Genomic DNA, 144,179 nt, shown 5'->3' with positions numbered 1-144,179 from the left:
AATTTCAGAAAGCATGTGATTTGCTGGAACAACTCTTTGCACTCCACATGGGAGCCAAGTACAAAGGAACTACAAAGCAGTGGCAAGGTACATTATGGCAAAATACATTATGGCAAAATACACGCTGATTTGAGCCAGTTTTTAACAATGTGCCAATTTGTGATTCAATTTTTTTTTCCAGATTTTTCTTCTCATAACTGTGTATTTTGTCTTGGAATAAAACATGCCACATTTTCAGACTAGGTACGTTAATTTTCAAAAAAAAGAAGCAAATGTAATCTATTCACTTTGGAAAATATAACGCCCTATAGTTACACAACCCTATGAATTGTAGGTTATGTAAACCATTTTGGTTCATTAAGAGATTGCAAGTGGGTTGTCTTAACAAGGTCACAGTCAAGTGCAAATAAAGGTGATGCATACAAAAAAAATAAAACATTTTTAATTGTTCTATAGTTAAAGGATATATGGTTACCACCATGCCTCCATCAACGTGCCCCTCATTAATACAATGCTAACAGTCAGAGAAAGAACCTGCAGATCTCTGTGCTGTGAAATACTCCGTTTCACAGGACAGAGTGTGGTTATTTGCACAATGCCCCACTTAGCGTGCAAATTCCAAAAAAAGGGCTGACTGTGGCCATTTTTGCACTATGCACACTGCGTGGGGCATTGTATGAGGCCTCTAATTTGGTTCCCCTAATCAAAAGGGTATGATTATGTTCTGGAGCATAATGTGATTACTTTTTTTGTTTCCTTGTACCTCCATTCTTGGCTAGTGGCTTTTTTGTGGGATTTAAATAAAGGTACGGGTTTCCCTTTCTGAAAAAAACAACACAAAAGAAAATAAATGTCCCATCTCCAGAATGGACACATTCAGCCTCCTCTCTAGCTCACAGGTTGATCCACTGTGTGGTTGATCATGTTTCACTCTGTGTGTGGCCAAAGCTTGAGGTTTTTTCAATACCTCCTCTCATATCTCACCCACAAGATGACTCCAAACCTCAAACCTCTCTTAGCAAATCAGGCTTTAGACCTTGATTTAGCTAAAAGCAGGAATTTTAAATGGGGAATGCTATCATTTTAGTATCTTAATTTTACAACTCTACAACATGAGATTTGCATACCATAGCTTGCCCCGTATGTAGCAACTTAATAAGCCAGTGCATGGTTACTAAGCTATTAGTAAGGTGGATTTAACTGATAATGGCTACCTTTATGAATTATTACAATGCCCCAGTTATCTGCCCCAACAGTGTAAATGCTCTTTTTTTTAATAAGAAACTGCATTCTAGTAACAAGCTGCAAGTCTATGGAAGATATTATTTTTAATAAAATATTCCTAGGCAATCAGCCTTCATGCAAGCTAACCTGGGCACCAGCCTTGGTAAACAGGACAAACCTCAGGTGTCAAGCTGAAAACTTAAATTGGTTAAAGCAAAGATAATGTAGCCCCACTATTTCCTAAATGTATGATTGATGCACTGAAAAAAATAGAAGTGACCACTCTTCATGTTAAATGTTCAAAGTGTCACAAGTTTTCAGGGTCAAAAATAGCATTATATAATAAAATGCCATGTTGTACACCCCGCCTTATAAGGAGAACATGCTTTTGTCTAATCATGAGATTTGCTATCAGATTCCATCTGGGAGCTATTAAATCACCAGATTCCTATGTTTTGCTGAGTTGGGTGTGTGGGAAGATTGATACAGACACACATTTCAGTAGCTTGGCACAGGCCTTGGATCTCCACCTTGCTGAGCCAAGGTCTCTGTTTTCATAGCTGACATGCACATCCTCTTAGCATCAAACTACCAGTCCTATCCATGTTTGGGCAAAGAATGTGCTTCTGAATAATGTCTGTCTGTCTTCATAGTTCTGAACCCCAAAGACATTTCCTGGGGTCATGGAGAAATGTAATGTTATGTGTGAAGTCAAAGTTTGTGTAGTAGGAATGGAATTTTACCATTCATAGCCCAACCATAAGAGGGCCAAAAGGCAAAGTTATGTCGAGCAGCTGGGCTATAGGGAGTAGACAAAGCATGAGCATGACTTATATACAGCAATTATATGTAAAGGAATTCTAGTGGAGGTTCCTGTTCCAATTAGGGAAAATATGTATAATAAGTCTCACATAGTGAAGTGGAACAAAAATTGAAAAATAACTAAAGTAGCAATATCAATATATCAATTTCTAAAGTGAAGCAGAGTGTAAAGAAAAAGGCACAAGGACTTTCACCACAATGCACCCCGTGCCCACTGTTACTGGCAGGTACAAATTGTGGTGCCTCCAATATAGAGCAGAAATATTTTCCCCTGGCTGTGAATGGCAATGCTGGGGGATGCAAGTTTGACATGCAATGTATGTGATGATATATGTGTAGGGACCCATAGGGTTTAACACTCCTATGGCTTTAATCCCCTACTAGTTCTTCCTATTACTGTTACTGGGCAGAGTCCCATGTATCTAGGTTGCACTATGCATTATACCTTTTTGGTTATTATGGTTGTACACGCCCCCTGCAGACTTCACTCTTTGGCTTCCAGTCTGCTACCTGATGCACCACTCCATTGAGCCTGGGTGCAGCAACAGGCCCCAGTAAAGCCATACTATTCCAGAGACCACCATACCATCTAGAGAAGTTGGGGACAGGGCCCCGTGAATGAGGTTTAAGTAAGCATAGCAGTTTGGTAATAGCACTCTCTAGGAGAAGTGAGATAGTTAGTGTTTAGCAAGCAAGGGCAGCCTAATCAAGGAGAATTAGTGTTCTGGAAGTAGCTTTCGATCCGGCAATGTTGCCTCAGCAATAGGGCCACGGAGTAGAGATAGGAGATAGGCTAGAATAAACCCTGATCCCTACTCACGCGGAGGACTCTCAACCTGAGGAATAAGGTATTTATCCAGACCTACCTCCAAAGGGGTATTATGTTGACAGGTGCATTTAACCTGCCTAGACTCTACCAAGAGGAGGTATAAACCGGTGTGTACCCTCCTTTGTCTTGTCCTAAAGGGATATTGTCATCTACCCTCTACTACTCATCTGCATGCATTGTGAGTATCTGATAACCCTGCTTACCATCTTTGTCTCTGACAATAAACTTGCTACTAGTTCATCAGCAAGAACCTTTCTGGCGTCCATTCTTAACAACTGCACTACACAGCTACAGTGAGTTGTAGTACAACTACACCCTCAGCTCCGTTAAGGTCTCTTCCACCTAAGCGAAGGCCCATCCTAAGAAAGAGAGTCGCATGTAACACAACCTCTCCATATAACTATTAGCCTGGTTTAACCATAACATATCCAAAATAGTGTTATAGTATTATGAATGGGATGTTTTGCTTTCTTTACCTGCATATTATTCATCAGGATCTCACAGATGGGCCCATGATTGCAAGAAGCATTAGGAGTACTGTATTTAACATCTGCCACGGAGTGTGCTATCAAATGCAGCAGGAGTTAAATACAGGGTTCCCTTGTAGAGATGTAGCGAACTGTTCGCCGGCGAACTAATTCGCGCGAACATCGGGTGTTCTTTTCTCGGCCTAAAAATGCCGCACAAGCCACACATGGCGTTTTTCACAAAGTATTTTTCAGAGTAATTTTTGCCCTTGATCCCCCTCCTGCATGCCAGTGTCCAGGTCGTGGCACCCTTTAAACAACTTTAAAATCAGTTTTCTGGCCAGAAATGGCTTTTCTAGGTTTTAAAGTTCGCCTTCCCATTGAAGTCTATGCAGTTCGCAAAGTTCACGAATTTTCGCACTTTTTGGGGTAAGTTCGCGAACGGGTTCGCGAACTTTATTTCTGAGGTTCGCTACATCCCTATTCCCTTGCTCACAGGCAACCAGGGCGCTGCTGAACCATCTACAAGCTCTTTGTGCATTGTGCAATGAAGGGTGCAGACTTACATCATTAGTGTGCATGGTACATGTGTCTATTAATAGCAAATTAATTGTTAAAAGCGAATTAATTATATACAGAGGTGCATTGCTGCTGTCAAAAGGGCCCTATTCCTTTATGCCTTCCAGTGCTGGGCCAACTAGGAGGGGTGATCGTCAGGAGTGAGACTCGTCTCTAGTCTCTATGCATCTTGTATTCAACAATCCTCCAGGACCCTGATCTAGGGGTAGACAGACCCCAGAACATGTACATGCCTAGTGCCCCCCATGCACTCCTTCTGTCTCTAGTTTGGACCCTGATGGTTTCTCTTACTGGTAAACAGCTAGATATTCATTTATTTGTACTTATTTCTTTGCTTGCACACTTGTCCTTATAAAAAGGTGCACAGGAGCATGCCATTAAACAGGTAACCAATAAATGCTAACTGCTGATTGATAGCTAGAGATGAATGAATTTCTAGTAAAGTCTGTGTTTTATTGATAATGTTTGCTGGACATGACATAAAAAATGGCATAAATACATAGTGGTGCAGCTCATTACAGGGAGCTTACCAGCATGCCTCTCTGTATTGTGATTTCTTGCTCTGCAGAAAGTAACTAGTTCATTGACACAGACACGGCACTGTATCATAAAATGTTCACAAGAAAATCCAGACATCTTACAAACTGGCAAATCATAAGGATTTATTTCATACAAGCAATTTTCATTTAAGTGTAACCCCTTCTTGGCACGGCTATTGTAGGTTTAGAGCATGGGGTACACGTGACCCACTGTAACTGTGTGCAGTGCAGTGTAACAAATGGGCCCCAGATGGTTCTTGCAGTTGAACAATAGAATTGGTTTATTGTCAGAGACAATCAATATGCAGGGTTATTGCAATATACTCACACAGAGGAGATATCAGGTAATTGCACAGAAGGTAGAAAAATATGGTGTCCACCGTATAGCCCACCTCAGCCGAGGGGGGGAAGGTAAGGACCACCAACCAGCACGGCCTCCCTGTGGAGAGTAGCCTGGACCAGTATCTCTATCCTCAGGGTGTCCCTTAGCAGCCAAGGATCCCTCACAGCTGACTAGATCAGGGATAGGAACTGACCTGATACCTACTTCTTAACCATGTCCTGCTCTAAGGCAACAGACCTGTAGGGAAGGATACTTACTCTCCTGGTTGGAGCCAAAACTGCTCTTTCTAACTAATCTCACTATCTCACTTTCCTAGAAAGTGCTCTTATAAATTATCCTGATACTCACTACTCCTCATGCACGGGGGCCCTGTTCCCCAACTTCACTAGAGCTAAATGCAGACTCTAGGGTGAAAGGCTTTACTGGGGCCCTGTTGATCCCAGGTTCAGTGGAACTTCCACCTGTGTCAGCAGATGCAGCCAAAGAGAAAGACCCACCCCCCTGCTAAGAACTATATCAGAGTGCCAAGGGATTGGTCTCCCTGTTAACCAATAAGACACATATGCAAAACTATAAACTGAGACATGGGTCTTTGCCCAGTAACAGCACAGACTAAGGAAGTTGTAGGGTTTAAAAATATAGGGACATGTTAACCCTATGGGTCCCTACATAAGTTTAAAAGGGGACCTGTCACATAGATGTAAAAATCTGTATAATTCAGATTAAAGATGAAACAATTGTTTTATTGAAATAATTGAAATGCATTTAAAAATTTGAGCTGTCAATCATATATTGTCTGCACCTTGTCTATGCCTTACGAATAGGAACAGAGTTGGAGCTGCAGTTCTTTCAACTTTCCATTCTTTAATTCCTAGATGTCACTGAACTCCTCCCAGTCCCCCTCCCTCCTCATGCTCCATAATTGTGTAGCCTGTACATCGGCATCAGGTCCCTCATTCTGGATAATAAAAAAGATTTGGGGTTGCTATAAACTTGACTTAATAACAGTGCCCACTGCCCACCAAATTATGCTTGCAGCTCCCCTTTAACAATGTTATTATGATATTATTCCTGGCCTTTAATTTGACTCTCTTTCAGAAACACAGTAAGCTGTTCCTTGAAAAAGTTATTTATGTCCATTCATGTATAGTGCCGTGTCAAGGAGCTAGTTACTTTCTCTGAACTTGGATGTTCCCCTTAGCACAGGATGTATAGATATGTGATATATGTAGGTGTAAGTGCTCTGTGGGTTTCATGGCATTTCCCTTTCTATTCCCACAACCTGTAACTTTTAAAAGTGTTGGCATGGGCTCATTGAGAGCTAGCAATCTTTAATATCCACAAATAAAGTTACAGTAGTTATAGTCAGGTAAAAATGTAACATGGACATGTGCTAAAATTATGTTGTTTATATCTCTACGAGAGGTTATGAAGTAAGAAGGAGAAACATTTATTTCCAGTCCAGCAACCCACAGCTATTTTGGGACAGTGAAGTATTTTTAGTTGAAGCTAGTCCTCTTCTGGCAATAAATTGCATCAACACTTGGGTTTTGTGCCCCGTACCTACCCACCAAACCATAGTCTGTACCATTTCAATAATCTATTTGGTAACACTACAAAGACCTTAATACTGTCATAAGATAAATGGCAAGAAAGACTGCTGGGTAGCTGCTATTCCTCCTGTATAAATTATGCTGATCCAGCAACTATGATCGTTTCTTATTGCTGTCGCCTTCATTTTTGCCTCAATGTGAAACCACTTGTCGAAAATGTAGAAACGTGCCATCTTGTGATATTTCATCCTCCCATTGGCAGTGGCATATTTACAAATGTAAGCTATTTATTAAAATGCATACCCAGATTTATTCTGGAATGTACACCACAATTTTACACTTTCATGGACTTGGCAAATGTAATTAAAGTTCACAAAAAACAAAGCAGCATAAAATGCAGTAAATTTGCACAGAAACTGGCTTAGTAAAATTGCTATATAAATATGCTAAGTTTTCATGCTGATCAAAAGTGTAAACACCAGTGGAAATTGTGTTTCTATGCCTCTTTTTACTTGCTTTTATCAGTATAGGCCTAGGAGATACATGCTAGTAGTTCCCCCTTGTGGAATATTCACTGGTCAAAGGGATGCATTCAAATGTATCCAAGATGTGCAATTCATGATATGCTAGTATTAAAAGAGGAAACATTCACAAATTGCCTAGGACTTTGCCCTCTGTCTGTTCTTCTGCTACATTTATATAAACACCTATTCTCAAAACAGCTGTTTTTTATTACTCCCATTTCCCGCTACAAAACATAACAGGCCTCTTTTCCTATTTCCCTTATTCATGCCCGCAAACCAGTCTAATATGCTTTAGAATAGAAGACTTTGTTCCCTTACAAACTTGAAAATTTGTGAACTTACCCACAATTTTAGATTGTAAACTTTTTTTGGGCGAGACGCTCTTCGCCTTTTGTACTGGTTATTGGCTGCTCTGTAATTCTGTATGTTCAGTGTATATGTTTGAATATATTACGGATGCACCGAATCCACTATTTTATGATCTGGCCGAACCCCAAATCCTATAAAAGATTCAGGCAAATACTGAACCGAATCCGGACCCTAATTTGCAATTGTAAATTATGATACGGAATGGTGCGGTAAAAAAATTTCAACTTCTGTGTTTGTGTAACAAAAGTCTAGAGGCATGAATTCAACCGAATCTTGACTGAATAATGAACCGAATCCTGAATTTGGTGCATCGGTCCAATATATAAGCTCATTTATTGTACAGTGCCGCAGAATATGTTGGTGCTTTATAGATACATGTTATTAATAAATAATGTTTAATAATGAACACATCTTAATTGTTTTTCTCTCTTACACTTTGATTATATCAAGAAAAACAGAACCATTGTTTCACTATAGCCCTCCAACAACCCCAGCCTAAGTTGGGTGTCTCATTTCAACAAGAATCTCAGAACCAATAATTGTCCTTCCGTCACTGAATCTGTCTCTGAAGTTATGGCTTCTGGGCTCCAAAGTAATTACCACCTGACAACATAGTTAGAATCCAAAGTTAGAATTCCAAATCAATGGATTGGAAAGTGGCAAGAAATACCATGACTGTTGCTGTTCCCTTGAGAGGACCATGTTGGTCAAAACATGCTGTGTTTACAGTTTCACTATTTCTGTTGGATCTGGACAGTGCTTTGAAGCTAAAGATAATTTTGCTATGGTATTTATTTTATGATTGGAAAGGGAACACTGCCAGAAAAGAAGCATATATCTTAGAAATGTAAAAATTTTATTTGTTGAGACTGCAGATGTCTGGCACATCTGTAAAATTCCTTCTGAACATCTTCTGAAAAAGCTGAAAGATACAAAAAGCCACAATTTATGAATTGATAAAAAAAGTACATTCTTTCTATAGTCTGTTTAGATCCCTTTCATACAAACATATAAAAATGCCAGTGTACGTTTATTTATATAAATCCAAATTGTTCACATTACTTTATAAAATGTACAGATGTGTGTATCTGTGTGGACAAAGGAAGCACAGATGCGTTGGTGGAAACAGCCCAAGAACCACTAGAGATCACCTACATGCAGAAGTACATACCACCTGCAGTATCAGTGGGACAACAATAACATTAACCAGTGACATCCTCTTTCCAACAAGGAAGAGAAGCCATTTTTTACTACAATAAAGGGAAATAATAGGCTGTAACACAAGGTTAAAACAGAAAATGAAAAAAAAAAAAACCCAGAATCTCACTGCTGCCGAAAACACAGGCTTTCTAAGAAAAACTAAGTCAGCATAGCCTCTCCTTATCAATTCATGAATACATGATGTTTTGAAAACATGCTGCATTGATTATCTTATAGTCTGCAGTGCTAGATGACTGGGAGGAAGTTAGAAAGCAGTCATACCTGACTAATACATTACAAATGCACATTGTAGTTCAGCTCATACAATGTGGCAATAACACAAACCAATAATGAATATATAATAAGTAGAATACATATAAAATGATGACTTGCATGTTATTCTGTTACATATTTTTGACCCATAGATGTTGATTAGTTGTTAGTCATTGATAGTCATGTCCCATGAAGGTCTTCCAATTATATAAAATTAAAAATGAATGTGGTACATTTCACTGCCCTTGATTCCCAGAAGAAGCTTGGTCCCAGAAGAAAACTGGTCACTGATTTATAAACTGTTCGAATTTGGTTGTTCGAACTAGTTGATACATAGCTCAGAAGCAGCAGCAGCTTCAGTATTATCATCTGATGCTGCAAAAACTGTATCAACTAACGTGTGAAATAAGGCATGTCAAACTCATATATACTTAAAAACTGAGCATATTTTTTTAATATCAGCCGCCAAACAATACAGAATTCGAAACTGTGTGTATCATAGAAGTTCACGTAAGGGCAATGGCATACAAGGACATTTAGGGAATATGTGCCTGCTGTGTTTTTTTATTTTTTTTTATTTTAAATGACCAAACTGGGCCACATGCACTACATCTTCTATAATAAAAAAAATCCCATGAAGGATCAATTATATTTATATGTGTGTGGTGTATTTGTGTGTTTGTGGTGGGGTTGGTAGACAGGATTAGGACCACAGTGCAGGACCTACTGCAGTGTGACATTTGGATGAAGCTGTTTTAAGGGGCACCTGTGGGACAATGATGGATTAATATTGCAACTTGGAATCAAGAGGAGCAGCTCGTGGTTGGATTTACATTGTGGTACAGAAGAACAGGAACAGCACCTCTTGTCTTTGTAGATTAAAATGCCTTTTTTGCAACATTTTTTGGGGGCAAACAACAATAGCAGCAGCAACGTTTCAGGTCACAAGACCTTTTATCAAGCTTATCAAGCTGGATTTACATTGTGGCACAAGGATGTTAGAGGAGACAAAAAGGGTGTTGACCCCATGTTACAGTGATTAAAGTATACTGATATAAGAGTAGATGGGCAGTAGATTCTGTAGCAGCAGATTTGTGGCCATCTGTGGTAAATTATGGGTTTATTTCTCCTGTCAGGAGTAGATCAGGACAATGGCAGCTGCGGCATGTTAAAGGAGACATATTGGATAAATGGGAAAAACCCTAATTTTGTAGGCAATTATGAATAATATACGGTGCTGGTTTCCCTTTGGGCTAAAAATTAATCCTCTCTGTCAAAATGGCCCCTTTATTGGAGGTCCCTATAGATCCTATCACTTCTCTGTCAGAGTTTGAAAGTTCTAATGGTCCCTGCCAGAAGCACAGTAGGAGGGGGAGAGCCAATCACAGCCCTGCACTCACACAAGCAAAGACAGGCTTTAGTTCCCTATTAGGTCAGCCTAGCTGCTGATTGGTTCCTATAGTGCAGGATATGTCTCCTTTAAACCCTAAACACCTTTTATGTTCAAACAACATATACTTTTAATGTTACAGGATCCCAGGACAACTCTGCAACCTGTCAACAGGATTGGTAAAGGAACTGGAGGGATATAAATGGAAATGTTTAGTTGTTGAGGCAGTTAATTCAGTGGCATATGCCTTCCTTATGCAGAAGCAACAGCAGCATCACTATCCAGTAAACCTGCTCCAAGCAATGTATCCATACTTATATCTGTTTATTCAGGGCCTCCTGATGACCCTCTGCCTCTGTTGCATTTGGCCAGAGGAGCAGGAAGAATGGGAATGGCTGTGGAAGGTAATGAAGAAGAAAGGGGCCCAGTTTATCTGAAAAACAATTAAGAAGAGGAAAATGCTAATTAGTTACTCCATAGTTACTCTATCTACAGGCAAATAATATGCTGCACTGCCAACTGTGTGTCTGTAAAACTGTGAATATATGTCCTTCCAGGGAATGACCTCTGCTGATTTACTCCAGTTAACTAGTGAGGGAAATGCTGTATGTGCTGACCAAGTACAATATATCAGGCTACAATATACCTGTCAGCTGATTTGTACAGGATCCCTCAACCTCTGTTTTGCTAATGAAAACTCCCTTGTAGTATATGACCTGCCAGCTGCTTTTCCCAAACACACACAGCTCATAGCTCCACTGCTGCATTGTCTCCTCTTTCTGTTCCACAATAAAGAAATGACAAACTGTATCCTCGCGCCTCACTTTCTTTGGCTTGAATTACACGCATCGGGGAAGAAAAATCTTCCAGATTTTTAAGTCGGAATCTCAGACAGTTTTAAAAGTACTAGCCAAGAATATAATTCTTCTTGTCAGGATGTTTGTCTTTAAAATGCCTAAAAGTGATACACATTATTAGGGGAGATTAGAAGGGAACGCTAAGGGGGGTCAAAAAATCTGGAGTATGAACTGCTGTCTCAGACATGTTATCTTTAGATTAACCCCAAATAATATTTGTGTGAATGTGTATTGTAGCGCCTGCTAAGGGCACGTGTAAGTTCAAAATTGTAATTTGGGAGGAAAGTCACTTTTTTATACCCACAATGCAGCATGTGGGAACCCTGGCGCTACCACTACCTTCATAATGGTGGTAGCTCCAGGCTTTCCCTGTGTCAAAAAAATGTACTGAGCGTGATTAGCAAGAGGGTGGGACAGACCCAGCAGCATCAAGTGCAACTATGTGTTCAAGGAATGTCTTTAGACGCACCTATAAATAAATGGTGTATAAGTACAATGGCTGCAGCAAACTTTGAGTGACTGCAGTTGTGCCAAATGCTTGTGAATAAGCCATTATGGCTTACAAAACAGGATTGGACTGGGCCCCTTGGACCCAAACCTAATCCCCTGATCAGTAAAATATATGTGTGCTTGGGGGAGGTAGTGGGTTGATGGGGGTCCCTGAGGTGGGGGTCCCTGAGGTGGGCCCTGCACACCCCAGTCTGACCTTGTTACAAAATATATATCACAATATTTATGTAACAACCTACAATAGTAAATAAATCTACCCATATAAAATCTGTACTTAGCTTCAGTTTGGTGGTAAAGGATAAAAGTCTAAAGCTGGCCATACACGTTAAGATTTGTATAAGATCTTTTAGTAATCGTAGGACCAAGCTTATCCTGAAACCCTTGTTTAAAAGTACAATTTGCCCTTTAACGAAGACAACCACTTCAAGCGATATCGTCTAGTTGAAGCTAGAAAAACTACCGCCCGACTGATTTTTCTGATGAAAGATCACTAAATGTGCGATTCTTCAGTGCCTGCTAACCTTACAATAATTTGACAGATTTGTCATCTATGGGGCCTATTTACTAAACAATTTTGAGATAATTTCATATTTTTTCTAACTTAAAGAACATTTCGGAATGTATGCAAAAAGTTCATTAAAATTCCACAAGTTTTTCACGGTTTTTGGTAAATTTCCATGAACATTTCAGAATTTGTTAACACTTTGGTTACACTTTCCTTGGGATTATCTTTTCGCCAGGTTTGATCTGTTGAGTGCCATTGAGTCCTATGGAAGGCTTTCAAAGCCAGGCATGGAAGGCATCAAAGCAAGAAAGGTTTTTGTGGCATAACAAACTTTTCGGCACAAAAGTATCATGACTTTCGGAACGCAATTGCGATATTTTCGTACTAACGATAAAAACATTTTTCGAGACAGGGCTTGAACAAGAAGGTAAGTAATAACAATAAAACCGGTAATTATTTTTTTTTGGCTACTGGGGTCAGTCAGCCCATTTAAAACTGGGTAAAGGCAGGAGAAGAAGACAAATAATTATAAAAACTATAATAAATGAAGACCAACTGAAAGGGTTTTAAGAATAGGACATTCTATAACGTATTGCAAAGTCAGTTGGAAATAAATAGATATCAACATGAATACATGCTAACACAGTGCCTCACTGTATAGCAGCAAATTATATAGCTTGAAATTGATACCCTATTAAACACATTGAGTTTGCCTTCAATTTTTATTGGATGCTGTCCAATTGTGCACTCAGACTGCCTGACAACAAAAGACCAGAAAACAACTAAATAATACCAACCAGATGTATAGCCTATTTTTACTAAAAAATAATAAGGAGGGTAATACCATAAAGATAGATGACAGCAGGGAAGCTGCTATCGATATGAGATTTGGTGTAGGCAAAACAGATTGCAACCAGATCCCACACTTCCTTCAGACATTAAAACTTGTTCTCAAAACAAAATCCCAAAATGTTTATCTGCCTCTAAAGGAACAGCACAGTTCTAACCATCAATCCTCTATATTCCGACTGTTTATAAATATGTAGGTCGTAATCTATAAACTGCACAACTGGCTATATATATATTGGTGCAGGTCCAAGTGAAGAATTAGATACAGCAGTGAAGAGATCCGCACTCACAGGACTTATAGAATTAATAATTAATTCTATAAGTCCTGTGAGTGCGGATCTCTTCACTGCTGTATATATATATATATATATATATATATATATATATATATATATATACACAAAGGATGGCACACCGCTACATAACATACCTTGGGTGCTCAGTAAAAGGTTCCAATAGTATAAAAAAGATCAGCAACTCCGGGATTTCTTGTGAAAAAATCAAAACATATATTTAAAGTAGCATAAACTGCCAGTACATATATATATGTACTGACACACGCTTAATTATTGAGGTTGTCAGAAGAGGGGATTTTTGCCTATTTGGTCACAGATTAGATAATATGGGGCCATACATACATGCTGGGAGAAAAACACATCAGAGGATCAATGTAGTGCTTTGTTTAATGGGGGTTTTCCTAACTTATATATGAATGAGTTCCAATCATATATTGATATATACTGCTAATTTGGTTAAGAGCCATGTATGACCAGCTTTAGTTTACCTTCCTGATTCAGAAAGGGAAATTATATATTCCAAAAATGACAAGCACCAAGTAGAGGTAGGCCATCAGGCAAACACAACATTAACACATGGCCATTTCTTTGCATACATGACATCTACAGCACACCTAATAGTGGTTTACACCTACATTCAAGTAGTGGTGCTCAAAATACCAAATGTTCCATAGGTGTAACTACTCCATGCAGTAGATAAGAGAAGATATATATCTTCCTTCCTCAATGACAATCTCTAAATACAAGCTAGATGGGTGTTCATACACCAAAAATTTGGGGGAAGGGGTAAACCTATCATGTTAACATGGGCCAAATATTACATGTATTCTTGATTGCCAACATTAGGGTTAAAGGAAAACAATTTTATTAGGCAGTATTTACACTATTTATTACTAAAAATATAATGTTTCATCTATTGGCATAAGCTATATCAAAACAAAATCATTTAACCAAGTGGGTGCTCCCTTGCTGTTCTTAGTAATTATGTAAATCTCATCCGCAGTCTCCAATGAAACAACATCCTGCAATTGTAAAGAGAATACTTGATTAGTCTTACCAAAAAGCATTACTCTAATCTAGTATCCCTTAGGCATGGGAGTACCCATGTTCCAAGAAAAAAGTTATTAAGTAGGCAAGAATGTCTTTTGTTGTTCTTGCTGTTTACATTCTTTCTAACCCTTACCATGCAGAATTATATATAAATCATGACATACATGGGGTTGATTTATCAACGTTCAAGTTAGATTTTTACATGAATCGAGTTTTTTCACACTAGAGTTATAGTTCCAAAAATCAAATGTCTGGTATTGTCTGCAAAAAATGTAAAACTTCGCCATCTAAAAGCTTGCGAGTTTCTATAGACGTCAATGGTTGTTGTCCTAGGCAAAGTCAAGCTATATTTTTAAAATTGAATGTCTTGAGTTTTTTGAATTTGTAAAACTTGACAATTGATAAATAAGCCCAATGGTGTTTGAGCTAATGTGCACTATGTGCTAAAACTATACTAATTGTTATCATGCAGTAAATCAAACAGTATCAGAATACATGTTCAATCTCCTTATTTTCTTACCAATTGGATAGTACACAGCTAGGCCATACAAATAAACACCTTTTTTGTAGTGATGAGCGAATCCGTCCTGTTTCGTGAAACCTGTTTGTCGCGTAACTTTTTTGTAACCTGCATCTTTTTTTGTCGCCTGCGTCTTTTTTTGTCTCCCCCTGTTTTTTTGTGGTCTGCCCCTAATTTGCTGCGACCACTCCCTATTTTTCTGCGACTGCGTCTATTTTGCTGCGACCACAAGCGCAACTTTTTTTGATGCACGCCAATGGCAAAATGCGGAAATTCATTGTGAATCCATGCCTGGCGAAAAAAATTGCTCATCACTTCTTTTTGATGCTACCAATCAGCATGCAAAAATCAGCCCCATCATATTGTTGGTTGTCTAGTTTTAGGTTTTGGGCAACTGACTGTGATGTAATTCAGTAACCCAAAATAACTGGCTGGGAACCAAGACATGGCCTAGGAAACAGGGTCTCATTTACTCTTAGCTTTGCATCCCCTTACTCTTCCCACTCTGACACTAAGGGGCACATTTACTAAGACACGAATCTGAACCGAATTGGAAAAATTCCGATTTGAAAACGAACATTTTGCGACTTTTTCGTATTTTTTGTGAATTTTTTCGGCGTCTTTACGACTTTTCGGAAATTGTCGAGACTTTTTCATTACCAATACGATTTGCGCAAAAAAACACGAGTTTTTCGTAGCCATTCCGAAAGTTTGCGCAAAATCTGGCGATTTTTTCGTAGCGTTTAAACTTGTGCGAAAAGTTGCGCCTTTTTCGTAGCGTTAAAACTTAAAAGGTGCAACGTTTCGTGCAAGTTTTAACACTACAAAAAAATAGCAACTTTTTGCGCAAGTTTTAACGCTACGAAAAATCGCCAGATTTTGCGCAACTTTCGGAATGGCTACGAAAAACTCGCGTTTTTTCGCACAAATCGTATTAGTAACAAAAAAGTTGCAACAATTTTCCGAAAAAATCGCAAAATACCGATCATTACGAAAAAAACGCAATCGGACGCATTCGGCCCGTTCGTGGGTTAGTAAATGTGCCCCTTATTGTCCGAGTGTGGTGTAGTAAGGGGAGCTCTGCATTGGGATCAATGTTCCCTCTCATTTTTGCTTAGCTGTGTGTGCAAAATAATTCTTTTTCAAAACTGTGTGCGCACTTCACACACAAATCTGGTGTGTGCAGTACAAAATGATGTGTTTTCACATGAAATTCACACCGCAATTTATTTATTTTTATGTGCTTTTCTCAAACTTTGTTTGCACGTGCATGAGTGCACAGCCAAGAGGGAACATTGACTGGGATGGCCTGGGGCCCTGATACACCCCTCATACTGGTTAACCAAGGCTTTTTCACAAATCTGTGACAGTGTGCTCATTGTAGCCCTTACTGTGAATGAGGTGCAAAGTAAAAGGTACAAGGGGACCCCGTGCTGTTCACCTGCTACTAAACTAGAACTTACCAAATAAAAATCATATTTCTTAATTCTTATTTATGTTTTAATATATAGCAGTAACAGATCATGACTTTGCTTTCACACAAAGGGGAAGATTTATTAAAATATGAGATTAGAGCTCCCAACAGAAAAATTCACCCAATTTCTATTCATTTCTTTGGGATTTTTAGAAGAGTATTCATGACTGGGTGAAATTTAAAGTTCACTCTTTGATAAATACACTTCTAAAAATCCCATAAGAATGAATAGAAATTGGGTGAAATTTTTCTGTTGGGAGCTCTAATCTACCTAAATCTGCCCCTTATTGTTTTACCATTAATTGACTATGGGGCAGATTTAGCCACATTTGTATTTTCATGGTTCCAGAGTTTTTCAAAACCATGACTATACTAAGCAACCCCCACCAAAATGTCAGACCCTTTATTTCAAACTGGAAGAACACCATCATTTACCATTTAATTTATATTCTTTATTAGTATAACTATAACCTTCTTTTAGGAAAGGCATTATTCCCCATGAACATGCCTCTGCAGGCCAGTAAGTGTTAATATATTCTTACTGGTAGAAAATGCACTCACAAGGCTCAGAACGTATCCAGTAAAATATGATTTTGATAGTCCTTTCCATTACAAACTTATGCTTGCATGAGGCTTTGGGGGGGGGGCAATTACTCAATGGCAAACAGACTACAAAAAAGGAGCACTGATTCTGATAGGTTAGACAGGGTATGGACAGCGGACTGCTGTGTATTAAGTAGAAAGGTGGCAGTATTATTGCAAATTTGTTGGTGGGCTGTTGGGGTCCACCTATGGGATTTTTTTGCCTGGCACCACCAGTGCCTTAAATCGACCCTGTTGTCATGTATGTAACATGCATGCCATTGCCATTTACTAATCAGAGCAAAATTTTGTGGATGAATCATCACAAAATTTATTGTACCACTTTTCAGAGGGCATAATTACGCTGAAAACAGCTGCATGATGAGAACAACGTTAATTGTGCTATTTTTGTACTTTGCTTACAATAGTAAATTAGGTCCACAGATTACAGACACAACTATTTATGCTTCCCAAGCAAGCAGAACTAGCAAATCAATGCATCAAACTAAATACTCTTCTTAAAGCAGAAAAACAAATCATCCTGATGGGAATACAAAGAATACAGAAACAGAATAAGATCATAGGCTTTGGTTTGTCCTATAATACATTTAGACTTTAAAAAAATATTTTATATTTTTAAAAAATATTTTATACTTTAAGCAGAATGTTTGGGCCACTGTTTCTTTATACCTACTAACTGTATGGGATTGTTATACTCTTCTAATACAGAGAACAAATGAACTGATACACAAGAGGACTCATTCACTTTCCCAGATGCAGTTTAGCAAAGGGCAATTTCATGTTTTATTTTCCAAACTGCAGCTGGTTTTTCCGAAATGCATGTGTCATTTTGGGCATGATCCGGGTGTTGAATGGGATGCAATTTTGCTGCACCTGACGAATTTGCGTTACATCCGATTCACCAAAATGTTCACTACATTGCAAACTGGGCAGAATTGTGCCAAATATGTTTGAAGTCTGTCTGCCATCATTTACAGTCTTCACTTGCGTTAGTTAAGTTGTTTGGAGTGCAAGTGATGTCTATGTCTGATTCTTTAGGTGCAAGGGTAAGCTAAGGTAAAGGGTATATAGATATATACACACAATATGCACATGCTATATTGACTTCTATGAACAAATAACTCTAGATCCTAAATACATTATGCAGCAAAGAGCAGACGTAGTGACACCCAAGATACATTAAATACAATAAGAGACATTGGGCAGTGGCCAATGACCACAAATACATTAAATAAAGTGAGAAGCAGTAAGAAACTTTAGCCCCAAACACATTAAATCCAATGAAAGGCACCCAGACCCCCTTACCATTCCAAAAGGCAGGTTTGCTAATGGCTAGAGAAGATTTCAGCATTGTAGAAATCAAATTAATTCAAATATATTTTGCATTGCTGAACATGCTCACAACAGCTTCCGGATAGAGGCCAGTGCGCTCATGATGGCTGATCAAAGCCCATTCCTATGCCAAGGTTATGCGGCTTTTGAATCTCAGGTACCAAATTGGGACAATACTGGTATTTATTCAGGTTTGTGCCATCACTTCCAGTGTTTTAATCACTTTTTCTTTGTACCTCAGTGGGGGCAGCCTTGAACATCACTTGGATTCATACGGGAGCCTAGAGACAGACAGAGTGCTGTAAGGGATATGGGGGGATTTCAGGAAAAGGCAGTTGGATACAAGAAATTACAATAATGCTCTAAAGCAATTGGCAAAATAAAATAGGAAATATATACAAGATACCATGTTAGGAATTTGTGTTATCCTTTTTTTAACACTTTCTTTTTAACAGTTTGCCTTCAGCAGAGATTGTGTGTGGCCAGGAGTTCCTGCACAACTGCGGCATTGTTCATTGGTCAGTATAGCTCTGCTTACATAGTAACATAGTAACATAGTAAGTTGGGTTGAAAAAAGACATACGTCCATCAAGTTCAACCATAATGCCTATATATAACCTGCCTAACTACTAGTTGATCCAGAGGAAGGCAAAAAACCCCATCTGAAGCCTCTCTAATTTGCCGCAGAGGGGAAAAAATTCCTTCCTGACTCCAAGATGGCAATCAGACCAGTCCCTGGATCAACTAGTACTAAGAGCTATCTCCCATAACCCTGTATTCCCTCACTTGCTAAGAATCCATCCAGCCCCTTCTTAAAGTTATATAATGTATCAGCCAGCACTTCACAGCTCTCACTGTAAAAAATCCTTTCCGAATATTTAAATGGAACCTCCCTTCTTCTAAACGGAGTGGGTGCCCTCGTGTCCATTGGAAGGACCTACTGGTAAATAAAACATTAGAAAGGTTATTATATGATCCCTTTATATATTTATACATAGTTATCATGTCACCTCTTAAGCGCCTCTTCTCCAGTGTAAACAGACCCAACTTGGCCAGTCTTTCTTCATAACTGAGACTTTCCATACCCTTTACCAGCTTAGTTGCCCTTCTCTGGACCCTCTCTAACTCAGTAATGTCCCGTTTGAGCACTGGAGACCAAAACTGGACAGCATATTCTAGATGGGGCCTTACCAGCGCTCTGTAAAGGGGAAGAATAACCCCCTCCTCCCGTGAATCTTATCTCTCTAATGTTTCTGTTGGGGTATCTATATTCTGATTACTTTTACATTGCTCCCAACCTTCAATTTGATTCTGTTAAACTGTTTCTATATCTGTTTGTCTTATCTTATCTACCTCTAGCTAAATGTCTTCCATTACATTACAGAGATCTCAAATCTGACAACATCCTGCTGGACCAGGACGGCCATGTCAAAATATCTGACTTTGGCCTGGCAGTTTCCAACATGTTCAGGGACAGGACCATCACTGGCAGGACAGGGACACTGGGGTACATGGCCCCAGAGGTGAGCAGTGCAATTGCAGTACATTTATACTTTCCTATGGATGAACTAGAAGTTTATTATGAATGATTTGAGCAAAGGGTAAACTTCATAGACATGAGTAAGCCTCACTATTTCCCTATGATGTTATTTATTTACTGTTGCTATATTATTAGGTCCTCTGAGGAATTTTCCACCCGGAGTGAATGGTGTGTGAATGGCCAGTAACAGGGTTGAAGCCTTGATGTGGTGTTACTGCTCACATGTGTAAACATGTGCCAATTCAACCAATTATGAGACAGTGGGTATGGTACTATTGCATTATCAGGACTGTACAAAAAGGGTGTGTTTGGGCATGGAATAAATACATTTTATGGCATGGAAGCTGTTTCAGCCAATCCAGTTTTCTAAGGCCTCAGGGTGCCCGGATAAGAAATCCGGCGCTGGAGGTGCTGGGTAGGAACAGAGAGAAAAGATCAGGATCAGTCCTGTGAGCCTTCTGTCCTGTCCAGCAGTAAGTTATAACAGCACGATCTTTCATGGGTGGATTTTTCAAAAATACAAAAGTATTCAAAAAATCCATTGCCTTAGTGAGTTGGGTCTCTCCTTAGGTTTCCAGCCCCTCCCTTCATATCCAAGTGAGCAGGTATAACAGCGCAATCCCTTCACCCTAGCCCATGCCACTGCTGTGCCATATTTCATTTTTCACATTCTCTGTAACTCCTTCTCTGTCACCCATTACCCTTTTTGTACAATCTTGCTTCCCAGCCCCACATGATCAGTTTGTACCAGGATAGTTTCAATGCTGTCCCGTCTTCTTTGTGCCACCTAGCCACCCACTTATCACAGTACCTGCGGAAATTTGTTTTAAAAAAGTTCAACATCTTACATTTCTTTTTTTCCCTGTTCCTCTGTGCCATTTTCCTGTTCACAATCTCCTCTACATGTTAGCTCCTGCCATTCTCACTCCTCTATATATCCTTGCTGCTTCTCTGCAATACTGCTTCCCATCTGCACCCTCAGAGCTCCAGTGTGCAATTCTGCCTCCCATCTGTACCCTCAGATCTCTTGTGTGCCATTGTTTCCCATCTGTACCCTTAGTGCTCCAGTGTGCCATACTGCTTACAATCTGTACCCTCAGAGCTCCAGTGTGCCATTCTGCCTCCCATCTGTCTCCTCAGAGCTCCAGTGTGCAATTCTGCCTCCCATCTGTACCCTCAGATCTCTTGTGTGCCATTGTTTCCCATCTGTACCCTTAGTGCTCCAGTGTGCCATACTGCTTCCAATCTGTACCCTCAGAGCTCCAGTGTGCCATACTGCTTCCAATCTGTACCCTCAGAGCTCCAGTGTGCCATACTGCTTCCAATCTGTACCCTCAGAGCTCCAGTGTGCCATTCTGCCTCCCATCTGTATCCTCAGAGCTCCAGTGTGCCATTCTGCCTCCTATCTGTACCCTCAGTGCTCTTGTGTGCCATTGTTTCCCATCTGTAACCTTAGTGTTCCAGTATGCCATTCTCTCTCCCCTCCGATCTTCAGTCTGCCACCCTAGATTTTCAAAGACTGCCAGAAAACATGCAGTGCCAGATTTCACAATGATTTTGATATTATATGTCATTTTAGTATAGTGTATATGCTAACTATTATTAAAAATTGTGTTTGCGATACTGTTCATGTATTGTGTTGTGCACAAACAAGTTTTGCAGCTGAATGGCTCACGGGGTAAAAAAGGTTGGGAATCCCTGCTATAGGTGATAACCTATAAGATGTACCTATTATTACATTTCATTCCTCAAGAATAAAAATATTTACAACCATACTAAATACTTATATCGAGATACACCCCAAATGTCCCATTAGACTATAATCCTTTCGGTTACGAATTTTATAAAAAAAAATAAAATTTAATCTATGGGACTCCACTGACTGACAAGGTCGCTTAGAGCTTAATTTAGTAGTGCATGTAGTAAGCCACACATTTGGTACAAAGACTTCCTTTTAGCTGTTTTTTTCCTGGAACACACATTCCAACCTTGAACTGAGTTTTACTGTTGCATAAAAATGGTGTTAGCAGTCTGACAATTGTAATTAGATATTAATTCTATCTGATAAACCTGCTATCCCAGATAGGATACAGTTAAGGTTGACTTCCCACTGTGACTGTTAGTCTCTACTGGTATGCAATAGGGTTAATGATCTATAATCTTGTACACTTTTGCTGCTGGTGAATGTATTATGCCATTGTGTGTGGTCCCACATATGGGCACAGTTACTTAGAGTAACATTTTCAGATAACCCGTATAAGAACAGAACTATTTATGGTATCCTTAAGCCTTTGCTAAGTTTTTGACAAAATAAGCGCATATAAAGTCTTTTTCAGTGGTGATCTGTATTTGGACTTTAAAAATGCAAATTGTGCCAGGTAGGTAAAAAGTAATGTTGTTTCTGCCTTTAAAGTAACAGTTCTCCTTAAATTTCCACAGAGCAGTTAATTATTCTATTGTATACAATTAGTGTGATTGGTATGAAAAGTTTAGTTGTAAAACCACAGGTGTTCAGATGTGTGCAACCTACTGAACTAAATGCTATTGCATTGAATACCTATGTGTATTATATACATACATATATTTGTTCAGGGTGGGCCTTTCAGATGTTGTCAAGTTACAGCTACCAGAATCCCTCTGGTTAGATATACATATCAATCAACATCATTGTGAAAAATGCAAGAATACATGCCCACCCTGACACGTCAGAAGCTGCTGCAGCAGCACAGACATGCAGTTGTCTTATACAGGGTACATTTCAGTCTGATTAAATATATAACTTAACCTGCTTAGTGTCAGACTGAGTTCGTTGGGCCTACTGGAAAGTTAGAGAAAAGGGCCCACACAGATTTTAACTTTGTTTAGAAATCACATCCCTTCTTAATATAGACATGGTTTTCCAATTCTGCATATCTCATTTGAAAGTTCATTGTTTTCCAAGCCACAAAGGTCTCTTAATTACCAATGGAGTTTTCAAAAATCTCACCGGTCTCCTCAGCAATACTCACAGCTTTCCAAACATAATTGGTCTCGTCACCATGTAAACACCTCTTTCCAAAACAAATAAACATGAGACCTGTGAGGTTTGGAAACCCTGTGCACACATTAAGAAGTGCAACTAGAAAAAAGGAAAGAGAATAGATACTCCCATGAGTGATCATATAAATAAAGACAAAATAAAATACTGTATAAATTTTATATTTAAAAACCGGGATTCATAGTGGAGTAGAAAAGGGACAAACCCAAACATCAACAAATACTGAAATGCAAGCTGCCCAAGAGACAGCTCTGCCGTCTACTTCCCAAATAAATATATCACAAGCTCAAACTAGAAATCATAAAAAACATAGCAAATGGAAAAAGAGTGGAAATCAGCACTTTTATAAGACAATATAGATTGATTATACATTGCTCATAAAATGTAGTGCTGAACCTCTATGTAGAGATTTAATGCTGCATACACCACTGGATTATGGGCCTAAAGGGACTGGGACTGAGAGTTCTGATGGACTGTCTCAACTTGTGCAGTAGGATTCAGAATATGGGGCAGCTGGAAGAAATGACTCTGTTGATACTGTTGTGTCCCTTTGCAACCCGGCATCAAATTTCTTAGTGCTCTCTGTTAAGCACAACCTTGGGTGTGATGGGTTCATATCTGCTAATAGCTGGGTCCTGAGCCTTTAGCAATAGGTGCTGGCAGTTGTACTTCAGCTAAATGAAGGGCCACACGCTGATACAAAGCTAATCCTTTCCTGCCTTAATATTGCCATCTTACCATACTGCTTCTACCTTTTTCCAGTACAACTTGTGTCCCCTACTTTTCTTACCTACAAGTACTGCTCTGTCAGGCAATTCTGTGTGAACATGTAGGGCAATTTGGAACAACTCCCATTGTTCAACAGAACAATGGGATCATAGATCACTTTAAAGGAACAGTAACACCAAAAAATGTATATATTTTAAAGAAATTAAACTATAATGTACTGCTGCCCTGCACTGGTAAAAATTGTGTGTTTGCTTGAGAAACATTACTAGAGTTTATATAAACCCTTGTGTGTAGCCATGGGGGCAGCCATTCAAAAGAAGGAAAGGCACAGGTTATATAGCAGCTAACAGATAAACCCTGTAGAATACAATGGTGTCTTATCTGTTATTTGCTATGTAACCTGTGCCTTTTCTCCTTTTTTCCAGCTTGAATGGCTGCCCCCATGGCTACACAGCAGCTTATTTATCTAAACTATAGTAGTGTTCCTGAAGCAAACACCCAAGTTTTACCATTGCAGGGCCACAGTACATTATATTTCAATTACTTTTAAACACTTTCATTTTTTGGTGTTACTGTTCCTTTAATGTAGTGGTTCCAAACTCTCTGGCTGCCCCACTGGTGGTGTTTGGAGAAGTGGCAGGGGGTGCTTAGCCTGATAGTCATCTGAATTGTCATTTTCTCTCCTAGATACACATGAAAGCCCAATTTGAAGTTCAGATAAGATAAAATTATGCCTTAATCCATCTCTGCACACAAAAAAATACTGAACTTACTTTTTGTTACATTTCCATCAGCCATAAAATGTGCGTCTTTAAACTACACCTACCAAATGTGAAGTTAAAAGAAATTTGGAAATAAGTATAGTAGGTACCTTATACAATTGCGTAAATAGATGTGGAATGTGGCTCATTTCTAGACAAGCCCAAGAGAGGGGGCAAAATATTGGAAACACCTACAAAAATGAATTCATGTCCAGAGATACTAAATCACAATTAAGAACCAACATCTGTTTCATATTAATTCCAGTAATAATTACTGATATGTTTCAGCTATAAAAGAAATCTAAAAAATGAACACTTTAATATGGGAATTTCTAATGGTACAGAAGGTCTCTTGTTTCCATGTAACAGAACTATTTCCATGTGTTACCCTTTAGAAACGTACAGGGGTGTAGAGTTAAGAAGAATTTCCATTGTACTTTTTTTTTCTCAACTGTATTTTTATTTTTTTCATATTTAAAACACAAACATAATGCTCACAGAAAGCCGAGCATATATAATCATGTATGGTAAAGGTATGGAATTGTGCCTTTATGCAAGTAAGAAAATACTTATGGTAAATATGCAGTTTAATATTCTTTGTGTTCTTTTTGTACTGGATGCCATAGTAAATGGGTCAGGGGATCATTCTGTAGGTCTAAACATAATATCTTTGCTATCAGTTGTCTTACTGTAGACCACAGAGGAATGATTTTCAGACATGTCCAAAAAATATGTTGCATATCGCCGAAAAAGACTCGCGAATCTTTTTCGCCGATTTCGGGAAATCGCGCCGCCGCGTGTGCCATCCCACCGGCGGCTTACATGTTCGCCGGTGGGATGGCGGGTCATGGCAACTTGGGGAGATTAGTCGCCCGTGACAAGGGAGATTTGTCGCGGGCGACTAATCTCCCCGTGTGCCAGAGCCCTAAGAAGTTTTAAGGCAGTGGGGGTATATTTAAGGGCAACGCTTCTGTGTGCAAAGGAAACCTTTAAAAGATTAGTACAATCATTAAAGCAAAGGTTTTGTGAAAATGCATACAAAAGAGAACTGCTCTGCTGATAAAAATATGAAAAGGGAATCCCTGTTATATAAAGATCAAAAAGAAAGGAAAAATTACCAAGTTCTTTTTATATCTAAATATAAAATAAGAAAAGCAGACGTATAAATAAAATTATACAGAAATACTGGCCTTTGCTCCAAATGGATAAAATCTTTGGTGAGCTATTTAAGTTATCCCCATTATTCCCATGGGAAGAGGAGTTGAGAAACTTACTTAGCCCCAGTGTTATCAAACAATTGAATAAGAGCAGGTTCCTAGGTATTCCAAGACATGGTATGTCCCCTTGCCTGAACTGCAATTGTTGCAATAGTATCATTAAAGGCCCTTTTATTGCTCACTCGAAAGGCTATAATATCCCATTGAAAGTGTACTGTATAAGTGTAACTAAATATGTAGTATACAATTTGAAATGTGGCAAGGGTGCCGTATGAGAAGCAATAGCCCTGGTGTACATGAAATGAATGTGGACTTGTAAGGGATTACAATAACATTGCCATTACATTGGTGTTGCAATAGCTTCACTTTGTAGTCAAACCACCCCTGGAGATGAAAACTTGGATGGACTGTGCCTATTTAACCTCAGGTAGCACTGAGGCAGGTACATATTATAAAAGGGATTCTGGTACTGAAACATTTTGCATGTTTTCCCAATAAAGGGTTGCAGCTAAAAAATGACTGCTATAGGCACTTTTATTGGGTCTTTGACCAGGTGTCCACTTTCAAATTGGGCCACTATTTAGTCTATTTAGCTCAGCCTAGCATTATTAGTTTACACTGCGGGCCATTGCTTTCTGCAGACCGCAGCCCAATGCAATTTCATTTCAGCTCCTTCTAAATGCACCCTTCTGTTTAAATGTCAGCTTCCTTCAGCAAGCAAACCTAGGCCACCGGCGCCCCTGTGCAGCGTCACTGCGTGTGTGCTCTTTCGCACACATGAGGTGATGCTGCAGGTGGGAAGCGTGCACTAGAGTGGTACTGACAAGCAGCAGAGGAGAACCAGGGCCCAGACTAGGGGTAGGCGAAGGAAAAGGTACGTGCCTCTTCTCCCTATCCCTAGATCTGGCCCTGTCTCTCAGTAAGTGTTAACATTTACTTTGTGCAACCAATTTGCTCTACCCTTAGGAAGCATGGTTTGCTCAGTTACACTCTGGGGCTGATTTACTTACTCACGAACGGGTCGAATGGAGTCCGATTGCGTTTTTTTCGTAATGATCGGTATTTTGCGATTTTTTCGTATGTTTTGCGATTTTTTCGGATTCTTTACGAATTTTTCGTTACCAATACGATTTTTGCGTAAAAACGCGAGTTTTCCTATCCATTACGAAAGTTGCGTAAAAAGTTGCGCATTTTGCGTAGCGTTAAAACTTACGCGAAAAGTTGCGCATTTTTCGTAGCGTTAAGTTTTAACGCTACGAAAAATGCGCAACTTTTCGCGTAAGTTTTAACGCTACGAAAAATGCGCAACTTTTTACGCAACTTTCGTAATGGATACGAAAAACTCGCGTTTTTACGCAAAAATCGTATTGGTAACGAAAAATTCGTACAGAATCCGAAAAAATCGCAAAACATACGAAAAATTCGCAAAATGTTCGTTTTCACGTCGGAACTTTTCCAATTCGGGTCGGATTCGTGGGTTAGTAAATCAGCCCCTCTGAGTAACCCTTTCAGTCTAATTTCCCCCAACCTGAATATGCTAACATGACTAGCTGAATCACTCTTTCCCATCTGACAAAGTTTAGTTATGGATCCCCATTGTTACACGTTCATGGTGTTAAATTGTGTCTGTGGGTCATATTTGAGGATGACCTCTATCAGAGTAAGGCAGCTATTTAAACAGGTCTAAATTATTCTGAAACCTGAGTATAAAAGAACATTCTCTACAAAAGAGTCCTAAGAAATTGACAGTTGAAATATAGTCCAAACGTCAGGTACATTAGACCTGTGAGGCTAGGAAAGTTCTGCAAGTAGGAAAAAGGCATGTGTGAGGTTAAGAACCTGTGTGAATGTGAATACGAAATCCAGAGACAGAAAATTTTGTATACATAGACCTGTCAGGTTTTGTGATAGAAATGTGGGAGGTCGAGAAAATGCTGTAAATTTTTTAAACCTAAGCAGGAACATAATAAGGTCTTTAAATCTTTATGCTCCTAAAATGTTAACTGATACTTTGGAAGCAGTCTTGCTGAGTCCTTGAAATTATAACAATAATAATAATAATACAACAATAATAATACAAATTTGACAAATACCTTGAACTCTACGAAGATATTTGGTTATATTCATGACGAGCAGTAAAATCTAGCAAATCTATTCAATATATTCATCCATACTAAACATTTCTCAAGAGATAAAAAATAAAAAAAATATCTTATTGCCTTATGCACTGCTGTGCAGCTAATCAGGGGCTTTTCTGGGCCTCAGGCCTGATGCCACCCCCCCCCCTCACCCCAACGGGCTCAGAAATTCAGCGTGGGTTAAGAGGGGCTGCATTGTTAGTGTTCTCTGCACTAGAAGAGCTGAAATTTCAGTTTAATAACCAAACTGGAATTTTGGCTCTCAAAGTTACTAGGAACAGCTTTTTGCTGCCCCTGGCAACCTTGCCTCATGGTAACAGCACTCCTGCAGCTGGTGGCCTGGAGGCCAATTGTGGTTTTGCAACATATATATATATATATATATATATATATATATTTACAGTATATGATGCCCATAATGCTTAACTTCTGCATATTTGGCTTGGATGACTTTTTGGACAAGTACAATAGCTATATGCTGGGGTTGAACTTTATGGACCATTGCATACCTTCCAATTGTCCCACTTTCTGCGGGAGTGCACATCCCGCTGTCCCAGTATACCATGTATATGAGTCGGGCACATCTTCCCCCTCAAAACCACACAATTTGTATTGCATACTTTATATTACCTCCCTTGGCCAGCACTATCACATTTTCCTATAAAAAATAGCAGCAGTGACATTTACATCTGCAAACAGCACATGCGTGCTGTAAAGTTAATACAATGAAGAAAGCAGGCTTACACAGGCAGAACTTTGAAAAAAGTCCTGCTTGGATTGAGCACTGTAATGGTTCCATTGAGATTAGGAGGGAAGGTTAGGTGAAAAAAACATGTTTCTCCAGCAGAGTGCACAGCTAAAGCAGAGTTTCTATGAAAACCAGCAGTTCATTGGCTGCGAGACTGGAGGGTGTGTTTCTTAAACTGAGTTGAGAAGAACTGAGCATGCTCTGTAGCCAGGAGCCAAAGTAAATTCCTAAAGGGGGATGAGTGGGTTAGAGGAGGAATGACAAGTGCTACAGCCTTACTATTAACCTTTGAACAACAGGAGAGGCAGGGATTTAAAGATTTCAAAGACGCTGTTCACTGGTAATTTTTTTTCATGGGGGGGTTTGCATGTCCTTTAAAGGAGTGCTCATTGGTAATTTCTACAGTGATTATATCGGCACATCTGGGGTTAATATGCTAATTGTATATTTTCTTTACTGATTATACTGGCATATCTGAGGTTAATATCCATTGTATTTAGTGATGATGCCGGAACCTCTGGGGTTAATATGCCCTTTATCAATTTTATTTAGTGATTATACTGGCATGTCTTGTCAGTATGCCCTTAATCCATTTTATTTACTGATCATACTGGGATGTCTTGTCAATATGTCCTTCATCCATTTGATTTAGTGATTATACTGGCATGTCTGGAGTTAATATGTCCTTAATCTATTTTATTTACTGATTATGCTGGCATGCCTGGGTGTATAAATGTGTATGGCATAGATCTTTTTATCCTTCCTTCTGAAATGTTGGGAGGTAAGACATTGTTTTTTTTAAATCTAAATTAAAGGAAATGTAACACTAACATTTTTTAAGTAAAAAATCTGTTCTACCCTGCCCCAATAATTGCCCTATCCTGCAAACCACTTAGTATTTTGATTATTAGAAAATATCTGCTAAAACTTGGCTTCCAGTCAATTGAAACGGCGAAGGAAGGAGCAGCATCCCCTATGCGATGATCGATTGATCGAGCCTAGCCTTCTTTCTGTATAGGAAGGAGTCAGACTAGGCCTGATCAATCAATCGTCGCATTGTGGATGCTGCCTCTGCATCGCCGTATCGCCTTATTTCAATTGACTGGAAGCCAAGTTTTAGCAGGTATTTTCTAATAAAGCATTCAAAATACTACGTGGTTTGTGTTACTTTTCCTTTAACTATATATACTGCTGTATTGCAGAGAAAAGAAGAGAAAGAATGCATAGAATGCTGTACATCCTTATACTATTGGTGCATCCTTCTGGGCTGTTACTACAAAGGGGCTGCAAGGCCTACATACTACTGTATATAGGATCTAATGGGACTACAATAATTGTGTTTTCAGTGTATGACTATAGGAGTGTTTGATTTGTTTTAGAGGACTTGATCTCATTCCTTTGTCCTTATATCATTCAAGGTAACACATTTGGAGGAAGCTGCATCACAGTGCATGAATGATCTGATGTGTATACAAGTATGTTAAAATGGTTTCTAAGATTACCAGCAAAAAGAGCATTTTTCTCACCATGACTAATAGGTTCCAGAACTTGTAAATGTTCGTGTTTATTCCAATGCATCAGTCTTAATATAAAGCTCTCTGTGGGCACTTCCTGCATTACTGTTTCCACCAGCATCTCCCTTAACTTGTAAAGACATACATCACCATGGTGTGGTTTCCAGGAAATGAAATTCCGGCGCATTAAGAGCCTAGAGACAAAGGTGTGTAAATATTGGTGGAGGTTGAGATTCTGGCTCACAGTTTCCAAGGCCGGCTCTGCCCTTGTGGCTTGGGGGGTGGGGGGGAAGGTGCTGGCAAACACTACTCTATTCACCTCTCTGATAACACAGGTGGTTATTAGCAATGAGGTCATCAGACGGGGAGGGGGTGCTGAATTAGCATTGAGGAGGGGGCGATCCATGGAGGCTATGATGTGAGGCTACTTCAGTCTACAGTGCCATCATTTGTTGGTAACTTACCTTCTATGCACAATAAACTCTCTGTGTATATAAACCCATATGTATTTAATAAAAATTAAATTGTTAAAGAAGTATTTGTGTGTAATAATACACATGTATGTTTAACACAGATACCCCATATGTAGAGGTTTTCTGAACCCTACAAACAGTCTTTTGCGCAATATTGACTCTTTATAAATCAAAGACTGTGGTTACATACACACTGTGCCAGACCATTTATTATTTTGCAAACAAGGCTCTGGAAGCAGATGTTTTCCAGAAGTGTCTCCCTATTCAAGCAATCCCGGTGGTGTAGAAAATGTACATCAATACTAGGGAATCCAAAGGTGTTTCATATCACAGAGACAGCAGTTGTGCTAAGTGTGGGAGATGGGAGATGCTGCAATAGTTAAAATGAGCTCAAAACTAAAGAAGAAAGTATATAAAATATCTGTGTAGCAATATAAATATGTGTCTTTCCAAGATACTGGGATGTTAAAGGGGAATATACACAAGCAAATTCTGTCACTTATGCATTTACAGTGGGGCAACTGGGAACTTGTTGTTTGGTGTGTGCTGTTGGTCCTGGGGAGTTGATGCTCAGGGGAGCTAAACGCATCAGCAGCAGCCCATGGGTGGCAAATTATAACTTTACTCCTCTTCAACTTAAACTACTACATTCCCAGTAAACCTGGCCATACACGCACCGATACTATCGTACAAAACCTTGTTTCGTACGATATTCGGTGCGTGTATGGCATGTCGACGAGTCGACCGATATCGCAGGAAGCTGCTGATATCGGACGACTCGCCGATCGGACCGGTTAGAAAATTTTGATCGGGCACCATAGAAGGCGCCTGACCAAAATCTGTCGTCAGGGCTGAATCGGCAGAAGGAGGTAGAAATCCTATTGTTTCTACCTCCTTGTCTGCTGTTTTTTTGCCCTGACTGTGTGTGGCGGATCTGACGATGTTTCATGCGACTGATGGTCGCACGAAACATCGTCAGATCGCCACGTGTATGGCCAGCTTAAGTGCCCTCTTCCTGACCAGTTCTGGCACTGAATCTTTATGAGTCCTCCTTCTTAAGCTGGCCATACACGTGGCGATCCGACGATGTTTCGTGCGACCATCGGTCGCATGAAACATCGTCAGATCCGCCACACACAGTCAGGGCTGAAACAGCAGATAAGGAGGTAGAAACAATAGAATTTCTACCTCCTTCTGGCGATAAAGCCCGGACTGCAGATTTTGGTCAGGCTCCTTCTATGGCGCCCGATCAAAATTTTCTAAGCGGTCCGATCGGCGAGTCGTCCGATATCAGCAGCTTCCTGTGATATCGGTCGACTTGCCGACATGCCATACACACACCGAATATCGTACGAAACGAGGTTTCGTACGATAGTATCGGTGCGTGTATGGCCAGCTTAAATTTGCAATCCTCTGGAGGGGTAGGTGTTATTATATAGTGAGCATGTTATCCAAGACAGGGTTCTGTTCCTGCTCAGTTCCAGTTTCTTTTTGCTTTGCTTGGTATATGTATGGATTCCACATAGGTTCTATGCTGTTTTTGCAGGGCTGGCTCAGCCGCTTCAATTTGAGTCCTTATAAATGTTGTTCTGGGTGCTGCTTTGACAACATCACCTATAGCAGGGGGCTCAAACTCAATTTACCTGGGGGCCGCAGGAGGCAAAGTCAGGATGAGGCTGGGCCGCATAAGGGACCCCTGACCTATAGCAATACTGTAGTATAGTATATTAATACTGCATGTCCCTTCACCTTCTAAATGGCACAGACCGACATCCGAACACACCACTTTTAAGGCTTAAATTTGGTGCATAAAAAATGGGCACGCTGAAGATTTAATCTCTTCAATACACAAAGGACTGCAACATGGTAGGGCTCAATTAAATTCACAGATGCAGTGAGCAATGCAATTTCTAGCACAATTGCCATGTTTTTCCCACAATGCATTTTTTTTTGAGAATGGAAGCATTATTGTGCCCACAAGTGGGCATTACGTCTGCAGTTGTGCCCAGTTCTGCAAAATTAAGGCTACTGCACAAGCATTTTGTTTCCATTGGCTGGAAGACCGTTTGGCATAATTTCTGGTATTCGGCATGTGAGTGATCACTGCCACTGATCCTTTGGGTACAAGTATGCAGTGCCTATTGATGCAGGGTGCTGAGGGAACCCTAAAACTATTGCCTGTTCAGGAGGTGGGGGTAGATCTATGGTTCTCATGCTTTAGTAGGTGCAGCAGTGCCCAATTCACAATGCAGAAGGCATTAAGGACTGCGTGGTGCCAAGCTCAACTAAACAGAAGTGTAAGGAGTGAATTTTGATGCAAGAATCTTTAATGAACGTGGCATTAAGCACAACTAACTGGGGGAAAAGTTTCCCACTGTGCTTGCAGATGTAAATGAGCCAGGGTGTGTAGCAATGTGAGGGTTGACCTACAACCCACAAGACACACTGGTTTACCCTTAGGTCGGGGGGGGGGGGTTTGGGTTACAATTTGGGCACTATTGTGGATTTGGGTTGGTTGCGGGTCAGACTGGGGTAGTAGTTCCTCTGCATTACCTCTACTTCCAGAGTTTCCTTGTCTTGGAACCTAAGCTGTGTGCAGAAGAGCGTACAGAGAGGAAAGACATGGGTACAAGTTGGGTGTGTGTCCTACAATGTCAATATTTTGCAGATTAAAGGGGACCTGTCACCCTAAAAAATAATTCCACATGCTTTTCTTTCATGTTAGTTGAGCAAAATAAACTTTATTTACACTATATAAACTATTTAATTTTTTTTCTCTTTAAGTCCTGGAATTTATAGTCACAACAAGCAGGCAGGTGCCATTTTGTGTTCACTTTTATTAAGGCAAGCTTTGTTTTACCCCCAAATCTTATGCATTTGCCATCTAGATGATATCTAGGAAGTGCTGAATGGAAAGGTAAAGTAATTGTAACTAAAGATGTGAGCTGACAATCATATGTTGCCTGCCCCACCTCTATGCCTGAGGTAGAGAGGAGGGGCAGGCACTATATAATTGACAGCTCAGATTTTTAAATACATCAATAACAGGTATGGATTATTTAATTAATAAAAGAATTTGGGTTTCATGTTTATACAGATTTTTATGTGTGGGTGACAGGTCGCCTTTAAGTTGGTGTGGGTAAAGGTTGAATTTTTCCTAACCTGCACATCACTAATGGTGTGTGCACAAAAGACTTGCCACCAGGCATTTATCTTGCGGAGACTTCTTTAACCCAAAGATTTAAAATCACCATTTGTGTATTTATCAGAAACTATCAATACGTTGTGCATTTTTCATTTAGCTTCCAGTTCTGTGTCTCTACCCAATAGTGTTGTCATTATATCTGCAAATCCATATATTTCAACACATTTTAGTCACAAATTTACAAATCATCATTTTAGCCATGTGTCACAAATATTTAGCTATTGGTATATATTTATAGAATACATCTGCCCATTCCCTAGCAATGTGTTGCTTCTTCAGGCTAATAATACCCCACGTCTTTGTATTAGGAAAAACATCTACAAGGCCTTCCTTTTTTTTAAATACTTACTGTAAGAATGGAGGTTAGGGCCAGGGGTCAAAGAAACTCTCAGGCCCTTGCACAAAACCTTAAAAAAATTACTCAAAAATATTAGAGAAATGTTTTTGCCTAGTAAGGTGACTAGTCTGTGGCAATTGTTTTTCTTCTTAAAATGGACATCTGGTGAAACGGAGGAAATATCATACATTTTCAGAAAAAGCTCTTAGGCTACCTGCCAAATCTAAGTCAAGCAAAACCCACAGGACCCAGAGTATCTCTTGGTTATAAACTTGTCTGACAACTACATAAAAATTCTTATGCCTGGCCTGGCAGTTCCACTTGCTTTACATTACACAATGAGCTCAATATGACATAAACATTCCCTAAGATATCTGCTAAAACAACCAAACCCCCTGAACATGCATTGAGTGGGGAATATTTAAAACAACTCTCCATACGTTACAATCTGTTTCAAGTGAGCAATTATAATATCAAGCTTATTTGACATGGCTGGCATGGTTGACTTGCTAGCAAATAACTCCTTTACATGGGCAGTAGCATGATATCTCCAATTATATAATTCTCTTTAGCTTTACAGTGTAAATCCTTCTTAAAACAGAAGGTATTCACATGCCTTGTGTTATACACATAGCACTGCCTTAAAACCAAAAATGATAGGCTTTAACCGCCACTTCAGCAATTATGGGTAGAGACATGCAAATTACTCCTTAATGTCCCTGTGGCCAACTATACATCCAGAACTGCTGGTTTAATAGCACAGATACAGCCTAGCAATTCAGATCCATACTGTATATCCAAGATTGTTAAAAATCTGTTGTATTTGAAAAATGTTTTATTCAGTCTTAACTTGCATTGAAATATATGTTTATGAAATAAGTCAACTAATCCAAGTATTTGGGCCCCTTTAAGCAATACTGTAATGGAAAAACATGTTTTTTTTCAAAACACATCAGTTAATAGAGCTTCTCCAGCAGAATCCTGCATTGAAATCTGTCTTTTTAAAATACAATCAGATTCTTATATTTAATTTTGAAATTTCACATGGGGCTAGGCATATTCTTCATTTCCCAGGGTACCACAGCCATGTGACCTGTGCTCTGATAAACTTCAGTCACACTTTACTGCTGCACTGCAAGTTGAAGTGATATCACCCCGCTCCCAGCAGCTGATCAGCAGAACAATGGGAAGGTAGCAAGATCCCAGTAGATCAGAATAGCACTCAATGGTAAGAAATCCAAGTCCGGATTTGGACTCCTCCAGTTACATAGGAGTAGGAGAAACAATAGGTAATCTGAAAGCAGTTCTAATGTGTAGCGCTGGCTCTTCCTGAAAGCTCAAACTCAGGAACAATGCACTGAGATGGCTGCCTACACACCAATATTACAACTAAAAAAAAATACATTTGTTGGTTCAAGGATAAAATGTTAATGGTAAAGTGAATTATTTGCTATGTAAACAGTGTAATTTAGAAATAAAACGTACACCATAAAAATCATTACAGAATCCCTTTAAGTAACATTGCTATGGGGCAGTGATAATTTCTAGGTGTGCCTCTGAAAATGGAATAGATTTTACCAAACCTATAAGCTCTTTATTGCCTATTAATTTTTTACACTATTACTATTTCCTTGCATGGGCTTTTTACAGGAGCAGACCTCTTTTAAAGCATTGTAGAAGGCATCTGGCAGAAACATTAGTTTATATGGCATTTGTACATAGTGTTTTGTGTTATGTAAGCACAATCAGGAAACAGGTAGTGTGTGTTTGCATGTACAGGGAATGGGATGAGAAACATGTGCAGTGTAGAGTGTCCATATGGGTTTCTTGGCGCACACAAACTGGCAAATTGCCTGCTATAGTTTGCATATCCTAAACATGCCTTTTAGTGACTATGGATTCATGTATATGTTGTTAATGTATATATTTATTTAGCACATTGCATGCATTTACACAGCGTCTAAACCCAAAGACTTTGCAAGTAACAAGATGAAATAACCAGAAAGGCCTAAAAGCCCTCCCTTGTTACATTAAGTACAGTGATGAGATTCTATATGTTTCAGAGCAGGCTGTCTGCGAGTTTGGATGCATTGCTTTGGGCTCATGGGTGTCTGATATTAACATGATGGTTCTAAGGCATAATAATAATAATAATAATAATAATAATAATAACAACGCAATTTGCAGACCTCCACCCATAAGTTCTCAGTCTCTCACATTCAGCTTTTTAGGAAATGTTGGGGGTACAGATGGAGACATGCGTGTAACTGCTTTAAAAAGGCTTTTACTATATTTAATGCACAGTAGAAGGCTTTTGACTCCTTGAGCCCATTGCAACCTAACCTTTGGAAAAAAGTGTGCGCAACAGAAACAATAGCTTTTTATACTTGTACAAGTGCTGAAGAAAGGCTTTCATGATGTCAAAAATTATAGATTAATGCATCCTTTGACTGTTCCACCCTAGACTGAAATTCTGAGTCACTGGTTTCTATTTTTTGACGTGTGCGAGTGCCAGTACTCATGTTCTAAACACTTGTATCCACTATACTGAGCGTCGAAGTGTGACTAGGTATTGCTGATGCCTAGAATTTTAGCCTCTCTGGATTTTCCAGTATGATAGAAAATGTCAAGTTATATACTTTCTGAGTGACAAAAAAGAGTAAGTATGTAGTAAATGTGGTTCACTGAAGTAATTTGTTGTACTTTTTAAAATGGCATGGTCTTTTTAATTGGTCTTCATTTTTTAAAAATCATTTTTGAATTATTTATTTTCCCTCTTGTTATGTCTCAGTAAAATGTAATATAAGGAAACAAAAATTGCACAGGGACCTCCATATGTAATGCATGTCTTACATGGGCTACTAACCTACTCACTCAGCCCCTCCATATCAAGTTGTCAGCTTATTGGCCTGTTTGTGGTGTCCTCAGGAGGTTCTGATATCTAGCCAAAATCAGCTAATTGGGCAAAATTAAAGGAACAGTTCAATGCAAAAATGAAACTGGGTAAAATGGATACACTGTGCAAAATAAAAAAATATTTGTGATATAGTTAGCTAGGCAAAAATGTAATCTATAAAGGCTGGAGTGGGCAGATGTCTAACATAAAAGCCAGAACTACTTTCTGCTTTCAGCTCTCTAACCTCTCTAAAATCCACCTGTCACCAATGGTGCCAGGGAATTTCCATTCAAGTAAATGATGCACTGCACTTCCATGTACTTAAGCTTCACAGGTGACTGAAAAATTGGTGGGCTGGAAAGGTCAATACCACTCTAAAATTCTCATAGAGGCAGGCCCGGATTTGTGGAGAGGCCACAAAGGCCCGGGCCTAGGGTGGCAGAAGTTTAGGGGCATCATGCTGCCCAGCCATAACAAAAATTTTTAAATTTGGCTCCTATACGGAGCAGTCGGGACCTCTCCCCACTGCTCCGTATGGAAGTTTAAAGTCGCGGCTGGCGCGAGCGGGTCACACGTTCACGCATGCACAATCATGGCTGGCGCGCGGGGGGGGGCATTTGCGCATACGCACGGGTGGGGGGGGGCGACCAACAGGGGCAGCCTCGGGGCGCCCAGAAGACAAATCCGACCCTGCATAGAGGGTGGGAGAAACCAATATAAAAAGCAGTGTCTCACTGGAGACTCATTCTGTGTATTCAGTCAAACATAGTCATGCTAGGAATTTAACTGTAGGTTCCAATTAGCAGTATAAAACGGCTAATATCTTATCTAGCTATTATAGAAAATCAAAATAAATTGTGAAAACTCTGAAATGATTTACTTTCAGTTTCTTTTTGATTTTACATTTCCTTAACATTCTAAATGACTAATTGTCAGATATTCCTGGAAATGTAATTTATTTAAGAGCTTGAAAGGTTAGCATAACTGCCACCTGACATATAACAGATTTCCAGTGAAATAAATGATTTCTGCCCATTATAGTGTGTGCAATTGTTTCTCAGAAATCACAAATGTTCTAATGAGAAAGAGAATAATTTGGCAACCCAATCTCCACTCTGTAGGAAGGATATTAATGAGCTGGAGAGAGTGCAGAGACTGTGCAACTAAACTGGTAAAGGGGATGGAAGATTTAAGCTATGAGGTTAGACTGTCGAGGTTGGGGTTGTTTTCTCTAGAAAAAAGGGGACATGATTACTCTGTACAAGTACATTAGAGGGGATTATAGGCAGTTGGGGGGGTTATTATTTCCCATAAAAGTGATCAACGCACCAGAGGCCACCCTTTTAGATAAGAGGAATGGAGCTTCCATTTGAAGCAGCGTAGGGGGTTTTTCACGGTGAGGGCACTGAGGTTGGGGAATGCCCTTCCTAGTGATGTTGTAATGGCAGATTCCTTATGCCTTAAAGAGGGGCCTGGATGATTTCTTGAACAAGCATAGTATCCAAGGCTATTGTGATACTAATATCTACAGTTAGTATTGATGTTGGTATATATAGTTTATGTATGTGAGTGTATAGATTGGTAAGTATAAGTTGTGTGTGCTGGGTTTACTTAGAAGGGTTGAACTTGATGGAAAAAAGACTTGATGGGGTCTTTTATCAACCCTATGTAACTATGCAATCTGAAAATCTTCATTTATATAATGTATATTTAATAAAAGGAACTTATAATGAACAGTTGTCTATAACAATGCTGAATAACAACCCCTGTACAGCATGGATGCCAGCTTTTAGGCTTTGTTTTTTTTTTATATTTTTGAAAAGTCAACATATAGGCACAGAGACATAGATTTTACAGTGTACAGCACCAATAGCTCTAAATCAGTGGCTCAGGAGCAATATGTTGCTCACCAACCCCTTGGATGTTGCTCCCAGTGGAGGCAGAAAGACCATGTGTACTGCCAAACAGAGCCTCCTGTAGTCTGCCAGTTCACACTGCACTACCAAATAACCAATCACAGGCCTTACAGGGCACTCCCTAAGAAGTTTTTTCATGCTGACTGTGATCCTCGACTTTTTTATATTTTAAAAAAAGGTTGGGGACCCCTGCTCTAAATGGTTTGGGTGTATATACTGCAGATTGTAGATTAATAAACATTTTGGAATGTGAACGGTCCGATAGTAAATAACAGTGAAAAGTGCTAGAGTCTCAGCCTTTCATGCCTGTGACTTGATTAATTCAGATTAAACATATAACAACTGAATATAATTTGCCTCTTCCAGCAATTCTCTGACTCATTCTCTTCCTGTCATTACCAATATATTTGTCTCTTTGTCTCCTATTATTTAGTAGGCAGATTAGATGAATGAGGGCCATTAGTGACAAGTTCCGAATTTGTCTGTTCAGGACATGGAGAGAGAAAGTCTGCCAGTGTGTCTGCACAAAAACACTTGTTCCATCTGTACAAACAAGGCCTCGCTCTACAACTACTTATTTATTTATTTTAACTTCTCTCATGCAAATTGTCATTACAAAGAAATTGTCAGATTATCATTCGCAGGTATGAAAGGTTTGTACTGTTTGTGCCAGTGTAATACCATCACTAACAAGAGACTTTGCCCTGTATTCTGGCTCTTTGCTAGTGTTACACTTACACTGGGTGCTTGTGATTGTCAGGACTTATGGGGCTTCAAACTCTGGACTCTGTACAAACTTACTTAGGCATTTATCTGTTGTGCCACTGGAGGTCCTTAGCGTTACATTGCCTTGAATTCTTGTTGTACCCGTTATTCTCCTCTTATATTTCTCTGTCTGCTCCTTTCCCTCTGCCCACCTCATTATCCTTATGTGTTGTCCATTATCAATTAAGCCCATTTTTAAGTTTGCCCCTGACCACTGCACCTTGCTTGGTCATTAAGCTGTCGCAGTGATCTTGCCTCTGATTCTTGTGTTCCTTCATCCTGTATTCTAGTATCATTGATCTTGTAAACCCCCTTCTGGTTCCAAGCTCCTGATTCCATGTCCTGTTCCAGCTCCCTGCCTTGTTCCAGTTGTCCTGTGCCCTTCCTAGTCCTGTTCTTGGATTCCCCAGTTCTGACCCTTGGCCTGTCCTTGACTCTGTTTGTTTGTCACCAGCCCCAACTTTTAGCCTGATTCTGGATTGTGTCTTTGCCTACCGATTTCAGGTTTTCAAGTCTGTATATCCATAGTGTGCACTGTTACTTTCTTTCATTGTTTATCATGGCCTCTGACCTTTGTTCCGTGGTATATAGTTATACTCCGGGTTACCCAGTCTTTAGGCTCCCAACTTCCTGGTACTCCACAGAGTCTCCTTGGGTAAGACCCGACAGTGGTGGGTGTTCATTTCTGGCACAGGGTAAACTTAAAGGAGAAAGAAAAGTAAAAACTAAGTAAGCTTTATCAGAATGGTCTATGTAAATACAGCCATAAGCACTCACAGAAACGCTGCACTGTCATAAGATTTGTTGTGTTTGTTTTCTTGTGCCAGAGAAACGTAGCTCTCTCCTGCTCCCCCCTCCCTCAAGAATGCTAAGAACTCACTTCCCCCCTTAGGAATGTGGATCTGAGCCAATCAGCAGGAAGCTTCCTCATAGTCTAACTAACTGAGCATGTTCACTTGGTCTGGGTCTCGGTGCAGGAGCGAGGCATTATGGGAACTTTCTTTACACAGCTCAGCGTTTTTTTTTCTTGTTTGGCTTCTGATCATCTGAACAGGTGAAATATGGGGAGACTTAAGGGCACTATTGAGAGAACTGAAGTTATGTCTGCAGCTTGAGATTAACTCTTCATTAGCCTTTCCTTCTCCTTTAAGTTCCTTCAGGGTGCTGTGGGGAGATAGACACAAAGATAATGGTTAAAGGAGAAGAAAAGGCCCTTTGACATTTTATTGCCAAAACATTAGTCACAATAGTGCAAGCCAGAATGCTATATTTATTCTTAAGAATGCTTTACCATACCTGAGCATACAGCTACAGAATCTCCCTCTGTTTGTTTAAGATAGCAGCAGCCATTTTAGCTTGTTCTGACTTCACTTCCCTGCCTATACACAACTCTAAACTTATATTACACAGCAGAGAGGGGAGGGGGATAGAAATGAGATGAGAGGGGGAGCGTCGAGTGATGGGATGGGGAGGAGGAGAAGGGAAAGGGAGAGAGGAACTGAGCAGACTTGTGCCATGCTCTCAAGGATTTTTCTGAGAGCGGGAAGTCTGACACAGAAGATCATGTATACAGAATAAAAGGAAGAAATGTGGTGTTTCTTTTCACTGAGGCCCCAGAGCAGCAGTTTTGTAAATTTTATGGCTTTATTTAAAATTTACTTAGTTTTTACCTTTCCTTCTCCTTTAACAAATTGCATTGCCCAGGACTGTAATGAAACAAATACCCTCAGCTCATTTTATTATTACCTTCTAGTACTATACCTTAGATTTACTAACCCACCAGGCTTAGTTAATCCACTGTCATAGCAGCACCCTACTGGGTGTCCACCTAGGACCAGTTAGTAATGTAGCAGCAACTTCTGTTATGAAAATCATAGACCTAGTGCAATAGTATTTATCTACAACATCACCAATAGTGTATACACAGTGGTAGCACAGCAGCATCATAGTTGGGTTATTGTAGATACATAGTTCAGTAAAACCTTTCCCCAACTCAACTGTCTTACTATAATGTGGATACTGTTGTTAACTGTGTTTTGCAATAACTTGTATCATAAGACAACATTATCTAACTGTCACAAGAAAAAAAAACAGATACAACTGGATTTATGTAATGTGAAACATTTATTTTGTTGTTAAAAACCAATAAAAACTATAGAAAAAAAAAAACCTTTCCCCAACTCTCCAGAGCCAGTGGCCAAGTAAATGCATGAAAATCCCAAACCATGCCTGCTGTGGGTAAATCCAAACCTGTATGCACAGGCCTTCCTACTAGCTGGCAACTGCCTTCCTTCCTGTAAAACTGTATCACTAATATGCTAGTTAAAGTGGGAAATGGCAAAACAAACCTATAAATTAGTTTAAAAAAAAGGATCATTTGTATTTAGCCGGATGCAGTGGGTGAGTTAACTACTGTAATATGTCTTAATGACGAAGTTAAGAACTCATCATCATCTTGTGGTATGATTGCATTATATAACTGAGGCCACTTTGTAAATGAAACCCTAAGAGTTGTATGCAACAAATTATCTTAAAGCTAGGAACCTATTTATCACTAAAATAATTCTGTATACCTTGAAAGTTTTGCCTCCCATTGCTAGTCTACGCTAGCAAAAACATAATGCTGCCCTTTTTTGGTATTAACCCAATACACAAGTCTCTTTAATTTATTGAACCAACCACCCTTATTGTATAACAGCATTACAGGCATATTAAAACCATATAATAGTCATCCTACATCCTAATGGGGTAGCTAGGACAGCAAATAAGAACTCACCTCCAAATCTCAACTTTGGTGGTCAGGTAATATACAGGCACAAATTGTAAGGAAAGAGTGAACAAGGTTTGGGCTTTTTCCCTTAAGCACAGGACTAGACAAAACTATGTTTTTCTTAAAGAGAGTGAGTGTTCGGGGATATAGTTCCAGATGTAAGGTGCGACGAGGTACAAAAAGTTTAAGAAGTTAGAGAGCAGTGGGTGTGGATGGTGTGGAGGAGTGGAGTAGACAACCAGGAACGTGCAGGGAGACCAGTGAAGAAATGTAATGAGGAGCAGAGGAGTGAAGGGCTTTGAACGTTAGCAGAAGGATTTTGTATGCTATCTTTTGCTTAACAGGCAGCCATGCTAGAGAGATTTCTTGGGCCTGAACAGGTTCCCTCTTAAGAGAGAGCAAGAGGATTCTAGCAGTAGAGTTTAAGATTGATTGCAGGAGAGAGAGGTGGGAGTATGAGAGGCCGGTTAGTAGGAAATTTCAGAAAGCTAAGCGGGAAAGGATAAGGGCATGGATTAGTGTTTTAGCAGTACCTAGTGAAAGAAAGGGGCGTTTCTTTGCAATATTGTGGAGGAAAAAGCGGCAGGTTTTGGCATAGTTATTAATATGCTTAGAGAAGGCGAGGGACTCGTTAAATCTAACCCCCAGGCAGCGTGCTAAATTAACAGGGTTAATGGTCATGCCATCAATAGTAATGGTGAAAGGAGGAGAAGGGCTAGGTTTGGGCAGGAAGACAATGAGCTCTGTTTTAGCTTGAGGCGGTGCTGGTTCATTAAGGAGATAGTTAGGAGGTAGTTGGCAATCTGGGTTTGAACATCAGTAGTTACTGAAATGGTGTCTAAATATATCTGGATGTCATCTGCATATAAGTAATATTTAAGACCAAATGAAGAGATAAGGTCTCCTAAAGAGAGAGTGTACAGGGAGAACAACAATAGACCAATTACAGAACACTGAGGCACCCCCACACTAAGCTGGACTGGGGAAGAGGATTTGTTAGCAAAAGCAACAGAGAAGGAGCAGCTAGAAAGATAGGAAGAGAACCAGGATGCAGCTTGATCCTGGAAACCAAGAGAATCGAGAATTTGCATGAGGATAGAATGGTTGACAGTATCAAAAGCAGAGTATAGGTCCAGGAAAAAGAGAACAGAGTAGTGTTGTTTGGCCTTGGCAGTCTGGAGATTGTTTGCAACTCTGCATAAAGCTGCCTCAGTGGAGTGCACATGCTAAAACCCAGACTGCATAGGGACCAGCAAATTATGGATGCAGAGGATGTTAGTGACATGACAAGAGACAAGACGTTTCAGGAGTTTAGAGGCTAGGGGTAAGAGAGAGACTGGACAATAGTTAGACAGACAGGATGGGTCCAGTGTAGTTTTTTGAAGATTGGCTTGTTTGAATAAAGAGTGGAAAGTATAAGAAGTCAGAGAGAAACTAAATATATGAGTAAGAGCTGGAATTAGGGCAGGGGCACACTGTTTTAGTAATGATAAGGGCATAGGATCCAGTGAGCAAGTAGTAGGTGGAGTGGAACGGAGAAGATGTGAATAGAATCGACTTTGCTTTTAAAAAAGAAAAGTCCTGGGGGCTATGTTCAGATGCTAGTGATTCATTAGATCAGGGATCTTCAACCTTTTTTTACCTGTGAGCCACATTCAAATGTAAAAAGAGTTGGGGAGCAACACAAGCATGAAAAATGTTCACGAGGGTGCCAAATAAGGGCTGCAATTGGCTATTTGGTCTATGTTCACTGACAGCCCAAATGAGGCTCTGTTTGTCAGTACAACTGTTTTTTATGCAACCAAAACTTGCCTTCAATGCATAAGTTCAAATATAAGCACCTGTTTGAGGCCACTGGGAGCAACATCCAAGGGGTTGGGGAACAACATGTTGCTCACAAACCATTGGTTGGGGATCACTGCATTAGATGAAGTGAGTTGAATATGGAAAATAAGCATTGTGAGTTTAATTTATTATTATTTACAAGTGTATTATAGTATGCTTGCTTGTCCTGGGATAGGGCAGCATTGAGGCAGGCAATAAGAAATGTATAGTGGTAGTTGTGTTAGTCCACTGCTGAAGATCAAAGGAGAAGGCTAGATGGAGAAATCGAGATGGCCAGGACTGAGAAGGGTCATTTATATGGCAAATTAAATCACCAAAAATAAATGCAGGGGTGCCAGAACATAGGAAAAGAGAGAGCCAGGAATGTAGCCGTGGAGTTTGTAGAATGCTTGTAGTTCAGGGACCTCTAAATTCACATTAAATAGTGAGGAATCAGTCACATGTCTGTGCACTCTGATCTCTTTGTGTCCTTCCTCCTCACTAACCCATGCTATATAGAAGCTGAGACATGTTTTTTCAACGTCCCCATGAAGTTGCTGAGTGAAGTGAGAGTGGAAAATGGAGCTTAAAATCCCATGATTTCTATTAGACTCCCATAAATTCGCATTCTCTTTGTGTTCCCAACCTTACCCCAAGTGTGAGAATGTCCCTGCTCACTTGCTTCCTCTGTGTGGGTGACATGTGTGAGTTATAGCCATGTTATTCAACACTCGGCAGGGAAATAAGAAAAATAGCATATTAATTACATTTGCACTGACATAATATCCTTTGCTGAAAGTTTTGAATGGAGAATTTTAGCTCTCGCCCTTTGGATCATGTTAAAGAGCATGTGTATATGCAGTAATTGGCTTCTTTAAAGAAAACCGGGCTTTCTGTTTGTTTCACAAAACATTCTACCCTATGATTTTGGCTCTCTGTAACCTCCTTGTTACTAAGAAAATGAAGCAACTGTGCAATGGTTATTACAAGATGAAAAACTTCAAGACATCTGGAATTCTGTATTTTCCACAGTTGTAAAAGTGCAGAACACTGTATAGATATAAGCATGTAAAAAAGCATCCATCATGAGACTTGCTTCTGAACTGGCTACATAGATTGGTTGGTCCCAGATTCATACATTTAGGCTACAGGATATCCTATTAAAAAATACTGATGGGTACAACATATCCTTTGTGTCCTAAGTGTGAAGAGCACAACATAAAGATTTTTTTATAACTTATGGTATTGCCCCAAAATAATAGTTATGTGTAAAGAACTGGAACTGTATTTACTGAATATATATAAATAATATATACAATTAATATCAAGGTTTCCGCACAATATACAAAAAAGCGAAAATTAAGCATGACTCCATGAAAACATGTTAGCACAACTGAGAATTTGTATTCTTAGCTATGGCCCCAGCTTGAAAATCCATATTTTTACATTGGATTAAAGAGGAATCTCCTGTTATGAAAGATATTTTATAATATCTAAGATCTCTCAACCTCCAGGAAGCAATCAGAGATATAATATATGTGGGATAATACCCTCAACTATGTTAACTATGATAAGCATGGTGGTGTTATTGTTGCCACAGTAAATGGGCGGTTTTATTAGTCTTAATAAAAGTTATGTTTTAACACAGTTAACACTATACGGACTGGTCCACTATTGATAAGATGGGAGACAGTTACTAAGTCTTCCAGTTAGTACATTTACAGGGGAATGTAACTGAAGTCTTAAATAGAAAAAAAAGATAAGAATAAAAATTTGCATTTCTCAATGTAATATTTTTCATTAGACTGTTATAGCATTGTGAATTTTAATAGCGCATTTTTAATGCATTCTTAAACGTGGTGTAACCAAGTTTTCTAAGTTTCCCTAAACATAGTTTAAACCAAGGTGATTTAAACTAAGGAATTTATCATTTTTGGAATATGTTTTGTTGGAAATAGTTCTTAAGTCACCATGATGGTTTCCTAATTTAACCATAGATCATACAAGTCCACTAGAAAAACAGTGCCATTGCCATAAGCTCTGATTTGGAATAACCTTTAAAAGGATTTGAAAATTGCCAGACTAAAATGTAACTTTTTTAATTGCTTGCCAATCTACACTACACAATAATCCCTAAAATATCTGCAGATGCAGACAAAACAAATACATTAGTGTAGGATGATTCACTAAATATTGTACATCTATGAATATTCTGAATATGTTTTACTCAAATTTCAACTATAGGAGTCCTATAAGTCCTCTTACAATACATTTTACAGTGTTGCTATTGATACTGGAGTTTATTTTCTATATTTTGCACATAGTATTTCATTTTTTACTCTTTATTATATATATCTTCTGCAGGGTAAACTGAAATAACTGAAATAACGTTTTATTTGCCTAGCAAGATAGAGGGGTACGTGTATCCCAGACCATATACACTGTACAAAGTGGGGCTTGTGGTGCAGCTGAAGTCAGAAATGGGCACCAGTAGTTCTTAAAGTAAACAGCAGAAAAAAAGAGCCACAGTTGAATTCTGTATTCCAGTAGCAACAATAGCATTTACCGGGCACTTCCCAATGACCCTTGAATGTGCTATACACTGCATCTAGATCACGTTTACTGAACTGTATGGCCCAAGCACCACTCAATGTAGGCTTTATCCTTGAGGCATTCTCTCTTCTTTCTTTGTTTTTTGTGTACAAAAACTGCATGCACACGGGGCAAATCCTATATATTTATATCATTATAAACAATAACTAAAAGGAAGATTCCATATGCCACACTTTCTATGAGGCACCACTATAGGTGGCATGTATTACACAGAAGTGTTGCTAGGGCTATGAATTTAGAAAACTTTAGAAAAAACATGTTACCTGAAGTAGCTAGGGACAATTGCTAAATGGTCCAGTCTGGCAGTAATGTCAGTGTGAAGGTCACCAGTTTCCAGATTAAATGGATAGAAATTTCACTGAACATAAATTGGGACTATGAGCAAATGAGCTGGGGAAAGTGTCCTGTTTTTTATTTTTTAGGCCTAGTACCCCTGAAGTTTACAATAGCCAACTGATAACATTGTTGAGTCTATGAATGAAAAAGTGGTGCAATATGCTTCAGAAATGGCTGGCAGAATTCTGACGTGGCTGTGGCAGACAAGACCATGATAGTTGACAAAATGGTTTGTAAATACTGCAGTTTGACAGAGTTGCTGGAGAGAAAGCTGCGGAATTAGACCACTGGCACTTCTGAGTGTGACCTTTATTGCTTTCCTATTAACAAAAGGATGCTCCTCTGCTGCAGATCTAGGAATAGGTGATAGAACCGGTGATAATTGCAAGTTCTGTGACACTTCAGTGTTGCATCCGCCTTGAATTTCTGCCAGATAATTTCAGGGTTGTGTTAAATTCATGCATGTAATGCAGCAGAGCAGGCTTAATGGTCACTGTCTTAAGTTGCAAAAAGGCACATATATCGCACCTGGCAGGTAGGTCTCTAGGATTCCCCTTAATACAGTACATATTCCGCCCCCATCCCAGTAGGGTATAACTGATTCAAAACCATTCCTTGGGTGACTTAAAGCTTTTAATCTGGGTCCCCTGAGAAATAGGTTAAAAACCCTGCCTTAAAGAAAAAGGCACATTAATGATCTCAGCTTGCTCATTGCTAAGTGCTCAAGTTTCCATAGAATCATGACAGTGCACCTACTGTACTCTCTAATTTGGGCAGGCTCCGCCATTCAGTGGCCCCCCACCCTTCTAAGAAAACGAGCGCATTCATTTTCCCCCCATCATAATCAAACATGATGTCTACATCATTTTCAAGAACACAAATTACACTGATAAATGGCTCCTCATTATTTTGTGATCTGTGTGAATGAACAGCTCCTTAATAATTCCATAAACAAACTTCATTCTTACACTCTGTAACTTACTGTTTCACTACAGAGGCGGGCCAGCATTCACTGGCTTTCATGGGCAGACCTAATGTTTGTTTGTTTTATTTTTTTTTTAAATCACATTATAGAGGAACAGAAATCCCTTTGCTAACAGACATAGGAAAGAAAATTTGGAGGCACATTTGGGTCTTGTTTCTGCTGTGGTCTGACCTTTCATGCTGGATCCCGCCTGGTTTTATGTTCCATTATGAATCCTGAAAACTATTTTCTTTTAAGAGAAAGTGGATAGACTTTTCCCCAGTTTGCTTGGCAAACAGCGAAACGGGAAGGGGTGGGGGGTACACTCAGAAAAGAAACGGGCCGTGTTTTACTTGTTGTGGTCTCTGATAGAAGTCCTTGTTTTACATGTAGAAAAGGCCTTGTGTTTAGTGTCAGAACGGCAGGACTGTCAAACTTCTGGAAAAGAAACTGGAGGGCTCTGTGTTCTGAACTATGGCTAACAGCAATTTAATGGCCAAAATGCTTTATATAAGTGACAGTCCCCCTGAGATCATAGATTAATAATCTATGCACCCAGTTCACGATCCAACACTTTTTGCCAAATCCTCACTGTTTATCCATACAGTGAACCCTTAAAGTCATATAATGTTAACGCTCTGGAAAACTGAGGATTTGCGTTTTTCATTTTTTGCTAATTCTAGTTTTTTTTATTCAGATTTGGGCTCTGCTCTTGAGAGTTTGATTTCCCATGTCACATGTTATACCTCATTGCTTTTGTAAGGATATCCTCTACTGAGAGCAAATAAAATCAAAAAGTCATCATTAACTCCACAAACGATTAGGTTCTAATGATATACAGTAAATTATGCATAGCACAGCTGTAGAGACCTGCAGGTTCAAGAGATCCATGCCTCATAATCTGTGCATCATTCATCTTTAAATGAACCACTGTCTGCCAAGGAGATATATATATATATATACACACAAATACAGTATGTATATGTAAACTGATCAAGCACCCCTCTAGCAGGTGACCTTCAGTGGCCTTGCCCACCTCAATTAAGGGCATCCATTGGTAAGATCCCCTAGCTAGCCCATGCAGAGTTTGCTTCTGATTAGTCAATTCCATGCAGAGTTTGCTTCTGATTAGTCAATTCCATGCAGAGTTTGCTTCTGATTGGTCAATTCTACTCTCCCTTTTGTACACTGCTGCTGAACAGCTCTTTCCATGTGCTGATGACATCACCAGGCAGGTAAAAGTTAAGTGATTTGCCTTTGACAATGAATTCCAAAACTGACACCCTTGATGAATCACAGTAGCACCTAAATATATCTGTTGAAAGGTCACTTACTCTTCTGGTGTCCCAGCATACTTTGTGTGCCTGTGATGGCCTAGATCAGTGCTGTCCAACTGGCTGTCCGCGGGCCGCGATCCCCCTCTGTGTGGCCCCCCACCTGTCTGGCTGCTTTGATGGCTTACCTTTGTGTAAACTTTAAATGGTATCAGTACTGATCTTAACTGGCCCCCTGCATGGTTCTCACCTCAGATTCAGGCTGTAATCCCTCTGTATTGTTTAAAAATGTAATGCCCTGTGTTGTTCACACTTTTTAATCTCTGCATTGTTCACCCCCTGCAGTGTTCACACCTCAGGCTCAGAATGTAATCACCCACATTGTTCACCTGTTCACACTTCAGACATTGTATGTACTGCCTGGCCTATGCTGCCTGTGTGTAGGCAGCATAAGGTAGGCAGAGTATGGCACATAGGCAGCATAGGGCATGGAGGGTATGGTACAAACAGGCAGGGTAGGGCAGGCAGAGTATGGCACGCAGGCAGCATATGACAGGCAGAGTATGGCACACACAGACAGCATAGGGCAGGCAGAGTATGGTGCACACAGGCAGGGTAGGGCAGAGTATGGCACTCACAGGCAGCATAGGGCAGGCAGAGTATGGCACACACAGACAGCATAGGGCAGGCAGAGTATAGCACACAGGCAGCATAGGGCAGGCAGAGTGCTGCCGGTGTGTGCCATACTCTGCCTACCCTATGCTGCCTGTGGGAGGTGAACCTGGCAGGGGTTTGTTCTGGGAGTTTGTTAGCAGTTGGAAATAGCCATTAAATGGTCCCTAAGGTGTGTAATTATATGCTGGGGGTTGCTGTGCTATCCACAGGGGAGGAAGAGGCATATGGATTTAAGGGTGTGTCTTAATATGACGTAATATAATTCTTTCACATATGAATGATGGTTGATATCCCTGCAGTGAGCACTGGGTGTGGTTTAAAAGGAGGGAGTGGTCAAAACTGGCTTCCATTAGCGGCCCTCCACCATGTATGTGAGAGAAATTCTGGCCCTCGGCACCGCAGAAGTTGGACAGCACTGCCCTAGATCAATGCAAATCATCTAAAGTGTGTTGAGTTTAATGGGATCAAAAGTCTTTTTCTTTTCACCCTTTTCTTACTTCCCAGCAGTCAGTCTATATAAGCCAGGCCTGGGTTTCCTAAGCAATATTCGTGTGACCTATCAAGAAAATAGTAACATGGTAATAGCATATAGGAGCATGTCTCAGCAGACCACGGTGAGGGCTAAGTGGAGTGGGGGTGATGTAATGCCTAAATGTGCAAGGAAGTCTTCTCACATACTGTAATGGCTTAAGCATAGCACATTGGTGTTGTCAGTTGGCTTATACACCAAATGAGTGCTAAGGGGCACTATTCTCTTAAATTTTCATTTTATCGCTGTGGAAAAAAAGCTGTGTGTAATGCATTGCGTATATATTTATACATACTGTAAGCCCAAACTCTTACTGAAGCATGCAGTTTGTGTTCCTATGTATTCCTATGACCATATCAAGAGCAGTCAAGAACAGCAGTAAACCAAAAGCTAACTCCTTAAATAATATTGATGCTCAGCTCCAGTTGACCTGCATGGGTATCCCCCCATAGGGATAATAGGATACAGCTCAGGAATGTGCAGCCAGTGTGAGAGCTCCAGTTTGGCTTTTGTTAAAGGCTGTTCCTGACATATTGTGTCTGGAAATTCTTGGCACGGTGACTCTTAGCAACTAAACATACATCTATGGTGAGTGGCTTCTGTGACCAAACTTAGTCTGCCTGCCATTCTCCTTAACACATTGGAACAGACAGTAAGCCAAAGTAGCAGGCATGTGCTAGAACACAGAACTCTGGTAACTAGCTTCATATATTTAAATGCTTGTTTAACTTAATCTCTCACTAAGATAATAAAGCATGTCCATACTCTGTTTTATTATCATTTCTCTGAAAAGTGTCTATTTTCTTTATGTCTTTCAGTAAATAGTGCAATATAGGCATAGTGCTTCTTAGAATATGAAGCCAATGTGCACAGAGAAGGCAGAATTCCTGTTGGAAGTTCTTCATGGATTAATTGGGTGCATGAAACTGCAGAGTGTGGAACAATTTTATCCAGCAGTGTTGCTTTCATATAATGTTTGTCTATGCAAATAACTAGTTTGAGCAACACTGTTATGGAAGGTTTATGTCCACTTTAACAACAATGGATACTGTCTAGAAACCAGTAACCCACAAAGTTGCTTTCTTTTTAAAGAAATCCCAAATTCATTATGTTTGCATTTGACCAAAGTCAAGTTGTTGTCTTTAAATGAGGCCTGCTGGAGGCCCTCAGCGCTGCCTGCATGTAGAGGGGGATGAAGGGCCTGGTGCAAAGGAAAGGCAGGCACCAGGGCTTGCAGGTTTGTTTACTGCACGTGAGGAATCCCTGTGCTGGCAACAGTGTGGGCCATGATGTCATCTGCATGGCTTTGGTGCACTAAAAGAATTATTCATTCAGCTCAATATAAAGCAGTATTGAGGCACATATTCAGGCCTAAACAATAACAACAGTTAACAGAAAATTTCCATCAAAAACTGCAGCTGCACATGGGAATAAAATAGACATGCTGCTGAGCAAAGTCTGCTGTATGTATACTGATCTCATAGGGGAAGGTTGATCGGAGAAAGGAACTTTAGAGCTACTTAAAAATCAACCAATGTCAGCAGTTGAAAGCAAAGGATATACTAGCCTACACAGAGCAATGCCAATGGATGGCTTGTACAGCATATTATCAAATCAAATAACATAACAGTACAATGTCAGTGGTTGCAAGCGTATAGCTGGACAAATAACAATGTGGCTCATTTCAAAGCAATGTCAGCATATTCAGAGCACATTGCTGGTCAAAGAACAATATAACTCATAGCTGCATTACTGGTTAAAGGCCAACATTCTCAGAAAACAAATAAAGACATTTTCAAGGTTATAAAACACTGGAGATCATTTTAATGAATCAAAAATTTGACTTGATGTCGACCTAAAAATTGCAGTCTTCCATTATTATATCCACAAGGTGTAGCTGTATAGTTTTTTTTGCCTTTTTTCTTGCATTACTATTTCTGAGAGAGCTACAGGGCAGTTGGCCACTCTTCCATGCTGCTGTAATTTACACTTTTTCAAAATCAAAATACAGAATTATTTATAAAATTAGAAATATAAAATTAAACTCTTTCCCTCCTATATTGATCTATAATCGAATATATTTTTTATGTTTGACACATACAACCTTCTGTTATACAGCACTGTGGCATATTTGTCACATAATAATAATAATAATAATAATAATAATAATAATAATAATAATAATAATAATAATAATAATAATAATATGGTGTTATTATAATAATTGTTGTTGTTGTTATTATTATAATTATGCCATAATAGCGTTTGTAGTACATGCTGCAACCAACGTATTATGCCCAAGTGCCATCTAGTGGAGCAAAAACTGCAATATAAATGCAACATTTATTTTACATGGTTTAGTATATATTATTTGGTGGCAATTGGCAAGGTGTAGCCCATTGCATTAGCCCATCTATAACAGCACCAGACCTTTATGTATTTATACTATGGTGTTACTTTTGAGCTGGGGCAAAACATTTTTCTGCCCCATCCCCCACAGGTCATCTGTGTCATGCAAAAAATTGCAGGTTGGCTTCAATGTACAAAAATTTGCTGTGACCCATAATTTTGTGTGTGTCACAAGTAGGGCTGAGATCTCACCCCTTTAATACCGGCTACATACAGTATTGAATCCATATCCTGCATGGATGTGGCCGGTATTAAAGGTGTGAGGTGGCAGCCCTAGTTGCAGATGATCTGTGGGACCTCCTTCAGAGGAAGCAGACCCATGGCCCCTCCCACAGCTGCATGGTCTGCTTCCTCTGTAGTGATGCCACTGGGTTCATGTAAATAAAAAGCATAAGAAAACAGATAACCAAAAGGGGATTGTTTGCTTCATCTGTGTTTACAAAAGCCATATGTTTTCCCCAGAATTGCAGACAAGTTACCTTTATTGTAACCTGAACACAATGTGCTAATACAGTTGCAAATTAGCATCTATTTTGATAAACTGCATGCATGTTGCAATAATTCTTCAGATTGCGTGAATGGCAGTTAATAATAGTTTTAGCACCTGGCTCACTTGCCACAAGTTGCTGCCAGCTATTGAGACAACCTGATATGGGAACCCCAAATTATCGGCAGGTCCAGACTAACAGCAAGTATCTGAATAACATCAAAGTGGGCTTAGTTTTGTGGCCATTTGTGCACTTAGCAAATAGTTTATTAATTATGATCCTACACAACATGTTATTTTGCCTGTTCTGCGTATGACTTAATTCATGCAGCCTATAGTGTGTGGTGCTACATGCTATTGAGAGGATTTTATATTCCCCTGCTGGCTTGCTGGTTTGACTACCTTTATCAACTGAAAGTCCAATGATACATAGTTTGAGTTAGTGATTTTTTAATATGTTTTCAGATGGGGGGGGTACCCATAGGCTTTTGTTGGCTGCCTTCTTAATTGTAAAAGAAATACTATTTCAACAGTCACTAGCTTCCCCTTTGTGTGTTTAAAATTTGATAGCTTCAGCCATGTGACATGTGAATCATTGGGGAACGATGCAAGTGCCTAGCAACATTTGGTGCTGAAACATGAACATGCTGTCAAAGCGCTAGCATAACAAACTCTGCAAAGATTATTTGTTTAAAGGAACAGCTAAATAAAAGTTGATTTTGCTTAAAATGACACAGAAATATTGGCAAACAGAAACACAATGAAATGTGGAACATAAGCAAGTTTTTCATATATTTAAATTGATACTAAATTGTCACTATCAGTTTTCCATATTGTAATCACTGCTGCAGACCCAGCGTAGCCTGAGGGTTTAATGTGCTAAACCAAGAGTTAGACTGAGAACTGAGAGCAAAAGCCTCATGTGATGGCTCGTATGCAACACTTATGTAAGAAAAGGTGCAAAGTTTGCCCAGGTGCAGCCAGTAACCCATAGCAATGGATTGTGCACTAGAGCAAACTATAAAACTCATGGGGATAATTAACTTATATATACACTTTGCAAATTTGTACCTGGTCAGTAACCCTTAGCAGCCAATCAGTGAGTTGCTTTGATTGGCTGCCATGGGACTCTTCCCAGTTGCAAATTTGCCAAGTGTTTAAATATGTACTTTGCAGACTTTCTTCCAGTGGCTGATGGGGTCACTAAATAATTTCTAGGTTTACAAAAGTTATATTAAATTATAATAATAATTACTCTTATATAATTGAAGAATCTGTAGTTTCGCTTCCCTAAAAAATTCACGAAATTCATTAAAGTGAATTGGCGACTGACTTTTTGATGTGTGACAAATTTTAATGCCTGACTTTTTTTCTTACTCCAAACGCATTCAAGTCAATAGGCAGGTTTTTTTTGCGCCAACATTTTTGTCTCTGGGACTTTTTTTTTGCAGCAAATTAGTGCCATATCTTCACAAAAAAAAAATTACTAATGGAGAAATGCAGAATTATGCTGTAAATCCATGCCTGGTGAAAAAATTTGCTCATCACTACTCATATTTTTTTCATTCTCCTCATTCTGATCAGGCACAATATTTAAAGGAGAACTATACCCCTGGGCAATAAAAGCCCCCTTAAAGGAGAAGGAAAGGCAAAGTCACTTGGGGGTGCCAAAATGTTAGGCACCCCCAAGTGACTTTAATCGCTTACCTCGTACCCCGGGCTGGTGCCCCTGTTAGGAGAAAACAGCACCAGCCTGGGGTACCTGGAGCGATGCGCTTCCTCCTTCCTGCTTCCCTTTCCGAAAATGCCAGCGGCCGGCGCATGCGCAGTAGAGTGAAGAGCCGACTTTTCTGTTAAAGTTCGGCTTTTCACTCTACTGCACATGCGTGCACAGGGAACCCGGAAGGAGGAAGTGATCGCTGCTACCCCGGGCTGGTGCAGTTTTCTCCGTACAGGGGCACCAGCCCGGGGTACAGGGTAAGCAATTAAAATCACTTGGGGGTGCCTAACATTTTGGCACCCCCAAGTGACTTTGCCTTTCTTTCTCCTTTAACTAGCACTGCCGTGACCCCCCTCAAGTGTAGAGTGGCGCAGATGCGTACCTGGCCAACATCTTCCCCGCAACTAGTCTTTCGAGTCTCACTGCTGACACGGACCCTGCTTGCACATGTGCAGTTGAAGCTGATTTCCTGCTACCTCCAATGCTCAAGCAGGGTTCATATCAGCGGTGAGAACTGAAGTGTGTTTTTAGCTTGGGGTTAGCGATAGGGACAGTTTTAAAAGTTAGAAACTATGCAGTAAGTGAGGGGTGAAGGGGGTCAAGGCAGTGCTAATTAAGGGGGCTTTTATAGCCCGGGGGTATAGTTATCCTTTAATGACTTGTTCACAAGGCTTTAATAGGGTGCAGAGAGACCTGTCTGATCAGATTAAGAACTTGCTGGGCATATATCAGTTGCTTCCTCAGTCTAATATTTTTCTTCTACTATAAACATCTCAACCACAATGTTTGTCAGTAGTGCATTGCAAATTGCTGGCTCGTGCTGGAATCAGCCAGTTACACCAGGTGAAACTTGTCAGAAACTCAGTGTGTTTGTAGCGGGAATTAGGTTGAAGAACTCAAATAAATCATTAAATATATAAACATCTGTCTCAAAAAAATAATTACAAACGTAAAACAGTTTCTTATATCTACTACAGTATAGACATCTGATTATATCCTAGATTTTTCATGTGTGCTTTAAGATTAAAAATGAAGCATTACAATTTTTTATGTCTAAATAAATTTGTAAATATTGGCATAAAATTATGTTGGGGTATTTATAATGCTATATTGTTGTCCTATACTGCTGAAGTTAAGTTATATTACCATATTTCTAATGTATATGCTTTACTCTTATTGAACTTATTTTTAGTTTTTTCATTGGCAAGTGGATCAGAAATGACGTGCCCATTGCAATGTTCAGGAGGTGACATCAGAAGGGGTCACATGATGGTGACATGGTGATGGCTGCTTCTGTGATTCAGTACAGAAACAAATTGGGTGACAGACAACTCTGTAATAAAAACTGAGATCTGAAGACAGAAAGGAAATGGATAATTTACCAGTGCTACAAATGCAAAGTTGCAGCCCTCAGAGCACATACAGGTAGCACTTCAGTCTGTATCGTATATTAAAAATCCAGAACTTAATTGCCCCCAGCCTTTGTTTATCCAGGGAATAAATCTCTAAATTTGAACAATTAAGAACTGCTAAATTTTCCAAAGGTGCAAAGACCGGTGGCAATTTCTGTGTCTTTTACTCTCATACAAAAATCATGTTGCAGGTAGTGTAGAGACTTGTTCACACAGTGGTGTAACTATAGGGAGCCTAAAGCTGGCCATACACGTGGCGATCTAACGTTGTTTCGTGCGACCGATGGTCACACACAGTCAGGGCTGAAACAGCAGATAAGGAGGTAGAAACAATAGGATTTCTACCTCCTTCTGCCGATTCAGCCCTGACGGCAGATTTTGGTCAGGCGCCTTCTATGGCGCCCGATAAAAATTTTCTAACCTGGCCGATCGGCGAGTCGTCCGATATCAGCAGCTTCCTGCGATATCGGTCGACTCGCCGACATGCCATACACGCACCGAATATCGTACGAAACGAGGTTTTGTACAATAGTATCGGTGCGTGTATGGCCAGCTTTACTCCCAGCTACAAAAGATTCTGCCCCCCCCCTGGCCACCCTCCAACCCCCCTCCCAATGCATCCCTGCTCACCATCAGTGTTGGACAGTGAAGAGTGTGATGGAGTGGCTGGAGGAGAAGGAGCCAGACCCCTCTCCGTGGTCCTACAACAAAAGCACACCTCTTAGTCCTCATGCAAAAAACTTCTCTCCGAGGCTTGGCTGTGCACTGCGCCTTACAGTGCAGCATTGCCAGGTGCAGACCTACCCTGTCCTTACTGCCTGAGCCAATTTACAGCTGGGTCGCTCCCTCTTCTGAAGACAATAAAATACCACTTGGCCCCAACTGAACAATACATAATAAAAAAAACACTCAATGGATGTAAGACGGTGGGAAAGACTTATAAGCCATTTAACAAAAATGCACTACGTTTTATACTTCTGTACCAGTGTGTATTACATATTGAATCCAATTACTAATCCGATTATATATTACTATTCCTAAGGGCACAGTACCCTTGTGAACTCTAAAATGCTATTGTGAGAAATGTAAGTTAAGAAGGGGCAAAAGGGTGCTAGTCTGGCACAGAAGTATCAAGTCTGAATCAAAGAAAGTTGGGATTAAAAACCTAGAATGAAAAAGGATTTTGAATAGTTTATTTAGGATGTGGGACCAACCCTTCCTTTCCTAAACTTTGGCTTAATAATCACCTGTCGCTAACAGATATTCCAGTGCTGAATTTTTCAACTATGATGGTTCCAGCATTCATAGATATCACATCATATTACATTAGGGATACCACCTTCCTTCAAACTAGAATTTACCCCTCATCTTTAAAAGACAAAAACAAAGCTTGTGTAAAGGACAGATAAGAACTGCTAGGTTTGAAAATGTAATGCCTTAATAAAAGTGTTAACGTGAAATTTACATGACAGATGGTTCTTGTTGTCAGTGGTTCGCCATGATTAATGAGTCTAATATTTTTTATGTTATGTCAGGGAGGTCTGAATGAAAATGTGTACAGTATGCAACAAAGCCAAGAATTCAGAATGAGCAGAAACATGTGTCTGTTTTCTGCTGAGCACGGCCTATCTATCTTCCTCACTTTGCGGCATTTTTTCAATGAGTGATTGAAGTGGGATAAAGTTCCCTGTGGAAATAACATTAAAGGTAGATTGGTTAAGTAAAAGGAAAAAAAAGGGGCCAGAAATAAATGGTGGTTGAGAAATGTCATGTTTTCCAGGCATGCTAAATTCAGGTCATTACTGAAATGAAAGAAGCAATGTATAAATTCCTAATTCTTTGCGTGGAGAAGCCGCCCTAAGGCAGTAAGGGAGGATTTCCCTCCTGTTTATATTGCAGCACAAAAAGAACTTATACGCTTTCAAGATTATCAATGAGTGCACAGAATAGGGAAAACAGAAGAGAATTGTTGATAGCTGTATTAAATGTTAAATGTATTTTTCTTGCCTGTGTAAACCTTTAGTTTGGTAATTTTGCAACAAGCCCCAAGAGAGCCCTTAGTAGGACGAGATTTGCAAACATTCCTGCTGAAACACAGGTGGGTAAATTAAAGGTCAAGCAAATAATAAACCTACCATATTCTCTACATGCTACTTCTACACTCGAAACTGTATCCAGTCCCCCTAAAAATTCAGTCATTGAGAGGATTGGAAATTTGGTAAATTCATTGTGAGCCAACTGGGGGTTCATTAAAAATTAATGAGAATGTATGTGAAGGGATTAGTATTATACAATAGAGAGAATAATACAATGACAACACAGACCCTGACTTATTTTTCTTATGAAACATTTGATGCATCAGTGAGATAGGGGTTGATTCGTATTTATTGTGAAGGTTGTGTTACTCTTGGTATTCCAAAACCCAGAACTAATGCCAAGGTCCCGGTAAGAGCTCACGCTTTTTCCTATAACAATCGCCTTTCATTTCTGGGGTGCCCTGCACTACTCGGATGCCACCAGGTCTTAAAAAGAGAGAACCAAGGCAGAAGTTCTGGGATAGCAAGGGAACCAGTGTGTTTGTTGCAGCACTAACAGGAAAGATCAAAGTGTAGTAAACAGGCCACGGTCGATAACCAAACTTAACTAGCACAGCACAGAATCGTGGCGGGGTCAATAAGAGGCAATAGGTCGGTACAGGCAGCAAAATAGCAATGGTCAATGAACAGGCAAGAGTCTGGAACAAAAGATCAGACAGGAACCTCACTCAGACCTCACTCAGAAATTATACAGGATAGATCATGTTGGGCAATGGTAAAAAGCTTGCTGAGCCTTTCAATATTAAAATTTTACACCTGCAATGACGACATGACACACCATGAAAAACATAGGGCATGCGCCGAAGAATATGAGGTGAGTGGCAGGCATCCCCGCTGCCTCACAGCAACATTTGGATAGTTACACTATCTTTAGCCTTTACTTTCTACCAAACTACTATGTTCTGTCTTGTACTTTTGTATTAAGCTTAGTTCTGGAGTATGTGGACAGTAGGAATATGGTTAATAAATTATTTAATGCCTTGGGTAAATTGTACATAATTGCCAGAGTGGTTTGTGGCTTCTCTTGGTCCTTTTTAGCATTTTGTGTGGTCCAGGATGTTGCTTTAGATGTAAGGGAAGTGTGGGCTTTCATTTGATCTATTAGAGATAGTGAGTGATATTGAGATTGTAGCAGTAAGAGCCTTATTGGGGAAGAGTCAGTGTTTCTGTTGTTTGTATAGCTTTATAAGATTGGTCATATGGGTGACAAAGTACCTGTTGGTTTGAGTCATTCCTTCTTTTTACATTTCAATTCATTGGTATATGGTGATAGAGGCTGACTTAAAATCAAGCTGACATTGCTGGAATTGTTTCTGACAATCTATCCATGCATTTCCATGCAGTTGCTGATTTTCCAATATACAGTATATTACCTCATCACCATTATTATCATTTTAGAGAAATGATGATACACTACAACAAAGTCAAACAAAATGCCTGGTCAGACGGTCATAAAATGCTTGGAAAAGCTATATCCATCTGGTTGACAGGTGGTGCCCTGGAACCTGAAGGTTGGAAATACAGGCTGAAAGACTGGAAATTAGATATGTTTAATGCATGATCACTCATAACAGTCAATTCCATCATTTGCTTCACTCTTTCGAGATCAAGAAGCAGTCAAGGAGGAAGACACACTGAGCTACTTAGTAGCAGCCACTTGTCACAGCTACTAAACTGCATGAAATACCCTGCCATAGACAATACTGAGAATTGCTTCTGCTAAAACACACGTAGAGACAATTATCAGTAAATGATCGGCATTATCTATTTTAGTAGCCGTGACAATTAGCTGCTACTATTACTTTTGTGTGTCTTCACCCTAAGTGCGCTACAGTGTAAATGTCATTACAAATTTCATCTCTTAGGGCAGGGGTACACGGGGAGATTAGTCGCCCAGTGACAAATCTTCGTTGTCGAGGGCGACGACTAATCTCCCCGCAATGTCATTCCACCGCTAGAATGGGATAGCATATGCATCACTACGATGTCCCGCCGTCGCCCAAAGTTTTGAGCGTTGAGAAGAAACTTCGGGCGACTGCGGGACATTGCAGCGACACATATGCCACCCACCGGCAATTTACATTCCAGTTGGTGGGATGGTATTGCGGGGAGATTAGTTATAAGGGGCACATTTACAAAAGCACGAACGCCCGAGCGTTCATGCGAACGCTCTGAGCATATTTTCGCCGATTTTTTTGGGCGTCCACACGACTTTTTCGTACGCTGCATGACTTTTGCGTACGTCGCACGACTTTTTCGGACGTTTGCACGAAAAAATCGGAAAGGTTTTACCGCTGTTTACAATTGTTCGGTACGAAAATTTCATGACTTTCGGATCGCCAATACGATATTATCGTGACTAATACGATTTTTTCATAAGCATTTTCGTGATATTTGCGATCTTCAGAAATTTTCGTTTCCATTCCGATTTTTTCCCATTCGTGATTCGGATTCGTGGATTAGTAAATGTGCCCCTAAGTGTCAAGGACACTTGATTCTTTTAATCTGTAATGAACACTTTTGGGATGTGTTCAGTGGGAAATGTTAAATCAGCACCATAATTATTGCTATTTTTTAAAGTCAGCGGCCCTTTCATAATTTTGTACTTCAGTTCCCCTTTTGTGTTTTGGGTTAAAGTAACCATGAAAGTCTATGATCTATCATATGTACGGCTTTAAAATGTTGCACAGGTTTCAGCAAAAAATGGGCCCATCAAAGATAGTTATTTTATATAAAGAATATATTTAGGCCTATCAGCCTATAGGCAGCCAGAGAGATATACGTTCTTTCTCAAGGAAGACTTAACAGACGGTTAGGGATGGTATTATTAGCAACTGGTATCTCCTAAGCAGCTGCCTAGGTATTACTGTATGTGTATTCCTACTGGTGTGTAATCACAGCCCACATTGACCCATGAGATGTAGATTTATGACTTTTAAAGATGTTTTGAGGACCCCAAGAAAATCACTAGATCTGCTTGCAATAAGCCTTACTAAAATATACATTTTAAGAAAATGTTACCCCTAGAATAAGCAAACTAATAATATTTATTTACATGCATTTATTACTATGCATATCTAAATTCATAAAAAATGATGCACCACCATGCAGTCTGTTCTAGAACCTGTTGTCCTAGTACATGATGTACTTTAATCATCTTATTTTAGTCCATTTTTCTAGACTGAGTACTAATGAAATCATGTCACTTCACAGATGAAATCAAAGGAATGTTGTTACATTTTCATCTGCCAGGGACAGGTAATGACTATAAATCTCCATGGTAGCCAGATAATGGTTTGGGATAAAGAAAAGTGTATTTTTACACCCCCCCCCCCCCACCCCTGAACACCATTGTATAAACTGCAAAAGAGTCATATGTTTAAACCAGTTCCAAGAGTGAGATAAAAAAGGTGTTCTTAATATCCTCAGTACATGCATCTTAATTTTGTAAAGTGTCAGTCTAATGTCAGTTTGCATTTTACCCTTAGCAGTGGATGACATTATATTATCAAAAGTGTAGGCAAAATGAGTTATTAAAGGAGACATATCATATAAATATTAAGAATGTACCAGTGAATTATATTCCTCTAAATATAGAAGGATTGTGCTCAAAAAGTTGTGTTTCGGACTGATTTATTGAGAAATTTCACCAAAACCCCACTAGTCCCGCCCATCTGTTCCACTTCCTGCTGGCTGAATTCTCTTGGATGTGCAGGGAAAGCCAGCGGCCCTCCGTACACAGCACTGTAGGATAGAAGCCAATCAGCAGCTAGGCTGACCTAATAGGGAACTGAAGCCTGTCTTTACTTGTGTGAGTACAAGGCTGTGATTGGCTCTCCCCCTCCGGCTGTGCTTCTGGCAAGGACTGTTAGGACACACCCACCCTTCATTTAAAACAGGGACAGAGAACTGATAGGATCTATAGGGATCTCCAATAATGGGGACATTTTAACAGATAGCATTAATTTTTGGCCCAAAGTGAAACCAGCACCATATACTGTATTATTGATAACTGAAATAGTTCTAGACTGTTACATGGTTAAATTCCTCTGCGCTGTAACAATTAGGGAAACTTTTAGAAATTCATTTCCTCTAAAAATAAACCCAAACATCATTAATAAATGTGCAAGTGGTGCCCACATAGCCATACTTTTGTTACGCTCTATTCCCTAAAGAAAGCAACATTCAATTAGCAATTATGATAAAGAACAAGAGCACCTTTCTCTTGCCTCCAGCCTTTGAATTGTTACATATGTTTTACATATATGTTAATAGGTCTGTATGTTCATTAGAAACACACACCACTGATAATGTAACCTACATCCAATGTTGTCTGGCTGACTGCTCTGCAAGACAAGGTAACAACTCCCTGTTACATTTCAAAATAGCTTCTAGAGTAACTGCTTAGGAACCTGCTGCATATAACTACTAAAACATATCTATTTGCTCTCCATATAAAAATACCTACTTGTCTCTAATTTGCATAACCAAAATGGCGCTTACAAGATGTTCTCTGCTTTATTTGCATTCACTCTGATTTCAATAGAGCAAAGAAACATATGAGGGCTCATTTAAGAAGGAAAGCGGAACACTGCCTTAATTGAAATTGAAATGCCTTTTACAGACATACTTGTTTCTATACACTCTCTGAACCCAGAACCATGTGCAGGCTCATCCTGATTTGATGAACTCTATGGGGCACATTTACTAATCCACGAATGTCCGAAAAGCGTCCGCATGCGTTTTTTCGTAATGATCGGTATTTTGCGATTTTTTCATAGCCGTTACGACTTTTTCGTAAATTGTCATGACTTTTTCATAGCGTTACGACTTGCGCGAATTGTCACGACTTTTTCGTAGCCTTTGCGCCGAGTATGAAAGTTTCGGATTCATTCAAGCTTCAGTATCGTAACTTTTCTTGGGTCAGGTTGGAGCTGCAGAGTGCCATTGAGTCCTATGGGAGGCTTCCAAAATCATGCAAAGTCTAAAAGTTTTGCCCGCCATTTACGAGCGCTCAATACAAAAAAGTCGCGACAATATACGAGCAAATCATAACGGCTACGAAAAAGTTGCGACAATTCGCGCAAGTCGGTACGGCTACGGAAAAGTCGCAACAATTTACGAAAAAGTCGTAACGGTGACGAAAAAACTCGCAAAAAATACGAAAAAGTCGCAAAATTTTTGTTTCCGATCCGAATTTTTCCCATTCTGATTCGGATTTGTGGATTAGTAAATGTGCCCCTAGAAGTTATGAAAACACTAGATGCAAGGAAGCAAGATGATAATACAATGTAGTTCTTTTAGTGGCATATACTTGGTCACATTTCAGAAATGTACAGTGCATAGGGTAAATAGGACGCCAGACACACTGCTTTTGGCACCACATATTAGGGCACAATTACTTGAAGATTATCTTCTGTCTATGTTTCTAGCACAGTTTCTTGGAAGTGACATATGGCACTGACACCTTACTATCTTCAATTAGATGTCTAAAAAAAGTAATTGACTGGTAGTGTACATTGTATTGTGCAGTATATAGTTCTGGTTACACTGTTATAAATGAAATATTTAAACAGTGTTTCTGCCACACTTGAACTACCCTAATAGCTAATGAGAAAAAGCTGGATTTGGTCCAGATTAAGGGTTTACTGTAAAATACTACCAAAATAATATTAGGCTTCTCTTTGCTTTTTAATATTGGCCTGATATGAATGCTTATCTCCAAGCATACCACAACATATATGGTCAGGACTGAGATTACACAAATCAGCCTCTTTCATGCATCATATATCACAACATATATCAAAGCTGATGAATGGAAGAAACTGCATTGCGATGATATATCTAGTATAAATAAATTTGAAGCAACTGGACTTGTTTAGTAATCATTGAAGACGTTTCACTACTTGGGTAATCCTTTCAAAGTAACTCCACAGCATTCACACCTCTGTGAGTTTCAGATGTCACCTTTCTGAAGAGTTACATAGTGCCATTGTGATTGGATTAGTGGAAGAGTATATATGCTAGGACTTCCCATACCAGTCAGTTGAACTGAAGAAGCTGCTCGGATGAGTAGTGAAACGTCTTCAATGATTACTAAACAAGTCCAGTTGCTTCAAATTTATTTATACTAGATATACCATGACCTGGATGAATGAAAATCTTCATAGACATTGCGATGATATCTTTGTATTGAATATAAACTGTTATGTTGTTCCAGGTATCTACTTTAATGCAGAATATACTAGTTTATTTTGATATATTTGCGATGGAGCCTACGTCAGAGGTGCCCTCTATTAAGAAGTATAGGTATGTTTCAGTATGAATAAATAAGAGTAAGTAAATGAGCAAGTGGAAAAGATGGATCACATTGTGGGGTAGAAGTCCCCTCTAGATCAGACCAGTCTCACATCATATTTATAAAACAGTGATTCCACTAGGTTTCTGAGCTTGGGTACAGAGTCCCAGAGGGCGAAGCAAGTTGGAAAGAATTGGCCACATTCCTCTGATCCCACCAAACCAACAATTGGGACAGGGTGTTCTAACAACTCACCTTTTTAAAAGCAAGCACCTTGTTGGTTGCTATGTGTTATTGTTCCTGGGCAAACATTGTGCAATGTTCCTGCAATCCAAATTTTTAATCTGGGCAAAGGCATATATAAAATTTGGAGTCCACACCATTGACTAGCTTTTTGTTTTCTAGGGCTGCTAAGGGACTATTTTGTTTATGGTCTGCAGTGACTCTGTTAACTCATTTTTCATTCATAGAGAGACATGGCAGCCACAACCACACCCTTTTCCCTACAAATTAATTTTAATCTATGCATATATTATCTCTAGTTGTGAGCATAACTATGAACTGTTGAATCAGAATTAAGATGGTATGCGATGGAAGGCACTGAACTGTTTCAGGAGGAGGGAGTTGTAGCTATTTGTGTGAATTTTTCCATCCACATTGCAGTTCCATGATGTGTGTGCTACTTTTTTTTCCACATGCAGTTTTGAATTGCTGCTTTTATATAACAAATAGCATTTTTGCTTGCATGTGTAAAGGGACTTATTACTATGCAATGCAAGGCTGAGGTCAACACCAACTGCAGGTTTGCATGTGTCAAAGTGTTATACATATGTTGTTTGTACCAATGTCTTCTCTTACTCACATAGTTGCATAGTTATGGTAAGTTGGATTGAAAACCAAAGCCATCAATGTCAGCCCCTCCAAATGAACCCCAGTACACATACTTATACAGACCTATCTATACACTCACATATATAACCATATATACTATGATATTATACTTGTTCAAGAGATCATCCAATCCCATCTTTAAGTCATAAACAAGGTCAATGCACCAGTTATGATGATTATTACTGTAACCGAGACACAAGCCACAGCATATAAAAGCATAAAGGAGCCCTGTACATTCTCCCTTTCACATACCAGCAGCTACAGAGCACCCTTTACATTTAAACCACCTACAGTTGAGGGCCATGATAGTATAAGTCTGTGATAAGAGTGCATCTACAAAAAGGGCCTTTTTTCCTGCTTGTTGTTGTTTTTGTTCAGTAAAATAATTATTTCACAATTCTGGTAACACGCTGCATTGAAGGGGAAAAAACAAGGTCAGCTGAGTCAATTTCTTTGCACTCATCACTTTATCCCCATTGGTGAAGAAGGCCGGAAGACCCAAAGTTCAAAGCAAAATTAATGCAGTTTGGACTTAAAAACAGAATGCTCTGTTACCAATATGTTTAGTAGAAGAGTGAAGATGAATGGATGGAAATTTTCACCTGACAAGGAGAGGTTACTTATGTTCAAGGAAGGAATTATAAGAAAAATTAACCTTGAAGGGTGTGTGCTTTTTTTAAACTTCAGTTAGTATGTAACCAAATAACATTATTTAAATCACTACTGTTTGTCCAACAAATACCCTTCTTTTAGCATTGGCAGCAGAATGAAAGATATTCCCTAACTGTGATAAAGTTCGCAGGCAACAGACCAAGGAGGAGATAAGATGGATACATTCCTAGTGAAGAGTCGGCCACAGGTCTGCAGTGAACACAGGCCAAAGTTCTCTAACAGATGTAGCAGACACTAATTGAGTCATTAGCTGTCATTAACTGCCTTGCCGATTGCTCATTGAAAATGAATACAGGGGTTAACACAGAGTACATTAAAGAATGACAGATGTGTGTGTGCGGATATCTTCAATACCTGCAGTCCTGCAGAAGTTTGACTCATTTAAAAAAAATCACTGGTCTTTGGGGACAAACAATTTCCTACAGTGGAGGCATTGCAAAATGACTAAAACAACAGTGCGGTCATGATAATAACATTTCTGAAACCTTTGTTAGGAGCCCATATGGCTTCTCACCATTGGATGAAACATCAATGGGCTTAGGAGTTTCTGACCACATGAATATGAGATGGTGAAGGATTAATCTACATGGACAGCTTGATCCCACAGCCCTCCTGCACGTGCAGCTACGTCCTAGACATTTTATTTTATGACTGCCATGAATTCCAACAGTAGAGCTGGACTCGTATTTCTCTTGATTAGTGAGTTTGTACCCAGGAGAGGTTTCAATCAACGAGAACAAGAGCCAACTCCTCGCAAAGGCTGCCAAGACCTGTCTGTGGAGGAAATCGGACTGAATTCCCTTACAAATTAAAGCTGACAATTAAAGAACAATGGGTACTATTTAATAGTTAACCCTCTGGTCTTATAATTGCAAAAATGTGAAAAGTATTTTATTGTTGCTCATAAATTAGGAACCTAATAGTTACGGTACTAACTGCCAGTGTTCTTCCTAAACCCAGCATTATGCTGTCTTGCAGTAGTATGGTGATCACATCTTACACTGAAAATTGCTATTTTTGATCATTTATTTACTTATTTGTAATGATGAGCATGGATTTGCAGCGAATTTTCGCATTCCATCATCGGCACAATGTTTTTCTGTGAAAATTTGTTACGCGTCAAAAGTTGGGGTCATATAAAAAAGTCATAGTCACATCAAAATGGGGATGGCTGCGTCAAAATAGGCGGCAAAAAAAAGTTGTGTGCAACAAAATGTTTTCGTGACGCCCGCGTTTCGTGAATTTTTCGCTGTTTCGCAAATTTTCCAGTAGTTTCATGCATTTTGCAGTGATGGGACAAATGGGACGGATTTGCTCATCACTACTTATCAGGCATACGTTCCAAGCATAATAAACTAACAATTTGCATTATGGTAACTCTATTAAAGAAATACAGTACTAATTAAAAGCATCTTTGTTTTCTTCTATTTTTGTATAGCATTTGTGTTTCTTAAGACATTATAACAAACAAGTGGTGACCCTTAGGGGCTGATTTACTAAGACACGAATTCGAATCTGAATTGGAAAAATTCAGATTGGAAAACGAACATTTTGCGACTTTTTTGTATTTTTTGCGATTTTTTCGGCGCCTTTATGACTTTTCGGAAATTGTTGCGACATTTTCGTTACCAATACGATTTACGCGAAAAAACGCGAGTTTTTCGTAGCCATTACGATTCGCTCGTATCTTGTCGCGACTTTTTCGTATTGAGCGCTCGTAAGCGGCGGGCGAAACTTTCAGACTTAGCATGATTTTGGAAGCCTCCCATAGGACTCAATGGCACCCTGCAGCTCCAACCTGGCCCAAGAAAAGTCACCATGCTGAAGCTTGAATGAATCCGAACGCTATGAAAAAATCGCAACATTTTGCTCAACTTTCGGAATGGCTGCGAAAAAGTCGCGACTGTTCGCGCAAGTTTTAACGCTACGAAAAGATCGCCAGATTTTGCGCAACATTCGGAATGGCAACGAAAAAGTCGCGATAATTTTCCAAAAAATCGCCAAATACTGATCATTATGAAAAAAACGCAATCGGACGCATGCGGCCCATTCGTGGGTAAGTAAATGTGCCCCTTAGACTCGCAACAACGCAGTTCAGTAGAGCAGCCATTAGGTGGTGTAGATTACACTTATTTCCAGGAAATATGAATGCATCAATTGGCTATTTACCTAAAATGGATTCTACGCCTATATAGTATTGGCATTTAAAAGGCTTAAGAAATTGGGGTTCATACATCTGCAGCAATTATGCCCTTAAGGTAGCTATTTGGATCCCCTTAAATAATAACCACTGAAATGTATTAGTGAATTATACTTCACATTAGATAATCCTCTCCTAAAAATATCAAACAAGTTCATTTCACACCCATATGGCATGGCTTTTAAACTTGTAGAATTGACTGGATTTGATTGGAAACCTTTGATTGGGAGGAACAAATACATTACTTTTGAGATGGAAAATTGATAATATAGAGTTTAATCAGAGAAATGAAAAGTGTAATAAGATTATTCAATCTTAATAATGCAATTGGGCCAATATAAAGTCCACATAGACATTGAACAATCTGTGGCTTTTGGGCTTCTGTAAACTGTAAACAAAATGTCATCCTATGTGTCTGCTCATCCAGATATAAAAGTAGGTATTGCTATGAGTGTACACAGAGTTTTTGGCAATGTGTGGAGCTCACCCTCACTTAATGGCACAGTATAGTTTGTTCAATGACTGATGCTTTTCGTGCCACATAAAGGGCACTTCCTCAGAGTATAAACATAAGTCATAACATTTACAACATTATAGACATCCCCACTAACCACATCTAAAGGCAATTTTAAAGATAAATCATCAAAACATCAATTTTATTCATATCTTACGCCTATTTGCATATTCTTTATAAACGCCTTAAAAATAAAATGGATTAGCTCAGATATGTTTTTTGGATTAGCCCAGATATGTTTTTGTATGCACTGTTCTTTCCCATATTTACTGTGATTTATTTCCATATCTATTTCCATTTTTTTATAAATCCATTTTTGTAAAAAATTCTGAGGAAGTGTGTTTTACAAGGCACAAACTTGTCAAAAGCTGAACAAACTGCACTATGCCATTAAGCTGACAGTCTTATATATGGGAATTGGAAAAATAAAATTTTGAAACTTTTATAAAGATGGTGTGTGGTGGGTCTGTAAGTCCGGATGAAACAAAATTGCTATGGGTTATTTACCATTACTCTTTTGGTGGCAAACGCTTTGTTAGTTTTGACAGATTCCCTTAGCAGTACTGTTAACCATTAGTACAGGTATAGGATCTGTTATCCAGAATGCTCGGGACATGGGGTCCTCCGGATAAGGGATCTTTCTGTAATTTGGATCTCCATGCTTTAAGTTTACTAAAAAATCATTTAAACATTAAATAAACCCAGTAGGATTGTTTAGCCTCCAATAAGGCTTAATTATATCTTAGTTGGGATCAAGGTACTGCTTTATTATTACAGAGAGGAAAAAGAAATAATTTCTAAAAATTAGAATCATTTTTTTAAAATGGAGTCTATGGGAGATGGCCTTTCCATAATTCGGAACCTTCTGGATAACGGGTTTCCAGATAATGGATCCCATACCTGTATAGCAAATATAATGCAGTTCTATGATTCTTACTCTTTTTACACTCTTTGTGAAAACCCACCTTTATATCAGTTCTGTAAGAAATTGTTAAGGGAGGACTAAAACACGACAGCTGCGTACATAAGTAGCACTATATAAATAAAAATACATACACACATACAAAGACTTTATCTTAAAATGCTAAATCTCATCTTGAGCGTGAGTGCCAAGTACACCAGAGCCCCTTAGCAGGGAAGATCTGTGCCTCAAAAGATGCCCCCAGTAGCCTCATTTTCTTTTCTGCTGATTCATTGCAATGCTCTGGGCTTTGGGACAGACTCACAATATACTATATATTTAAAATATAAAATCCCAATACAAGGCTAATTAGTAATTAATTCAGATTTATCTTACATGGCAGCTCAGAAACCAGTCCATATGGCATTAGAACTGATAATCAGCGCTGTAGAATCTACACTGTGCATGTGTGGTGTCACAGACACTCAAAATATGCCCTAACAAGTTTCAAGATGGCGAAAAGATTTTTAAAATCTGTAAGCAGATAAGCTAGCAAGTCACAGGAAAGTTAGTATATCCCAAATTTTGGGCAATTTGGAGTTATTCTTTTCCAGACACTAATTATTTCTCTTTGTTTATGCATGTGAGTCTATAGACCCAAGAAAGCTATTTGTATTGACCTTTTAATATGTTTGTGTATACTTATCCTGTTTCATTTAAACATTTATTTTCCATTGAATATCCAGTTTCAACATTCTTTTTTCATAAGTAGAATATTCCTTTCCCATTATTCATTCTGCAGACCACCACTGACATTTTTCCACTTTAGCATTGCATTTTTGTGAACTTTTTAGCATAATTGGACTTAATGTTCAAGGTGAGGTCTAATAAAAATTTTACAAAGAAACAAAATTATATTTTAAGACCTCTGAGTCTAAACTGGTATTACACATAGCAACAGGCTGCTGGCTTTTGCAGTACAATTCTGTCACTGCAGATTAGTATAATACAATCCATATTAAGTTATTATTTTACATTTCTGTATTCCACAGTTTTATTTTATAGAAGAAAATGTGATTTTTTTAAGAAGTTTGGTAAAATAAATTAATAAAAAGTACAACCCTGAACTATAGAATTCAATTTTCGACTTAATGGCAATCATATTAAAAGCATGCCTTTAAAATGGGGGTTAAAAAAACTATGACAGGCCAAAATGTTTCATTCTAATAGCCGTTACTTTCCTTTGTGGTATGAATCCCGCTATTTCTGTCTTTTCATGACAAAAATAAGGAGACTCTGACACAATATGAAAACTTTAGATTCCTCAAAAATTATGAGATTCCTATAGGAGGGATGGGTGTTTTTCTTATTTAAAGGAGAAGGAAAGTCATTTTGGCATTTTACTGCCAAAAGATTCACCACATTAGTGTCTCCTAGAACACTATATTTATTTTGCAGAAAGCTTTGCCATACCTGAATAAAGCGCCCTAGAAGCTCCCTCCATATTTTTAAGATAGCAGCTGCCATTTTAGCTTGGTCTTCGTAGCTTCCTGCTGCAGTTCTAGGCCTTGGTAGCTCTGATCACACATTCTTATGGGAGGTGGAGTGAAATATTATAAATTCTTATGGGAGGGGGGGAGCAGGAGAGGGGAGAGAGGAGAGAACTGCTCTGGCCCAGGGAATGAAGGATTTTTCTGAGAGAGGATGTTAGATCCCCTAAGAACATGTTTACAAAAAAGGAGACAAGAAATCGTGTTTTTGTTTTGATAGAGAACTCAGTGCAGCTTTTCTGTGAGTGCTTATGACTGTATTTACATGGACCTTTCTGATAAAGTGTATTTAGTTTTTACTTTTGCTTCTCCTTTAAGATCAGAATGCCAATCACAACACAGCGTTGTCAGTTTGGGTGTATGGAGTGGATCATTAAACCATGGATTGACTTTCTTTTTCAAGAAAACAAGATCATCCCTTTTTTTGTTAGTCCATTCCTATGTACCATGTACCAAACGCTCTGCATTAATGCTAGCTACAATTTGTTCAAAATGTCCATTGTTTCAATGACATGTTCAATATGTTCTTAACATCTACCGTATATACTCGAGTATAAGCCGATCCGAGTATAAGCCGAGGTACCTAATTTTACCTAAGAAAACTGGAAAAACGTATTGACTCGAGTATAAGCCTAGGGTGGGAAATGCAACCGCTACTGCTAAGTTTCACTAATCAAATAAATAACAGATAAATAAATAGATAACTTTAGGGAAAGAAAAATGCTACAGCAGCAGACAAAAGCAAGTTTGGGAAGGCTAAGGAAGCTGCCATACTAATTATCAAGTACTTGGACACCAGTGTACAAGTCCCACCACAGTACTACAATAGTAGTTACAAGGGCAAAATAATTCTTGATGCTGGACTTAATACAAATTTAATTTTTGTAAATAATAATTTATTGTACCAATTACTGCACTGTAGGCTCTCTCTATTGCTCCGGCTTTTTCTTGCACATATTCATGAATGGCCTTCACGCATGCGTCTGTGGGTAAGGAGGAGGGGCATGTGTGTTGGCTGGCTGGCTACGTGATAGGATGGCATGGAAGGTTACCCAGGTGCCAGACTGCCTGGCCGTGCTGTTTCCTGTTTGGCCTCATATTGTTTTGTCTCCATTCACCCAGCCTCTCACAGGCGCTTTTAAAATGCATTTAATTAAAATGCATTATCTAAACTTAAACAGGCTTGTTGCTACACTTTTAATGTGTGCGACATCGACTTCTGCCCACAAATTATATTATATTATTATTGGGCTGTGTGAGACTGTGAAAGCCTGTTATCTTACCTTTGATTTAGCATCCCTAGAATTATATACTTATTGTGCAAACAAGAAACTACCTGTACAGTATATTTCCTTGCTGCACATCTTAAAAGTCATTACATTTCTGCAAAGGCAGAAACGGGTTTAAACATTTAAAGGGATACCTTTTCAGTGGCATCATGCGAATAGTGGGCGGTAAGACAAATGGATTACGGAAAGGTTACCCAGGTGCCAGACTGCCCGGCCGTGCTGTTTCCTGTTTGGTCTCATATTGTTTTTGTTAAAGACACGTGTTCCTCTCACAGGCGCTGCACCTCCAGTAGCGCCAGGAACATGTGTGCTGCTGCTGTGCCTGGGACAGCAGCCCATACAGGTACACGCTTTCGACACTCGGAGCGCCCCCGTCGACGGCAGTGAGTGCGTGCCACGGTTTCCTCTCACAGACGCTGCGCCTCCAGTAGCACCGGCAACACGTCTGCTGCTGAGCCTGGGACTATCGCTGCAGGCCACACAAGCACACACTTTCACCACTGGGAGCGCCGCCCCTGCCCTGTCGATGGCGGTGAGTGCGGCGGTGACACACGTCCGTGCACGGGGAAGGGGTGGGTGGGTGCGAGCGCGTTACATCGCCAAGACGAAAGTCGGACACAAGTGGAGGGAGGTTGATGGGAGGTATACCCGAGTATAAGCCGAGGGTTACTTTTTTAGCACATTTTTTGTGCTAAAAAACTCGGCTTATACTCGAGTATATACGGTAATTCACTTAACATTATACTGCAGCTACTTGTCTTTTTAGTACTGTACATACTGTACGAAGGAAATTTGTAATCCGAATGCAAATGATGTTGCCTTTGACAGACTGGCGAAAAATGAATGCAATACCTAGAAATTCCTTATTTAAAGATTCCTAATTCCAAACTGAACTCTGGATTTTAAATCACCATATTCATTTTAGTTTTTAGATGTGTAACTAATCAGATGAATTATATGTTGCAGTCACTGTTCCCTTGCCGCCTTCTTCTTAAGAAGGGATGAATACATTTTAATATAAGGATATTTTTACTAAATATATATCTTAGCTGTATATTACACATTTGACGGTTAAAGTGTATGCTGCAAACATTTGGCTTATTGCTATAAGTCGGTTTTACTACATCCCATAAAAGATCATTACTCATAGAGTAATACGACTGTAATATGTAATTGAGCCTAAAGCTTCTGTTAGATTTTCAGTTGCCTTTTCTAGAAATTATTCATAATTGATCTAAAAGCAAGGCAAAATAAAGTCAAACGAGGCAGGTATATGTGCAGGTACAATACTACTTGCAAACTACATATTATTATACTTAGGGGGGAATTTAATAAAAGTCGGTAATGGTAAAAACATTCACAATATGAAAATTTTTGCCCCTAATTTGCCTTTGCGCAAATTTTATATGGGCTTTGCAAATGCGGACGCTGTTTAGTGACCGCTTCCGACAGACTAATGAACAATTTTACATTGAGTAATGCTCATTTTTATTTTTATTTATGCACATTTTTTTTCTGTTTACAATTTTTATTGCATTCCCCCATTAATATCCACTTTCTACAAAAGCTTTCAGTATATTCATATGCTTTTTGCCACAGATTTCAAATTTGAAAATGTATAAGTATACTAAGATAGGAATAATTCGGCAGGCATGGATTTGCAGCGAATTTCCACGTTTCACCATTAGGGGATTATTTCCCAAAATGGCAACAAATTTCGACACGTACAAAAAAAAATAAAAATTGTCACACATTTAAAAAAAAGAAGAAGATGCACGTCCAAAAAAATTGTTGCACGCATCGTTTTTTTTTACGCACGTGCCAATTTTTTTCTTACGTGTGATATTTTTACTGTTTTCCAGATTTTTCGCCGTTTTGCAAATCTTTTCGAAGATTCATACATTTTTCAGCGAAGTGAAATGGGACTGATTCACTCATCACCACTAAAGAGGTGTCTCTCCCCCACCAAGTAAAAAAATGCTGTTTCCCAGATAATGTATGTCAGTCCTATTACTGGGAGAACAGATTTAACTAAAGAGAACCAGAAGAACTAACCATTTTGTGGGGGAAATGAATGACCCATCCAGTGTTTGACAACTTCTCTCCTAGCTCTTACTTAGTTTGCTGGAAATATGAAACTAAACAAAGCTGATCCAGGTACTGATCTGAGTCAGGAAGAATTTTTAATTCAGATGGTTTTTTTAACCTTCATTTGCATCATCTAGCAGTTAGGTAGGTTTCATAATGGATTTGTATTTCGGTTTCTATGTATTCCTAAGAGGCCAAACTTTGAAGCACATAAGTGGGACCATTACTTCAGATCAAAATCAGGTTACTATGCCACATTTCTAGACTAAGTGCATAAAGCCCACATTCCATTTTGTAACTTATATTTTTTATTGGGCATTTTCATAGAGTATGCACTGTAGTACTGCAGATTAGCAATATTGTCTAACAATAAGCAAATAGGGAGAATAAATGAAAAGGGAAGAGTAAATTATACATACCATTATATCATGGCAAGGTATCATGATTAAATGCCGAGATGGGAGCCTATGATTAAGCACCCAGATGGGGCATGAAATATGTAGAGCTTTAATGTACTTTGAATAGGATGTATTGAGTTCTTTATAAAAAGCTAATTTTAGGCAGAATCCGGGTTGTGTCAGCCTGGTTTTCTTTACAAGATATATGCATCTGTCAAGGTTGTCAAGGTGCAAGGATAATCCAGAAAACTATAGAGTTTAGGCTTATGGTGATCACCCATTAGCAGACAGAGGACCAATAATCAGTGCTTAGTAGCAGTTGCCACAAGGACCAAGTCGCCAAAAATTGTGTAGTTGTGTTTGTAGTTCATGCAGTCATACTCTCATAGGTTTTGTTTCTATATCTCTGCCACAATATAGATTTCTAGATATTTCCACTTAGTGGCAATAGTTAATCTGACTGCTGTTAGAATCTGATTGATAAACCTGGCATTCTTCTTCTCACACCTATGACATTGGGATTCTGGATTTTGGCCCTTCCTGCACCAATGTGTGTTTAATAACAATGCAGATAACACCTACCTAAAGACTCAAGGATAACAAAGCTCCAAACCAGGAACTCTAGACTGCTTATATGGGGCAGAGGTATTGCAGACTGCCTACTGCAGGTGCCTGGTTTAAATAATGGCAGAATGTATGACCCTGTGAAGCTAAACTAAACTCACCAAGTTTCTGGCGGGATAAGAGGGAAATGTAAACATACAAACTTTGTGGTATGGCTGGTTACCAATAGCAACCAGATGACTGCTTTTAAATAAGTGAGCAGTAATTGTCGATTGGTTGCCATGGGGAACTAGACCTGTAGCAAACCTTGTGATTTATTACATGACTATGCATGTATGGTAACCTTGACTTGGAGAGTGAAACTGAAGGGAAGACTGACACAAAAAATCATAATATAGATTGCAGTGTTCATTTACAGCAATAGTCTACTTGTGGCTTAGTGGGGATGTTCTTAACTTAACTTTTTGTTTCTCCAGACTGACAAATGAATTTGCTCTTTTGTTATTGGAAAATCATTAGTTACAAAAAAAGACCTGCAGTAAAAATGTAGTTTCAGCATGGACAGCATTCCAGATACAGGTATCTGTATCTGAAAAATCCTCTATCAAGAAAGTTCTAAATTATTGAAAGGCCATGTCTCATACAATCCATTTAAACCTAATAAACCTAATTTTTAAAAATGATTTCCTTTTTCTCTTCAATAATGCAATATTACCTTGTACTTGTCAGTTACTAAGCTGCATGAATTTAAATTGGTGGCAATCGTGTTGGGGTTATTTAATGTTTAAATAATTTAAATAAAATAATCCAATCCCAAAGATCCCTTATCTGGAAAACCCCAGGTCCAAAGCATTCTGTAAAATAAATCCAAGACCAAGGCCAGAATTTAAAGACGAATTATTCAAAATCTTTAAAAAACAGCAAAGTAGACTAACTAAAAGACCTTAAATCCAACCTGAACTTGCCCTTATTCTTTGTTCTTTGTCCATTAAAATGAAAAAAAGAAATCCACTGGTTTCTGAGTTTATTAGGATGCAAAATCTTGGGTCTTGTACATGAAATACAGATTTTGTTAAAACTTAAAACATAAATCCTGATATATATATATATATATATATATATATTATTATAACATGGAAGCCAATTGTGTCATATAGTGACACATTATTTATTGCTAGATTATTTTTCATGATTTTGGCAATACAATCAAAGAAAATTGGACCCAACCAACACAAGAAACAAATATAGGCTTGGGTTAATTCCAAGGACAAGCTTTTACCTTTTCAGTGTTAAGAACTGTATATAAACCAGAAGCAGATGCCTATTCTAGGAGGGTTGGCTGGTGCTCCCACATGTCCAAAGGCTCTAGGAGGCCCACTACCGTGGATCAAAACTCTGGTATGTAGGGAGTACAGGTAGTTGCTGGGGGTGATACTATGGCAGCATCCAGAGTCCATCGGGGCTTGGCATCTGAACACATTCCTGGAAAGCTACTGAACCCCCCTAGCTCAGCCACAATTGGATTAGTTTGCTGAACTGACACACCTCTGTAAATCAAAATGAGATGTTTCAGCCTTACTATTCTTACTCTTTTCTTCCTCAGCTAAAATGCTATTTATCTTTATACCTGTTTTTAATGTTTGTTTTTAATTTCTTATCTTTATTCTCAAAAATGATCTTCTTCATGTACCATTTTTTAACCCCCAAGCAACTAGAAAACAGTTTAAATGCCAAGTCTGAGAGCTTTAGAACATAACCACACACAATTAAAAGTAAGGGCCAATTGCAGATTGTCTTGAGTTTTTTTGTCTATGCCATATTTAAAAGTTATTTTAATATGAACATCCATTTTAGTGGGGCTAACCATGTCCAAATATATCATAATATGTAATAGTTCTGAATGTAGTTATGTAGTACTTAATTTGGGAATGCTACATGTAGTCTGGTTAAAATTATAAGCATTGTAAATATTTCAAGACCATGACTCCCAGGAGGCAAACTGAAACAAATGTTGAAGGTTAGATTCATTTTTTTGGTCTTCAAGTCCTTAACCAACTTGTACCTTTGATAATGTAATGAGTATAAAATCATTCCAAGTTCGTATTATACTGGAATTTTGGAATTTGGAATGGTCATTATTGTTGTCTTTACTTGTACTTATCTAAATTTATAGAAATGTGTCAATATTACTTGTAATGAAGAACGACAATCTTACTTATTCACAAAATTACCCCTAAACTGCCAGAAGCTTAGACACCCCTCCAGTGTCTGAAGGAGTAATATGGAAAGAGTACTCTCCTTGTGTTGAGGGTGTTTTAATAAATCCATAGACTAGAGTACAAATTTAAATTGTACTCCTACCTAAGGAAATTTCGTGTTGCCCCTCACCCTGGTGTGAGTGACAAAACCAGCTTTCTGGCTCAGGCAAAGTAAGCCTGGTCGGAATGCTGGTCAGGGTAATTAGCATTAAGCTGGGGGATACTTAGGGGCTATTTTGGTAACGGGTAATAATGCTGTTCTTCATTTTAAGTAGTACTAATATGTTTCTATTGACTATAGGAATTTTTCAATATAAGATCCCTTATCTAGAAATTCATTATCCAGAATTCAGAATCCAGAATTACAGAAAGGTATTTCCCCAATCTATGTCTCCCAAAGTTTCAACGTTAAGCAAATACTTGTAGCTTTCTAAAAATGATTTTGTTTTTCTCTGTAATAATGAGACAGTACCTTTACTTGATGTTAACTAAGCTACCGTAAGTCCATATCAGTGTCAAAACAAACCTATGTGCTTTAATGCTTAAATGTTTTAATAATACTTAAAGCATTGCAATATAGAACCATGCCTTAAGGTGGCCATACACGTTAAGATCCACTCACTTGGCGAGGTCGCCAAGTGAGCGGATCTTCTCCCAGTATCCCCACCTATGGGTGGGCGGTATCAGGTGAATTTAGGCTAATTCGATCATTTGTCCCTGGCCCCTCATTTTTGCAGACCCACACAGCAGTATGAAATCAATTAACACCTACCCTATGGGTCTGTACTTAGAGGAGCAGATATAAATGCTGAACTTCACATCATAAACAGCATAAATGAATAAAAATATTTACCAAAGTAAATGCTAAAGTTGATATGGGTGGGGGGGGGGGGGCACACCCTACCGCCCCAGGGGCCAACAACTCTTTGCAACCTGTCTTAAGAGGACCATTTCAATGCTCCAATGCAGCCCTCTGGGGTTTTTTAACCTGTCGATTTTCAATCAGATTCTGGTTGGGCAGGTCACTGGAAAGGCTTCATACATGGGCCAGTAAGATACCACCTGAGTCTGAGGTTTAGTTGGCAGTATTTATAGGCCCTATATAGCCACTCTAAGGTGGTTCAGTGTGAAAGGTACTTGATGTGTACGTGCAACAGTATTCTGCATACCAGGGCAGCACAGCATACATAAGCTTTGCCCAAGTAAACAAGAGAAGGTGGACTGTACCAATGAAATCCATTAGGTATGTTGCTCTGTATTGGGCTGTATATTCAGGGTCGAACTGGACCCTGGGACAGTGGGAAAAAACCCGGGGGGGCCCTGGCGGGCCAGACCCGATGCCTGTGTCCTCTCCTGATGCGTTTCACTTATGCACGCTTAGGGGAGGACATCTGGAGGGGGCCCTGCAGGGGGTTATGAGGGCACAGCGGGTGACGCGGGCGGCAGGGGCACTTGGGGGGTGCAGGGCCCCTGGGGCGGTAGGGTGTGGGCCCCCCCCATATCAACTTTAGCATTTACTTTGGTAAATATTTTTATTCATTTATGCTGTTTATGATGTGAAGGTCGGCATTTATATCTGCTCCTATAAGCACAGACCCATAGGGTAGGTGTTAATTGATTTCATACTGCTGTGTGGGTCTGCAAAAATGAGGGCAGACATAAATGCTGACCGCATATTTCCATGTTCAGCCTTTATGTCTGCTCTTGAGGGTACAGAACCACGAGGCAGACTGAAATCAATTAACACTTGCACTGCTCTGCATTTAAACGCATGAAAATCCACCACAGGTGAAAACACCTATGTGCAATGACATACAGTAAAACAAGTTTATTTTACTATTGTATTTTCCCTCCACTTGTCAGCTAGAAGAAGATTGAAAATTGTGGGGGGGGGCAGGCCCAGGCTGACAATCTATGGATTCTAGCAATGCTAGAGAGGGTGCTGTAGGATGCCATAGACAGTCACTAATTAGTGGGCTGGTATGAGGCTGTTTGGGCCTCTGTGTAGTTGAAATGCCAGGGCCTATTTTGAATCTCAGTTCAGACCATGGGGGCACTGGAGTGGGATAGTCCTCTTCTGATACATAAACATTTCACATTTAGAAGGTCAGGAACATGTTCTTGTTCTAAAGAACAGGAGGTGCAACAAACTTAATTTACTGTAATCTGTAAAAACCCTAAAGGACAACATATTAAAGTTCAGATATCTGTCTGTGTACCTCTCTCCCTCCCTCTATAAATATGAAATTCAGTATTTTAAATGCAATTCCCTTCAGAAGAAGTGTTAAAATAAAGGGCTACTTACCATCCCTGACCCCTGTGCAGCCATGGAAGTCTTCCCAATCACTGTTTTCTCTTTGCACGCCCCTTCAATCAAAGCACACCCCTCTGTACAAATTTTAAAGAAGAAATGCTGAAAAGAAAATACACTTGAAAAGTAATCTGAGGGTTGGAATTCGCTCTTAGTCTCTCCCCCTTCTCTCCTTCCACTCACCGCCCCTCTGTCTTAAAGAGAGTTTATCCATCCTAAATACTCACATGTAAAACTCTCCTCAGTGGGACTCTGCACAGCTGGCTGCTCGCTGCAAGGTGCAAACAGTGAGCCGCCTGCCGAAGTCAGCCAGCTGCTCCTTCACCAAAGAAGAACAGTATCTCCTACAGGAAAGAGGGAGGCATCGCTGAAGCAGAGAGAGAAGAGCTAAAAGCCAAATAGTGAGTCATTTTAAGGCAGTTTTTGGAACTGTTATAATTGCTTTTGCTTTACTTTGAAATGCAGATTTGCTAGTCTTTACTGTGCAAACCAAAAACAAAGGCATCAATTTTATTCAAAGGGTTTATTTTCATGTAAAATAAGTTATACTTTTTGAGAAAAAAATCAGTATATGCTTGCCGTAGTAAAACATTTTTTTATTAATTTCCAAAGCAAGTTTCGCAAACAAAGGGTTAATTTCAGCTGCCAACATCTTCTTGTCCATGTATGTAAAGGGTTGCAGGTGAATGGCCGTGCTAAGTGCTTAAGTGATATTATACAGAAAACACAGAAACCAATGCAACAGGTGCAAATCTATGCAGGGCTGCTGAAGTAGTGGTATCTATGTAACATGTCCAGATGTTTGTGTGCTAGGTGAGAGGGATGTGTCCTGATGTATCCATTGCTGTTTTATGTGAAAAAAGTAAAATATCAGTGATATGTATGGATTCAAAAGATTTGAGAGGTAACATGATACTAATAGCTCTCTGGTATTGAAAAAATGATATAGTATATTTACCGCTGCAAATATGTGTAGATATGTATAAATAAAAAGTAGCATGGGGTGAGATGTAGGTGTCATACATGACCATATAATGTGCATAGGTAATTCTAGGATAGGATTCTAGGATTCTTGTATCTGCATGGCATTCAGGTGAAAGTCACAGTATTTGTCCATGATGTCTGCATTCTCAGCAGTGATTCAGGCACCTGCCTTTGGGGGAAGAACTAAATACATATCCTTCTATAAATATGCTACGATGTGATGCTGACAAGTTATGATGGCTTATTCTTCTCACTTAAAGGTGGTCTGCACAGATTTAATAGCTGAAGAACTAATAACTTCTTTATTACTGTCGCACTTTTTAGCATTTCTTCTAGAAAAGCATCTTTAGCAATACAGTTGGTATACAAAGCTCTTCAGACATATCCTCCATCTCTCTGCCTGACTTCCACTCAAATATTGGGGAACCTTCTCCCTCCTCAGTGGCCCTTTGCCTCTCCGAGCTTCTTTGGCCATACTGCATACTGCTTCCAGCCTCTCAAATACTGCCTTAGTGCGCACACCAGAAGTAGTTTATGTGGGTTAAACTAACTATCCCTGGGCCTACCTTTGAAGTCCCTGGAGGTGCTCACCAGAGAACCAACCCCACTGAACTCCTGTACAAGCATGTTTGTTTTTGTCTCTCATCATAAATGAAGACTATTATGACAGCTAGTCTAGATCCAGCCTTGCTGTAGGTGGTTGTATCATGGGGTCTTCATATTATACTTCCTGCCTCTGGGGTTGAGCATCCTGGCTCTGGGCTTAAAACCCTCCCACAAAAAGGCCTACCTGCTCTCTCCCACTTTTATCTCCTCCCACTTTTAGAACCTTTTCACTTAAGTATGGGAACTCTTCCTTCCTATCCCCTACAGGCTGGCAGTGGTCACTAAGTAGGATTCCCTTTACCATACTGCCCTCTCGTGGCAGAAACTATTCACTACATATAACTAACCACTCCCCTTACAAGATATTGCTTCAAAAATGTGTATAATCTGGGGATTCATAGTTTCATAATGAAATAAGTGGCACTACTAATGGTATCTACTAGTTGCAGTCTAGTTTAAATGTAACCAATCTGCAATAAGGGCAACTGTGGCAATTGCATGTTTGTAACTGTCCCACCTCATAGGTAGAAACAGTGAGAAGGAGAGGTTGTATGGTGAGATGTAACTGGTGATGGAGGCAGTTTATAAAACAAGGAGTACATTAACAGCATACCCCTCCTCTCCTGTGAGTACAGGTATTTTAGGCTCATGATGTATCTACTACATGAATTGCCTCCTACTGGTCTACCTGACTACTGACAGCTATTTGAATGTCCCAGCTTATCAAAGCAGTCAGCATGTGCTCTACCTCCTGAAGTTTGAATAGTTAATATGGGTTATTAATAAGCAGCACGCATATGGTAGAAAACATATAAACCCAGAATACCTGCAGCAGTGCACCCATGGGAGAGGGTTGCAGTGCTAAATGCTTGCTTTAGTGGGGTGGAAAGAGGGGTTGCTTGGAGCATACTTTAGTGCCAGTATCCTATGCTCTCAGTTTACAGTATACTTGGGACAGTAATATCCATTACTATTCCATTGCCCCTGTTCTCACTTTATAATGTGCTTTGAATGTTATTGCCTATTGCTCTGTGTTAGCAATGCCACTACCCATTGCTTTCACAAAATAATGTGCTGGGGATACCATTGACAATTGCTGCAACTCTGTAATATGATGAGGATGGATCATCTTACTGTTCTTACATTATATGATGTGTATAATATCCTGGAATTACACTGCTATTAAAGGTGTTGTATAATGTACCAAATTGCTAATAGGCACCTTCTGCATAGACCACCAATCATTCATTCACTGATATTTTGTATCTGTACAAAATGCTTATACTTTAAGGTGGGTCTGGTTTTAAAAGATAGTTGTGGTATTCTAAATGGGTATTTAAGAAAATTGCTACAGTTTCCTTCCCTTTATTTGCCTCCAAATCTAAAAAATAACATTCTGGCTATGGTTTTTATTGATTTTTATAGGCTATGTCTACCGTATATGGTAAAACTGGCAAAATGTGTGTTTTTTTCCTGCTTTAAATTAATTTCAGATATCTGGCAGAAATGTATTTATGTATATACTGTATATGTATGATAAGTTTAATATTAAGCTTGGAGTGTTGTTTATTATTATTATTACTATTATTTTTCTTATTATTATATTTTTTTTGCCTCACTCAAAAGTTTTTCTCATTATTCTTACGAAAGCATGTTTTAAGTTTCTGAATTTATTTTGCCAAAACTGTTTTGGCAGCTTTGAGTTTGCAAAACCATTATTAGCTATGGCCCTAATCTAAGACCACAGTTGGTGTTACTGTCTAGTAACACTTGGAGACCTGTGGACTACATGTGCCTCTCTAATGTTTTATCTCAACTGCCTTTTTTGTATGGCATCATAATTGTCTTTATATCTAGCTGCCCAAAATGTTGTGTATAGGGGTACAGTATCTGCCTGGTACTTGGAACACAGAAAGAGAAGGGGATACACCCAAATAATTGTTCTGCTGTATGTGCCTGCAGATTTTTTTTTCTCCTTGTGTTTGTGAGTATACAAATGTGTTCCTGCAGACTACCTCGCACCACCCCTGAGCAAGTGGTGATCAGCACACTTTACACATGACCACTCACTGAGCAGAAGTACAGAGGGCTGTTACATTACCCTATGTATATGTGTTTGAAGGCAGTGATTTGTATGAAAAATGAGTAAAGGAAGGAGGATTATTGTGAAAATTGCCTGGAAAAGCTGAATACATTTTTAAATATATAAGAAAATGAATCGATAGGGGGCAGCATGGAAAATCTGGGTTTAGTTGCTACATGTACAGATCCTTTAGGCAAACTAAAAATTCAGTTACAAAGAGTCTGGCTGATCCATGGAAAGCAGCTTATCCCACATTTTAACCTAATCTTCATACACTAGTTACACTGTTCACTCCAGACTGTATTCTGCATGTTTTCAAATCCATATTAGGGCTGTCCAGTTACTTGAGTAGCAGGCCTGGAAGAGCAAGAGGTTAATCAAGACACAGAATGATGTCCCATAAAGAGAAAGCAAGAGCAAAAGAAATAACAAACGAGCTAAAGAAAATAGAAAACACATGTAAAAGAGAGATGGAAACTAAGAGAGAGCGATCGAAAGGGAACAGATATTTTGGGCAGACACAGTGGAAATGTGATGATATAAAAGTTTGGGTTGTTTGTCCCAGAGTCCTGCTGCTTCTCTGCTTGCCACGTGCTTTGGAAGTGGGTCTGGGGCAGCCTTGGCAAGAACACGGGAGGAGGTGTTCATAGGCAATCTGGCAATGACATGGAGACAAAGGAGTTATACTGAGGGCGCTCTGTGTTTAGACTAGGGGAAACGTGGTAACTGCCGACTGAAAATGTAATAGCTCAGCATGTAATGTCACCAATGAATTTCAAGGAAGATGGATCAGTTTTACTGAGAGCTTCCTTTTTACTGTGATCTTTTTTATACTGGGGGTTTTACAAAGTTCATATTCTGCTTTTTAGAAATGGATGCATTATGCACTGCCGTTAAGTTTTAATGCACCTTGTTCCACTGTATTTGCTTAAATGCTGGCAGGCACAACATTTGCACCTCTGGAATTGACTGCAATAATTTGGCTCTGGCAATAAATGCAACATTAGTTAGTGCATTAACACAATCACAATACTAGCATATCACTAATCAGGCACTGGAAGGAGGCAGGGGGAGCGGAAACCACACAGTGCATTAAATAATGTATCTGATTTTAACATTTTGACATCTAGATTTTATCTTACTGTCTGTTCTGATATAACAATCACTATTTTTTTTTTACTTAACCACACTCAAACAATATGAGGGCTGGTTAATTTGATCCTATCCTAATGAAAGTGACTATGCTGTACTGGCATGGGACAAATTAATATTGTAACTGCATGCAGATACCTTATTAATAATGTATAATATCAATACTGCAGCAGCTAAAATTATATGCAGTGGGTGACAGGAACTGGTAGAAAACTCACCGGGCAAGGCAGATGTGGCACATCACAGTGCAAAGTACCACAATGTCTATCACATGTAACAACAATTATGAATCTTATAAATAGTTTGCTACTGTCATTATTTTTGCTCCTAGCACCTTCTGAGCATCAACCCAGCTGGTCTACACAGAAAGCAGACTGTACTCCCTGAATTCACTTGTGTCAATTCCTGTCCAAATTACCTTTCTTTTTCACTTCTTTCTCCTGCTCAAGGGCAGTCTTAAGGCATAGTCATTAACATTTCCCTTCAGCTCAGACACAGTGCTGTCTGGTATACACCACAGCATTCATGAAATAAATTTTGTTTTAACTGCTTGTGTCAAAAGTGCTAACAACTATTTCTTCTTGTACATGTTGCAAACATTTTCCATAGACTTAAACCCAAAGGAAAACATCTGCTCAGTGTTCTAAGCATTGAGATTGCATGGGCAGCCAAAACATATAAGTTATGTCTGCACTAAAATATCCCCTTCTGCGTGTAAATACCATGACGGGGGGGAAAGGTCAGTGCAGAAATACACTAACAGTAGTGCCTATTAAGCACAGAAAATACGTTCAGATATAATAAATTGAAACCTGTGGGGCAATGGATATCATGATGTGTTTGATGGGGCACGTGTAGGTAAAGCCAGCACACTGCACTGTAACGCCATGTGGAAACTACCTTGAACAGGTCAATAACATAAATAGCTCTCTAGCTATGCAGTTGCAACCCTCAAGGTAGATCAGACATAACGCACTGGAAACTATGATGTGTGTGACCACCTACATGCTGTTTTACAAGCCTTACAAGCCTGTTGTTTGGATATTCCCAAACTTAAAGCCCAGAGAGAAAGTGGAACCTTATGATCCCTAAGGATTCAACTGGGCCTTGCCAACCCAAACCTGATCTGAAGCATTGGCACTCCCCTGCTGACCTCCCCCTATCGCAGTGAAGTTAACTATAAGATACCAAGGCTCAGGGGGGTGGCAGGGCGATTGGGAGGCAGTAGCTCCTGGGGTTGTGAGGGCAGTCCCCATGGAAGTCCCCAGCTTGTGAGTTCTGAATACCACCAAAGTTAAATGGCATTCTGGGGAACTCCCATGTTTCCCCAACCCCTGTCCCTCATTTAGGCAGTACTGAGTGAGTTGCAGCTTTTTGTGGTCTTTTGCTCAATTTTAGGAACATAAAGATTTGTGCCTCAGGGCACAACCAAAGATTTTTACAGGGTAGCAACAGGACTTGATGTAGAGTAGTTTAAATTGCAGGCAAACTATTTCAGTTGAAGCATCATTATGTGACTACAGGTGTGCTTGAAGATATATATACTGTATAAGTATGTTGTAAAAGGAGAGGAGAAACAAGTCCATATACAGAGCACGAATAGGTTAACATTATTCAGTAGCCCTGTAATGCTACCCTGAAAACCTGCACTGTTGGGCTGTCAAGGACAAGAGCTGGGAACTGCTGATCACTTGTTTACAGGCAGCTCAGTAACCATGCCAGCTGCTCTGGTATTTGCTCTCACTAAAAGAAGGGGACACTGCACATTTCAGATTGTCAGGTTTCCTTTTGCAGAATAACACCTCAATGGCATAGTCACAAACTTTCTAATCTCAATTCTTTGGCTGGATATATTCATTGCAACTCTAGATTTCAGAGGTGATGTTTATTTATTTTATATATATATATATCCAGTTGCTTTGCAGGTTAGTTATCTGCTATTTTGTGCAGTATGATAGAAAGGGGAAAGATTATCATTCGCTGCTAGGAAGCAGCAAGAGCAGTAACTTTATTATCTCTGCGAGAGAGGGTGCTTGTGTTTGCCTAAAAAAACAAAGCCAACTTCATTGGAAATTAAAAAAAAATCATAAGCAAGACCCTTAGTATGAACAACAACCCCTTTGATATGCGCAGACCCTTCAAGAAATGAAAGACCTCTTTTATATGCTTTTTATATGCTTTATCTGCATTGGGAATTAGTGTTTTGTTTTGTATTTTTCTGAAGTGCATATTTTAAAATATGAGTATGGCAAACTGGGCTTCATTTATTAAAAGGCTACAGTATACCTAGCCCTACCTCCCTTTAAATATGTTTGAAGTAATCAGCATTACAGAATTTTGAGATGGCTAGATATTGAGAGGACATTATATAGTACATTAGTACTTGTACATTAGAGAGATACATAGATGTCTTCTACATTAAGAAGACATCTATGTGAATGGGTTTAAGAGACGTCATTTTTCACATTTTGTGCGCTTGCCTTTATCATGTACCTAACAATGTCTGACAAATGAAAAGTTGAGAGACTCCATAAGACAAAAGCAAATTAAGCCTTATAAAATTTTGTAATACTGGTGGGATTGTCGGCTAATCATTTTAGTTTACATACTGTATGGTATCTTGAAAGGCTTGGATCTGATGGGTGTCAAGTTATGGTTTTGGCTGAGTGCAGGGGAGATAGAGGAGGGGCTTGTCTGTTCCAGCCTGTGTGTACTGTTTTTTGTTATTCAGTACCATGGACAGGAGCATATTTGTTGAAGCTCTCTGCAAGTTTCAGCTCCCCCAAGATGAGTAGTAAAGCACTATTTTTTGCTATATTTCTATTGATACAATGCGGGCTACATAGATATGTCTGTGTTAAATGCTAACAATTGCTGAACTCCACTAAACCCTGGGAAGAACTGACCATGATTAAGGTCATGGTTCTTTTTATTGACACAGAAAATCCACCAACCTATGGGGCCGATTTAACTTGAAGGGAAAAAGATGATGGACTATTACTTGGCATATATACAAAATCAAGACATTAGACACAATATGATAAAAGAATTATAGTACGGGAAATGGGTATGTATAGGAAATCTAAATATCATAGATGAAACATAGATGAAAATCTGGCAGAACACTGGCAAAGTTGATTAGAATAAAGTGCAATATTTAGGAAGATGAACAAATTTGTTTGAAAATGAGAATGAAAACTAAGGATATATAGTATATAAATATAAACCATAATTAAAATAACAGGCAAAAAAGGTTGTGCACATTATTAGGCTATTTGCCTCATTTGCCTGTTGATATACCCAAAACAACATTCATACATCAGAACAAGGTTCTACCACCTTTTACATATTAATGATTTGCAGTTAAGGGGTGTTCTAGGGGGTGCTTTTTCAGCCATGTGACACCCCAACAAGCTGCACCTGTATTTGAATGCCTTGTTTTTTGTAAATGCCAGCACAGCACACAAGGACAAGTAGAAGCTGGCACTTGCTCCCATGTTCAGTGTGCTACAGTATATTCTATTTATGTATGTCCCCTGGGGGTATTTATTGTAATATTTACACATGAAGTTACCAGATTATGTGTAAAACTGGGGACACTTTTAGAAAATCCAGCTGAAAGGGCTTTGCCAATTACAATTAGTGAAACCCAGCAACTTGTCCCTGATTTTTTCAAATGTTGACTTCCCTTATAGTCATCACTATAAGGGCACCAGATTTAGTATATATTTTATTACACTGATAATGTCACATACTATCATAGCAGCTAAGGATTAAATATATAGAAAACATTTTAAATGGTTATATAAAGGATAACTACTTAACCGAAGGCAGTGTGCAAAGTGCAAAAAATGTTTCACTATGCGCACTGCCTTCTGGCATTGCTATTACTATTGGTCTTTGTGCTCCATTTCAGTGCACAGAAACCAGCAGCTATACTGGCCATTAGAACACTGCTTGCACGTGGAAGTGTTGTATTCATGAGAGACGAGAAGAGGAAGGAACTTATACATCCCCCCTCCCATTCATTCAGACCCGCAAGTTAGGGAGCATCAGAGGACACAGGAGGCTCCTAACTATATGCCCCTTAGTGCTTTACATTTCCTCCCCCGTCTATTGGAAATGACCTCTATAATGTTATAGGATAAAATACAATTTTTTTCTCAAAACAGATGTCAGTTTTCCAGCTGATCAAGGGGCATGCTATTCCATGCTTTCTTATAGCTGATAAATAGATTTGACTGTTTCTTACTTGCATTCTAATTCCTTTGTAGATTAATTCCAATTTAAATTATCATTTAGAATTAGCTTTCTGTTCAGCAGCTCTTCAGTATAACATTTCAGCAGTTATTTGGTTGCTAAGGTCCAGTTTCCCCTAGCAACTAGAGATGTAGCGAACTGTTCGCCGCATTTTTTTTTGGCATTATTTTTTGGCGTTTTTTTTTTCATTATTTTTTGGCGTTTTTTTTGGCATTATTTTTTGGCGTTTTTTTTACAAAGTATTTTTCAGAGAAATTTTTGCTTGATCCCCCTCCTGCATGCCACTGTCCAGGTCGTGGCACCCTTTAAACAACTTTAAAATCAGTTTTCTGGCCAGAAATGGCTTTTCTAGGTTTTAAAGTTCGCCTTCCCATTGAAGTCTATGGGGTTCGCAAAGTTCGCGAATATTCGCGAGTTTTGCCGAAAGTCCGCGAACGGGTCCGCGAACATTTTTGGCGATGTTCGCTACATCCCTACTAGCAACTGGGCAATGGTTTAAATAAAAGACTGAAAGTATATAAAAGTAACACTAACAATACAATTGCAGCCACACAGAGTAATTCTGGCTGCAAACTAAAAAGAGTCAGAGGAGGAAGACAAACAATTTAACATTTATGAAAATGAAAACTCATTGAAAAGTTGTTTTAATGCAGTAAAAGATATGATCTGATTTGGGCATTTACATGGATGGTTATATAATATTATATATTATTAAACTACTGATCTGGGCCACTGGCCAGATGTGTTGATTCCTTAAATATTTAGGTTTTATTTAATTAATTAAAAAAAAGAATCTACAGGGGATATTAAGGACTTCATAGGGCCTGTTACTCAGATGTCATCTACTGTGATTAAAGCAGTTTCCTCCAGGAAATGGGTCTTTACAGTGAAAATTCAGAATTCACTACTGAGAGGTGGTGTTGGCAGACTTAGCCTATACTGTCAAGAAATGCTGGGATATTTTTTTAGGAGTATACAGAGTTACATCCATTAGTCTAATTACAGGAAAATGTTGATCCAGTTGTTTGAAGTCTGAAGTATTTTCCCACTGATTAATTGCAAAAGTCTTTGAAGATTTTTTGTTTGCCTTCTACCCGAATTACATTATAAGAGGGCTTGTTGTACATTTTATCGTTTTTGATCTTTGCTATGTTACTATGCAAATGGATATAGCTAATATAATTATATATACAGTATATTAAGCTTAGAAACTTGTTATATACTTAAAAACAGGAACATACATACATTAAAAAAATACAAGTCCAGTTTTGTGTAAAAAATGGTCCTTGATCCCTAAATCTACTGAATTTGGTGGAGGAAGACCAGGGACATGGAAGTTGGCCGAACCGCTACAGCAAGCATCTGTATATGGTAGGCATATATTTAAAGATTTTTTTGCTATTGTTATTTAGAAGTTGGTCAGTCACCCTTAGAAAGAATTCCAACTTCTTTTGTAATGTTCTAGGCAAAATAACTTTTGCTTAAACAATATATATTATATGAATCTTGTTTACTTCAGTCTTGGAATTTACAATTACAACAAGCTGGCAGGTGCCATGTTGCAGGCACCGTTATTAAGGTAAGTTTTGCATCATCATCATCCTAAAATTTTCTCTTGAGCCAGAATGATGTCCATGCATTGGCTACACATTTACAGACTGTAAGTAGAGAGAGAGAATTCTGGTTTTATGTTTGATTTGTAGTGAGGGAGGTACAGGAAAGGAAAGGAAAGAGCACCTGTTCAATGCCCAACCTTCCCTTTCCTGCTCCTCCTCAGAATTGACAGATTTCTCTGGGAAGTTAGCAGGAAGAAGCATTTCCACCTGTCCTGCCTGTTTATGGTCACATCGTAGCAGCAGGAATGCTTGCCAGGGGTGTATATCTCCTAGGCTTAAACCACAAGGGTGCTGATGGTGTTCAGTGTTCTCTTAAGCCTCTGGTAAGCGTCCTCTTTATGGTTGCCTGCTCCTACTTCCTGCTCTTTCTTGCTCTCATGATATGGATGCAGATGGTGGCTGGTGTGGCAGATCAGTGTTACTTGGAAAATATTCCAAGAAAGGGATTTGGAAATATTTATATGCAATGCTTGTATTTGAACAGGAAATAATCTATTCAGTTTAGCTGTATATCTTGATAATCTTGTCAGATGTTTCAAATAAAACAGTGGACCTTAACATCTCAATCTGGTGGGCCTTATTTTTCTTGCAGCTAATGGGGGAAGGCAGCAGTTTGGGTGAGGTTCACTCTTTTATAAAGCCTGCACCCTGACACTGTCCTAGTCATAAGACACCTCCCAGGAACTGGACACTGAAATACATGTGATCTAATCATGAAACAGCTTGATTTGTTTTTGGAAAAAATTATACTTTTTTTTTTATTGCTATAAATATAGTAGCATTTTTTTTTAATAATGCGCCCATTGTGTCTCCTTAAATCTTGCCCAATAGCTTGATTCCTTATTTTAAGGTTTTCTATTTCAGTCATTAATGTTCTTCTCTTGGTTTTATAGTGGCTGTAGTCACACAGTGGCTTTTGTTACATACCTGTTTCTAATATAAGGAAATAACTCACTATTTCCAATAACTATTTATGGACACCACTTAAAAATTTTCCTCTCCACTCTATGTATACTGTACAGTGTTTTACAGCTACTCAACTCCCATTCACTATAAAGAAACTGAATAAATATTTTAGTTCAGCAAATTGCTATTCCATCTACTCTTGTCCCATTATAGCCATAGCTGACAGAGCAAAACCCCTTTTTCCTAATGAATGTGAATGGTTTCCTATACTGTATTGTGGATAATCTGAACTGCTATGGAAAAGTAATAGTGGTATATATTGCATTTTTTTTATAAAAAGGTTTGTGTCATGTAAGTAATAAGTCATAAGTCATTGGGCTGGCAGAGATAAAGATAAAATATATAACCTATGATATATTTAATCAGAAGTAATATATCTAATTTTGTCAAAGCCCACAAAAGTCCAGGCATAGCAGGTAGGGGCTGTAGATTGACAAAATACTCTACTGTAGTCTCAAATCTAATCACAAAGGGAGCCATGTGGAGTTCCAATTGTGCTTTGCAAATCAAGCAGAAGAATGGGGTGGCACATGCTATGAACTCTTGATTGCTTGACTGGCCCCTGGCTGGTTCACAGCTTGTGAGGATGGATGCACAGCTGTCAGCCTGGAGCAAAAATCTTAATTCAGCCCTGATTTTAATTTCAAATGTATTACCTTAAATGAAATATACATACCAGTGGAGTCAAGATTCACTACATACTACTGGAGTCAAGATCTACACTAAGGGGCACATTTACTTACTCACGAATGGGCCGAATGCGTCCGATTGCGTTTTTTTCGTAATGATCGGTATTTGACAATTTTTCGGAAAATTATCGCAACTTTTTCATTGCCATTCTGAATGTTGCGCAAAATCTGCCGCTTTTTTGTAGCGTTAAAACTTGCACGAAAAGTCGCGCCTTTTTCGTAGCCATTCCGAAAGTTTCGCAAAATGTTGCGATTTTTTCGTAGTGTTCGGATTCATTCAAGCTTCAGTATGGTGACTTTTCTTGGGCCAGGTTGGAGCTGCAGGGTGCCATTGAGTCCTATGGGAGGCTTCCAAAATCATGCTAAGTCTGAAAGTTTCGCCGGCCGCTTACGAGCGCTCAATACGAAAAAGTCGCGACAAGATACGAGCGAATCGTAATGGCTACGAAAAACTCGCGTTTTTTCGCGCAAATCGTATTGGTAACGAAAAAGTCGCGACAATTTCGGAAAAGTCGTAAAGGCGCCGAAAAATCGCAAAAAATACGAAAAAGTCACAAAATGTTTGTTTTCCAATCGGAATTTTTCCAATTCGGATTCGGATTCGTGGGTTAGTAAATGTGCCCCTAAGTCACTTATTTCTTCCACCTACTACAGTTCTCTCTGGGATCATATGCAGGGATGTGTATGCAAAACTACTGTACAGTCTACATAAGTACCATTTACTAGAGGCATATGTAACTTCCTTTAAAAGTCAGAATCTGCTACACTGGGTATTTATCTTCACATCTTCTTGCCATCCCTACAGATAACTTTAAAATAATGGTCAAGAAATCAGTGCCATGGTTTGCCTTGTGGTGCTAAATGGCTCTAGAGTGTCCTTACCTTATGGAACCTTTGGGGCATGATCTATAGGGAGGAATATAAATAAATTTGGAAACAGAAAAACAGGTGCAAATTTAGGAATTGCAATTTTAATTTTGCAGTGTAAAATAGTTTATTAGACTAATAATAATGATTTTTAACATTGACATATTTTATTACATTGCCCAATTATTATGTGTTTCTGTACGAATCAACTGATTTCATACTTCCACCAGTAAAACCAGATTAGCAATACCCCTGCCTTTCATGGTACAACTTCCCTTGGAAATAGGTTGGGAAGAGGCACTTCAGAGAGAAAATATACATGCTCAGTCCATCTTATGCTCATCCTGGGAGCCAATCTTATCGGCTGATCCATTTCTTATTTTTGTAAGGCATGAATGTTTTTTGGGCTGGACAGTTCTGACAAAATAGTCTATGATGTCTAGTGATATTTTTCAGTTGTCTTTGACATCACCCAGTAACAAAAGCAATATACTTCACCCAGCATAAAGACATCATTATTAGCCCCTTCTTTGACTGATTTAATTTTGCATTTAAAAGCCATGACTAGGGATTAGAACCTTGGTGAAACTCTCTTAAGAATTTTATTGGGTAGAATTTTATATACATTATAAATGCAGTTCTTTTATCATTACTCACCTTACATTCAGCTAAAAGTTGATGTTGGACATTATAGCTCCCAGAGGAAACATAATCTAATTCTGGCACATAATGACAGGGCTGGCCTGCAACCAGCATATGATCTTGATGTGCATCAAAAAAGAAATTGTAGCCTATTGTGCCTGGGTATTGTATGGAATTTATTAAATCCATTTTAAACAAGGCTCACTGCCATATACCTTGTGTCATGCTAAAAGGTAAAACATGAAATATAGGGCAGAATGTAATACTGCAGTTTCATAGCCAAAGATTCATGTGTACATTTTGGAGAAAATCGCATAGGAATATGTTATTGGTAATTGTCAGGAAGATTACACAAGAAGAACACAGTGTTTATATAATAGTTTCACATAAATTAACACTGCCTATGAAATATAAATGTACAGTATTTAACTCATAGAACAGGCCTCTGTGGCACTTAAATCTCGCAGCTGGCTAGTTTTTATTTCTACAGGTTTTGAGCTGCATAGAAATATGTAAGCATTGCTGTGACCATAGTGCATTTTGTATTGTTTGCTTTTGCTAATTCTCCCTATGACATAGGATGCTTTGTGTGACACTATGACACCCAACATTCACACCATGTCTCAAATACAGCTCAAACTCTTCTTATATTCTTGTAAGCTTAACCCTTTTGGGGACAGCCTTACTTAAATAGTGACAGTTATGTATCACCTCAAATCTGACCCAACAACAAAGCCATCATTTCAACAAGTTATTTTGAAATGATGGTTATGGTGAAGCAGTATGTTTGATTATTACTTTGGTTCAACACTGTTCCTTGACACTGAGACTGACCATGTCTTGGTTAACCTGTCTACATGATTTACACATTCTGAAGAGCAGCATCACTTATGGTTTAATTTCTTCTCTTTTTCTCTAAAAAAGGCCCAGTCCACCATAACACTAGCACTCAGTACTTTAGGTGAACTTTCAGCACTAAAGCTGTTGTAGAACTAGTATAAAAGATAGATGCATACATTGTAATAACAGAGTGCAGTGTCAGACTGGCCCACCAGGATACCAGGAAAACTCCGATGGGCCCAGGTGTCAGTGGGCCCTCCTTTTCACCCAACTATTTTCCTTGTATGCCTTTACCATGGTCATTCTTAATTTCAATATGAGAACAAAGAAAAAAATAGAAGGAAGAATAAATAATAATATTTAAGGGGAAGTGATTAAAAGAATAGATAATGCGAGTGAAGAGAGAAGGAAAAAGTGTTTGGTTTTCTGGTGGGCCAGAGTGGAGATAATTGTCGAGGTATTATACAACAATAAAATATATTCATCTCAGCAAGGAAAATAATCATCCAATAATATCAATAAATATATTTATTTAATACTATACATATTATAAAGAGTGATTGCTCAGAAGTTATGGGATGGAAAGCAGGTCTGGACTAGCCAAAGAGGCTGCTGTAAGATGCCATAGGCAATCTTTATTTATTGGGCCTGTGGAGGTGGTTTGGGCCTTTTTGTATTTAAAATGTAAGACCTTATTTTGAATCCCAGTCTGGACCTAATGAAATGCGTTATGACTCCTACTTTTGTAGTAGTTTGAGCATCAAAAGCCTCATGTTCATGACTATTGTCTCTGCATGAATCTTCTGTGCTTGCATTTTGTTTTACATTAAAACATCTGCTCTTGTTTCTACTCTTGCAGACTCAAATATGTTTCTCTCTTGTAAAAGTGCAAGGGCTAATTTCCACAGGATATAATATGGTGCTATGCGATATATTGTTACTAGTTTCCTGAGACTAAGAAAATGTACTTTCTCCTTCACTGAAACAAGAGAAAGCCCTTCTTTAAAAAGGCAAATAGCTGTTCAACAGAGCTTGTTCCTTGTCACCATAACAGCTTCTACTCTTTTTTTTTTAAAGCTTTTAAAAAATAAAAAATCATTTTTAGTTAAAAAAAATGGCTTTTCCAGTCCAGTCATGGCTTCCCAATTCAGGGGCTAACAGTCCACTTCAAAGCCACTCCTACTCCTTCCTGTTACATTCCTTTGTAAAATGTCCCTGAAGGGAAAAATGACTTTGTGCTGATTTGTCTAGGCTGTGTGCTCACCTCCAAATTAGTCTTTTATGAAACAGCCTGGCTCAGAAGACTTAATTTCATTAAAAACATTCTTTTCATATTTTTATAAAGCCCGGAAAATCCATGGTGCTTATGCGGGGAATGCAGTCGGAATGTAAATGGGCTTATTGTGCATTAGGTACTGTATGATATAAAGGAACAAAAAAGATGGGAAGCCCAAGAAGATGGGGGAGGTAGAAATTAACTGTATGGGTGCCTGAGGCAAATTTAGATATAAATATAAGAGAAAGAATGGAAGGCTACACCTCTTCATATCATTTTTGAAAAATGTTATCCTTAATTTTACTGAACTACAACTGCTGTTTTGCAATAGGTGTGTAGCCAAGGACAGTCTCCACTATTTGTAGACACCAAAGACAGCTTTATTTTCAACACTTGGCCACTGTATTTATATAATGGAGATCATTCTTCCCCTGGCTGCATCTAATAATAATTTAAAAAAGCTAAAATTAGTTAAAGGCAGCCTCCCAAACAGTTTAAATGGAAAGCCACTAATAAATGAACATTTCATATGCCATAGACAGACCTATTTTATGCAACTTTTCAATTGGTCTTCATTATTGATTTTTAAAGTTTTTATTGAATTATTAAAATTGCTATTCTGTTTATTTCCAGCCTGGAACTAAAAATGCTATCTTGTTGTTGCTGTAACTGACCCTGGCAATAAAATTACAAATTGACTCTGTGTTCAGTTTTATTGTTATTCCTATTTTATATTTGTAATCTTTTTTTTTAGGCCCTATTCTACTGGTCTTTCATTCTGACTCCCAAACCACTGCCTGGTTGCTAGGGTAATAACTCCATTGCAATTAGATCGCAGTTGAAGTTCCAAGACTCATGAGTTTATTTATCAATTTTCGAGTTTGTGAATTTGAGGTCGTTTTTCTGAATCATATAAACTCTCATATTGAATGCTTGTTTATTTATTATAGTGGTAAACGCATTCGAATTAAAAAACTTAAATACCTTAAATTTTCAAGTTTACAAACTTGAATAAAACTTGAATATCTTGAATTAAAGATATGGCTAGAGTTTGCCTTGGACAACTCCCATTGACTTCTACAGAAACTTTCAAGCTTTTTGAAGTTTTAGATTCAAGTTTTTGTTCTTTTTTGCACTTAATAAATACCAGACATTCAAAGTTTTTGAACCATTTGAATTTGAGTTTTTAGCACAAAAAAACTCAAATCATGAAATAAAATCAAACTCGAGCGTTGATAAATCACTCCTTGAGAGCTGAAGAACCGAAAAATTCAAATATTTCACAAACCAGAAAAAAAATGTAACACTGCTACCTACATCATACTTAAAAGTTATTGCTATTTAGATTTTGTGGTATGGCTAACAGGCATGGGATTTAAACAAGTACCGGGTAATTACCCTAGCTATCAAGCAGCAGTTAGGAAGCCAACAAGTAAGATAAATAAGAGCCTGAATAAAAGTAGAAACAATAAAAATATGAATAATGATAAAACCAAAGCCTTGCGGTAACTGTGATTTTTGGTTGCTGTTGTCAATGCATTTTTTAGTTGCAAGAAAGAGTCAAAATAGGAAGGCTGATCATTTAAAAACAATAATATGTAAAAAATGGAGACCCAGAGAAAAGTGCCTTGAACATCCAGTACGAAAAGTATATTTAATAATTATTATTTCATAAAAAATCCAAAATGGGCCAATGTGACAAGGTGTCAAGTGACCAGCATCATATAAACATTATTGACAGGTGTATTAAAAAGGTTTATGCATGTTCCCATAGCGCTCCAGTGATGGAGGCCTGTAGCAGCCTCTGAACATAACCTGCTTTCATTAACAGACTGGCAATAATGCCAGCTAGATGAAGACAGATGCTTTTAAAAGGAGATCTATAACTTCCAGGCAACTGTATTACTGTTTTTAATCCATATAACTTTTTTTTAAAGTACATTTTGCTTTGTATGGTTATAAATATGTGCTATCTTTTATAGCCCTGGGCGTATACATTATGGCTCAAATTTGTTGATTTAGAATGCTTTAGCACTGTCCTTAGTAGCAGATGCCAGGAGTAATGTTTCTGTATGCTGTGTGCTGCTTTGCGAACATGATTTGCCTATGTTAGTTTTGGACCACTTCTTATTTTCTAAAGCAAGTGCAAGTATTATGGGCAGTGTACAGGATCTGTGATCCCTGCTATTTTTCTTGTTTAATATTCTTCCTCTGCCATCAAGCGGGCCTAAATAGTTTTATTTGCTCACTGGGGAAAGGATATTAATAGGTTATAAAACTCTCAAGGAAGCAGTATCTATTCAGTCACTGCATTATTATATGGAGTTTGTAGTTAAAGGTATACAGCCATAATATTTGCTTTTTAGAAAATACAATAAACACCCCTGGATGCACACCTAGAGCAATAAGGGGGTACCTTTTCACACCCCTTAGCTGCACTGTAATAAGGTCCATCGCCACCCAAGGTTTCCATGTACTTGGATGCCTATATGGTAAATATGGCCCTGCATAAAGGACTTGCTTTATTTAAATTATGAAATAAGGCACAAATTGGATCATATCCCTTTCATATCTTCTCATACACTCCCCTGATCCACCCAAACTCTTTACCACAAAGCCCCAACCCTTTTTGAATCTGAAATAGTGCAATGTACTGCAATGAATGGGACTATTGGTTGCTTTCAGGGCACTGCTGTTGGGCACAAAGCAGCCCTGTACTTGATGTCATGGGCAGGCAGTGAGTACAGGGCTTTGCTGCCTTTAACCCGCTGGCACACTCTAACTTGTGTTGCAAAGTCAAGGGTGGGACTGGGAAGCCGCATGTTGTACCCAGCTCCCCTTTCCTAAATATAACACTTCCAAAAAAAGACAGCCCTGTATTCATAGTATGAGCTCAAATCTTTGTAGTTGTACTTCATTCTGTGGGGCAGGGTGCAAAAGTGCAAACAAACATGATGGTTTGCACTTTGTCCTGTGCTCTGCACTAGTAAAAGATCCCTTGTGCCTTCTTATTTCCACCTATACTGATTTTACATGTTTCAGGTGCCAAGTTTCCTTTAGAAATTCCTCTAACTGTGTTAATGGAAGCCTCAGTTATTAAGAAATCAAGTAAATGACAGTACAGTACTGGAGGTGAAAACTACAGAGACCCTACCTGACCTGTGAAAAGGCTTGAATGGGGGAAATGTATTATAAACATGGTCAGAACTAGTAGGCAAAGCAATAAATCTGCAGTTACATAATTGTATGAGACTAATACATGCTAACGGCAACCAGATCTGCTCTAAATTTGCTCCTGATATTATGTTATGCTACTAGCTGAGAAGCAGCTTAAAAAGAAGGATTTTTTAGACCACACCCTGATCTCAGTCTCCCACTTCCCTGCTCACTTTAGGTAAATCCTGGCTGTTTTGTGGCCTGTGAATCTTGATCGAGACAGTCTTGTCAATGGCAATGTCTACATGCACACTGAATAAACCAAATTAATAACTGGAGCGAAAAAATATTTACCCAAAATATTAGATTTCCAACCCTCCTCTTTAGTATCCCTTTACACTACAGTCAAATTTAAAGCCAGTAAGGCAAAGTTTGTCTCATTCTAGTAACCTATAGCAACTAATCATATATTTCCTTTCCTATAATTTTTCTTACTGTAGTACAACAATAAAATTGATCCCACATTTTTTTTTAGAATTCCAGATTAATAGTATTCAAGAAGGGGGTTGCAGCTGCTGCAATGTGCAAGTTAGTTGGTAGCTGATATTTTTAGAGTTGGATTTGCGTTAATTTAGCCTTGTGTCATTAAAAGGCATTAGCATGTGATTCGTTTGGTGCAAGTGTGGCGTGCCTATAGACAAAACCCACTGTGGGAACCCTGGAACTATCAACATGTACATGGTGGCGGTAGCTCCAAGGTTCCATATGTCAATGGCTACCCTTGCAAATGATTCAGCAGAAGAAGCAGGATGTAATGGATGTAATGGCGCTAAGGAGGTGCAAAGAGCATGATGGGACACAAGTACCTTTACTGAATGGTGTCATCATTTTCATCCTTTTCCTAAATTACCCTGAGGGGTATATTTATCATGCTGTATAAAAAGTGAAGTAAAACATTACCGGTGATGTTGCTCATAGCAGCCAATCAGATGCTTTGCTTTGGTTTTCTAACTGGTGGAATCTAATTGCTGATTGGTTGCCCTGGGCAACATCACCGGTAGTGCTTCACTCCACTTTTTAGACAGTATGATAAATATACCCCTAAAGTGCGTCTTACTCAACACAACTCCTTGCCCCATGTTATCACATAAATAAACACCCTTTTGTCATTTGCATTTATAACAACCCTCCTTGCAAGCTTCCTTCAGTCACTCAAGTACATGTAAACTCTATCTAATTAGGAAAAGCTCATTTCATTTCCCTTATTCTGTGTGCTTCTGCTGGATGGAGAGCTCATCATACTCCCTCAAACTAACAAAGTAAAATGAGCCTATTATTCGACTCTCAAACTGTTTGTACAGAAAACACAGTCGACTCCAGACCCCAATTAAACAGTGAACACAGGTTTTTTTTTTTTTTTTAAAAACATGCCCATTTTTCTTCGGCTTCTCTGACACCGCGCCCTGTGTTTGGCTTCCATTAAAAAATATATATTTTTTTTATACAAAAGGAGAACTTAACAGAAAATGCTGGGTATTTTCTTTGCTTCTTTTTTTACTGAAGTAACCAGTTGCTTATTTTGGCTTTTTCCCAGCTGGTCCTTTCAGAGTTACAATAAAGCCTTATTTTGCTGCTGTTTTCTTTTAATTCAAACCAGAAAAGGCCAGCCTCAGACCTAGCCAAAAGAAAAAAAGTAACAATAATTGATCAACTTTGCTGTTCACTGGTAGTTTAACCTGGAGATTGCCAAGTAGGAACCAATATACCTTTATTATCTTCAGACACCCAAAAAGTGGAACATCTAAATTGTTCTAGTGTGGGGTTAGGAATGTTGGCCACTTGGCCACCCTTCCTGATATGGCTGAGAACACCATGTGTCAGTCATAACTTAGGCAGATTGTTAGATAGCACAGGGGCATAAAAGGCATTTCTGGGCACTGCTGCTGCCTTCTATTACAGAAAAGAAACATTGTATAAACATTGTATAAGGCCAGGTCTAGGCATCTAGTCAGTGCTTGCTAAGCCGATGCTGTGATTCTCAAAGTTCTTTTAATCTACAACTGATGGAGCACCATGGGTAAAGGGGATTCCCTCTTAGCCAGAAGAGAAAATGCTGTTCAAGCCTCAAGGATAAATATGTATTTATAAAGTATATCAGTTGATATCTGATTTTTTTTGTACTTTAAGCCACCATGGGCTGCGCTTAGCTAATACCAGTGTTACAGATATTAGAAGACATTGCTGTATTGGCCATATAACCATAAATACAGGGATATCTAAGGCAGTATTTCAATTCAATTCTCACAACCCAAAATGATAACCAAAACTACAGTAAAATAAATTATCTATCTATCAATAAATGAGTGAGCTCACTAAATAGGTCTAGACAGGTACAGTTATCTTTATAGTGCATTTGTAGAAATCCTTCTATTTTCTATCTCTGTGCAAATCAAGCCATGTCTTTTCATCGCCACCAGTGAAACCAAATGCACCAAAATGTATTGCAGTCAATAGCAAGATGAAATTACAATGTGGTTATGGTGTTTTTAGCTCCACTATAGCACATACACTGCCCTACATTGTTAGAGAAGATCCTTTTACCTATGTTACAACTGTTCTTCATAGAAAAAGACTCCCATGTTGTCAGTTTCTTCCAAAGCCACGCCCCTGGACAGCTCCTTAGATAGAGGAGGGAGGGCTCTGAACCATCCCCTCTCATGTAGAAGGGTGAATAATGATGTAATCTCTGCTCTTTTTTCCTGTGCAACCGACTAAGTTTTTTCCCCTAAATGGCAAAATTCCAGCATGGATTTGAAAATATTACTGCCGCCTGCAAAACCACATTTTCTTTGCTCATTCCTAGTTGCCACTTCTTCTGGAAAAATATTTGGCTCAGTCACAGTTACTACATCGTGCTTTCACCCATCCATACCATCCAGAGCAGCAAAAAGAAAAAAAAAGTATCAAGCACTAATGTAAGGGGAAAGGAGAAGTGCTTGAGCCAGTGAGTCTGAAGGGGATGGGTTGGCAGGTGTCATGCTTTTACAGCTCTGTAGAATGCTAACCAGTCTAATCTTATTATCATATATGTATTTGATGGCTAGATATACTGGAAGTCACAGAGTAATTCCCTGACCATAACTTCAAGTTAACTTCTAATAGCCAAGTATTATAAAGTAAAAGTAGGTATTAGTCTCAGATTTATTAGGTGAATGTCAATTGCTGTTATGGATTTTTTGGACTCTTTTTGGATTTACTACCAGGTCTTGGCTGCCAATAATTCTAGGGTTCCTGTGCATCTTTGCATGAGATCAGTCAAACTCAGAGAAAGCTGAGGGGGTGGAATATTTGCATGTAACTTGCAGAGGAGCATGTATGAATGCAAATACCTTAGTGAATAGTGTCAATGTGGACTCTATTTTGCCCCCATTTTAACTTTTCAGACTTGTGTTTGAAAGTTAGTCCTCAAATATTCTAAATTTTTTATGCAGGGTGTATATTATTTCTTTATTAAACAACATTTCAGTGAGTCATATTTACTATGATAAGTTTGGGATTCAGCCAAATGATTGCAAGTTAATTGTATACACTGTTTAGAAAATGTGTGTTAGGGGTGGTACTTTAAACCCTAGCTAACCAACTAGTAGCTAGTTTAAGCTGGAGCCAAAGGGGTTTACTGCACAGTCTCAAGGCACTAATCATATGACAATGAGCAATCAATTGATTCCATCCCTGTGTGGTTTCCTGTCATGTCAGTCAGATTTGGACTGGAAGTGGGCCCAAACAGGCCCCACCAGCCCACTAAATAATAGCCCCTCTGGCATTTGCCAGAACCCACAGATTGCAAGTCTAGGTCTGTGTCCCATTTTGCCTCTCCAAAAAAAATATCCAAAATGACAAAAATTCCAGAAATGCATTTAAGTCAGTGGATGTTTTTCAAGACAACTTTTTTGTGGCCATTGGAGTCTATGGGTGTTTTTTTCACAGTAAAACTTGGTGACATATTCTGTTCATCACTAGTAACATCAGCCTGGGCTTACACAGGGGGACAGGGGAATGTGTTGGTTTTGCCCATAGTAGATGGCTCCTCACTGAGGCTAGTTACATCATATAGGGCCATGGCTGAGCTCCATATTCATTCATGGCTGAGATCCATATTTATTATGTGACCCCCAACTTAAGAAATACTATATATAGTACACTTTAATTAGAAAACAGTTCTCAGTAGAGGAACTGCAACCCTTTTTGATGTATTCAGTGACTTTTGTGAAGATCAAAAGTTAGTTGCCATTTTGCATAACCTCTGTTACCATACTCCCCAGCAGGTCAGACTGGGCTGGCAGGGAACCGAGAAAACACTTGGTGGGCCTCGTCCCATGTGGGTCCTGCAACCTCCTCCGACCCAGGCCCGCTCCCTCTACTTACTGTAGGGAAGAAGGAAGTGCGGTACGCTGTGTGTGTGTGTGGGGGGGGGGGGGTGATGGGGTTGACGCCCCAGTGTGACACTGCCTGCCAGAATGTCCACTCATTTGCCATCATATTATACAAAGGATGTAACACATTACTGGCAGCATTCAAAAACTTTTGTACATGGTATGCTTGTCAGTTTTGAACTATATAAATACATAACATTTTTACCAGCATGCAGCAAGTTAAATTCACTTCTGCCTGAAAAGGGTAGTCTATATAATTTCAACCATGCAACTGGCATGCAATTTGGGTCACTGTGGACAGCAAGTGAATCCTTCACAGAACATTTTTAAGCTTGCACTGACCCTTGTAAATGCCTTGTACATGTAACAGTGCTGCTCTGGGCCCTAAAATTGAGAAGTAAAGATGGTGCTTTGCAATGATGGCAACTTCGTTTCAATCTAAATTGGCCCCCTCTAGAACGACTATTGCATTTCCACCAAACCTTGTTAACTGTTCTTCTGTTCTCTTCCTCAACTGAACTACAACTTCATTAGGTCTTTAATGAAAAAGTCTGGGGTTCCAAAAGCTACATGGTGTGTTTTCCTAGTACATTCTCACTAGTTCAGTGAACCACTAGCTGGACAGGCATCAAGCAGGTCCAGTTGGTCTTTCCACATCCAGAAGTAATGATAATCACTACAATTATAATCCATAACATACCAAATAATCTCTAGGTCAGCTGCTTGAGGAGTATCCTCTAATACTTCAAGGGGCATTCTCCCAACCATTTCCAAACATACCATCATAGAAAGCTCTCCCTGCTATTTTAACCCCTTCAAAAATATTAACAATTACTCATTAAGGTTATTAAATGTCTAGCTTTTGAAACATTATTAAAAAGTAACAGATGACTAAGAATTCTGGGAATTACAGTTAACAAAAGCTGAACAAGAATGTGTTTAATGTTGCTAACTTAGCATAGCTGTGGTGTTGGTTCCCAATAAAACCTTGTCAGGCATCCAGGGTCTAAGAATTTAGCCAAGTGCAATGTGGAAGTCAAGGTTTTGGCACCGAACAGGTCAGTGACCCCAACCACAAGAGGTACTGAGTAATCTCTGTCCTGCCAAAAGGAATCTCAGCTTCAACTGCAAGTTTGGTTCTGTTGACTACAGTTACCATGGAGTTAGTTATGTAAAAGGAGCAAGTTTATTGTGCATGTGTTAACTCTCTGATTTGCCAGATAGCAATGCATTTGTGACTCCAAAGCACAAAACTACTTTGTAAGATTTGTAATTAAATAGTATTATTGATAAAATAATCATGGTAGAATGTTATTTATGTCAATTTGTTTGAAGGATATTGGTATGTTTTATTAAAACATAATCTATTATGAAAAATCAAATCTTTATGTGATCATTAGAACAAAATGTATCTGCAACGGGACTAAAAACAGCTTCTATAGCATAAATTTAGCTAAATTAATAGAATTTGATACCCGAGGCAGTTGCACTTCCCTTTCTTATTGTATATGTTAGAGAAGACTTACAAGAATCAGAAGAGGAAATGATATATTTCAGGGGATGATAATGTTAAAGAGTAGAGCTGCAGGCACTAGACTGTTACAGAGAATAAGGCTAGGCAACAGGAATCATCTCAAATATACATGTGCCATCTAGTGGAGAGGAGAAGCAAAAGCTGTGGGCGAGAGATGGAAACCAGAAAATAAAAATTGAATATCTTCTGGCATGGAAAGTTAATAAAGCTCTCACATGGTCAATATCCAACTCGAGCATCTGACTGAAAAGGGCATTTTGACATACAAATACCAGGCCACGTCAAAATGTGCACTTTGGCTCATACAGCTGTTATTTCTCTCTATAATAATGTGTTTTATCCTAGCCTGGATTGTGCTTAATTTCTGATTGGCTGAATATAAGTACAGGGTTCCTTTGCAACCATGCACTGGTCATTCACAACACAGAAGTCAAGGAAGGTGCTGGGCAGAATGCAACTGAAGTCTGCTGGCAGATTTAAAAATACAATCATTCTTGTCATGGGTTAATGAACTGGAGAAAACATGTTCCTAAGTACGACTATGACTTGTTTGCCAGCTCCTTCCATTACATTTTTGTGCATATATCGGTTGACATCACTGTAGGTTCTGGTAGGCCTTCATAGCTTATGATTAATGATGAGCGAATCTGTCCTGTTTCACTTTGCCCAAATATTTTTCTGTGGAGAATTGTCACGCTCGTTTCGCAAAAAAAAAATCCAACAATGGTTGCCACAAATCCATGCCTGGTCAAAAATTTCACTTATCACTACTTATGATATTTATCAAAAGCCATGTTATGACACAGCAATTTTATTCTAAATCCAAATGGCAGCCATGACTGTCAGGTCTACTAACAACTGAACAACTCTCAACTTCCCTAGATTTGTTGGTAGGAGATGTCATTTTCAGCAATAGCTGAACAGCAAAAGGTCCTCTATCCCTGGTTTAACTAAAAACTGTATTATAGCTTATACGGCAACTATACAACAGCTTTGCACTTTGGTATTGCATACCTCCGATGCTAGCACACAGACTGCTCCACTCCAGTAAAAACAATAATAAATGTAGCTCAACTGCTTCATTTTTAACAAAGAACATTTGTTGCTTCTGTATTATATAAAATATGTTTCCTGCTTGTGTTGCTAACTGCATTGGAATGCCTCCCTGGCTCACTAGTTTTTTAACACTTTCAAGGCCAGATTAACAATGCTGGATTCTAAAAATGCCCATTGAAAGTGATTATTAATTTATGGGTAAGGACTCAAAATTTGGTCCCCATGATATTTAATGAAGTGAAATGTTTTTCTACAAAAGATAATGTATTTAATTAAAATATGGAGAACTCTTGGGTCACAAATTTGACTCCTAGTCAAACCTTGAAGGAGAAAAATGATCGTCTACTTTACCAGACATTATAAATAAAACCAAATTCCAATCCACATACAGTATATATATTTAAATGATGTGTTGATGTTGTATAATACAGCAACTTATACATTTGGTATTTAATACCTCCCCATAAAAATGACAAATTAGTGGTATATGGTAATGTATGCTGTGATATTCATAATCATACTGGTAACAGTTTCCATACTTGGAATTCAGGATGTAGCCAAATCAGGAAGCAAGACAGGCAGACAAAACAGCAACAAACACATGTTAAATTAAATGAAATGCATTCCTTTAGTTTGGGAACTTGTTCCTTAAGTTTCCTAGTGTTTTTGGCAGAATAACCATACACACCAACTTAAAGAATGGTACATGACCAAGGAATGTCCAATGGCCAGTTGCCCATTTGGCAAGTGCATTTTTATTTGAGCCCTAAATAATATATATTAACACCAGGTTTGAATAATAAAGGCTACAGTAAGTTTCATTTTTGAAAGACAAAGACAATAAATAACAACAAATGCACATAGACTAAAAATAACACTTTAAAATCAGTCAGTGAGAACAGGTGCTATAATTTGCCGCAATGTCATATAAAGCAGACCAAAGGTTGTTATATTTAGAAAATTGTGCGTAGCACTAAACAATTATTAAAAATATTAAGTTAAGAGCAATGAGGGTGTGACCACAAAATTTATACAAAGGCAAGAAATCCTCTGCACACACCCATATGAATATATTTAGGACAATAGTACATTTATTTTATATATATATATATATATATATATATATATACCGTATATACTCGAGTATAAGCCGATTCGAATATAAGCCGAGGTACCTAATTTTACCTAAGAAAACTGGAAAAACTTATTGACTCAAGTATAAGCCTAGGGGAAATGCAGCCTCTACTGCTAAGTTTCAATAATCAAATTATTTAATAAAAGGATACTCATAAGTGCTTACATGACTACCATATTAATAAACACAAGGTATGGGCTGGAAAATGAGGCGCTTCAGATTAGACAAATGTAATAACACAAGAGATTTTCCATCTGGGGAGTAGGAGGCACAAGAACAACTGATTCTATGGAGACCATAAGGGGTTATTTACAAATGCAGCCGCATGTGCAGTCACACTAAAATGGACACAAATATTGGGTGTATATTAAAGTTACTTGAATATACACTCCTTGCACTTCTCTATAGTTAAGTGCCATTGCATCCATCCTGCCTCTTCTGATGAGTTGTGCCCAAGCATGTCTATTTACACTGGTGAACCCCCAAGTTACCATCACCCTAAATGGTAACTCTAGGACTGCCACTGCAAGTTGTGTCAAAAAGCAGTCTTGCACCAATAGAATTAACTCCCTTTTAGAGATGTGCATTGGAAGTAATGGAAGCCGAACTGTAAGTATGTTAGCCATAACTTGGCACCCAATTTGTGAGCACAAACTGTGTTCATTGTGAGGCATTAGGCACACCTCTCTCTTCACTCCTTAAAATTGTGCTTTTCACACTGAACTGCATTTGTAAATGACGTTTCAAATTACCTTTTATTTCTATAAAGAGGAGGCAAAGGTCTTTCTGCCACATCATCCTTATTACTAGAGCTCTTCCACTTCCATCTCCCTAACACGCTGGACTCCATGTGCGCCGAAAGTTTGAGCGGCGCATAACCATGGAAACCGTACGTTCTATGCATACGGTCTATGCAATCAGTGTTACACTGCTGAAAGCAGGCGCGCGTCCTCCACACCGGCAAACGACGAGCAAGCGCACGTCAAGGAGCGCAGAGCGTAAACTACCGTATATACTCGAGTATAAGTCGAGGGTGCCTTTTTCAGCACATTATTGGTACTGAAAATCTCGGCTTATACTCGAGTATATACGGTATATATACAAGGAAGAGTGGAGCACACCCTATAGAGGTTTAAATGCCTTGGGTGCTGGCCAAAATAAGGCCATATAAGGACAGAGAGACGCACATGCACATGCTCTCTGTCCTTATATATATACAGTATATATATTCACAGAGGCCAGCAGATGGGATACTGTATCTACAAGATGAGGGATCACATGCAGAAAGGGGGTACAATCTATTCCCCCTTTTAAAGTAAAAAGCCTCTTAGCACTGGTGCATACTACCCACCATATGAGTAACTTGGAATTAATTATGTATTCACCCTCAGGGAAGCTCTTTACCATCTTTAAATACATGCCTGATGACATAATACTCTTTTACATAATCACCATGTATGGTGCATATTGTTAAATATATATGTGATGTAAGGAGTACTGACTTTGTCCACCAGACATTTTGGATGATGATTTTACAAAAAAATTTTTTAAAAAAAAGAAACAAATCATAGACATTTTATGTCATATGTCTTTTCCTGTGAAAACCTCTTGCTTGAGAAAAAGAAGTTAGTTCTGGAAGAGAAGAAGGGTTTTTTTCTACTTCTTTTTTTTTTTATTATTATTGCGTTCCAGAAGAACACGGTATAGGTTTTGGCAAGTGGTTCATCTTTCCACGAGCCGAGGGGGAGAAGAAAGTCAAAGACCTGGATTTTTTTCCTTTTTACATGCTGATTGAAATTCCAGAATTTTCCAGCTCTACTTAGCTGTGTGTGTTGTGGTCTCTCTCTCAGACACATCAGAAGCTGCAAATGCAGTTCCGTGTTTTTGCCTTTGAGGTCAATCCCAAAGCCTCTGGACAAAAATCTGTTAGTGAACAAAGATACAAAACTGTGTAATCCAGAGGATAGTGGGGAATAAGACCTGTGCTGTATGCTTTGTGTACATGATGCTTGCTTTTCATTTTGTATGTAAAGGCTGCAAGACCTAACAAAGATTTAAACCGTTGTAAACCTTTTCCCCTCTGCACAGCTGGATTTTTATCTAACTTTTTATTCAGGTAGTTGTTTTGGAAAGAAAGAAAGATACGACAGCCTGAACTGATTGACAATAATACATATGTAGCTAAAGACCTTTTTAGATGAAAGGACATGTGGATCCATAATTCCCAGTTTACAATATAAGGTGCATCATTTAAAATGATTAGTCTGGTTATATTTCCATGCCAGAAGTAGAAGCTTAAATTCAAACAATAAAGACTTTATTTCTTGCTTTAACACAGGGCAGAGCCAAATCTAAAATCCTACTAAATTAAATCTGCTGGCCTTATGAAAGTAAAAATAGACATTGTGAAGAGTTAGATGTTAACTGATTCTGGTCAGTAATAGCTTGGCTGGCATATTTAATAAACTGCTAGTTTCTAGTTTGGAACATTTAGTGAAATTTTACAGCTTAAAGAACCTGAGTGCCGCTTGGTAATCTAAAACTTCTATAAATAGTACGCAATGTTTTGAGCTTTGTAGGAGCAGTTGAAAGTCTCTCTTTGCATTACAATCCTTTCTTCCTGTAATTTTTAAAACATTATGATTTACCTAACCCATGCAAAAAAAAATCTTTATTCCTTTATAGCATCTAAACTAAGCATTCAATCCTGTTTGTTGGTGGTAACTTCTTCTCCTTTGCCTTACAGAGTTTCCCCCAGCCTGGATAGAAAACTGGGCAGCATCTTACTTATTGACAAGATCAGGTAGGACTATACTGTAGCAGATATGACTAGTATGTGAACTAAGTGGAAAGACTGTGTGAAAGTTTGCTACATGATTTGACCCATCTGCTCATTTTACTTAACTATTTCCACGCTTTTCTGTGTCATTCTTGCTTTCATTCTTCTATACCCCTTATCCCTCTGTCTATTACTTCACAAGCCCCCTAACTATCTATTTCATCATTAGATTTCTTTTTCTCATTCTTCTTGTCTTCCCTTTATCAACACTGGACAATTTATTATTCTCCATGCTCCCCATAACTATACTGTATTGCAAGTTCTTATTCACCATGCTATGACTATGTTCTGTTTGTATTTCTCCCTAATACTTTATGTTATCTTACCATTTTCATTCATTCGTTGATATGTTCCCTATTCTAACATTACATTTTAGATTTTTGGAGTTATGGTCTAATTTCTTGTCTGCTCTCCTTAGTTAAACATATGAACTGGTGCTATCACCTAAATATATTATCATATCATATTATTGTATTCATTTACTTGCAATAAATATTTTACTCTATACCTGATTTTATGAAAAGTTTACATTTGTACCTTAATTGTATACAGAATACCTGTACTTTCATTCTCAGCATGTTTTTGAAACATATCATTAGGAGTTACCTTTACCTTTTTATATTCTAGTAATAATAAGCTTTTTTCTACCCCAGAAAAACTTCAGAGTATCATCTGGGGTTTTTACTCCATAATAAAATGGAACAAACCTCTATGTTTGGATTACAACCTTCAACATTCCAGCTATTACAGGACTATAACTACCACCATGCTTTCTCCAACAACTCTCATGTTGGTGGGTATGTTGGGTATTTTGGGAGTGGCAGTCTAGCAGCAACTGGAAGGGGACCACCAAAAGTTATTCTTGCATCAAAGCAGACCACATTGGCTGTTCCAAAGCTGTGTCTTTAGGCTCACAAAATAAAACTCTGCTTTGATATCTGTTCCCCTCGGGAAATTTTTCTTATATGACCATGTGTGTACATTTTGTTACTGTATTTATAATGCTGCCCACTCCTATGATCACACACCCACCAGTAGAGCAGCCTCTCCTTGTTATTTTGCCATCGCCCAGAAGCACAGCAGACAGAAAAGTTCTCCCTTTGAAACATATTTGAATGTAAACTGGGTTCTGAGGCAGCTTTTTCTCATTTCCAAACTATTTTATATCAGTCCTTGGCCTGCCGTTTGTTTTCTTTGAATTTGGTTGAGAAAATGGTCTACATTTCGAAGGATATATCAGCCTAGGAATCTTGGCAGGCGGAGAGGTCTATATCTAAACACACTGCAAATCTGAAACAGGAGGCGCCTATTAAGAAGGAATAAACAAGATTTTCTTCTAGCCTTGGAACAGGAGCCGCCTGGAAATAGATGATTTTAAAGCAACACTAATGCCAAAATACAACATGGTTTTACTTGAAAGAATATGTGGTAACATATAGACCAAAGGTGTTAACATATTCATACTTTGATTGAACTTCTGTTACATTATATAAAACTACAAGTGCTGCATTTGACTTGGGGAAAAAAATCCCATGGGTGTAATTAAAAGGTCCTGTAGCATTATTTTTGCCTGTGCCTTGCAAAGAAAACTGACATGTTTCCCATGGGTCTATGAAGTGGGCCCCATAGAAGATAACAACCTCTTTTCTGAATGGAGCTAATCACTCATGTTGATTAATCTAGCAACACAAAGGGATAAACTGTGTTGTATAAATTGACGTATCTCAAGTCAGAATCTACTGCAGACCTAAGGGCTCTGGCACACGGGGAGATTAGTCGCCCGCGACAAATCTCCCTGTTCGCGGGCGACTAATCTCCCCGAATTGCCATCCCACCGGCAACAATGTAAGTCGCCGGTGGGATGGCACACGCTGCGCAGGCGATTTCGACATATCGCCGAAGTTGCCTCGCGAGGCATTTTCGGCGATTTGCCGAAATCGCACCGCCGCATGTGCCATCCCACCGGCGACTTACATTGTCGCCGGTGGGATGGCAACTGATGGCAACTCGGGGAGATTAGTCGCCCGCGAACAGGGAGATTTTTTCGCGGGCGACTAATCTCCCCGTGTGCCAGAGCCCTAAGGCACAATCAGTTTGTTTGCAGTTGTTGTTAAAATAATAAAGTTACAGTGTGCTATATCGCACAGTAGGATTCAGAACAGCTGCTACTAGTAGTTGGCTTCTTTGTTTTCTATGTGGCAAGTAGTCTTTACGTGCAAGTGGCCATTGTTTAAACCCTGGAGCTACCACTATTTTCAGAGGTACAGCAATAGGTGCACTGCGATGGACCAAGTAGAGCCTACTGCAGTTATATGGGAGTGACTGAATCACCTCTTGATGCAATAACAACAATTTCAGGGAAATTTGTGTGTGCATTTGTGGTTATAAACTACCCCTAATGAGGTCTTTTTCTATCTAACTAAAAGTTGTAGCCATTAATAGAAGTAGCCACTTATCCTATTTGACATAAGTAGGTGATTACCAAACTGCTGAGCTGGTCATTAATGCAGTGGGTCCAGGCCAAATGCCAGTTATGGTGAACTGAGGAGGTGAATGCAAATTTATTGTGTTTGCTTTCTTTAAACTAGAGTAGCATGACTTTAGCACAAACTAAGGGAATCTGACAATTGTTGGACCACAAGGGAGGAAGGATTGAACTCAAGAACTCTCACAACAGTCAAATCTCAAATATCTCAGATATTTTTGCTCAGCTTCCTCTCTGTCTGCACCAAAGTTCATATCTGCAGGCTGTCTGCATACTTTATTCCTCTGTATGTCTTTAGCCATCATTTGAACCTTTGATGATTCTAAAGCTCCTGATTTCCAACATCCATAACAACATATAAGTGTCCCAGCCAGGGCTTTCACCTGCAATATGTATAGGCTGAAAGATGCTTTTATACCACAAATGCATAGGATCATGCCAAACCACAGCATATTTAAAGAGCATTAAAACCATGTCTCTTTTCCCTTTCATCTTACCATCTCCTATAGTCAGGGATTTTTTTTTTCATTTATTGTTTTGTCTTTTGAGAAAAAAATGCATGAGTGCATGAGTTCATTAATCAATCTGATGCAAATATCCAGAAATAAGTTAAGCTTTTCTGGAAGGGATGGTGACGTACAGCAACAGATGTTTTGCATGCTGAGAGATCAAAAAAGTACATACCTAACATTAAAGGTATACTTGGTCTAGGACAAACCCCAATACCCTGTGGCTTGGTCTGAGCTAGAAATAGACAACCTTTGGTCCATTACTTCTAGGGATGCTGAAATCTGGTGTCCTGCAATTACTGTAGGTTATCTATGCCTGCTTTTGGTTATTTATGTGTATGTTATACTTTCTGTATGTTTTACAGAACAGCACAACCAGTACTCTTTCTAACATTTTGTATGTTTGTAGCCCAACTGATGAAAATTGATGGCCATGTTACCATAGCTTTCTATTTCACTAAGCTTTTCTATTTCATTCATCTCTTCCATTATATATAAGTATATATGCAACACAGAGGAAAGTTCTAAACAAATGATAAAACGTCTATTATTTTAGTCACTCAACAAAACATTTTTACTAGATAAAATACCATCTTATAGATAAGCTATTTGTTTATTAGATGCTACCATGCTTTTTTTATGCGTATAAACGTTGATACTTATCAAACATCTGGTGTAGTTTTGCCAAGGTTAAAGAAAACAGAGCATTTAATTTATCCTAAGCCTTAAACACTATCTATCTGAACAGTGAGCGGGTCCAAGCTGCAAACAATGTAGAATGAAGAACTGAATATTCAGAGTATGACAGACAGCTTTTTTTAACTGAATATACATGAATATACTTATGTTGAAAGTAGGGAATGTATGAGAATTGCCACCTGTATTGAATTCTAAATGACTGACACATTTTTACATAGAAAGCCATGTAGTTTGGTTAGTTTTCAAAAATGCCAAGATCTATTTGTTCTATCCAAGGTCTATTTGTTGAACCTAACTATGGCTGTCTCACTCAGCTACTTGATTGTATAAAAGACTATTGTTAGTTCATTTTCAGGCAGTAGAATAGAAGTACTCTGACTCCCATCACCTTGACTTAAAGCAATACACCACATAAGTCAGTAACAAAAAACAAGGTTTGGATTATGTACTTGTAAGTTAGCTTGAGTGATGCTGAGAGGTGTGTGCTAATGCTTAGTAAAGTAGCACTTTTAAATGCAACTGGCTGGATTTTGTGGAGTCTCTTTAATGCCTTTAAATCATCAGTTTTTTATGTCATTATTTATAATCTAGCCAGATGCGTTTCTTTGATTTTCTAACTGTTGAAATAAGGTAATGCTTCACTCCACTTTTTACACATGATGATAAATATACCCCTTAAGTATTGAGGGTAAAAAAAGGAAACTAAAAGGCCCTACTGACATGCTTTACAGTAAAACAAAAAAAATGATAAAGCAAATAAGAAAAAGTATAGCCGTATTTGGAGTAACACTTCATTTTTTGGACTATCTTACTAAAGAAGAACTTCCCTTCTTTGTGGGGTCATAACAGCACTATGTTACAAAGTAATATCCAGATTGTGGTAGTTGAGGTAAGAATGATCATTCCTAAGGCTGTTTCAAACTGACACTTTTCAAAGGTGCACAAATTGGTGCGGTGAGGTGCCTCACTTGTAAAAACAAAAGAAAAAAAAAAGTGGTTGTATATACAGATGGCTAATGCTAACCACTAATGAGGCTTTACGTGCAGACAACTGTTGTTTCTAAGACTAGTGGATCCAGCAATGTAATAATGAGGCACAGTTGTAAATGAGCATTTATATCTACTTGAAATTATAATTTCATCCACTTCTGTTTATTTTGCCTGGAAAAGCTCTCACATATCCCATTTATTTGATACTAGCATTTAAAAATCACTAAAATTTGAAAATGCATGTTTATTATATTTACAGATGTTAAAGATTCCCATTTTCCCCCAACACAAGCTACTCGTTGCATGTCAGGGTGAATAAGTGATTTCCTTGCAGTCTATACTTCCAGTTATGTATTTTGGTTCCCACAGCTTACAAAAGTTATATACATTTAAACTTATAAATCTTAGTGTTAAGGGAGTCCCAGTGTAAAGTATATATTGCATACTTTGCAATTGTTCATAGATTTAATGAAATATAAATAAAAGCTGGCTTGGGTTGCCATCTGTCCAGTATTGAATGAGACATTACAGCTTAAGCATATACTGCTCCGATCTGTAAGCCAGGGGTATAACAATGGGGGGGTAGACTGTGTTACTGCTGGGGGCCCAAGAGTGTAGGGGTATAATGGAGTCCTAAAGGTATGCAGTAACAATGATCTGAAAAATGTCTTCTATTTAGCCCAGTGATGTCTAGTTATGCCCCTGCTCTAACCACAGTCTGAGCTTAGTAGGTCTAAAAAATTAGACAGGAAAACATTGGGCAAATTAGCTTGTACTATGCCCTGTATTGTGACAGCATCACCAAAAGTGTGTGTGATTTTCACCCTGTTTTGGTTCTGCCCTTTTGCTGACTCCTGGGGGACAAACTTTTATTGCCAAGACAATAAGGAAGTTTGGGAGAGGGGTAGAATTCACAAAAACTGAACTATATTATTCCAATAGAAACAAAAGCTTCATTAATTCTAATTTGTCAATTATGGTAAGACTAATGAAAGATCTGGCTGGTTACCATGGGTTACTCTTCTGTAGTAAAAACACATTTCTTTGTATCCCCTATGTACTTGGATCCAGTTAAGCGCTCTACTAGGGCTTTGGAAATCTGTGTAGTTAAGCTAGGAAAGAGTGACTGAAGATTTCAGAGAGCCTGGAGCTCTTTGAAATGTAGGGGCCCTATGAGAAATTGTAGTAAAAGTCATATTTTTCATAACATAAATTGAATAAAAAAATGCATTTGCATTTTAAACTGTTGTGTGTATATACATAGAAACACAGTACTTGTTCTGGCAGCAGGAAGATAAAAAAAATAAAAGGAAAAGCGCTGAGGAAATCTTTTGGCTGCATGAACCCTCCCTATGTAATCTGTGAATCATCGTTCTTTATTTAGAGACAGTCTTGCAAACCCTTTCACAATTCCTGGAGTAATTCATCTACAGAGTACAGAGAAATCTGTTCCGCTGAAAACAATGGAAAATATTCTGAGGATTTGCAAGACAGTGTAGATGCACATGTGGAATATAGGAAGAGGTATCATTCCAAGCCAAAGAGCAGGTGAAAAGGATTGCAGGATAGAGTTGTTTGGCATTAAAAAAAATGTTATTTTGAAACAAGAATAAGAAATTATCATTGTTAAATTGGAAAGTCTGCCTTAAAAATTGCTTTCATAATAACCCCTGCAAATTGTAACATGGTACTGTATGTTAAAAGGGCCCTGTCATAAAAACAGGCCTAGTATTTGAAACATATGTGTCATGTTGTATAATGCAGAGCAGTGCTAGGAAAAAACATTGTTATATCGGCTTGCATGGATAAGAACATTTCTTGATGGTCATGTCACAAAATGTAATTCCTTCCTGTCCTAAAACCATATTGTCCAATTTTGTATCGCTAAAATTAAGATTAAGCATTCTCATTTTCAGCATAAGTGCTATTTTGCCAGATAAAGATAACATACATGCTAAGAGTAAATCCTCTTGGAGAGCTGGCCATACTGTTGTTAGTGCACTGTAATAGTGTCCCCCTTAACTGTAATCTAAATTTTGGGTCAAAAAGGAATGTTGTGATTTTGATAATTCCTCCAGCAGTTGAAGATATTCATTGTACCACGTTCAACATGAACAGAAAATCTATGGAAAGTTGCTACACCACCCCCATCCCCATTACGATGGCTACAAAGTTCTTACAGTGAATGCCCGGCCCCAGACTAATGTTTTAACAACCCATACATCTTGGCTTGGTCTCTGGAGTTCAGGTCTGCTGGCGCTCCTAAGCCACCTCCCAAAGAAATCCTTGGTGGTTAAGAAGAAATACCGTATAAGATGGGGCCCATAGCATTTTTGTGGCTGTTCAGACCTCCATGTGGTTTGTCTGCGGCTCTGCTCTTGCAGATGTGTTTTTCATCCTGTGGTTACATTCCCAGCTCTCTATTAACCCCTCCGTTGTTGGCAATAAGCCCGAAACAGATAGATGGGCAAAAGTAATGACTACATAGCTGGCCTACTGCCTTGTGAAACTGTAGCACACAACTCAGGAAGAGGTTACACCCTTTTCCTTGCATATAATGCATTTGCAATAATGGTCCAGTGGTTAAGACTGTATCCAGTGGTTGTCCTGTATTTTGCAAGATTCTAAGATGAGCAAGATTAAAATTTGTCTGTGGTAGGAAAGCTTTTGGGGGATATTAAGGGATAATATATTGGAATAAACTGTGCCGTGTATAAGCCAAGATGGTTTCGTGTGCAATAGATCCTGCCAGACAAATGGTGAGGACAAACCTAGACCTTGGGATGTAATTTACTGTACTTAGATCTTGCTTAAGCATTTCATGTAGTGCCACACAGAAGGCTACTGATTAACTTGAGGAATAAAGAACTAAATTACTAAGGGAGGATTAAGATAGATTACAAAGAGAGGTGATAAATAGAATGTTTACCAGGTGAACCAGTGTTGTTTATGGAGTAACCAGGGGTTTGTCCCTGTTCCTTTTATTTTTCAATTTGATCATAAATGACCTTGAGGTTAGTATTGATTCCATTTAGTTCATAATTTGCTTTTATCACCATAAACCTCATTTGATAATTATCTGTTCATTTAAATCTCCTTGCAAATGGCAACATCCTGCATGGAACTTAAGATATCTGTCTACATTCGAGGTTTATGTTATGGCAGAAAGTAATTCTGTTTGCAGACATCATCCCAAGAGGCAGATAGGAGGGCCCCCCACCCCCCCCCCCCCAGAGCATCATTTGTGTGACAATAATGTTTTTTACAAATTAAACAAAAACACAAAAGTATAGAATATTACATTTAAATCTTTGGATAATTATATACAGTCATGTCTACAAAAAAACTGGGCCTATGGCACAGAACCACTGTATACTCTCTGCTGCAAGACAATCTTGCAGAGACCTCCATATGTTGTACTACCCACAATTATAAGCAGCAAAAGAGCTAGGGAGGAAAAAGACCAAAAGGGATCTTCTGGAATGGCATTTTATAACAGGAAACAGCTTGCTGAGTACCTATGGCCTGCAGCACAACCACCGCCTGGGCAAACCTCACACCTGATTGGCAAAGAAGCAAACCTCAGAATAGAAACAAAATCCTGTGATAATTCCAGAGAGACATTAACCTTCTGTGGTCATACCTTCATTGATTTTCTCTGCATGGTATTTATTTAACTGAACTATTAAGAGATACATGTATACTAGTATTTTTTTATTGCTGTAGGTTAACAATTTGGTAGGAAATTTGATTGCCTTTTTAAGGAGAAGTGTAGCAATTAAATCACTCTAGCAGCTGCTGGGGGGGGGGGGAAATATTTTATTCCTTGATGTTCAGATTACAGGGGGTCTACACCCCAAGAAATAAATTGCTGAGACTTTACTCAGAGGGTTTCTCAATTTATATAATTTTTCTTAACAGTTTCTGAGATATTTGCAATATTGCTAACTTTTAGCTAAGCCAATAGTCAGCAACCCAAGGGTTAACTTAATATAGAAAACACATAGGAAGTGCATAGACGTTTTGGGTTGCAAACACTCTGGGCCTTCAAAAAGGGCTGTTGAACCAAGCCTGCTATTAGCCTGACCACAGCTATATGATATTTTGCATGTGTGTACAGTAGACCTCCATTTTATATGATTTGGTGAACATAACCTGATTAATGGCACTGACTAACGAAAAGTAGAAGGCAGCCATTGACATATATATATATATATATATATACATTCCCAATGATTGTGCGTACTCCAGTATCCTTCAATCTGGTTTAATAACAAATTACTTAATGTTTAATAAACCTGGTTGAAGGATACTGGAGTGCGCACAATGATTGGGAATGGATATAGCATACAACAAAAGTGCAGCACCCGTTTGTGAAATGGGAATGTGGACTGTTTATGGGAGTGCAGACCTTACGAGGTAATATTATATATATATATATACATATATATATATATAAATGAATATCAAATGATAACAAGCAATTGTTATTATTATCACTATTATCATTGCAATTTATCTTTATCTATAGCATCACAAGTTCAGAAATGCTTTACAATAATATTACAAAAACTTGTACAACTGAGTTGTACAACAAATGACCAAAGAAGGGTTACATAAATAAACAGTAGGATTAAAATTTAATATAATAATTAGAGGGATATTTTGCTGTAAGCAAAGCAAAAGAACAGGGAACAGTTAACACATAAGGGTATAGTTGTCAGTACAGCTGACCACCATATCACTGGAAACTATGAGCAGAAAAATTACAGATTCTGTTCTGAGCTTCCTAATTTAACCCAAGGAGGACAATTGATTAAAATACATCTATTACATCAACATGAAAAAGCATGTAATGCAAAGCAAACACCTTATTGCCTTAAAAATGCAGAATATAAAAACAAATAAAACACACCATTCACAATCTCTAAATTTTAGTCAGAGAAGTACCTGTACAAGGACTTCTGCTAAATCCTGCTACAAACATATGTTGCGTTGCGTGTGGTACAAAATGCATAAAGAGTTCCAAGAAACATACCAACTGAAGTAGGGCATATTAGAGGCACTGACTGTTTACATTCATTCTCACTGAACTTGTGCTTGCCAGATGATATCTTAACAACCAAGCAGTAATTAATGAACATTTAATTTATGCAATTTGCCTTGTTTGTAGATTCCGAGTCTAAAAATGGTTTCCAGGGATCTTGATTTCTCGTTAAATAGATTTCATATATTTATGAGCACCTATTTCTTATTGCAAACAAATGAAAGGTAATGACTATTAAATTAGTCTTTACATTAAGGTCTCAATCTATTTTTATTATCAAAGGCAAAGGGGCATAAAATGTATTGTTTAAGGTGAAAAATAGCGAATGTGTCTTATGATAAAAGGATTTAATTGACAAGTAAATGTTTAAATTGTTAGGCACACCCAATGACTTTTTACCTTGTAGCTTGGGCTGGCGCTCTGTTTCTTTAAAAATTGCACTGACCCAAACTCTTTTTAAAAGCACCATTTCCCTAATAATTATGTTATTTAGGCTAGAGACATACAGCTTCAGTCTGTTCTCTTTCTAAAAAAAACTACAGTAACACTGATTTTATTGATCTTATTTATATATATAGTACCAGCATGTTTATGCAGCACTTTACAGTCATTGTTCATCATTTACATCACACCTTGACAATATGATCTTAGCTTCAGGAGATCTACATGTGTGTTACTGCCCACAACTCTAAGCAGTTGGGGAGAAAAAAGTACCAAGTAGAATCTTCTGGAATAACTTTTTATAACAGGAAACAGCTTACTGAGGCCTGCAGCACAACCACTGCCTGGGGAAACCTCACACCTGATTGGCAGAGAAACCAAACCTTGCCCTTAGTGGAATTTACAGTCTAAGGTCCCTATCACATTCACAAAACATACTCTGTGGGCAATTTGATCAGAAGCCAATTAACCTCCCTCTATGTTTTGGAGTGTGGGAATAAATCCACACAGACACCGGGAGAACATGCAGAACCTCAGCCAGTTCTAATAACTAAACCACTTTGCTGCCCAGATACCTATTAATCCCTGTTCCACATTAACAGCTTTTTTCCAAAGAAGGTACTACTCTATCCCTGTTCAACACTAACAGCTTTTATCCAAAGGAGGTACAGGTATAGGACCTGTTATCCAGAATGCTTGGGACCTGGGGCTTTCCGGATAAGGGATCTTTCCCTAATTTGGATCGCCATACCTTGTCTACTAAAAAATAATTAAAAAATAATTTAAACCCAATAGGATTGTTTTGCCTCCAAAAAGGATTAATTATATCTTAGTTGGGATCAAGTACAAGGTTCTGTTTTATTATTACAGAGAAAAAGGAAATCATTTTTAAAAAATAGAATTATTGGCTTATAATGGAGTCTATGGGAGATGGCCTTTCTGTAATTCGGGGGCTTCTGGATAACGGGTTTCTAGATAAGGGATCCTATACCTGTACTACTCTATCCCTGTTTAACACTAACAGCTTTTATCCACAGGAGGTACTACTTTAAGGGGCAGATTTTTCAAAATTTGAGTTTAGAACTTAATACATAAAAACCTGCTCATGTTCTATTCATTCCTATGGGATTTTTAGAAGTGTATTTATCAGTCGGTGAAAGTTACAGTTCACCATTTGATAAATGCGCTTCTAAAAATCCCATAGGAATGAAAGAATTAATAGAACATGGTTGAGTTTTATGTATTAAGCTCTAAACTCACATTTTGATAAATCTGCCTTCTAGTGTGACCTAGGACAAGGTCATCATCAGGATTCTGTAGATTATTTATTATATATAGATAGATCAGTTGTTAACATCTTTTATAATTATATTGTTAACAATTTAATAATAGTAACCAGCCTTATAACAACACTCAACAATTTTTATTTGATATTTATATAGAACTACAGAGCAAGCACCAGCCAATCAGACAGCTATAAATTTATGGGTTCGCTGTATAATTGAAGTTGTTACATATTAGCAGTACTGTATATTACAAAAGTCACTTGTTTCACAGCTTATTGAAAGATGTACATTATAAAAAAATAGATTCTGTGACCTGCAAACTTTAAATAGTCCTTGAACCCCTTGGTGATTACAACTAGATTTATCAAGATGTGAGATTAGAAAAATAAAAAAATCACCCACTATTCCTTTTATATTTATATTTTTAAAACAATGTAGCTTTTTAATTGAACATATGGGGAATATTTCTCTCCTCAAACAAAGGACATAAACAGACTAATCCCACTAGTACCATTGCTTTAGGGCAGGGAAACAGGAATGATCCTCGCCTTATCACAAACCACTTTACTGCACACTCCATAAGGCACCAGTACAATAACTTTTTTGGAAGCAGAATGGTTAACCAAATTAAAAACTGCATACAATTATCCTTTTGCCCTTCATATGCATTTGTATATTTATGCCCATGATTAAGTTTGACAGATGTTTAACTTCAATCAATTTGTCTGCTGTCATGTGCTTGTTAAACAAGTTGCTAACATTTAGAGTTGCAGACTATCTTAGACAGTGAAATAATATTTTTCTTTTTTAGATATTGCCTAATACTTTCTCTCTCCCCTGCTTCCCGTTGTTTCTTCTTTTCGAATTCTTTGGCGATCTCCGGTTTCAGAGAAATATTGATGTGAAATAATTTTACCACTATGGGCCTCCTGCTTAAATTAAAACGAGGCCTGCGTTTATGTTCTTACAATACGCTTTTTATAACTAGTACAGCCGAATGAACCGTGTGGCTTTGTAACCTTTAACCTACCACTGAATTCTGCATTACAAGTAAATTGTTTCAGCAGAGAAAGACCAATGTTCCTTAATTAATTTATTGAAGGGTTTTGCATGTTTCTCATACTCATGTTACATGTACTTTACATACTGTCAAAAGTATAGCAACAGCAACCCTGCATCTATAACATAAAAACTTGGCTAGAAACTGGACAGGCTTCAGTCTTAAGATCAGAGGACTTAAGTGCACAATAAAGGGACACTCTGACCTGGGGGTTAACAGTAATGGAGCTTGTCCTATATTATACATAACTCTTGAACTATGTGACAGTGGGGGTTCATATAGTAACATAGGCACAAGAGAGAACAGAATTTCTGTGCCCAGAGGCCACCCCCATTCTTCACCCCCCTCCATTCAGGATTGCATGCATCGGCATCCATAATCCTCTTCCGGGGCTAATTTGAGAGAGCACTTTGTCAAAAGTCCCTATCAAGCAAATATAATTCTATAAGAAGAGTTGATCATTAACAGGTGCAAAGGGCAAAGAAAAAAAATGCCAGGGACACAAAGTACTCCTAACCCATTTATTAACATCTGTATAGAGGGGGCATTAAGCACAGGGCTCCCTTGAAGGCAGAAACAGTTTAAGGCGCAACTGGCACAAAGGTGTAGAGTTCAGCTGATCTGCACCAGCACTAAGGGCAAATTCTAATTGTAATGCAAATCGATGAATGCAATTTGCTCTCCATTAACGTGCATAACACTTGCACCTACATTTGGTAAATGAACCCTAAAGTGTGCCAAAATATCTTAAAAATGTAATTTCTAAATGAGTCACAAGTTTTTGCACATGTGGTGCTTCCACACTAAACAGCTGCTGTGTTGGCTTAGGCCACAGGCCACCTGTACCCCAGAGTCTTCTGATTTATTCTGGGAAACTATTTGAAATGACACATTATTAATGTATGAGAAAAGCAGCTCCTTCAGATGTGATGACACACTGAACCCAAGGGCAATAATGTACCTCCTATTACAAAATGTAGTGATATTAGCAGTGACGGAGATGTTCCACGACCATATGGCAGCACGCAGAACCCTTTATGCAGCTCATGCAATGCCAACGTAACTTCTGATATCATCATATTATGTATATATGTTTTATAATGCACAACTTTTAATTATTTGAAGTGACTGATTATACCAAATGACGTTAATAAGTACTGTTTGCCAGTTACTCATAGATTTTCTGTATTTTACAGCTATAATTTTAATGAACTTGATAGTGCAGAAAAGAAGTGACTGTATCCCATAGTTGCATAGATTATAAAGAAAGAACTACATTCAGCTTTAGCACCTTGAACAGAATGTCTATATTTCTAAAAAGAAAAAGGTCATACCAGGTCTTTTGATTAAATATACCACAAATTCAGCTTGAGATAGGCAATCATGTTGTTTTTCTGGCTCACTTTCATAATTTTGTTCTTAATATATTTTCAAAAAGACATTTGTAGAAGTACATATTGAGCCTCCTCCTATTGCTGGTATTTAAGCAATTGCCAGCCTTGGCTGCTTACAGTTAACACACAATTTTTCCAAATACAATATTTCACTCACTGCATGCATTTAAAAAATCATTAAAAATACACATACATTCTACACCTCTTTCTGGTTACATTGCTTAGGAAGCCTTGCCACAGCTAAAGGTTTTTTTCATGACATTTATTTTCAAATTTAAGCAATCAGGATTTAAGGATTTTAGTTTAAAAGCCATAATAGTTTTAAAAAACAGGAAATCCATTTTATTTATTATTGTCATAGAGACCCAAATGTAGACAGGAGGATTAAGAGTGAAGGATTTGGGCAGTGCTAACACCATGGCTGTGAGGGAAAGCTTGCTCCATAGAATCATTTTCATTCACTGAATTGCTTGCAGACTTAATATAATCAGTATTGTCTGCATATTCAAACCTGTGATTTGTTCCATTTACAGATGACACCTTATGCCATATAATCTTATTGTTATATGACATTTCAATAGTGTCAGGTAAAATAAAAAAACATCCACTGCAGAAACAAGCTGCTTTTTTTGAAACACTAGACCAGGGGTCCCCGACCTTTCTTACTTGTGAGCCACAGTCAGGGTCGGACTGGGGGTGCAGGGTCCATCGTGGCTGCCACCCCAGGTGCCCCCGCTGGCCACAGCCCCCGCATCCCCCGCAGGAGCCCCCACTGAGCCTCCCTAACCCCCCGCAGGGTCCCCCACCTGACGTCCTCCCCTGAGCGTGCAAAAGTTTAACGTGTCAGGGACGGTGGGGTCTGGGCCGCCGGCCCACTGGGTTTTTTCCCGGTGTACCAGTGCGACCCTGGCCACAGTTAAATGCAAAAAGACTTGGAGAGCAACACAAGCACCAAAAAAGTTCATGGAGGTGCCAAATAAGGGCTAAGATTGGCTATTAGGGAGCCTCTATGCACACTATTAGCTTACAGGAGGCTTTATTTGGTAGTAAATCTTGTTTTTATTCAACCAAAACTTGCCACCAAGTCAGGAATTCAAAAATAACTACCTGGTTTGGGGGCACTGAGAGCAACATCCAAGGGCTTGGTGAGCAACATGTCGCTCATGTGCCACTGGTTGGGGATCTCTGATCTATGGCAACAGAAGTACAGCCATTGATGTAGCCCAGTGGTGCTGAGGACTTCCCATACCAGTCAGTTGAACTGAAGAAGCTGCTCGGATGAGTAGTGAAACGTCTTTAATGATTAACAAACAAGTCCAGTTGCTTTAAATTTATTTATACTAGATATCTACAATTTAAAATTTTATTCTTGAACCAACAAATGTATTTTTTTGTTGTTGTAATATTGGTGTGTAGGCAGCCATCTCAGTGCATTGTGCCTGATTCTGAGCTTTCAGAAAGAGCCAGAGCTACACATTAGAACTGCATTCAGATAACCTATTGTTTCTCCTACTCCCATGTAACTGGAGGAGTCCCAAGCCGGACTTCTTACTATTGAGTGCCATTCTGATATTTACTGGGAGCTGCTACCTTCCCATTGTTCTGCTGATCAGCGGGGTTATATCACTCCAACATGCAGCTCAGCAGTAAAGTGTGACTCAAGTTTATCGGAGCACAGGTCACATGGCTGTGGCACCCTGGTAAATGAAGAATATGGCTAGCCCCATGTGAAATTTCCCATGTACATTTTTTTAAAATGAATTTCAATGCAGTATTCTACTTGATAAGCTCTATTAACTTATGGGTTTTGGAAAAGACATGTTTTCCCATGACAGTATTTCATTAAACGCGTTCATATGGGTATAGGGATTGAGATATCCTGTTTGACTCATGGCTATAGTTGACCTGCATTTTTCTGCATCTTCATGAATCTGAAATACCATTATATACCACATGCTCATAAGATATTGAAATGTGGATATATACATTGTTATTATTCCCAATAGGAGCCCATGCATGCACATGTTCAATAAGGCATTGTTATAAAAGAACAAAGAATCATCCACAAATCTAAAAACTGTCTATTTACATAATACACTTTGAGAAATGGCAATGGCATTTATAAAATATATTTCTGGATAACAGGCTTCTAGATAACAGAACCCACACCTGTTGCAGACAAAAAACACATTTCACAAATATTGGTTAGAGCAGAAGACTGTCTGCTTCAATTCTTTTGTATGGTTTCTTTTGTCTACATGATAGCACATGGATGTGAACATCCACTTATAATATTCTGATCATTAATGTACGTTTTATAGCCAAGAAATAAAGACATTTGGCTGCAATTCAAATACAAAGATAATATTCCTGTTGGGATTTTTAATGATATCCATTTACTCTCTATAGACAGCATTAATTGTAGAAATAATAACCAGTCACTACGTGATATGTTCTTTCTTCACATACAGTATAAATTGTGAGGCACAGTCTTAATGGCTATCTGCCAAAGATAAATGTTAACAGTGGAAATATCATCCAGAAACATCCTCAGCCACAAGAACTCCACCACAAATCATCAGGACAAATCAGCAACCATGTCATTATAAACCAGAGGTAGAGCCCCTGTATGTTCTGCAATGAATCAAATGCAGGAAATATTGTCTAGCTCTAGCAGATACAAATAGACAGGAGTAGACATATGAATTTAACTACGTAGAACTATGTAGAATGTCAAGTGGGAATTTTAAAAAGATAACACACACCCACACACAAAACATGTACTTCAGAGATCAATCTGAAAGCTTCCCTTCTTTAGACATTAACTTTGCACTCAACTGTATAAACTATTCAGTTTTCAGAGACTGGACTCTTGCCATTGCAGACCAGGGATAACATTACAAGTACAATCTGAGACAATGCTGGGGGGCTCAAAGGTCTAGAGGACCCAGTGGGACTCTAATGACCCAATTTCAGTATATATTTGTAAAACAGTCCATCATGCAGCTGAACCAGTAACACCTCCACAGAACATAATTAAATAAAACAATAGTAATAGCACTCAATGCTTAACAATTCTATAGCACAAAATGAGAAATAAAAGCACTGAGGCCCTTTAAAAGAGACAATATACACCCCTTTTCAACATGAGCTCAATAAATAGGTCTTGTGGTGTTTTACTTTTTGTCTATTGTTTTAACAAAGAAATATTTATTGTTTCTGTTCTGTATTTCTGAGACTATACAATAAGCCAGTTTCACTTTAGCGCTTTCACTTTCTATTTAGCACTTCCTAAATGTCACTACACCCCCTCATATTCACTCTTGCTCCTCAGGGTCTCTAATTGTGTAGCCTGTGCATAGGCAGGGGCATTAGGTACCCCATTCTGACACATACACAAGATTTTGTATCCACAAAATAGCAACTGCCTGCTTGATATAATTTTCAACACTGAAGGGACCATAATTTAAATTTATACAGTAAGTAAAAAAGTTTATCAAGAAAAGTAAATTTTTTTCAATGAACATGACAGGTCAGTGACAAGTGACAGGTCCCTTTTAAATATCATTTGCATGCAGATAATATCCAGATACAGTATATTCAGACACAGCAGCACACCTGCACACCCGGATCTAGCTTCTTAGCTATCTCTCCTTGCATAAATCAACACTATCTCGAACTAAATCTAAAAAAATCCCCCCAAAAATGTAATTGTGTAGTGGTGTAGGCACAACAATCAGATTTTTGAAGAGTGAAGCAGATTCTCATGTGGCATTAGCCTAAGAGGCTTCCCAGTGGACTGGTTATTAGTTTTATCAAGAACAGAGAGCCAAGCACAGAACCTTGAGGCACCACCACATTAAGATGAACTGTAGAATAAGATTTCTTTGTATAGTACAGATAGTGAATCAAGGGAATAGAGAATTAGCATTACAATGTAAAGGTTAAGAGTATCAATGTGAATGTGCAGGTTGAAAACCAGGTTGAATAGGGTACAGTAGATTTCTGGTATGAAGAAAGCGAGTAATACAAGAGAAGGCAAGACATTTCATAGCTTAGAAGGGAAGTTGATATACAGGAGGGGTCAAGTATGACTGAATGTATGTGTAAGAGCTGGAGAAAGGAGAGCAGCATGGGGCAGATTTACTAAAACTCCAATTTCTCATTTTTATTTAAATTTCCAGATTAAATTTAATTTTCCCAAATGTCTGCTATTTACTAAAAAAGTCGTAAGGAAAAGTCATTCCAAGAAAAGTTGCAAAAAACTTGACTTGACTAGGACAATTTGAAAAAGTCATGATTTTCGGACAAAACCCAGTGAAATCTCTAAAGTTTTGAGACAAAGAAAGACCTTCAAGAAAAAGGGACCTTTGCCACTGACTTCTACATGAATTCAGCAAGTTTATTCTGGTGAATCGTCAAATTCAGATTTTTAGTTGTTTAGACGCATGGGGCTGATTCACAAAAGACCGTAAAAGCCAGTGTTATTTTTAGCTTGCTTTAAAAACAGTATCACTTGCTATATTTTTAGAATTAACGATTCATTCACAAAAAGGCTACTTGTCTGACTTAAGAAGCGATTTTATTGTTATTTTTCGAGATTTTGCGCATGCAATATGACTAGTAACGCATGAGAAATGACCTTGATGAACTGTTACTTAATTAAAGATAATTTTTAACGCATTAAACTATGTGTTAAGTGATAATAACCTTTTGCGAATCAGCCCCATAATATCTTGGAAAACGTGCATAGTTTTTTCTCTGCAACTTTTTCTAAAAAAATCTGAATCGAGTTTTAAATAAAAAAAATTGATGGTTAGTAAATGAGCTCATTAGTGTTTATGTAACAGATGGCACAGGATCAAGAGAGTGTTAGCAGATTTATATTACTGAGGACATCAGCACTTAGGGAATAGCCTTTTTTGGGGCACTGATCAGAACAGCTTTTATACAACTTGTATTATTATGTTTTTTTATTACTTATAAAGTAATACTTTAGTAAAGTTATACTTATATCTTGCAGAATCTACACAATTTTCTTCCATCTACAAATAGTTAATGCTTTAGTTATTCCATTACTAACACTACCCTTTATATGAATAATAGGTCATTGTTCCATTGCCCATAACGCTGCAGTTTCTGTTTTACTGTGGGGCCCAGAAACTTTTAGCTATGCCTCTTACTGAAGGTTCACAAATCAGCAATGCAAAATTATTTCACCACAGGTAAATTTTGTAACACTTTTTACCAAATCATGTTCCTTGCCTTTCAAAAGGTCAGCATAAAAACTTCAAGCATCTTTTTATTTATTTTATTTAATTTTATTTTTATTCTATTTGTATAGCACCAATATATTTCTCAACAGCACTATGCGGAGAATATAAAATCATTCACATAAATCACTCCAATGTTGCTTGCAATCTAGTTTCCTTACCTCAAGTACAAACAAGTCAGTTTAAAACAGGATTATCCAGAACCCTAGCAACAACAGGTAGATGATATAATCCCAAAAAAGACAGCACCATATCCAAATGGCACTCAAGATCAAACCTGTTTTTGTTCTTTAAAGGAACAGTAACACCAAAAAATGAATGTGTATAAAAATAATTAATATATTATGTACGGTTGGCCTGCACTGGTAAAAGTTGTGTGTTTGCTTCATAAACACTACTATAGTTATATAAATACCCTGCTGTGTAGCCATGGGGGCAGCCATTTAAATTGAAAAAAGGAGAAAAGGCACAGGTTACTAAGCAGATAACAGATAAGTAGCATAGATTCTCATTGTATTCTACTCAGTTTATCTGTTATCTTCTTATGTAACCTGTGCCTTTTCTCCTTTTTTCAATTTAAATGGCTGCCCCCATGGCTACACAGCAGGGTATTTATATAACTATAGTAGTGTTTATGAAGCAAACACACAACTTTTACCAGTGCAGGCCAACAGTACATAATATATTAATTATTTTTATACACATTCATTTTTTGATGTTACTGTTCCTTTAAAGTACCCTTGAAACTGGACCTCAAATTGCAGACCAGAATCAGCTATTTGGACATGATTTCTAACTTTCTTTAATACAAAACAGACTGTTATAAAGTGTTCCATATCTTTCAGGCATATATTGGCATATATAGTGGCTAATCCGAAAAGAATAAAATCAAATATTTGGAAGCATTTAAAACTATTCCTGCCTTTTCAATTTATCTAATATAAGTTGACACCAACTGCATCCAACAGCAGCAGCAGCAGCAAATATGTCCATAAAAAACATTTCCACTGCTAACTGCCAGATATGTTTGTAAGATTTTTTTATAAAGTTGTTGTACTGTAATTTTCACTATGCAGATAGACTGCAGATATGTCATAATCTTTCTTTATTAGTGATGGGCAAAATAATTCGCCAGGCATGAATTAGTGGCGGATTTTTTTGCGAAATGGGCGACAAAATTTGCTGTGGAAAAATTCGGCATGCATCAAAAAATTGTCACTTGCGTCAAAAAAAAATGCTGAGTGTGACACATTTTTTTGACGTGCAACATTTACGCTGTTTTGCACATTTTTCGTCATTTCGCAAAACTTTTCAAAGATTCACAAAACGGGACAGATTCGCTCACTATTCATTATCATTACATACATTATAATGATGTCTCAATTCAAGGACAGGTATGGGACCTGTTATCCAGAATGCTTTGATCCAATAAGGGATCTTTCTTTAATTTGGATCTTCATACCTTGGGGCAGATTTATCAAAATGTGAGTTTAGAGCTTAATATATAAAAACTCACCCATGGTCTTTTCATTACTTTGGGATTTTTAGAAGCGTAGTTATCAAATGGTGAGTTCTAACTTTCACCCATTGATAAATATGCTTCTAAAAATTCCATAGGAATGAATACAACATGGGTAGATCTCTGTTATCCTCTAATACCCGATAACCCTTTTTTCAAACACATTATCAGCATTCTGTACCTCTGTAGTGGTAGAGAGATGAACTGGGTACCTGGATATACTTCCCAGTAATTGGTTGAAAGTCCAGTTCTATTTCACCATTTCAAAGTATTACTCCCATAAGTACTGAATTATAGCTAGTTTTAGCAATAATGTGCTTAATTTCACTTTACATGACCATGGCTTTGACAATGAAGTCCTGTCCTTTTTTGAGGGAGGGGTGGGGAGGTTTAAAGTTTTAAAAGCTGAAACAGTATTTAGAGCAGTGTCGATATAGTTGTTGTATAATTTTGTGTACTTATGTTTGTATCCATCTTTATACTATACTCTCTATTATCAGCCCGTATTTATACAACATTGTACTATATAGTGTTGCAGATAAAGGTTATAAAATGTATAATAATATTAATTATATAATAAATATATAATAATAACAACTATTTAGGATTAAAATCAACCCATTTAATGACTGGGTCTGTACGTATTTATTATTTTAAATGTTTGTTTCTTTCATTCCAGACCGAAGTCAGAATGTCCCTGGGTGGTGGAACATTAGTCTTCTTAATGGCAGCAATGGGCTCTGTATCTGGAGGAGGTCCAGCAGGTGGTGGATATTACCAAATGAAATACGTAAATCCAATGGTCAAGGGACCTCTTGGCCCTCCATTCAGAGAAGGGAAAGGACAGTACTTAGGTAAGCAAAATTCCTCAATAGAGATTTAATGTTCTATGCTCACAGTTCATATTGGGTTAAAGAGCAAATATGGACATTGAGATCAGAAGAAAACCACTTGTTTCATGTAAGTGAACCTTTCTGTGGTCATATCAGTTTCATTAATTAATACACACAAAAATTTTGAATAAATTAAAACTATAAAGTTCTTCACTTTTAGCTTTTGTCTACCAAGAGTTTGCTATATAATTCAGCTTTTTTCTGGTATTGTGGTGCTTACATCTTCTTTATGAGTAAATAAAATTGCTTACAGGAAGACCCAGAAGCCCTTATTGAAAGGATATAAAAGTTGTGGCCTTTCATTAGTTATACTCATAGTATCATCACTCAACAATTTACTGCCTGTGGAATCTGGTATTTCTGTTTCATAAGGACTGGGAGGCTGTTGAGAAGGAATAACCAGAACAAGCCCCTATGTTGTAATGTGAAAGCACTTACAGATGGAGTTTATGTAGATAAAGGGGGCCCAGAACACACCAGTGCTCCCTGCTGGGTTTACTTTATTGTATCATAGCAAATGGAAACAACATTTTGGAGGTATGCACCTCTCTTCATTTGCAGAAATGTTGTTGCACTTACAGATGGAGCACATTTTGATATCTTTGATATCTCAAAGGGCACCAAACACTACATGTCCCAGTATTCATTTGATTTAAAAGGAAATTGCATGGGACTTATTGTGACCTTTTATGTAGGTCAGTATGTATGTATTTTTAGGGATCTCTCCCCTTAATCCTATAGAACGCCACACATTCCTGAAAAACCCAAACATAAGTTTGTTGTCTATCTTTTCTTTGTTCTCTTCTGCTCTCTGCAATTCGTTCTCTTTTTTTTTTTTGCTCCCTTTTTTCCCCATACCTTGAATTGTCCCCTGTGTTCTCTTCCTTCCTTTCCCATTTGTTTCTCTCCATTCATTCCCACTTTCTTGATTTAGCCACTAGTTATGGTGCCTTTAAATGGTCATAGAACTCCTCAGTGACGTATAATATCCTTATATTTTACATTGGGGGCACATTATTAACTATAAAAATTAAGTTTGGTTAGCAGGAAAAAGACTGAATACTATTAAATCTCACTTGTTTGTGGTCCCACTAATAAATAACACATAATACATTTCCTTCATTTTCCATTTACACAAGTTTTGTCTGGTCCCCTGAAAAATGTAAAATGGGGGTTCTACTGTAGTTGTTATAAATACCTGAATTTCTTTTGTCATCACAATAAAAATGTAGACCTAGCAGGGTACAATATGGCTGCCCATTTTGCTTTAATAGCTAAAAAGTTACAGTTTCATAGTCAGCTTTAACAAGATGTTATTGCATCTTGTTATACTTAAGTCTACAATAACATCTGTAGTTAATTCTTTTATGTAGCTTAAGAAAAAAAAAATGTAAATGCATTAGCAAAGGTGTGGTCTAGCAAGCTTGGAAAATGATGGCTCAGCTACTTCCATCCTGTGTTCTTGTTCCTCCAGATTAAGTAAATAATATGAGAATTTCAGTCTTTAAATGTCTTAGTTAAACCTCATTCACACCTGTGTATTGCATGCCATTGTGATCCAACAAGTTGGACTGTAATTTAGTCTATATCATCTTTATGCAGTCCATGTTTCCTTAGCCATCAATAACACTGCCACTGTGTAAAGTATGGAACAATTATTCAAACAATACAATAAGCAATAAGGGCTTATATTCAGCCCAGTATTGCAGGAACAAATGTGTAATACTAATTGTGTCTGTAAAGCTTATTTATCTATATGATTATCAGCAGGATTAGACACAAATTAGACCTAAATACCTTGTATGGTTTGGCATAATGAAAAGTTAGGGGCTAGTCCTCTTTGGATTGGCTCTGTGTGCCAGAATCTTTAGATTCAAGTTTGCTGCGTTGTCACAGGGAACCCTGGAGCTGCCACCAACTTCGAAGGTGGTAGTAGTTCCAGGGTCCATCTGCATCACTAGGCGCTCATCATGAAAATTAGGTGGGAAGGACTGAGTGGTGCTGATAAGGGCAAAAACACCTGTAATGAATACAGTTTCTTTTCACACAATGGCCAAATTTGTGCAGCCGTGTTTTTTTTACTAGTAAATGAGCCCTAAGGAATACAATGTTGCTGACAATACGTTTACATAGATGTCTATGTAGCTATAGAGTATGCAGATCCTGTGCCTGATGGGGGGGTTCAGGAGGTATATCAGTCACTGATAATCACTTTCAGAATATGTTTATAAAAGTTTTCTTATTCCCAAAATGTAGGGGGCCTAAAATAACTTTACTATTGGGCCCAGTAACTTTTAGTAACATTACTGAGCACTGCATCTGTTTTGAAATACAATTCAGGTTTGTTTTTTTTGCAACAAAAGTTGGAAAATGACAGAGTTTCTTTCGATGTCCCTGAACCCCACAGATTTTGTATTCCAACCTGTGATGCATTTATCACCTTATGATCACCTCTTGCAAGATACATAGGCACGTGAAAGACAAAATGAATATTTAAAAGATTACATTTCCTGAGAAAAAAAGAAAGCAAAGGAAATTCCAGTTTTTTCAGGCATCTGGTAAACGCTACTAATCTTCAAATAATGGAGGGGAGTGGAATCTGAAAAATGAGAAAAACAACATTGAGAATTGCTGGTCAAATTACAGAGTTTATATTATGTTACATTCCCAATGTGAGCTGTCTGCCCATATGCTTCCCAAGCTGGGAAGTGTGGCTTATGGCTGTGTCAAAGTCAAGCACTCTATGGGAATGCATCCTAAATCATATTATATTTAGCAATTACAGCCAAATCCTTCACATATGTGAATATGTGGAGCAATGCTTGTTTGGAAAAAATATGGGTTTCAAATTGAAAACTTGGGGAGAAAGCTGCATTTTAAATGTAATATTTCCTTAAAAGGAAAATGATGAAGTGGAGTATGAATATCAGGCTGAATTTACTTTTTATGCCTCCACAGGTCACTTTTGATGGGACTTTTCAAAGTTACTTACCTATGGCCCCATTACCCTCTCTCTTATCAAAGTGAGAGCGTACCTATAAAGTAGTGAAATCTACTTTTTACCCATTGATAAATATGCTTCTAAAAATTGTATAGGAATGAATAGAAAGTGGGTTCTTTTTTCTGTAGTGAGCTCTAATTTCACATTTTGATAAATCTGCCCTACATAATTAACTGAGTAACAACCTATCCAGACCAATATTATAATGACAATTACAGGAGGAGTAGACCCCCCCCCCCCAGTGGCAAATGGCAAATGGCAAAAAGAAGCCACAGAATGACACTGCCTGGAATTAGACAACTTGTTATCTACAAAAATCCCCAGATCCTTCTTTGATACCCCCAACACACTACCATTTAGAGTGTAACTTGCATTTATATTATTCCTACCAAAGTGCATAACTTTGCACTTGTCAACACTGAACCTCATTTTCCATTTTGCTGCCAAATTTTCCAATTTTATCAAATCGCTCTGCAAAGCGGCAGCATCCTGCATGGAACTTATAGTTTTGCACAATTTAGTATTGTCAGCAAAAAAAGAAACAGTAACTTGTATGCCCTCCTCCAGGTCATTAATAAAGGTTAAAAGCAAAGGACCAAGGACTGACCCCTGCGGTACTCCACACTGGCCCAATTAGAAAATGTTCCATTTACCGCCACTCTTTGTAATCTATCTATCAGCCAGTTTTCTATCTATTAACAAATATTATGTTCTAGGCCAATATTCCTCAATTTTATTATTAACTTTCTGTGAGGTACCATATCAAATGCTTTAGCAAAATCTAAGTAGATAACATCCACTGTAATTCCAGCATAAAGTTTTCTGCTCACCTCCTAATAAAAGCCAATTAAAGTAGTCTGGCAATCTGTTACGCAAAAAACCATGCTGACACAAACTTATAGTATTGTGATTTACAATGTATTCAAGCAGCCTATCCCTTATTACCCGAAAAGCTTTCCTACCACTGATGTCAGACTAACAGGCCTATAGTTTTCAGGCTGAGAACTGGATCCCTTTTTTAAATAACTGCACCACATTAGCAATTTGCCAGACCTCAATGAATCCTGAGAAATTATGTAGAGAGGCTTGGCAATCACAGAGCTAAGCTCCTTTAATACCCTGGGATGAATCCCATCCAGCCCTGGACCTTTGTTTAACTTTACATGTTCAAGTCTCTTTTGACCTATGCATCAGTAGTTATATTACTATATTGTCTACTTGTATAGACAGATAAAATTAAGAGTTCAAAATTTCTGCTTTTTCCCTGCTTTTTTACCCCTTCTTGCTTTTTTTTTTTACTATTTACATATTTAAAAAATAATTTACTCCTAGCTGCAATACCCCTCTCCATCTCTATTTTAGCTTGCCTAATAACTTTTTTGCATGCTTTATTTGCTTCCTTGTACCTGATGAAAGTTTCTGCTGTCCCAGCTAACTTGAATGCTTTAAAAGCGCGTTTTACCAACTCGACACTAACACTTTTATTCCGCCATAAAAGTTTTGCTTTGCGATGCCTTTCCTTGCTTACAAGGAGAATATACTGATCTGTATACTTGCTAAGCAACATTTTAAAGATATTCCATTTTCCTTCTCTGTTTAACCCTATGAAAAGCCTTTCCCAGTTGACACATTGCAGAGATGCCCTTATACTGGCAAAGTCTGCACGTCTAAAATTGAGCGTTTTAGTTATTCCCTTATAGAGCTGTCTCTGCAGCATTATCTCAAAGGAGACCATGTTGTGATCACTGTTCCCCAGATGCTCACCCACACAAATGTTAGAGATAAGTTCATTATTATTAGATATCACCAGTTCCAAAAGAATCATTCCTAGTAGGTTCTTGAACTGCCTGAAAAAATAGTTGTCATTTAGCATATTTACAAACCTACTAGCTTTTTCTGACTTGGCCACCAAAATAATCCAGTTGATGTCCAGATATTAAAGTCCCTCATAATAACAACTTGACCCAGTTGTGAAGCCTCCTCTATTTGCAACAGTAGTTGGGCCTCATCCTCCTCGCTTATAAGGGGTGGTTTATAGCATACACCAATGATAATTTTCTTTGTAACCTTTAGCACTGCTGAAATTTCTACCCAAAGGGATTCCACATTGTCCCTGGTAATTTCTTTAGCACATGGTTTTAAATATGATTTAACATAAAGACAAACCCCTCCACTCTTTTTAATCTCTCTGTCCCTCCTAAAATGGGTGTAACCATTTAAATTCACAGCCCAAGTCACATGTTTCATCCCACCAGGTCTCAGTGATACCAATTAAATCATAATTTTCAGGATGCAGTGGAGATTACAACTTCTCCCTCTGATATTTTACATTAGGTAACAGAGAGTTAGATCTAAGATTAATATTAGGCTGTTTCCTTTGTAACAGTGGAAAATCCTTAGCTGGTAAACTGTATGCCCCCCTCACTCCTCCCACATGACCCGTTCATGACCCCCCCATGACCCTACACTTGCTTCCCCATAAAACTCTAGATCATCCACCCCCCCCCACCCCCCTTGCCTAGTTTAAACACTCCTCCATCCTCTCAGCCATTATATCCCCTAGCACAGCGGACCCCCTTCCATTGAGGTGAAATCTGTCATGCCTATATTGATTGTACCCCAAAGAAAAGTCAGCCCAGTGCTCTAGGAACCCAAAATCTTCCTTCCTACACCAAGACTTTAGCCACACATTTAGCCCCCTAAGCTCCCACTGTCTCCCTAAACTTGCACGTGGTACTGAAAAAATTACATTGGAGCACCTTTCCTTAATCTTAGAAAATGGGGAAGCGAATTATCTGTCATGTGACCATTTTCTTTTTAATTTTATAAAAACCTGTATTTTTATCATGCTTTATGACTGTATGAAAGATATTCTTCATACCAGTGGATGAAACCCATGACTTTTATAATAGCATATTAAGTGATAACTATACCTAGAAAGTGATCCATCCACTGTGGCTGCTTTTGCCCCTCCCCAGAAGTCTTGGCTTTCCCCAAAAACAATTTAAAAAAACAACAACCCTATAACAATGTAAAACATGTCAATATACCATAAAAAAAAATTTGAAAATTATTGAAAATAATATTATTATTATTGAAAATTGCTGTCAACAAGCAATAAGACTATAAGGAAGCCATTCTCTTATATATAAGCAATTACTGTCCCAAAACCGTTGAAGTATATGATGGTCTGGGAAGGGTTATAGTTTAATTTCTCTTGCAAATTCAATGAAATCGAATATGGGCCTCAATTTCTAAAATATCCCCAAACAAGATATCAAGGAATCAGCATATAAAGTGATGACTAGATGATATATTACCCCCAAAAGAAAATATACATTGGATCCCGTTATTCTTCCTAGTTGTTTCAATGGATGTACAGATATTAGAAATTTCATGCATATATGGGGGACCTGCTGACGGGCAGTCCAGTATTGGATAGAGATTTGTCAGATAATTCATGATATTTTTAACAACCCATAACGATGGCCATGTATCTACCTCTCTTAGGCCTTCCTACAAAAGAACTAAATGAAGTAAATATTTGGTAAATAAACTAAATAAAGAACAAAATAAGCTCATAGCTCAGATCATAGCCATAGAAAGAATCAACCTGGCCAAACAGTGGCTAAATACTAATCTCAAAGCACTACAGCACTCTTCCACATTTCTCAAACATAATAGGTATGCACATCACCCATCCAGTATTGTTGCTAACTGCAACTGTGGTCTATTTACCACAAAACTTAGCAGGGTGGGTGCCGATCCCTCCAGCAGTGTGCACCGGGCGCTCATCATTTTTGGAGAGCCAGGGTGTGCGGAAAAGGTCTCTGTTGTGCCATTTACCACAAAATACATGTGTGCAGGACCGTGTACCCAACACATGTGTGCAGGACCTGCCCTGTTCCCTATTACTGCTAAAGTAAAATAAAAATTATAGAGACAATTGCAGTAGCATTGTGCATTTATGACCACTTGGGGTGCTCTTGACATTAGGGCCTGTGGATATATTTAAACTTACCTCTTAAGACTGACAGGTCCCAAAGACCTCTTATCTGAAAAAGCCCAGGTCCTGAGCAAATTGGATAGCATGTCATATACATATATACTTATATACTGAGCAGAGATGCTACAAAATCCTTTCCCACAAATAGTGCATATAATGTGAGCTTAGCTTAGTTGCAAAAAGAAGAAATCAGATCAAGGTCAAATTAACTATACATTTCTGCAACAGAATGAAGCAGTATATTAGTATATATAGTAAGCTGATCATGTGTAATTATGAAATCCTTTTCTCGGGTCTTGCCTTCATTCACCTTTATTTGTCATAAATGGAACAAAAGAGGGTGCTCCTTGTATTCTGCCGGGCTTTTAGTCATTAACAGAGGAAAGCAGAATTAGCCCCGCATGTGCCTTACCAAAGAAAGTGATGCCAAGGGCCTATTAATCTGTTTAAATGTGGGAATGCCACAGTTGAATTATTAGGAACTATTTATGTGGATATTAAAAGAAAGAGAAAATAGAAGATATCTCGACAGAGCATTAAAACATGTAAAACTGTAATTGCTGGATACTCCCTTTTAGATGCAATAAGATGCAATCCGTAAATGATCAACGCCTTAGGGAATTGAAACTGCCTTGCTCAGTAAGCGACACTTTCACTTCTTTCACTTATCTCAGTTACTTTTGCCGTCATGAAGGTCATAAATAATCTCACTTTTTTTCAATAGCACAAAATAAAAATGCATAGTTTAAAGTGTAATTTTGCATTGTGTCTCTGCAGATAGACCACCCATCTCACCCTCCCTCAAGGGAGAACCAGGACCAGAAGGGAAAGCTGGTCCAAGAGGGCCACCAGGACAACCAGGGCCTCCAGGAAAACCAGGGGTGGGGAAGCCTGGATTACAAGGACAGCCAGGTCATGTTGGTGCACCTGGCCTTGCTGGCATTGGTAAACCAGGACTGACAGGAATGCCTGGCAAAATAGGCCCCAAAGGACTACCTGGCACCAAAGGAGAGCCTGGAATACACGGAGAACAAGGGCCTCGAGGAATGCCTGGACCTCCAGGTATTCCTGGGCCATCTGGTATTGCTTCTAATGGAAAACCAGGTGTTCAAGGAGCACCAGGGCAACCAGGTATAAGGGGTGAGCCTGGACTCAAGGGTGAGGCAGGACCACGGGGTGAAAAAGGCCTCAAAGGTGAAGCAGGCATTGGAAAAGCAGGGATACCAGGACCACGAGGAGCCGTGGGGGGACCTGGACCAATGGGACAACCTGGGCCACCTGGAATTGGAAAATCAGGACTTGATGGTTTACCTGGAGCCCCTGGAGAAAAAGGAGTTGTTGGCCCCCCTGGGGGTCCAGGTATAGCTGGCCTTCCTGGGCCACAGGGCCCCCCAGGAAAACCAGGGGTGGATGGTCTTGGCAAACCTGGTTTAGATGGATTACCAGGTTTGCCAGGGCATATAGGTCCAAAGGGTGAGCCAGGGATTAGGGGTTTACCTGGGCTGCCAGGACCAGCAGGTTATGGTAAACCAGGCCTTCCTGGTTTAAAGGGTGATCGTGGCCCCTCTGGAATTCCAGGTGGAATAGGTGAAAAAGGAGAGCCAGGTTTATTTGGGGAACCTGGTGCTCAGGGGCCACAAGGTATAGTGGGTCCTCCAGGACTTCCTGGGTCAATGGGATTACCTGGTAAAAATGGTCTTCCTGGTTTAAAAGGTGATATAGGGCCAAAGGGCCCCTCAGGAGCAGCAGGAGTTCCAGGAAATCAGGGTCCTAATGGGTTACCAGGTAAGCCTGGCATCCCAGGAGAAAGGGGGCTTCCAGGCTCACTGGGCCTGCAAGGTCCAACAGGGCCTAAAGGGGAAGCTGGGTCAATAGGGCTCCCAGGTGTCCCGGGAAATGGAGGTGGTTTAGGTCTAAAGGGTGAATCAGGAATGCCAGGGCAACCAGGTCCCCGAGGTCCAGCAGGAATTCCTGGATTACAAGGGTCAGCTGGCCCTATTGGACCCCAGGGACTTCCAGGGTTCAAGGGAGAGCCTGGTGTTCCTGGAGCTCCTGGCAATGGAATCAATGGTCAGCCAGGTCCCTCTGGGCCCACTGGACCACCTGGAGTTCCAGGTCCCCCTGGTTTAATTGGACAGCCAGGGCAACCAGGGCCACCTGGCCCACCAGGACCACCTGGGGTTTATGGTGATGGTGAAATCGCAGGCCTCCACTTGCCAGATGGTGTTAAAGGTACTTCTCTGGGGCAAGAAAAGCCCCAGTTTGGCTCTCCTGATGGGTCTGTTAAAACAGCTCCAGCATTTACTGCTATCTTAACTACACCATTCCCACCTTCTGGCTTACCCATTAAATTTGACAGGACTTTATACAATGGACACAATAACTACAACACAGCCACAGGGATATTCACTTGTTCATTGCCAGGAATCTATTACTTTGCTTACCATGTTCATGTCAAAGGTACCAACATCTGGGTTGCTTTGTACAAGAACAATGTACCTGCTACATACACCTATGATGAGTATAAAAAAGGATATATGGACCAAGCTTCTGGAAGTGCAGTTCTGGAACTTAAAGAAAATGACAAAGTTTGGATCCAGATGCCATCAGACCAAGCCAATGGATTATATTCAACAGAATATATTCACTCTTCTTTCTCCGGATTCCTCCTCTGTCCTACATAATGAGCAAGAGCTTAGTCTCTAGCTTTAACCATAAACAATCTTAAAATATCTTACAGGATAAAAATCAGTGTATACTTATATATCCACTGGGGGGGGAAAAAGCACAAAGAAGACGAAAATGTTTGCTTTTTTCCTGCAGAGAAATTAGGTTTGGAAGAATCTTTTTCTCGGCACAGTTTGCAAAATAAGTCATGAGACCATTTAATGACACTTAACAAAGCTGCAAGCTGCATGGCTGCCGTGCAACGCAATGTTCTTGAGTTTGGAACCTTAAGTGAATCTTTGAGTTCCAGTTTGGTTTTGAATTTTTTTTTATGTTTTTTTCGTAATTTATCTATTTCTGCTATGTTGTTTTGCTTTAGTTTTTTAAAAGATTGCTCCTACACCCAAGTAAATGTGGACATAAGATTACTTATGGTATCCAACCTGCCAGTGATGTCTCTGTTTATAGAGTTGCCATTCACATGTTTTTAGTTTCCTACTGAAAGGTGGAATCGAAAGAAATCTAAAAGGTGTAGATATAAAATAATACCAAGTACCAGTTGATGGGAACCTTTAGGCCTAATCTAATTCTTGCATAGTTGGAAAAAGCCTTTCAAATAGTAAAGATTAGCCTACTTTTTGGCTTTTTGTATTTCTATTACTGCAAATAAAATGTTAAATATAGATAAAAAAAATGATCTATATTTAATGTACTTAGCAATTATAATTATATGGGAGAGAAATACATAATACACCTTGGTTACTCTTCTTAATCAAAACTCTGTGGCACAGGGAACCAAAATAAATGTTTACTTTGCAAAATGTATTTATATTACACAGTTTGCTTTTGCAAATTGAATGTGTAGAAAAAGCTACATTGGTCTTCTGTATTTTTTATCATTTTCATTAAAGCAACATAGAGACATGAGACATGTAGCAGATATTGTTGATAAGCTTATAATCATAAACTAAATCAAAATGGTAAGCATGGGCTAGGTGTACCACATCTGATTGCTCTACTGAGTCCCAGGCTGCTTTTAGCCATTTGCAGTAAGAAGGGGTCTTCATCATTCTTATTATTGTCCAGAGTATTGATCCAGGCATCATATGCCCCAGGCAAATTTATATTAATATCATCATATTATTGACTCATTTAATGTACATTAGTTATGATATTGAAAGAAAGTACTACAGATGCAGAATAGTGTATCAGTGAACCTAGATCAATCCAGACTTTACGGGCAGCCCTCTGCGGAAGCATAATTAGATTAGTGCAGTTTGACTGCCAACAGGTATTCTAATCATTTGTCATGCAAGAGATCGGCTTTAGTCTATTTAGTAATGTGAACATGAGTGTGTATCCATTCTCTTCAACTGAAAGACTCAAGCAGGGTTCTAGAACTGCCTGATGGCAACTCTAAAAGTTTTTAAAATTTGACATTCTGAAGCATGGAAATGTTCACTGATACATGGTCCTGATTAAAAAATTGTTTTTAAAAAAACATGAGTTTAGTTCTTTGAAAAACACATATAAAATATTATGCACAGACAAGATTTATCAATTCATAAAACATACTTAGGGGTATATTTATCATGCTGTGGAGTGAAGCATTACTGGTGATGTTGTCCAGGGCAACCAATCAGCAATTAGATTTCAACAGTTAGAAAACCAAAGCAAATCATCTGAATGGCTGCTATGAGCAACATCACCGGTAATGTTTTACTCCACTTTTTACACAGCATATATTCCCCTTAATGTGTCAAGAAGTCAGGAAAAAAAATGCTGGTCGCATTTGTTCATCTTACCAAAGGAGCACTACCTGATACTGAACATTTATTATAAATATCAGAAAAGGGACACAGCTCAAAGATTTTTCAAGTCCACATAACAGTAACAACAAAACAAATAGCCCTACAACCAAAAAATATTTATTATTAACAATACTGGCACACAAATGTATGGAAAAATACTGTATTTAGTAGCCAATCAGTGGGCTGGATTACTTAATATTCCCATAAATAAACTCAAGATTACTTGCCCATATAATGGACTGAGCTTGGACTGTTGTTTCTAGTACTTTACCAAGGCTATTGCTTTAACCCATCCCTTCTGCCTTTAATTAATTAGAATTGCTTTATAATATAGCTAAAATGTCTAACCCATACAAAGAATATTGATAATGGATGAGAAACAGTTGGGTCTTTGTTATGAGGATAGGAAATGTGATTCTTAAATGCTAGCAAAACTCCACAGTTCCCCTACACCCCTTGTTTATACATCTATGGGATCTGTTATCCAGAAAACTCAGAAACACTACAATACCATTTCTCAATTTCCTAAAATTCTTC

The 144,179-nt window shown here is 38.6% G+C and overlaps 1 protein-coding gene and 1 long non-coding RNA gene across 4 annotated transcripts; one reads left to right on the top strand and one right to left on the bottom strand.

The window, feature by feature from the left end:
- Positions 1-39,219: 39,219 nt before the first annotated feature.
- On the bottom strand, positions 39,220-80,747 carry LOC116408847. Of its 3 annotated transcripts, none has more exons than XR_004221309.1 (3): positions 80,655-80,747; positions 80,422-80,529; positions 39,220-40,084 (listed from the first exon to the last, which is right to left on the bottom strand). It is a non-coding gene; the product is annotated as an uncharacterized LOC116408847 (long non-coding RNA). The 3 variants fall into 3 exon arrangements; XR_004221308.1 differs by having other exon boundaries at positions 80,422-80,504; positions 80,655-80,746; XR_004221310.1 differs by lacking the exon at positions 39,220-40,084 and adding an exon at positions 76,879-77,405 and having other exon boundaries at positions 80,422-80,504; positions 80,655-80,746.
- Positions 80,552-142,259, top strand: col8a2 (collagen, type VIII, alpha 2). Its single transcript, XM_002936225.5, has 4 exons — positions 80,552-80,828; positions 110,469-110,525; positions 131,944-132,118; positions 139,942-142,259. Exons 3-4 carry the CDS (start codon positions 131,956-131,958, stop codon positions 141,846-141,848), a joined length of 2,070 nt encoding a protein of 689 aa, XP_002936271.2. The 5' UTR covers positions 80,552-80,828; positions 110,469-110,525; positions 131,944-131,955; the 3' UTR covers positions 141,849-142,259.
- The last annotated feature ends 1,920 nt before the right edge of the window (positions 142,260-144,179 follow it).

The sequence above is a fragment of the Xenopus tropicalis genome, chromosome 2, assembly GCF_000004195.4.
Source record: "Xenopus tropicalis strain Nigerian chromosome 2, UCB_Xtro_10.0, whole genome shotgun sequence".
NCBI lineage: Eukaryota > Metazoa > Chordata > Amphibia > Anura > Pipidae > Xenopus > Xenopus tropicalis.
Note: the sequence above shows the minus strand (reverse complement) of the source record. Positions and strands in the feature narration are given on the sequence as shown.

Excerpts from the sequence above, each read along its gene's own strand:
- col8a2 (XM_002936225.5), top strand. The coding sequence starts at position 131,956 with ATGTCCCTGGGTGGTGGAACATTAGTCTTCTTAATGGCAGCAATGGGC. Across the intron at positions 132,119-139,941 it reads AGGGAAAGGACAGTACTTAG|ATAGACCACCCATCTCACCC; the intron begins GTAAGCAAAATT and ends GTGTCTCTGCAG.